Source organism: Phaeoacremonium minimum (genome assembly GCF_000392275.1).
Source record: "Phaeoacremonium minimum UCRPA7 unplaced genomic scaffold PA7_03_scaffold_39, whole genome shotgun sequence".
In the NCBI taxonomy this organism is placed as follows: Eukaryota; Fungi; Ascomycota; class Sordariomycetes; order Togniniales; family Togniniaceae; genus Phaeoacremonium; species Phaeoacremonium minimum.
The window spans coordinates 263,101-364,084 of record NW_006920946.1 but is presented as its reverse complement, the minus strand read 5'-3'; the positions used below and the strand labels follow the sequence as shown (position 1 = coordinate 364,084).

At 51.7% G+C, this 100,984-nt stretch overlaps 29 protein-coding genes across 29 annotated transcripts; 14 read left to right on the top strand and 15 right to left on the bottom strand.

Moving 5' to 3' along the window:
• Window positions 1-415: 415 nt before the first annotated feature.
• UCRPA7_543 (putative mfs multidrug protein) lies at window positions 416-2,436 on the top strand (the record flags this gene model as incomplete). The annotated part of the gene is made up of 5 exons (XM_007913138.1): window positions 416-561; window positions 616-1,080; window positions 1,136-1,264; window positions 1,751-2,007; window positions 2,057-2,436. 5 exons carry the CDS (start codon window positions 416-418, stop codon window positions 2,434-2,436), a joined length of 1,377 nt encoding a protein of 458 aa, XP_007911329.1.
• A 705-nt stretch (window positions 2,437-3,141) lies between these two features.
• Window positions 3,142-4,249, top strand: UCRPA7_542 (putative oxidoreductase protein; the record flags this gene model as incomplete). Its single annotated transcript, XM_007913137.1, has 5 exons — window positions 3,142-3,446; window positions 3,577-3,886; window positions 3,940-3,995; window positions 4,049-4,157; window positions 4,214-4,249. 5 exons carry the CDS (start codon window positions 3,142-3,144, stop codon window positions 4,247-4,249), a joined length of 816 nt encoding a protein of 271 aa, XP_007911328.1.
• Window positions 4,250-6,223: 1,974 nt separating this feature from the next.
• UCRPA7_541 (putative integral membrane protein) lies at window positions 6,224-7,576 on the bottom strand (the record flags this gene model as incomplete). The annotated part of the gene is made up of 5 exons (XM_007913136.1): window positions 6,224-6,772; window positions 6,869-6,893; window positions 6,953-7,249; window positions 7,309-7,367; window positions 7,433-7,576. 5 exons carry the CDS (start codon window positions 7,574-7,576, stop codon window positions 6,224-6,226), a joined length of 1,074 nt encoding a protein of 357 aa, XP_007911327.1.
• Window positions 7,577-9,163: 1,587 nt separating this feature from the next.
• Window positions 9,164-11,167, top strand: UCRPA7_540 (putative benzoate 4-monooxygenase cytochrome protein; the record flags this gene model as incomplete). Its single annotated transcript, XM_007913135.1, has 6 exons — window positions 9,164-9,587; window positions 9,992-10,027; window positions 10,084-10,283; window positions 10,337-10,488; window positions 10,544-10,573; window positions 10,621-11,167. The coding sequence occupies 6 exons, from the start codon at window positions 9,164-9,166 to the stop codon at window positions 11,165-11,167; spliced, it is 1,389 nt and encodes a 462-aa protein (XP_007911326.1).
• Window positions 11,168-15,709: 4,542 nt separating this feature from the next.
• On the bottom strand, window positions 15,710-16,460 carry UCRPA7_539 (putative clavaminate synthase-like protein; the record flags this gene model as incomplete). The annotated part of the gene is made up of 3 exons (XM_007913134.1): window positions 15,710-16,012; window positions 16,065-16,162; window positions 16,223-16,460. The coding sequence occupies 3 exons, from the start codon at window positions 16,458-16,460 to the stop codon at window positions 15,710-15,712; spliced, it is 639 nt and encodes a 212-aa protein (XP_007911325.1).
• Window positions 16,461-20,718: 4,258 nt separating this feature from the next.
• UCRPA7_538 (putative ribose-phosphate pyrophosphokinase protein) lies at window positions 20,719-22,503 on the top strand (the record flags this gene model as incomplete). The annotated part of the gene is made up of 3 exons (XM_007913133.1): window positions 20,719-20,829; window positions 21,047-21,194; window positions 21,248-22,503. The coding sequence occupies 3 exons, from the start codon at window positions 20,719-20,721 to the stop codon at window positions 22,501-22,503; spliced, it is 1,515 nt and encodes a 504-aa protein (XP_007911324.1).
• A 245-nt stretch (window positions 22,504-22,748) lies between these two features.
• On the bottom strand, window positions 22,749-24,462 carry UCRPA7_537 (hypothetical protein; the record flags this gene model as incomplete). Its single annotated transcript, XM_007913132.1, has 2 exons — window positions 22,749-22,857; window positions 23,192-24,462. The coding sequence occupies 2 exons, from the start codon at window positions 24,460-24,462 to the stop codon at window positions 22,749-22,751; spliced, it is 1,380 nt and encodes a 459-aa protein (XP_007911323.1).
• A 1,219-nt stretch (window positions 24,463-25,681) lies between these two features.
• UCRPA7_536 (putative caffeine-induced death protein 1 protein) lies at window positions 25,682-28,048 on the bottom strand (the record flags this gene model as incomplete). The annotated part of the gene is made up of 1 exon (XM_007913131.1): window positions 25,682-28,048. The coding sequence occupies one exon, from the start codon at window positions 28,046-28,048 to the stop codon at window positions 25,682-25,684; it is 2,367 nt and encodes a 788-aa protein (XP_007911322.1).
• Window positions 28,049-30,243: 2,195 nt separating this feature from the next.
• UCRPA7_535 (putative transcription initiation factor iif subunit alpha protein) lies at window positions 30,244-32,872 on the top strand (the record flags this gene model as incomplete). Its single annotated transcript, XM_007913130.1, has 4 exons — window positions 30,244-30,264; window positions 30,630-32,060; window positions 32,117-32,555; window positions 32,619-32,872. 4 exons carry the CDS (start codon window positions 30,244-30,246, stop codon window positions 32,870-32,872), a joined length of 2,145 nt encoding a protein of 714 aa, XP_007911321.1.
• A 281-nt stretch (window positions 32,873-33,153) lies between these two features.
• UCRPA7_534 (putative pre-mrna-splicing factor cwc26 protein) lies at window positions 33,154-34,185 on the bottom strand (the record flags this gene model as incomplete). The annotated part of the gene is made up of 1 exon (XM_007913129.1): window positions 33,154-34,185. One exon carries the CDS (start codon window positions 34,183-34,185, stop codon window positions 33,154-33,156), a length of 1,032 nt encoding a protein of 343 aa, XP_007911320.1.
• A 3,333-nt stretch (window positions 34,186-37,518) lies between these two features.
• UCRPA7_533 (hypothetical protein) lies at window positions 37,519-38,213 on the top strand (the record flags this gene model as incomplete). Its single annotated transcript, XM_007913128.1, has 2 exons — window positions 37,519-37,709; window positions 37,775-38,213. The coding sequence occupies 2 exons, from the start codon at window positions 37,519-37,521 to the stop codon at window positions 38,211-38,213; spliced, it is 630 nt and encodes a 209-aa protein (XP_007911319.1).
• A 1,012-nt stretch (window positions 38,214-39,225) lies between these two features.
• UCRPA7_532 (putative repressor protein) lies at window positions 39,226-41,679 on the bottom strand (the record flags this gene model as incomplete). Its single annotated transcript, XM_007913127.1, has 2 exons — window positions 39,226-39,450; window positions 39,526-41,679. 2 exons carry the CDS (start codon window positions 41,677-41,679, stop codon window positions 39,226-39,228), a joined length of 2,379 nt encoding a protein of 792 aa, XP_007911318.1.
• A 1,266-nt stretch (window positions 41,680-42,945) lies between these two features.
• On the top strand, window positions 42,946-44,022 carry UCRPA7_531 (putative quinic acid utilization activator protein; the record flags this gene model as incomplete). The annotated part of the gene is made up of 3 exons (XM_007913126.1): window positions 42,946-43,064; window positions 43,156-43,782; window positions 43,836-44,022. The coding sequence occupies 3 exons, from the start codon at window positions 42,946-42,948 to the stop codon at window positions 44,020-44,022; spliced, it is 933 nt and encodes a 310-aa protein (XP_007911317.1).
• A 539-nt stretch (window positions 44,023-44,561) lies between these two features.
• On the bottom strand, window positions 44,562-45,179 carry UCRPA7_530 (hypothetical protein; the record flags this gene model as incomplete). Its single annotated transcript, XM_007913125.1, has 1 exon — window positions 44,562-45,179. One exon carries the CDS (start codon window positions 45,177-45,179, stop codon window positions 44,562-44,564), a length of 618 nt encoding a protein of 205 aa, XP_007911316.1.
• Window positions 45,180-47,669: 2,490 nt separating this feature from the next.
• On the top strand, window positions 47,670-48,800 carry UCRPA7_529 (hypothetical protein; the record flags this gene model as incomplete). The annotated part of the gene is made up of 1 exon (XM_007913124.1): window positions 47,670-48,800. One exon carries the CDS (start codon window positions 47,670-47,672, stop codon window positions 48,798-48,800), a length of 1,131 nt encoding a protein of 376 aa, XP_007911315.1.
• Window positions 48,801-53,797: 4,997 nt separating this feature from the next.
• On the top strand, window positions 53,798-55,121 carry UCRPA7_528 (putative fad binding protein; the record flags this gene model as incomplete). Its single annotated transcript, XM_007913123.1, has 3 exons — window positions 53,798-53,902; window positions 54,057-54,842; window positions 54,900-55,121. The coding sequence occupies 3 exons, from the start codon at window positions 53,798-53,800 to the stop codon at window positions 55,119-55,121; spliced, it is 1,113 nt and encodes a 370-aa protein (XP_007911314.1).
• Window positions 55,122-55,360: 239 nt separating this feature from the next.
• On the bottom strand, window positions 55,361-56,684 carry UCRPA7_527 (putative eps15-like protein pan1p protein; the record flags this gene model as incomplete). Its single annotated transcript, XM_007913122.1, has 3 exons — window positions 55,361-56,025; window positions 56,097-56,379; window positions 56,448-56,684. 3 exons carry the CDS (start codon window positions 56,682-56,684, stop codon window positions 55,361-55,363), a joined length of 1,185 nt encoding a protein of 394 aa, XP_007911313.1.
• A 1,675-nt stretch (window positions 56,685-58,359) lies between these two features.
• UCRPA7_526 (hypothetical protein) lies at window positions 58,360-59,434 on the bottom strand (the record flags this gene model as incomplete). The annotated part of the gene is made up of 3 exons (XM_007913121.1): window positions 58,360-58,411; window positions 58,483-58,949; window positions 59,009-59,434. The coding sequence occupies 3 exons, from the start codon at window positions 59,432-59,434 to the stop codon at window positions 58,360-58,362; spliced, it is 945 nt and encodes a 314-aa protein (XP_007911312.1).
• An 866-nt stretch (window positions 59,435-60,300) lies between these two features.
• UCRPA7_525 (putative fmi2 protein) lies at window positions 60,301-61,308 on the bottom strand (the record flags this gene model as incomplete). Its single annotated transcript, XM_007913120.1, has 1 exon — window positions 60,301-61,308. The coding sequence occupies one exon, from the start codon at window positions 61,306-61,308 to the stop codon at window positions 60,301-60,303; it is 1,008 nt and encodes a 335-aa protein (XP_007911311.1).
• A 3,765-nt stretch (window positions 61,309-65,073) lies between these two features.
• UCRPA7_524 (putative spo7-like protein) lies at window positions 65,074-66,381 on the bottom strand (the record flags this gene model as incomplete). Its single annotated transcript, XM_007913119.1, has 1 exon — window positions 65,074-66,381. One exon carries the CDS (start codon window positions 66,379-66,381, stop codon window positions 65,074-65,076), a length of 1,308 nt encoding a protein of 435 aa, XP_007911310.1.
• Window positions 66,382-67,495: 1,114 nt separating this feature from the next.
• Window positions 67,496-69,114, top strand: UCRPA7_523 (putative alpha beta protein; the record flags this gene model as incomplete). Its single annotated transcript, XM_007913118.1, has 2 exons — window positions 67,496-67,708; window positions 67,783-69,114. 2 exons carry the CDS (start codon window positions 67,496-67,498, stop codon window positions 69,112-69,114), a joined length of 1,545 nt encoding a protein of 514 aa, XP_007911309.1.
• Window positions 69,115-70,922: 1,808 nt separating this feature from the next.
• Window positions 70,923-71,935, bottom strand: UCRPA7_522 (putative glycoprotein x protein; the record flags this gene model as incomplete). Its single annotated transcript, XM_007913117.1, has 2 exons — window positions 70,923-71,766; window positions 71,925-71,935. 2 exons carry the CDS (start codon window positions 71,933-71,935, stop codon window positions 70,923-70,925), a joined length of 855 nt encoding a protein of 284 aa, XP_007911308.1.
• A 6,747-nt stretch (window positions 71,936-78,682) lies between these two features.
• On the top strand, window positions 78,683-80,249 carry UCRPA7_521 (putative kelch repeat protein; the record flags this gene model as incomplete). Its single annotated transcript, XM_007913116.1, has 5 exons — window positions 78,683-78,812; window positions 78,875-78,970; window positions 79,023-79,684; window positions 79,736-80,173; window positions 80,229-80,249. 5 exons carry the CDS (start codon window positions 78,683-78,685, stop codon window positions 80,247-80,249), a joined length of 1,347 nt encoding a protein of 448 aa, XP_007911307.1.
• Window positions 80,250-82,474: 2,225 nt separating this feature from the next.
• On the bottom strand, window positions 82,475-84,581 carry UCRPA7_520 (putative mate efflux family protein; the record flags this gene model as incomplete). The annotated part of the gene is made up of 4 exons (XM_007913115.1): window positions 82,475-82,562; window positions 82,628-83,201; window positions 83,264-83,803; window positions 83,867-84,581. 4 exons carry the CDS (start codon window positions 84,579-84,581, stop codon window positions 82,475-82,477), a joined length of 1,917 nt encoding a protein of 638 aa, XP_007911306.1.
• A 5,214-nt stretch (window positions 84,582-89,795) lies between these two features.
• On the top strand, window positions 89,796-91,846 carry UCRPA7_519 (putative arm-like repeat-containing protein; the record flags this gene model as incomplete). The annotated part of the gene is made up of 2 exons (XM_007913114.1): window positions 89,796-90,185; window positions 90,239-91,846. 2 exons carry the CDS (start codon window positions 89,796-89,798, stop codon window positions 91,844-91,846), a joined length of 1,998 nt encoding a protein of 665 aa, XP_007911305.1.
• A 503-nt stretch (window positions 91,847-92,349) lies between these two features.
• Window positions 92,350-93,062, bottom strand: UCRPA7_518 (hypothetical protein; the record flags this gene model as incomplete). The annotated part of the gene is made up of 2 exons (XM_007913113.1): window positions 92,350-92,925; window positions 92,982-93,062. 2 exons carry the CDS (start codon window positions 93,060-93,062, stop codon window positions 92,350-92,352), a joined length of 657 nt encoding a protein of 218 aa, XP_007911304.1.
• Window positions 93,063-93,382: 320 nt separating this feature from the next.
• Window positions 93,383-96,161, top strand: UCRPA7_517 (putative atp-dependent rna helicase dbp10 protein; the record flags this gene model as incomplete). Its single annotated transcript, XM_007913112.1, has 2 exons — window positions 93,383-93,641; window positions 93,697-96,161. The coding sequence occupies 2 exons, from the start codon at window positions 93,383-93,385 to the stop codon at window positions 96,159-96,161; spliced, it is 2,724 nt and encodes a 907-aa protein (XP_007911303.1).
• A 418-nt stretch (window positions 96,162-96,579) lies between these two features.
• On the top strand, window positions 96,580-97,338 carry UCRPA7_516 (putative glycosyl hydrolase 53 domain-containing protein; the record flags this gene model as incomplete). The annotated part of the gene is made up of 1 exon (XM_007913111.1): window positions 96,580-97,338. One exon carries the CDS (start codon window positions 96,580-96,582, stop codon window positions 97,336-97,338), a length of 759 nt encoding a protein of 252 aa, XP_007911302.1.
• An 836-nt stretch (window positions 97,339-98,174) lies between these two features.
• UCRPA7_515 (putative calcium proton exchanger protein) lies at window positions 98,175-100,039 on the bottom strand (the record flags this gene model as incomplete). The annotated part of the gene is made up of 3 exons (XM_007913110.1): window positions 98,175-98,197; window positions 98,253-98,465; window positions 98,521-100,039. 3 exons carry the CDS (start codon window positions 100,037-100,039, stop codon window positions 98,175-98,177), a joined length of 1,755 nt encoding a protein of 584 aa, XP_007911301.1.
• Window positions 100,040-100,984: the final 945 nt, after the last annotated feature.

The following is a 100,984-nucleotide window of genomic DNA, read 5'->3' as shown; positions in this document are numbered from 1 at the left end:
AGACGGGCATGCATTTCTCTCTAACATGTATGAAAGTAATGGAATTAACTCGTTGTTGCGTATCCGTCGGTGCCGTAGTCATGCATTCGCACTGCAGTTCGCATTGCCCTTTGTCCTGGGGGTGTCTCCATCCGAGAACGAGCACGGAGAGCATGATATCTTTTTGTCGGCGGAACTCCTAACAACCGTTATTCATCCGATGAGATGACTCAAAGAAGAGCTCGCATTTGGCAAATCTTTGTTCTACCCATCTGGAGTACAGTCGCGGATATATAGCAGTGAGACATTTGATCTGGTTTCTGCTCATCGGTCGTACAATGCGTTACCCTCGCATATAATGTCCTCAACGTCTTGACGTCTTCACCATCTAACCCACTCGGCTTCTATTGGACATAACTCGCCGCCTGCCGACATCATGGTCGGAGATACATCACCGGATTCTGAGAAGGACGACGCCGTGCGCGGATCTCATGGCGGAGATGAAGCGACACGGGTCCTTACGGACGATCTCTTCAGGGACACGACCATTCCCCCTTTGCGCTTTTGGCTACTAAGCGTCGGGTATGTGGGAAGAAAAGTGAACATAATGAGATGACATGCTAATAAGATCAACAGTATTTGTCTCGGTTTGTTCATGTCGATGCTTGATTCCTCTATCGTCGCGACTAGCTTATTCACCATCGGCACGGAGTTCAACGACTTGGAGCGTATGAACTGGGTCGCTCTCTCCTACACCCTTTCGTACCTGGGCTGTGCTGTCTTCTTCTCCCGCATGACCGATGTCATCGGCAGACGTGATGCTTTCCTAGTTGCTTTCGTCATCTTCTTCGCATTTTCGCTCGGCTGTGGCTTCTCTCATAGCATGGACACGCTCATTGCTTGTCGAGCTCTCCAAGGGGTTGGCGGCTCTGGGTTGTATTCGGTGACTATGATCACCCTTCCCGAGCTCAGCCCTGATCGCCTTAGAAAGTGGATTGCGAGCATCATCGGCATTGTTATTGCCATGGCCGGTGTTTTGGGGCCTGTTCTAGGGGGCATCTTAACAGAATACGCCTCGTGGAGATGGGTCTTCTGGGTCAAGTCAGTCATGCTCTCTCACACATCTGTTGAGACCTCGATACTAACGACAACGCAGTGGTCCCATCGGTGCTGTTTCAATGGTCCTCTTCTATCTGACCTGGCCCAAGAAAGAGTTTCTCCCCAATATCGAAAAGAGATCATGGAAGGATCTGGACTTCCTAGGCTCCTTTCTTGTCATAGCTGCGTCTGTGCTTGTCGTCTTTGCTTTTCAGAATGCAGGAAGCAACGTGGGAGAGGAGCCATGGCGCCAGCCAACATTTATTGCTGCTGTAGTTGTCGGAACTCTTTGTTGGGCCGCCCTTTTCGCGTGGGAGGCATTTTTTGAGCGGCGAGGGAAAGACAAGATGGCTGCGTTTCCCCTTCGTCTCCTCCGCAATCATGTCTATGGATTCGGCGTTCTCAACACGATGTTTCTGGGCTTTCCTTACCTCACGACCGTCTACGCATTGCCTCTCCGTCTTCAGGTGGTGAATGGCAAGTCACCACTGGATGCTGGAGTCATGTTACTGTAAGCAAACTATTCCATTTACTCATTTGCGATGTCTTCAGAGGCTCAGGTCGTTCCGGTCTCTGATCCATATCCTCTGAAGTCTATTAAGACTTTTTATTGCTATTTATTGCTTTTTATGTTTCCCAGTCCCGACTCAAGGATACTAACAGAATCGTGCAGGCCGATGCTGGGGGGTGTTGCCATCGGAAGCTCTATGGGAGGAGCCATTAGTGGCAAGAAGAATCGCATTTTCGAGACTCTTGTCGCCGCCACGATTTTGATCATGGTTGGATGCGCGTTGGAGACGACAGTCTCTGATTCTTACAATTTCGAGCCGAAAGTTCTAGGCTTTCTGGTCTTCATAGGCTTTGGCTTCGGCTTGTCTGCGTCATCCTCAACCATGATGACCGTCATAGAAGCTTCGATCCAAGACCATGGTAAGTTATCCTCGTTCCTTCGCGGCTGGAGTCAAGCTAACAGATCCAGCCCCTGCGCAAGGCATCTTGGCACAGACCCGTATTTTTGGGGGTAGTATCGGCATCGCATCATCTTCAGCCATCCTAGGCGTGAAGCAAAGAACTCAGCTTGGCGGAGTGGTGTCCTCGTCGGCGTTGACGGGCGGCACTCAGGACCTCACGTCGACGCAACTGAGTGCCATCCGCAAGGCATACAACGACGCTTTCACCGAGACGATGATGGTATGTGCTATTGTCGCCGGAGTTGGCATTCTGCTCACCTTGGGCGTCTATCGACGGAACCGCATGACGATAGAGGAACAACGTAAAGAGCAGATAAGAGAAGAGACGGAGAGACGGAAGGCACAAAGGGATACTGTCTTGACGACTTCGTCGGGACAGTCTGTTTAGGTGCCGGGCTTTCTTTGGCGCCGATCCGGTCGAGCTGGGCTCGATGAGGGACTTCTCATGACATGACCGACATGGCATATGCCTCCTTTTTCCTGTCCATTTATTGCATGGTGCATCATCAATCACGATTCATCACCGGAGGTATTATTGCATCGCATTGCATCGCATCACCACCCGCATATGTAGCATATGTAGCATTGCTTCGGCGTTTCCGGTAAACAGAACACATGAAGACGATTTAGCAGAATGCATTCAATTTACCGATTGCCGCTCTTCTCCGTGCCCCTAGCCCCTGATAACCGCTGTTTCGCCGGCCACCTGGTGGCAGGCTTGGTGCCGTGTGGGGTAGCTAAGGGCTCGCAGCGCAGAAGGCGACCCCCAAGACCCCCAAAGAACCCCTCCAGTTGGCCCTTATCTCACGTCCTGCGCGGGGCTAATCGGGGCTAATCGCCTACTTAAATCCAACCCGAAACTCGGGCCCCTTAAGCCGCGGGCTCCTCCACCGGCGCCGCGCCGATTTGTCATTTCCTCATATCAGGGCCCGATTGCACGATTCAAAACCCAGCGAGAGACAATCTTTCACACACGGGAAAAAGCCTTATGTTGTTCACGGCCACGAGAAGCAGCACCAGCACATTCTTCAAGACCCTACAGCATCTCGCCCGCCGCCAATTCCCCTCGTTTCCCCTGCAGTCCAGAGCCACAATGTCGTCCGCAGTCGCCAAGCGCCTCGAGGGCAAGACCATCGTCATTACCGGCGCATCGTCCGGTATCGGGCGGAGCACCGCGTTCGAGTTCGCCCGCACGGCGCCCAAGGACCTCAAACTCATCCTGACGGCTCGCCGCATTGACACGCTCAAGGAGATCGCTGCCGAGATCAAGAAGGAGGTCGGCGATGGCGTCAAGGTCCTGCCAGTGAAGCTCGACGTGAGCAACCCGGACGAGGTCCGGGACTTCGTGCCTAGCCTGCCTGAGGAGTTCAAAGACATCAATGTGCTGGTCAACAACGCGTAAGTTTCTGCTGGTCAAAGACTTGTCTTTCCGGATGGTCGCATCTGCCGAGACGGGTCCAATTTGCAAATTGCGACGTTGTTGCGGATGAGGGGTGCAAGCAATCGGGGACACTGACATGTGAACCAGGGGTCTGGTCAAGGGCGTTGCGCAGGCGCCTAACATCGCCGAGGAGGACATGAACATCATGTTCGCGACTAACGTCACCGGCCTCATCAACATGACGCAGGCCATCCTGCCCATCTATAAGAAGAGGCCTGAGGGCGGCGCAGGCGACATCATCAACATCGGCTCCATTGCCGGCCGCGAGCCCTACGCCGGCGGCGGCATCTACTGTGCGACCAAGGCCGCCGTGCGCAGCTTCACCGACAGCTTGAGGAAGGAGCTGATTGCGACGAGGATCAGGGTTATCGGTATTGACCCTGGTCAGGTTGAGACGGTAAGAATCGAGACATTGTCACAGGTGGAGGTTTGGTGCTGATTCAAGTTTAGGAGTTCTCGGTTGTAAGGTTCTACGGCGACAAGTCTAAGGCTGATGCGGTCTATGCGTGAGTGGTTCTTTGCAATGAGAGGGGATGTGCCCTTACTGACCCGTGTGTAGCGGAGTTGAGCCTTTGACTCCCGACGATATTGCTGAAGTTGTAGTCTTCGCTGCGGGACGAAGAGAGAATGTTGTCATCGCAGACACTTTGATTTTCCCTAGCCACCAGGTAAGCCATATATATTTGCACGACCCTGACGAGGTTATTATACTGACTATGGTCAGGCTGCCGCAGGACAAATGCACAGGAAGTCTACATAATACAAGATTGCGGAAGGAAAAGACGGAAACGGAGGTAAATAGATAGACTAGACAATAAAAACTATGACTGCTCACTTACAGAACAGACAAAGCGAATATTCCGTTAGATTTCGAGCTGGTCAAGCTCCGATGGTAAGGATTAATATAGTTGCAAAAGTAGGCAAAGGGCCTCGTTGATGTGATCGAGATAGATCGAGACCAGGTGCAAGAACTAAAACATATGTATGTCAGATCACTGACTTAGAAAGCTGGAAGTTAGTCTTTGCCTGCACTTCTATTTTATTGTATGTTTATGGTTGAAAGAGTTGCAAAATGTTGTGTCTTTGTCAACAGTACTCAATGTGTATATCGTGAAACTTGAAGTCTTGCTACGGCGTGTTCTCCACGCATGTTTGCAATTTGCAAGTTTCGTCGCCGAAGAGACTGATTATATCAAAACGACCAGCAGTGACATTGGACTACTCGTTAATTCCAGTACAAGAAGAATGATCTATGCAGTCTACCCGTCAAGTAAAGCTAATATTATTCTTCCTTGATTTGCCATAGCAGCTAACTGCACGTACCATCAGAACTCATGCTGACTTTACTCAATTTGTTTAGGTTGCAGTGTGTAAAAAGTCTACTATACCAAATACAACATCATTATTGAAAATAATAGTAAAAAGTAGTTTATGTCCTAAACCTGAGAAGAAAAATAAAATAAAAAATTGTAATAAATATTGGCTTGACTCCAAATGATCGAGTGAGATCTAAAAGTACTTTTTAGTCTAAAGACCGGAATTCAAATGTTGTCTCTTTCCGGCCAATTGTAAGGACAGAAATATGTCTCGCATTTAGGTATGCCGCAAATTGGATAGAAGGTGGATTTCTTCAAATATATCTTTTTCAGATACCATCCCTGAGCTATTTGTACTGCCATACTCGATTCTTTGTTAAAAAATAACTTAAATAGAAGTACCTTTCCATCTATGAACCCTCCCTTTTTTAGTGTGGTAGGTTTAAATGTGACTATGCCGATTGTCCTACCCGCTTCTTCCTTCGAATTCCATGTTTACTTAAATGCTTATTGAATTGTGATGTCTTATTCCATTGTCAACTCTGCCGTTGTTCAAGATGGACTTTGAGCATTGACTCCTAGATCAGATCAAACCAATAATTACGTAGCTTTAAAATGGTATTCAGCCTCCATAACTCGTATGACCTTTGCGAGCAGCAGTCTTTTCTGGAGATACATATCCCGAATGACAGGTAAAATTGGCTCCTAATCTAGACCCTCCTTCATATCTGCCATCAAAGGAGCTTGCTCGTTAATCCTATTCCCAGATATATTGAAAGTAAAGGTGGCCTTACGCTGAGTATTTGAAGTAGTAAGGTTGCCTGTCCTTGAAATTCTTCGTTCAAGGGTTGTGCTCTGATATATTGATGGCTCATGTGATGGAAAGGATTCAAGCGGCATTGTAAACATATCTGAGCTGACTTGAGCAGCGTTTAGAGGGACATTTATCAAGCTCTCTGACACAAGAATATCGTTCCCTGACAATCCTGATGTTGTTGTCAATGTCGGAAAAGCTGACGGTATTGGAGGTCCCGAGGTCTTACTGATGGTATCAACCAATGAGATGCAGCCAACGGAAGTCGTGACTTATGCGCAAGGATACATCATAATCAGACTCTGCTTGATTCTCATCGTGAAGAATTGAAGCATAACGGTACGACCTGCTGTTGCGATATGTCTGGGAATAAAAGCTTTGCTAGATTTGCCTTGACCACGATTTATATTTACTGTGCAAAAGCCAACCCATGACGCGTTTGTGAAGAAATCACTCTGCGTTTGAGAAAGGATTATTTGCGTATGGTTACATTCTTTTAGAGTACTCGAGACGACGGTTTCTGGATCAGAATTTCGCGAACCTGATATTGCTTGCCAGAGGTTCTATTATGACGCCTTACTTTGATGCCACCAGTACAATGTAATCAACTGCTGTGATTACTTTGCATCGAACTTTCGTATTCCGTCCTGACTCTTAGACCGTTCTTCTGCTCGAAGAGCTTTTCTTCACTCTCGGTCATTGTGAGAGTCATCGGATCCGGTGTCCTACCTCCCTTTCGGGTGTTCCTTGATCTGGATGCCCCTAGTCCGCTATTCATCTCCAGATCACTCTGCGATGTCTTTGAACTCTTGCCCCGTTGCGCACTGCTGTGCTCCAAGCCTGTTCCTTGCCCCGGTCCAAGCTTGTTCTGTTTCCAGCATGTCCAGAATGCCTTGAGGGATGGCATGTTGGCGGCGACGATACCGACTTGCATCTCTACGTTCGAGATGATGACCATCTTGCCAAGGGACCAGGTGAAGTCGGGTGAGGACGAGAACTCGAAGAGGATGATGGCGCGCAGTCCGCTGGTGAGCACGGCGGAACCTCCGGTAGTAAGTACGGCGAGAACAGCGAGACGGCGCTTCAGGGTCATCTGGAGAGTCCAGATCACAGGGAGCGGAAGGATAAAAATCATAACATCAGTAGCCATGTTCTAAGGTAACACCGTGTTAGATCAGTCCGATGAGCCTATGTTGTTTCGTCCTAGAATAACGACAAGCTGCGATATGACAGGAGAAATTCCACTTACCAAGGTGTATGGAGTGAAGTAAGTTCTACAATAACAAGAATTAGTCATGATCTGGCGTGAGGCCTGAGGAAGAATAAAACTTACATGTTAGTATCAAGACACTTGACATCAGGATAGCTAGCTGCATCGTAGAAGGCTGCCAGCGGCATGCACTGCAGGCCGTACAGCAGCCAGATGACGACAGTCGTGACGATATGGAAGCCGATGACACCCCAAAGACACCGACGGAAAAGGGATGTCTTTGACAGTCTGAAGTAGAAGAGCAGGAAGCACATCTTCACGACGAACTGCATCCAGATGTAGAAGAACTCCTCAGCTAGGAGACCCTTCATGAGAACTGGCAACCATTCTGGATGCTCCGTCATGACCTCGGTAATGTGACTGCATCATAATCAGTAACGCTTGGCCCGAGTGTGTCGAAGGAGCATTTGTCTACTGACAGTCCACCACCGAACTTGAGGAAGAAATACAAGATGCCCTGCTGGCAAGAATTGAAGATCTATTCGAGAAGGCCCTCGTCAGTATTCGCTTTTCTCGGTCACTGGGAACTCTCCAGTCACATACCAACATGGAAGTCATTGCCCAATCATCGTACCCAAAAGCTCTCATAGTAAACCCTCGCACATAAATCCGCATCAGGATCGTGACAGTCGCTATGAAGTATAGCACCGTGATGACGGCATACGAAAGGGGGCGTAGGTCATCCATTTTGCTGCGCAAGCAGTGACGGGGCTACTGATCGAAAGGAAGTCGGCGAAGTCGCTGAGACGACAAAGTCGTCGCTCGACGGCGAGATGGTGAAGATGTTTGATATACCAACCAAGCCCTCGGCACCCCATTGCCGCACCGTTGTCCTCGAGAAGAGCAACATGTCGATCATCGAAGAGGATCCACCGCAACCGTTTTGTATTGCAGTTTTCCATTTGCCGTTCCTGTGTCTCTGCAAGGTACAGGCATTGAGAAGTGGAGATGTCAGCAACTCCCATGCTTGGCCCGCTTCGCAATTCTGTAACAGGGATTCGGCCGCAGGATTGCCGTTTGCTGCGCCCTTAAGCATTTTCTACTAGGGCAACATCGCTCCAAAGTTAGTACAGCCTAGGGTAAGTTACCCGGGAGGGGCCGCTGGAGTGCCCGAGAACGCCATCATGGGCCAAGAGCACATTTTGCATTTCCACTGTAGGAAGTCTTTGCGGACTTGTAGGTCCACCTTGCTGGGTTCAACAGTTAGCTTTGACCAGCGTGTCTACGGCACAGCTGCCGTTACGGCCCAATTGGACTCCAGACTAGGCCTCTCAAAGTTGCTGATCACCTTGATAACAGAGATCCTGGATAGTATGTACTTTTAAGGAGGTAAAAGGGGAAGTCAAGGGTTTATTCTGTGGCCTCGACATGCTGTTCAGCACATGACTGGAACTTCCTGCCGGTCAAGCCCAGACTGACGCGTCATTTCTTGCGAGCAAGGGCTTTATATATACAGAGTGATGGGGGACTGCATAAGTAGGAGATGCGCTGTCTTTCCGCGGTCAAATTGAAAAACAAGACAAATACATTGTAGATGCTGTCCGCAATCTACCATCATCAACAGTCCAACATAGTTCTGTTGTCTCTTTCGTCTCTCGTAAGTACTACAGAGGTAGTATATCTCCTGTCTTGATTGGAAAGTGTGATTCTCAGGTCATCGATTACCATGCCTCCAGCAGTGCAGCCACCAGCTTACGGCCCACCTGCTCGATGATAGACATTGAGTCGAGCCTCGTCTGGGCTTGAATCCTTCACCGCTGGCTGCACGGTCTTGATAAAGATCTTCAAGAACAGGTATGTTTTCAGCTAGGTCTCGTTACAGTGCTTGGCGCTGTTCAAAAAGAGGCATCCTTGGCCGTCTCAGGGCCTTGCTAGTGCCATTAGCAATCATTAGCAGCATTGATGGCCCCGCATTGCGCTATTGGGATGCCCTGCTGAAGACGCATCCTTGCCCAAAATTGGAGCTGCCCACTGGTGGTGTGAAATCTGCTCGCCGTGATTGGGGATTGGGAATGATAACGGCACCTAGCGGGCATTAACTTAGGCCTCCCGATGCCCCGGAGGTCGGGAGTTCCCTTGAAGGCGGTTTGGGGACTTTTGGGCTCCTGTGCGACACTCTCTCCTTACTCTAATACAGGAACAGTAATGAGGCGATAGGCTGTGGAAATTGCGGTCGTAATCTGGAGTCGTTGGTTTAATACGACGGCGTCCCCTGTTCCTGCGACTTGTCCCTCCGCCGGTTTCTCGCCGCTGTCGCTGTCGTTGTCTCAAAACATGCCGCCGACATTGAGTTCCGCTCTGAATTCCTCTTGGGAGGTGACGGCGGGGGTCTCGCTCTTGCTGGGCGTGGTCACTCACCTCACAATCCGGCCGTTTGAGATTGACAGCAAAGGATGGCCGCTGTTCTTCTCATACATTGGCGTCCTTGTCGCTTTGCTCTTCAGCTATGTCACCACCGCAGGCTTCAGTGTCTTTGATGCCTGGCTGCGCACCACCATCGTTGCCAATGCTTTCAACGTCGGCTTGGCTGGCAGCATCCTGCTGTACAGAGCCTTCTTCCATAGACTCCATAAGTTCCCCGGTCCATTCCTAGCTAAGCTCTCGCGTTTTTATGCTATGGCCACAGCTGCCGAGACTCTACAAGCCAATGTCGTTGCTCAGAAACTCCATGCCAAGTATGGCGACTTCGTCCGTGTTGGTAAGCCTGATTGAGTGTCTGCCAATGCCCAGGAAAAGGTAACTCACGACTGTTAGGTCCACGGGAGATCTCTATCATTCGCCCGTCTGCCATCCGTGCTATCTACGAACCACCAACTAGGTGCGGCAAGTCGCCATGGTACAGCCAAGTTTCAGATGACATAACCAAAATCTCCATCAACTCAACCAGAGACTTGAAGCGTCACAAGCTCCGAAAGAAGGTCTGGGAAAAGGGACTGGGCTTTAGGGGTATGATCTTTTCTCACCAGTTCCAGTTGTTTGTGACATTCTGACTCAAATCAATAGCATTGGCCGTGTATGAACCACGTGTAAAGTCCAAGGTAGACATGTTGTTGTCACGTATTGGAGCACATGAAGGCAGACCACTTGATATGACTCAAACAGCCATGTTCTTCGGATTCGACGTCATGGGAGATGTCGGTGAGTAACTTCGTTTTGCAGAGTACCTCTCCAACGTCTCGCTAATGGATCGATAGGCTTCTCTAAGGACTTCCACATGTTGGAGTCTGGTGAAGAGCATTCCGCCACCAAGGGCTTGCATGACAACATGACAGCCGTGGGAGTTCTTGGAACTGTACCATGGCTCATGTCAATGCTTAGCAAGATCCCCGGCGCAACTGGCAGCTATGCACGATTTACAGATTGGTGCGGTCGTGAGCTTGCCGCGAAGCGTGAGGTATGTGCAATGATTCAGACAAATCTCGGATTAATTTGGCTGATCAATCAAAGGTCGTTGCCCACGAAAAGGCATCACTTAAAGACCAAGAACCTAGGGATGTCATGACTTGGCTCCTGAAGGCCCAAGATGATGGAGACAACTCTGCGCCGCCTGGCGAGGGTGCTTTCCAGGAAGACTCGCGCCTCATGATTATTGCCGGCAGGTATGTAATTGTATCATGACCCACCATTGACGTCAAACACTAACAGTAAATGCAGTGATACCACTAGCGTTGCTTTTACAAACGCGTAAGTCATAGATGCTTACTATCCACGAATTTTGCTAAAGTGAGTAGTCTGTATTATCTGACCAAATACCCTGCCACATATCGTAAGCTTCAGGAGGAGCTTGCGGCCGTGTTCCCTGGTGGAGATGGGGATTGGACATACGACAAGGCCAAGACTGTTTCATATCTCGACTACATCATTCAGGAGACTCTGAGGTTGAAGCCATCCATCCCGGCAGGTTTGGTGAGGTTGACCCCCGCTACTGGCCTGCAGATCGACGAGGTCTTCATTCCAGGCGATACCATTGTCTCTGTACCGGCCTATGCTGTTCAGAGAGACGCACGCTACTGGGACAACGCCCTCGAGTTTGTCCCAGAGCGGTGGGAGAAACTATCAACGGAAAAGGCACCCTGGATCCCCTTCAGTAGAGGCCAATTCAGCTGCCCCGGTAGAAATCTCGCCTTCCTCGAGCTCCGAATGGTTCTCAGTCGCATTGCCCTCCGATACAACTTGTCTTTTGCCCCTGGAACTGATGTCGAGAAATTCGATACTGACATCAAGGACACGTTCACCCTCAACGTTCCCGAGCTGCCATTGATTTTTACTGCGAGATAGGATCAAGACGCTTGCTAACTACAGGGACATGGATATACGGACTCTAAGCAAAGTGCATAAGGATCGATGCATCGTACAGACGGCCGAGAAGCTAGTATTAGAATGAAAGCATGTGCTCTTCCTGTAGATGGTTTGGTTGTAGGCCTCTGCTATACCACGTGAATGTTTAAACACAGCGATTATCGATGATCTACACGTTGAAACAGAGCAACAGTGCTAGTTAGCTGACCAAGTACAATGAGATGTTTGACAACACTACATGTGTGCGCACACGCAGAGAGAGAAGCCTTTATTGCTCACTAAAATGAAGATGTACATTTTGCAGATCAGTACTGTTGTGGATATAGAAAGCTAAGTAAGGTGATACGGCAATGTATGAATGAAGAGTGAAGAGGCCGGGTATAAGTAGTGTAAGTGACCCGAGTCCATATTACTTCGGCAAAGACATCATCTTGACTTAAGCTATCAAGGGCCTGCTAGTCTCATTGTGGCGAGTCACTACATAGACATAATGTTACAACTTGCAATAAATCACCACTGTTGTCCGTTCCACCTAGGCGCTTGAGAAGTGGTTTTCTACTCTCGAAGGCTAGAGTGACGGCCGATATTTGTTAGATCTTGACCAGAACAGCTGTGGGAAAGAACATGAACCTGACTCAATCATTGATTCATAGACCATGCGTTAATCCCCCGAATGGGGTCGTCCGTGTATATGTTAAATCAACATCCAGAAGAGGCTCTCAGAGCACTTCTTAGCTTATTTCCCATCAGAACACAATCTATCGGGGTATCCAACAACTTCTTGTGCAAGACATATCCTGCCGTTCTGCAATTTCTTGTTAAACAAACACACTAAACAGATCTACTCGGCATCACTCTTGTTCTCCAAGATATGGCGCTTCGGCCGAACAATCAAACCCAAATCGTACCATATTCCAATGGTACTACGGCTTATAACAGCCAAGCTTTCCCCATAACTCAGCCGCGTTTTTTAAACAGTACTGTTCATTCAGCACCGCCAGTCTTTCAGTATGGTACAGTTGTTACCGGCCGGCCGGCCATGCCGCTATTCTCTACAGCAGTGCCTTTTGTTGGAACATCGGTGATCAACGGCCCTTTCATCAACCAAACTATCATTATTCAGAACCCTAGTTATTGGCCTGGTTTAAGTCAGCCGAAGAATATGAACCCACCAAAGAGGGATCATCGCACGACTGCGGTGCAAAAGGTTCCGACTAAAACACCTCGTCCTGGAGGAAAACATTCACCGGAGGAGGACTACAAGCCTCGATTGCCGACGCGGCGGACACCTCACCCCCAGGGAATTCCCATCTTGGCAGACGATAGACGAGATGGTCAAAGGAGACGTGCCATCAAGAATAAAACTCGACGCTGATATTCGCGTCAAGGTTGAGATGTCACGATAGTGGGCCAGGATATTTAGTTGGGAGTATGGTATTGCCCTTGCAAGTTTTTAGATCAAGCAGGCCGCGCTCCAGAGTCGATGATTACGGAGCTTGACAAAGAGCCTTTTTCGGCGGCCATTGAAGCCCAGTTACAGGATGAAGGCATTCAGTTTGACCATACCTGATGGCTTTTCAGAGACAGAAGGTTCGCATAGATCAGATTTTTTGCTATCGAAGTATCGAGTTGGATGTTCAAGTTGTCGCGGTCGTGTATTGAACACTGGTAATTTTTTTTTTGCGGCTCTCATCATGGAGTATCTTCATTTTTCTCGTTGGACTACATATTTGCTTTACCATGAGATATCTCACAGAAGGAGAATGAAATAGTTGCTTGCGCCCTAGTCACAATTTGCTGCCTGAATGATATGGATAAATAATCTCGTATCTTAAAAAGTACAAAATTATGTATCATTATAGAGCACTTACACAATTGACTTCACCTTGTACGCTTCTAGACTTCCCGTATATCTGAGTGCACTGATTGTCTCTACCAGCTCCAATCTCCCATACTAACCGTTCAACCGAGGGAGAATTGTTTGTCAGTAGTACCCAATCTATCTAATTGGAAGGAGGTGAATTAGTGCAATTGCAAATATCGATTCGAATACGATTGATTGCATGAATCGACTCGACTTGTTCCCTGCATTCTATGTTAAAGCAATTCAAAAACAAAATTGATCTTCTGGGATGTCATTCATAGCGAAACGATGTGCTCGTCGCAAGCCAAAAAAACCCCTCCCTGGAGGCTGGAAAAAAAAAAAAGAGCTCATACCCAGATTCGAACAGGGGTCTCGGGAAGATCCACACAGATCAAAATCCCACGTGCTAACCTGTTTAGGTTTAGTATTTACCAAAACAATGGTCTAGTGGGTCTGAATAGGTGGACTCGTTACCTACCACTACACTATACGAGCTTAGTTGCTGATACGTGCTGCACCAAATCTGGACTGATTAACATTGTTCGAAATAGTGCTCTCGATATCGCTCAAGGCTCCTACATTCCGAAAGTGGTGACAATGCATCTTGGTGAAGCTGTTCCTAGTCAAGGCCTAAGTCTATGTAGCGTTGTTTGATCGTTCTAGTGTTACGAAATCCTTTCTTTTCGATACGTTTGGTGCGTTTAATTAGACCATTTTCACCAACCTTATCACCTCCTTCGCAGGCAATGACTAAGGTTGGCATGAGCATCAGAATTGTCGTCAAGGCCGGCATCAGGATCATTGTTGGAAAGAGCGTCTCCAGTTGTGATGGATCCCGGATGGCCTGGTCACCCTCACATTCAACTTCAAGCCAGCACGTGGGCCTATGCAACTTCACGCACACGCACGGCCCCACGTCCACGGACCGCTCAAGTTCCGAATGTTGCCCAAACGGCTTCTTTTCAGCAAGCAACTCCAGCTCCTTTCGGGCAAACAGCCCCTAATTTTTTCGGACAAGCCTTTCCAGTATATGATTATCAAGGACAGCCTGCGGGTTAATTTGTCCCACCTCTGATGGTTCCAAGCACAGGCCCTACTGTGTTTCATCAATATCATCAACAACCTCAAGTTGTACCTGGATATCAGCATGGTCCCTGGAACCCAGTTTATGCTAGCAATCATGGGCCAATTCCAGATTACACCCCTGTGTACTCCATGCCAGTGCCTATGACTCCTATGCCGGCAGCTATGGCTCCCATTCCTATGCCGATGTTTCGCTGAGTCCATTAGATGCGGCACAAGAGCTTAGGCAGTGTTACAATGTCAGGGGCCGACTAGCAACGGACAATACCTTTGTGGGAGACAGAGTCTGCTTTTAAATATTCTAGCTTTTCAGAGCCTTTCGTTAGCTTATCACTGGACTTAACTATTTGCCTAATAAAATGTTTTGTTCTTTCCACGACCTCTTTTTCTTCTTGTGTGTGCGTGGGTGTGTGGGAATATTTGCAGGTTTCAAAGCACAGATATCTTCTAAAGAACCATCAGAGTCTGATGCAGCATAAATTGTTTAAGTATGTCAAATATCCAGTCTGACGCCAATGTGTATTGGAATGATACATGCTATCTTTGAGCGTCAAGGGGGTGAGTGACTTGACTGGTTCTAAATGCAGGTAGAGCGGCGGTATGTACAGGTAGTCTTGACGAGAAACACGTCAATTAAAAGATTTCGACTCTCAAAACGCCTTTAACACTATAGCTGTTGCTGACATACGACTGTATGTGGGTGGATGAAGAAATAAGCAGTAGAATTATAAGGACGCGCCAAATACAATCTCAAACGCCTAGAACATCCGTCAACAACCTAAGTGCAAAGCACAGGAACCGTGTAGGAGTCGAGGAGTAACTAATTTAGTTGACAACATGCAAAAGTCCAAAGCTCTCATTGCTCATGAGCTTCGATGAGGCTTCTGTACCTGTGCAAGGGAAAAGAACATGGCGCCAATCTTGCGAAGACTTTGCGATGGTGAATGGGGGAACAGAAAGCGGCATGTAATGAAGTCATTCTCCAAAGCTTGAGATGCGTACGTGCAGCAAGTGGTGCTGTCTGGTTCATCCACGTATACTACTCTGGGGAATAATGAGACAGAGCGCTTTCCTCAGTTTCGAAATGCCACTATTGATAGTAAGCTCTGGAAGCTTGGGGTCTGGCTGGCTAATAAGGGGCACCAGCGGTTCAATATTGAGCATCGTAAGTGTGCTCTAATGAACACTCATAACTCATTGAAGCACGGTCTTATCAGGCTGCTCGTGGTGGTGCGGTTTGGATCTGAAACCTTCTTGGCTATTGAATCTGGCGAGTTCGCATGTTAATCTAGACTTTTCATGTACAATGAGGACTATTGAAGCTGCGCGGTTGTCGAAATAAGACACGGCCCAAATCATCGGCAAGCAACTCCCGAAGCCACGCAAATGATTATCTTTAGCAGCAATGCCCATGCTTCCAAACTTGTTGATCAAGATGCCATCCGCATCTTTCAGCGAATCGTGATTTCGCCCATAATCCTCAAAGCCAAGGAAGCGCTCAGCCCTGAGATGTATTTACAAATGAGAGCCGTAATGGGTGAAGAGAAGAAAACACACAACCACAAGTTGGGTCCTCAACTGAAGCCCTGGAGTGGCAATGCTTCAGAGGGCGCTACGAGAGGATCCCGCCACAAAGGCCGCTCTACAGACTGGATGAACTTGTCCATATAACGAATTCCCTTGTACTTATCATCCTCGATAGAGGTCTCAGCTGCGGGGAGAACGGGCGCGATAAAGGCATCCCAGTTCGGGTCAAAGAAGAAGGGCACCGAAATACGCAGCGATTCCGAGGTGTGGCAGACGCGGTGTAGCGTAGACTTATACGCGCCTCGAGTCCATTCAGCTAACATGTCGCCAATGTTGCAGAGGTAGCAACCCTGTACCGTTCGTTAACACAACTAAAGTTGCCATGCTGGACTGGAAACTCACTTCGATGGGGTCGGCATAGATCCATTCTCCTGTCTTGCTGAGTACCTGGAGAGAGTTCTTGGTCGGGTCGGTCAGGAGGAATGTCAAAATTCCGAAGTCTTAAGTCACTGCGCGTAAGTCCTCGCAGTCGCCAAAATAGAAATCAGGTAAATCCGTACCGGTATGCTCTCCAATGCCTGCCGGAGCAGGAGTCTTGGACTTTCGACCTTCATAGCCCAGTATACGCAGATTCCAGAACGCTTTATCGATGCGATCCAGGAATATGCTTTCGTCTACTTCCATGGCAAGTGCCATCGCCTGCATGACAGACTTTCCAAGTGACTCCAGTCTGTCTACATACTCATCCGAGGTCGACCTGAAGCCATCCGGTTTCGAAGGCCACTGGTTCATGCCCATTCCAGTTGTGAAAGGCGGGCAACTCGCTTCGACGGGACGGTAAAAGTCGACTGCCTTCGCACCATTAAGTTCTGTACAAAGCTGCTATTGAAGACCTCGAGACTGACCTCGTGACAGCCTTTCTCCTCATTCTTTACATACAAATAGCCGCGAGCATTATCACCTCCTTCAGTCTTTTTTCTCAACGCTATTCTGGCCTTATCCTCAGGGGTTGCAGTCTCGAAGAAGCCTCGAGCTTGCTGCAACATGGAGTTCATTAACTCCAGAGGAACTCCATGATTCTTCAAATAGAAGAATCCAACCTCCCGGCAGGCTTTGTCAATCTCAAGGGCTGTCGCTTTCTTCTGCTCTGGGTTGCTCTCGGACGACAAGAAAGGCGAAAAGTCAATGACAGGAAGTAGCGAGGCCATATCCAATGATACCCATACAATGCTTTCAACTTGTTACGGTTGGCCAAGTCTTTTGCAGATCTCGCAAAGTATCGAAGTTGAGATTGCCGCAATATGCAGGACTTTATGTGCAAGCCCCTCGTCTAGACTGTCACAGTTTCGGACGGTCTTTGTCTCGAACGATCAATAAGAATGCTAAACAGGCTGCAAGAAGGACTATGATGCATCTGTCATCAACATGACAAAAGATAAGCAACGAGTCCCTGGAGTCCCGTCGGCTTCAAAGAGTATGCTCCGTCTCACGATTCTTATCTCCAGTGGAGAATGTTGCGGAAAGTGGGGCATCACGGCGTGGTGAACTCGGGAGCCTTTAACTTCCTGCAGGCCACCGGCAGAGTCCGATAATCTTGAAGGTTACCAGAATGGGCAGGACGTGCAGATGTAGTGTCGTAGATATCCAATTCAATAACACTCTGCTTTGGCTTCAGTAGGCCTTTCAACGGATGGGGCTGTCGCCGCTTAAAGGAGTCATCGATCTGACAGGGCATTGAAGACCATACAACTCTGGGAAAGAGCTCAATTGCATCTATCCTATTGAGAGGAAAGATCTAGAGCCTGTAGATGATATCTGAATGATAAGACTGTGTGTCATGGTTTCGGAACGCTCTTGAATGCAGCCAAGACATCTGCAGTGGTTGCAACGGCGCCAAATATGCCACCCTCCGTACATACCGATTCGACAGATGCTTCATGGAGTTTTCGATCTCCGGCCGCCGTAGCATCAGAGATGAGCAAGCAATCAAGGCCCATATCATTCCCGTCACGCATAGTGCTCGTAACGCATACATCGGTGGTAACGCCGCATATGACGAGGTTCTTGATTCCGCGATTGTCGAGTAACAGCTTGAAGTCTGTATGCTGAAAGGCACTCCGGCCCGGCTTGTCGATTACGGGCTCATTCGGCAACGGTGTCAATTCCGGGACAATCTCATGGCCAGGCTCACCGCGAACGAGAAGGCGGCCCATGGGACCTGGGTCACCAATCCCCATATCTGTCTCGTTGTTGCGGCTGCGTGCATGCTCTCTACTCGACAGGGTGGACAGGTCAGGACGATGGCCTTCTCGCGTATGATAAACCTGGAAGCCCCCTTCACGAAAAGCTTCTAGTAAAGACTGTATTGGAGGTATAACATCTCTCATGGGTTTTATTGAGATGCCATGAAAATCCAAATAACCCCCGGGTGAGCAGACTAGCTGGTGTCAGTCTTTAATTCATGTCTCCTTTTCCATTGGTAACTCACAGTCAACTTGCATGTCAATGACCACCAGAGCTGTTGTAGTCGGATTGAAAGTTGCATTATGGGGCCATTTATATGGTCTCGCCAAAATTGACGGTGCAACTTCCGAGGCCATTGTGAACAGTAATGTTATTTCTGGGGTAAAGGAAGTTTTCTTCGAAAACAATGTTTGATACAGAATTGTGAGAAGCGGTTGACTGCTAAAGGTGCGGCTTAGTGGCCGAAAGCGCTACAATAGCGGGTCGCTAGCACGGCTGTCTCAAATTTACGGCATCTTAGCGGCTTCTCGTGTCATCGTCCTCAAACCTCAATCTCAACTCTCCTCAACTCCGCGAGATCGATGAAATCAGGCCAGTCGTTTCAAATGCCTGGATAGTATAACAAATCGGTAGGGCAATATGGGAATTCCACGTCTCATGGGCAGCCTCGAGCCGTATGGAGTACGTTCTCAACTCAGCGGTTCAGTCGTGATCGATGGACCAGCATTTGCATATCGCATTCTTCATATATGTCGGGGCGAATGTAAAACAACGGGTCCCCTCAGTGAGCCAACTTACCAACAGCTGAGCCAAGCAGCTTTGAGGTGGCTGGATGGGATCCAAGAATGTGGTGTTAGAATGTGAGGCTCCAGCCATAGAAACCCCTTGGATATTGCTCGAGCTAACAATTCAAAGCGCTGCAATATATTTCGACGGATATCTGCCTTTTTCGAAAAGAAATGTGCGCCTCGAGAGAGTCTTCTCAATTTCTTCGACGCTAAGTACCTACTACTCGTCAACTAGTAGTGGTATTCCATCTTTGAGCTTGTCTCATGATTCAAAAGAAATCCTGGACCCTTTTCACCCTCTCCGCGCTGCCACATCTCGCAGCAAAAATCACCTCCCTATCCCACCATTACTCGTTCCTGCAATTCTCGACGGTTTAAGAGCTTCCGGGCGGTACAGTGGGCTCACTCATCTGGTGCCTGGGGAAGCTGATACATTCTGTGCAAGCCTTGTGAAACAGCATGGGGGAATCATCCTAACGTCTGACTCTGATCTGCTTTTATACAACCTTGGGTCGGAGGGAAGTGTGGTGTTTTTCAAAGATGTCGATAACAATAATGCTCCTGAAAATGTGAAGTCCAGCACTCGAGGCCTAGAGATCGAATCGACTCTGACGAGTGTGTCTGGTTTGGTGTTCACCACGAAGCACCTGATGGAAAGACTCTCTCTTGTCGCTGAAGAAGGGCTCCTGTCCTTGGGGTTTGAACTGCAAATGGACCCGTATCCACCATTCTCAGAAGTTGTCAAGCGGTCCAAGGTGAAACATTCGAGCTCAAAAAATCTCGACGAGTACAATGAATTCGTCTCTCAATATCGGCTTACTTTACCTGTGGATCTGGGCATGCCCCTTTATCTGTCTGGACTGGACCCTAGAGTATCTGAATTTATTCTGCAATGGACTGGAGATGCGGCTGCTTATAGTGCAGAAGTTGGAGGGTTGCCGGATCGTGAGATAACCATTTTCCTTCCGCCACTTCTTGATCGTTGGGATCGAACAAGTGCTTGGGAATCCAGCGTATCTATACGTCAAGTTGCCTACGGCTTGATGAACCTGTACAATTTCCGCAAAGGGCTGTCTTCTGTGGCAGAGTATCGACGCGCGCAGTCCAAGGTCTCCAAGGGTCGGCAGATCCCGCTACCTCAACCTGCAGAGCTTGTCGAGTCGAGCAAAGATCTCCTTGCTTCAATTGAGAAGATCAAGAAGAATTTAAAGCTGCAACACCTGCAGTGGATCGTGCTGTCCATGGATCAAGACCTCCTCCAAGCTAAAGAGCTGGAAAAGGAGGCTTTGACGCTGGAGCAATGGAGACTAGCGGCAAAGTGCAATGGGCAGCTCGACATTACATCCTGGGACACAATTCACCTTGCGGCTCAGGTTCAGGGATATCTCTACTCGTTAAGAATCCTGCAACAGGTTCTCGGCTTTCTACAGCAAGTCTTTGGAGACGCTCTACCCAAACACCAAACCGAACTAAAGGTAGAACTCACATCTCTCCCTACAATATCACAATTTCCCACGATCGGCGATTTATCTACGATCTTTGTTCGACTCAAACAGTCTGGTGGCCTAGACATGTTAAGAAAAACAGCCGATCTCGCCTCAGATATTCCTTTCGAAACACCACGAGGACGGAAGCCCAGAAAGAAAAACAGAGACAAGAAAACAAACAGGTCAACGATACAACACCGAGCAGCCGCTTCATTACGTAACCCTTTCGATGTTCTAGGCTAATGTGCTCATCGATTCACTTCAGCAGCAGAGGGCGGTTACAGGGACCATCGACGAAATGGCCGTATTGAAAGAACTTTAGCTGAGAGAAAAGCAACCAGCTAGCAGCCGGGGCTGTGGCTGAAGATCATCATATCATATGAAGCCATTACTGGTCCATGGAAGAGCACATGGTCCGTGCGCAGCGGACAGGGAAACAGGCCCCGCAGTCAAAAGGCTGCTCGGGGCATTTTTAGCTCTGCTCAAATTTAAAAGCTTTCCCTCCTCCCACCGCCTGCAAAAATCTGACCTGCCATCATGCGAGGAACGCTGATTTTCGCGGGCTCGTCCTGCCCAGCTCTCACAGGCAAGATATGTGAGAACCTGGGTATGGCTCCGGCCGAGGCGGAGCTCACGCAATTCTCAAATGTTTGTGGTGCTCTTTCCCCATCCCATCTCCTTCCTCCTACTTCTCCCCTCTGCTCAGCTCAGCTCTGCCTCTAGCTCTGTCTGCTGCGTGGCCGCGCGAGGATGACGATGCAGGGGGCGGCTGCGGCTTTGAGAGCAAGCGAGCGAGGGAGCGCCTTCAATTGCTTTGAAAGAGTGTAGACATCGAGACTGACCGTGGCACTGGCCATTTTTCTAGGGCGAAACAAGTGTAAGAATTCTGACGAGTGTTCGAGAGAAGGATGTCTTCGTGGTGCAGTCCGGCAGCCCCAAGATCAATGACACAATCATGGAGCTACTGATCATGATCTCCGCCTGCAAAGGTGGCTCAGCGAACAAGGTCACTGGTGAGCATGAAGCCCTCTCCTCATTTGACTCATCTGGCTAACACACTGTGAAGCTGTTCTACCGTACTTCCCTTACAGCCGTCAGTCGAAGAAAAAGTCCCACCGAGGAGCCATCACAGCACGCATGCTGTCCAACCTCCTCAACGTAGCAGGAGTAAAGCATGTCATTACCGTGGATCTGCATGCCTCCCAGATGCAAGGCTTCTTCAAGTGCCCTGTCGATAACCTTCATGCCGAGCCGTTGATTGCCCGCTGGATCCGGCATAACGTTCCTAATTGGAAGGAAGCTGTGGTGGTGTCAAAGAACCCGGGTGGCACAAAGAGAGTTACATCGCTTGCCGATGCTTTGAAGCTGAACTTCGGAATTGTCACAACAGACAAGAAGAGAGCAGGGGCCAACATGACTTCAAGCATGATCATGAACCAGTTGGACAGTCTAGAACCTCTCGATCCTGCAACTGTTGGATCGAGCTCCACAAGAGATGATCTGGAGAATGGAGATTCTGCGCGCCACACGCCAGACAGCTCCCAAGGACGACCATCACGCATCGTCGCTGATGCACAAGGTTCTCCTCGACGGTCTAATGGGCCGCCGTTGCGAACAACTAACATCCCCAATCGATCTAGACACCATCCCAGTCGATCTCAAGCCTCCCAGGCAGATCAACAGGATGAGGAGACTGAGACTGAAGGCGAAGGCAGCAGTTATAATGATCAACGAGCGCCGGAGGTCACCCATGGACGGCTGTACCAAGGCCACATTGTTCCGGATGATTTTCCTTCCCCAGCCACCTCAGCGGCCGATACAAACGTACCGGATGATGACCCAATGGCCATGTCCCATGCATCTTCGTTCTTCGCTCCCGAACCTCATGCTTTAGGCGGATCAGGCGATGCTGATGGAAGCTCTGATGAAGAGGAAGACAAGCTCAAGGATCCTAAGGTGGAGCACATGATCACGCTGGTTGGCGACGTTAGAAACCGCTCAGTCTTCATTGTCGATGACATGATAGACAAGGCAGGCTCATGGATTGCTGCCGCCGAGACGGTCATGAAGCGTGGCTTTGCCAAGAAAGTCTACTGTATCGCGACCCATGGTGTTTTCGGAGGAGATTGCCTTGCGCAAATGCAGGCTTGCGAATGCATTGACACAATCGTCGTCACAAACAGCTATCCTATACGCGAAGAGAAGGCGAGGAATGCCAGCAAGCTCGTAGTCCTGGACCTGTCATACTTGTTGTCAGAAGCCATCCGACGCAACCATTATGGAGAATCGATCTCGCCCCTGTTCCAACACATTGCAGACTAGGACTCTGGCTTCTGGGGTCGCGATAAGCGACAAACTCTGTAAGAGCCTCTGGCTGCTTCTTCTTTTGCTTACTACTCTGTATAATTTGTGAGGGTAAGATATGACTGTGATGACTGGCGGGACATGAGCGCGGCGTCTGGCATGGTTGCTATACGGACATGGCTTATCGGAAGGGGCGGTTTAGAGACATTAACCAAATCAGATACCACTTTATCGTCTTGCTAAGACGATCTTTGAGCACAGCTCTATTTCGTGCACATCATGACTGTGTTCTCCTTCCTCTTTCTCTCTTTCCTTTCCCAGCGATGCTGCCTCTGGGCAGCAGGGCCTCGTCCGCTCTCCATGGATGAGTCTCTAACGGAGCGTTGGTAGAATGTACTCGATTTCAGAAGGCCCTTTGTCATGGCACTCGTGGCCACTTCCATCCGGTTGGTGGACAATGGGCAAGATAACACTCTCGGACATAATTGCAAACATGAGCGCACTTGTGTGACAACCTCTATTTTGTCTTTCTGCCATTCGTTGGATTCTCAAAAGCCTTCCGGCGCTATTTGTGTAGGAATGGCTGCCGAACTTCATACCGTCTCAAAGCTACTTCATAATTGATAAACTTTCCCCTCCTCGTTTCACATCTATTCCATACCGCGATATAAAGGAGCCGTCTATAGAAGGTTGATGTTCTACGAACATTGGCTGTGCGACCTGTCGGTCGGTCTCTCTCCTCCATCGATGTTCAATGCCGTCCTTGGCCTTCAAAGCGTTTGTTAGCGGCACTCCAAGCAAGCCAGGGTACACGTTCGTAGACTCTAGCGTGATCATTGGCAGTCTGAATTCGGACGCCCAGAACTCGTTGGGTACCAGAGGCTGGTAGTGATTGTTGCCTACATACAAAATGAAAAGATGTCTGGAGTTGTACGATCCCCTAGTTGTCACAAAAGTGATCTCTTGCTTTTCGTTTAGTGTGTAGATGATGAGGAAAACGTGGTATAGATCTGCGGTGACATCAAACATATTCAGCGGCGTGTATGTGCTAGGCATACACAAGATCTGATATAGATTCGCGCATGTATTGGTGGGCTTACCGCCCTCCGGACTCGTCTTAGTCGCGTAGAATTTCTTGTTGAGAGCCTTGTATGATTCGTGCCGCGGATGCTTACTCTCTCGAAGGATATGGCAGAAGTGTGCGAAATGCTCTCCCTTGACTCTGTGATGGTATCTCCAGTCCCCGTAGATGTGGATTGCAATTGCCTTCCAGAAGCACTCCCCGGATGCCCCTTGGTAATTGGGTATGCAGAGAAATGGCACCTCTTCCACAAGCGGAAGACCCTTGATCAGAGGGGTTCTGTGCTTGCGCTTTCCTGTTGTCAATTCTGCTTTGTATAACGCCTTGTGTGCTTGGTCGTGGTCATTCGGCCATCCCTCCTCATAAGAGTAGACAGAGGAGACGTCTCCATAAACCTCAGCTTCTTCTTCCTTTGATAGGTCACTTGGTAAATTATACGTGTCGCGGAACTTCTTCATGAGCAGCCTATGATGCTCCAGACCCTCGGTGGGCGCAGGGGTCTTCCCCTGGTCAGTATTTTGATCCTGGAAGATGAGCAACTTCTCATCTGACAGTCCATAGAACGATGGCGGATCCATATCTGTTGTACTCTGGCTGCTTTTTGTTGGCGAGTCTTCTGTCAAGTTGATCACCTCTAGCTCCTGGCCGTCATCTTTCTTGGTGTTGGCTTTACTGGTACGAGTCTTTGGGATCGTCACTTCCAGTACCTTGCTTCCCACAGGCACCAACGGCTCGGGACGCCGAATAGTCTCCAGATCTCGCAGCCAAAGTCTCTTCCTAGCGGCAGCATCACTCTCCTGGCCGCTTTGACCCGGGACAGTCTGCGTGGCTGCCGGCCTCTGTTGCTCGCCCTTGTCATCAGCCGAGCGGATAGAGATCTTGAGTCGCTCAATCATTTTGCCCTCGCTATTCGGCGCCACAGCGATGATCGGCTGCACATCTTTCCCGAGGAGGTTGTTGAGCACAAGCTGTGCTATATCGCCAGCACTCTGCTGACTACCACCGCCCTCGGACACAGATACATCTAACTCCCCCCTGGCTATGACAACCTCGTCGCCAGCCCCACCAACATCAGGAGCGAGTTTCTCCCCTTCGGAACCAGGCCGATAGTGTGGTCCTCTCCGTAAGCGGTAGACCCGGTCTGGACAGGGATTGTCGTCTTCGCGCCTCCGCCGGCGAGGTACTTTGCTTACAATTGCTGGAAGCTTGGGAGGCTTAGGCGGCTTAGGCGGAGGAGGAGGCGGCGGCGGGCAGGGCGTATCTGTTGGAGGAGAAGGGGAGTTCTGTGCGGCTTGAGCAGGCGCTGCTCGGATGGCTAATGCTCTCCACTCCAAGCCTATCTCGGTCTTGATGCTGGGAACTAACTTCTTGGGAGGCATTGCGGTTGATTTCTCTTTCACATCAGTTGCTGGAGATAATAGACTCTCTTCACTTTTGAAGACGCTCCCTCAGTGCTTGGGGCAACGGACGTGATTGATCTGGTGAACTACTTAAAAGAGATGGCTTCTTTGGCCATATATGACAGACTACATGCTTGTCGTCTTCGACAATCCTTAGATCCAGGGCTGAATGCTATGTTTCTCTATACTTTTGACATCTAATAAAGGAAATGCCCAAAGAGCTCAATCGTGCCGCTTCCGGCAGCTATCTCCTACTGTCTAAAGAATTATCAAGTATGCTCAAGGCTTGCGAGACAAAGAGACTTAGACGCGAGACCGTCCAATCATATCAAGAGTTGCCGAACCAGTTCATTAGACAAAGAACAGTAGTAACAGGATATTCGAAGCAAGAAATCTAGAAGGACAGATTGGAAAAATCCAGAATGACACGGAAAACGTGGGGCGCCTATCTCACAGGATCCAAGACAAATTTCTTGGCGGGATGCATCAGGGGTGGAATGGACTTTACTCATAATCTTCACATTCTTGACTATCAAGCTATCTAGGTAATAGCTGATGTAATGCGACAATCAGAACAAGAGCCTTTGACCTAGCTCATGATGCAAAGTAACTCTGTGTAGTTACTAGTCCACCACTGATGGATGTAAAGTTGCTATGGTTTGATGGTACATGGTCCTATTACACAGCGGGCTGCGCGGGCGACAGTGTGATCGCCTCACTCGTCGAAAAGCTTGTTCCCGTGAATCTCAACGAGGAGCTCGGAGAAAGAATCGCGTTCTCGCTTCTTGTCCGCCGTCACATCCTCGAGCAAATCCTCAGGTACCACATTTCGGCCTGCATTTCTAATGATTCTCCATGCTCTGCGGAACTCGTCTCTTATGGCGACAATTCCATTATGTGTGACCGTCCGCGCCACATTGTGGTCCAGCTCGAAAGGATCTTCAATGGCAAACAAATATCTGTGCCGAATCTCCTTCACCTCGCCCCCTTTAGACTTGTCATGTGACGACTTGGGAGGTTCGCCAGGTGACGGAAGCGGCTGCGAGGGAGTGGTCGTCGGGGTGGGTGTACTTGACTCTATTGGAGTCTGAGGGTTTGCTTGCATTAGATGCGGCTCCGAAGCTGGCGGTGGAGCACCCTTATTCTGGACCTCGAACACGGTCTTCGCACCAGTCCATCCCTTTTCTTGCTTGCTCAGGAGCCCACCATGTGTTCGAATACTCAGCACATCTCGACCCCAATCAAATCCACGTATCTGGATAGTACTCATCATGTTGCTCTGTGCGAAGTATTCGAAGAAGCCGCGAATGAGATATCCAATAGAGTCCTGGTTCTGCGTAAGGCTGCCCTGTCGTGCCAGGTTTTTGATCGCATCCTCGTCCCTCCAGAACTGAACGTTTCTACCTTTGCAGACCATTGTCTCTTCGACAATTTCCGGTGGGAGATTTGGATCGGGTGGAGGTGCTATCGCTTGGAGATTCGGACACACAAAAGGCTGGGCGACGTTGACAAGGTAATGCAGCATCATGAGTACATATCCATAACTGCTAAGCGTACCCCTGTAAGGAGTGTTGATGCCACGCACTTTGGCCCAATGTTTTACAAACAATACTAGTGGTCTGACTCGAGGATCTGTGTGCGAGTAGCACCGAAGAAGAAGGGTATTGTGCAGTGCTAGATGTGCGGAGAAGTTGATATCACATTGTACTCCAACTCCAGACTTCGGGAACTCCAGACGATCTTTGTACGGATCTCGTGGCTGATTAGGAGCCAGCTTTGCCGGGTCGGACAAAGTGTTAATCTTTGCTAACAGGTGGGATAACTCCGCGGTAACGGGTATGACGAAGTCGAAATACTCTCCCATCTTGTCTGTCGGTTTCATGGGGCTCCGCAGAAGCGGCAGATATGCTTTGATGGCGGTGGCATCTTCTTCAGCGTACAAGTCTTTTTCCAATGCCTTGTCAAATTCCTTGGCAAGTTGGAGGGATTTGTGCCTCCTTGCGACAGCCTTGAGACTGAGATTTCCGAGAGATTCTGCAAACGCCGTGACTTGCTCCCTTATGTCCTCGTGCGAAATGCCTGCTATGTAGTGTCGTATTACTGCGGAAAGTATCTCATTTGACGGAGATGCAGAGTCATGACCACCAAGATCAAGCATGAGCTTTATTGCCCTGCTGTGATACTGTGATGCTGTTTCGTACTGCGCTTGCTCAAGGAGCATTAATTCAATCGACGGAATTCTCTTCAGCTGGTCTGCAGCTAATTGGAGCTCCCTGTTGTAGGCCAAGGGGTCTAAGCCAAATGTGAGCTTGTTCTGTACGTCTTTCCAGAAGTCAATCCTCTTCTGAGCGAGACCTTCTTGGTGATCATCCTTTTCATGTATATGACGACATTCCCACATCAAAGCAAGCCTCTCGCCTTCCATCTGGGTGAAAACCCCGGCTAGAGAACGGTTTGATGGCATGTTGGTGCTGGGTGACCGTTCAAAGGTCAAAGATACGTAGCTTTCCAGGCTAGTCCTCAACGCGTCATCCGCGAGACCTCGCAGAAAGGCATGGCAGACATCATTGAGTATCTTGAAATCCTCTGCGCTGAAGTCGGCGGCGGTTGAGTGACTGATATCCCTACCGCCCAGCTTCCTCAGGAGTCGTTTTGCCATGTTGTAGTAGCCAAGTAGGTGAACGTTGGCGCCTTGCTTAAAATTGTCTAATGATTGCTGGTACTTTTCACTTCCAGGAAGTCCACCAGCATCAGATAACTTCGAGCTATGACCTGCATTATTGCTGTCGGCAGGATCTGTCTGACGCGTCAGACCGTCGGTCACGTCTTCGTGTCTATCTTCCTCCTCGGCTGCTGCATCATCATCTAGACCTTTCTCCCACTTCAATCGCTCCTCACGTAGATCATGTAGGAGTTTTTCTGGAGGCTTCTCACAAAGCTTGATGATTGGAACACGTGTTCTTGTAAGCAGGCGCGCTCCGAGTCCAACATCAAGAAAAGCTTTCTCAATCACTCGAGGTATAGCGGAGTCGTTGGAATCCGGCTGGGGTATTGATAATGGAGAAATAAGCCCCAAATCCATATCTGAAGCCTTTGTTGCGAAACCAGAGGACAAGCTCCCAAAACACTTGAGTTGTACACTCATAGGGGGAAAATTTCCCAGACCGTTTTGTTCCCGCTCATGTTGAGTAACAGCTGCGCGGCAGATCTGCTCAATCATAATTCTGAACGACTCCTTCTCCATGATCTCAGCATGTTCAATTTCAGCATTGACGAGGATCTCATTGCACAAGCTCTCGAGCAGGGCTACCTGGCTCTTCAAGTCTTCAGGTCTGACGTGATTCTGCCTCGGGTTGAAAAGAGTACCACCCGAGTGTCTTGGGTGTCTCGATGACGTGGAATCAAATTGTTGTCCTCCATGCTGATTCCTGCCCCCGAACTCCCCCTGGTGACCATGTTGTGGTCTCCAGTCATGGCGCTCCCTGGCGGGCACAAAGCCTGGATATGATGGAGACTGTTGGTGACGCGCTTGAGACGGGTATGAACCGCCGGAGAGAGGAGGATTTGGGTATCCCTGATTTTGATATGTGGGCCGGAAAGTGGCTGATTGAGGGCGTTGGTCCCTTTGCTGACCTGAGGAGTTGTGTTGGCGATTACCATACCCGGAAGCAGGGCTTGCAAAGGATCGAGATGCTTGAGATTGAGGCGGACGATGGTCGATAGGGATGGACAACTGAGCAGACATTTGCCGCCGTTGAGCCTGATTGGGCCGTTTGCGACCTTTTTGCCCCTGTGACTGCTTGCTCGTGCTGGTAGCCTCTTCTATTCCAACGTCCAGAGGTGCATCTTGCTGAGAGGTGCTTTGATTACCATCATTATCGGAGTTATTCAGGATTAGATTTCGCAACCGATCCTCGAGAGGAGCGCCATTGCCCTGCGTTGCCTGCATTGTTGCTTATGCTTCTAACAGGGATCCAGCCAAGATTGGCAGTACTCAAACAAGTGTGAAGAACCACCGGGCCTGGAAGGCTGAGATCAGACGACAGAAAGGTGCTAGCAATCCCGGAAGGTCACCGCAGGAAGTAGGAAAGATTGCGTGAGGGACTTGAGAGCCCCAATCAGTCCAACAAGATGCGCACATGCAGGTACTCTGCTGCTGTTGCTAAGAAGAGAACGCAAACAAAGTAGTGGAAATGACAGTTTCAAGAAAACAAACGTTGAAGAGTAGAACCACCTCGATCAAAGAGTAGAGTCAAGCATAAGCCTCAAGGGAGCTATGCGACGATCAGGAAGGGAGCTCTGGCGAAGGGTTCAGATGTTGAGTCCGTCCAGTCAGGAAGGGCTCCACCTCCACGAAAGGACAACGGCACTTTGAGGTCTCGGAAGGAACGAGCTGTAGGACCCTGGAAGGTTCGCACAACGCGACCGGATGTTATACCGTGACTCAAGACACGGCGCTGAAATCGGGCGCTGAGAAGTGGCCCTTCACGCCGTGACTGGGCTGATACAGCTGCCCCTCAACCCCTCAGGTGCAAGCGAAGCTCGACAATTGGGACAGATTCGAATCAGGCCAGTCAGCCAGTAGTGGGGTTTGCTGGCTTTTGCTGGCTTTGTGGCCCAGGTAAGGCAAACGGGATAATCTGCCCTGTCAAAGGGTGCCACAGATGTTGTCAAGCGGTCTCTGGAGATGGTGATGAAACAGAACGCTGCTGGTGTCCCCTATCATTCTTGCAGTGGCGCGAACCGGTGGTGATGCTAGGTGATCTGAAAGTGTGAGTGTGAGATGATGAAAAGCTCCCTGCAAGATAGAAGCTCACTCCGTATGCAAGCTAATACCAACCAAGGGCCTCTAAGCAGACTACATAGATACCTACATAGGTACTCCTCCGCCAGGGTAATAATTGTTAGTTTCGGCAAGGGTATCACTACCTCCTTAACAAGACGTCACTGCCTTTGTATAGTTGATAGGCACATAATAATAAATAGAAGATTGTAGAGCTTGATGAGTATTTCGACTCTCAATTTTGAGTATCTTCCATTACTAGGTATTCGAAAATTAACGTTAATCACCCTGGTGGAGGAGTAGAGTAGGTACATTGAGTTGGGCCTAGCGAAGCTTGAGTGACGCATCTGGTCTGTGCAGAATTGCAACACGATAAGGTACGTATCTATCATGTACTGCTAGCTTCTCTTTTGGTGCAGATACCACAGACTTTTGGCTGTAAGGTACCAGGGGGTACCTCACATGTGGAAATGGTAGCAGCTTGTTAGGTCACAATGGGAACGCCAGGCAGGCAGGTACGACCTACTACTACGAAGTATGTCACAATGAGCCTCCTCCATTTTCCTTCGCCTCACTTTCTCTCACCTTTGACATCTCAACGCCTGTCGTCCTGCGCCCGAACCCATTTTCGTCGCATCCAGAACAAAGAAATCGCGCTTCCCTGCCGCGTTCTTTGATTCTGGAGCCTTTGCGCCTATCATCGGCGACTTGTCAACTGCAAGCGTTCTCTAGACGCGAGATCTCGTATTTCCTTCGCCAAGATCTCAGAATTCATACGCGCCTCTACTTTGCCCGAACTCACGCCATCTCGCCAGCATTAGAAAGGAACTTTTAAGTCAGCGACGCAACATCTGCCGCCACTGTTGAACTCTCACCTCAGCCTGCAAGGGACCAGCATCGCGGTTCTCTGGCGCGTTCCCCTCACTCCGTCGTCATGAGTGCCTCTCCATCTGGCCTGCCCAACGGGCGCAACCCACCTCCTGCTGGTGCTCCTCCACTGCGACGCAAACCCCGTACTGCCGATCCTCTAGTCGCGCGAAAGAAGCCTGTCCAACGTCCGAGAGCCTCGGGCACAGCGCAGCCGTCGAACGGTGTCCAGAATGGATCTTCGCTGCCTGGCAAAGTGTTGCAGCCGAATTTGGGCATCAGAACTGCGACTGTAAGAGACGATCAGATCAAGGCATGGCGAGCACGACGGGCCGCCAATGGCGGTTGGTGGGATCCATTGCCCGCGGGGGGCGAGGAGTTTCCTCTCATCATCACAAAGCGAGATATCAAGGCTGGTAACCGGTTCCATGTGATGCGCTTGTCGCAGACAAAGTCTATCAATGACGTCGATCCTACGAATCCCCTACAGTTTGAGCGTCCTGTCAATCTTCACCGACGTGATCCTCGCCAATTGCCGGCAGGGAGACCCATCAAGGACGACAGCCCGACCCCGGCGCCCGCCGACGAAGCTGAGGCTGAACGGCTGGCAAAACTCAAAGCTGAACGGGATGCTCAACGAGCTATTGATATGTCGCAGATTGCGCCCGTCGCGAAAGATGCCAATCCCAAAAAGCAGAACCAGAAACCAGAGAAGTCAACTGCCCAGACCTACTATCCCAGGTCGACGGATGCCCAAAAGAAAGAGTCGACCATTCGCTACGAAGAGTCCATTCCTTGGGTTCTTGAGGATGATTCTGATGGGAAGAATGTCTGGGTTGGATCCTACACCGCACCGCTCTCAGAGTCCAACGTCGCTCTGGTCCGGGATAACATGGGCTTCCGTGTGATCCCGCTAGAGAAATACTACAAGTTCACCCACAGGCCGCCCTTCAAGACTTACACTCTGGATGAGGCAGAGAAGATGATGAACAAGAAGATGACCGCTGGTCGTTGGGTCATGAGGGATCAGGAGAAGGCCAAACAGGAAGCAGAGTATGATGAGTACAGGCGATATCTCCACGGCCCGTCCCGAGTCAAGCTGGAGAGCAGCACTTTTAGAGCCGCTGCAAGGTCAGAGAAGCAGGATCATGATGACATTGACATGTCTGGAGACGAGTTTCAGGATGATGATGAGAACCAGGGTCTTGAATCCGACAAGGACGAAGAAGTGAAGGATTCTCGCGAGCGTATTCGTCGTGAGCAGCTGGGTGCCAATCTTTTTGGTGACGCTGATGAGAATACGGTTGAGAAAGAACAAGCGGAGGAGCTCATGGAGGAGCTAACTCGCAAATTGCATGGCAAGGAAACACAACGTGCCCTTGTGAAGCTCGAGAAGCACATGGAGTATATGAGTGATTCGGAGGACGGATGGGGAGATTCTTCGGTGCGTATTTACCTACTAAGGCTTTTTAGAGCTTATGATGACTGACCAACTCGCAGAGTGATGACTCTGGAAAAGAAGATGCGGATGCTAAGAAAGAAGGTGATGCCCAAGGGAAGGGTGATCAGAAGTCCGGTACTGCATCTAAGGGTACAAGTACTCCTTCTAGCAAGCAGAAGGCGGCTGAGAATGCTAAGAAAGGCAAGTCGCTAAAGCGGCCGGGCTCTCCAAATTTATCTGAGTCAAGCGAGAACGAGTTGGCCCGAAAGAAGAAGAAGCAGGCCACCGGGTCAGCCGTGCCTAGTCGCTCTAGTACGCCCATGCCGGGCCAGCAGCGTGGCAAGGCGAACGCTGGTGCCACCAGCGATGGCGAGGGTGAGATGTCAGATGGCGGACGCGTCCGAAAGATCAAGCTTGTTACTGGGACTGGTGCGAGAGGTACCCCCGTGGGGTCCAGAGCTGGAAGTCCTGCCCCGGGGCAAGGACAACGGTCTCCCGGTGAGTCTTTCCATTATTGTGTTATTGCCGGTTCCCTTTTTACTGATCTATCCTCTTTCGTAGGCTCAGCGTCTCCTAATGCAGCGGGTCCTTCGACCCCAGCAGCCGGAGGACAGGGTGGACTGGTTGAGGCTTGGGAGATCACCCAAGCCCTTGCAGCCAATCCACAGGGTATCTCTGTCGGCCAACTTATGAGGCAATTCCAGACTCGTGTTGGCGAAGGTGATGGCCAGATGTCGAGGCGGGACTGGATTAAACTGGTAAAGGACAATGCCAAGTGGGGTGCAGACAAGCTGTTGCGCCCAAAGGATAAATAAGCCCTTTGCTTTCGCGAGGAGCATTCCAGGCGTTGATGGATGAAGGTCCACTGTCATAACTAAATCTTGATGCTTTCTGGGCTTGCGGTAGCCCACAAAGATACGGATTTGGAGCATTGTCCGCTTGTGTCATTGATATCATAAACTGCTACGGATGTTGGATGGATCGTCTAGAGAACGACGTCCTCTTAGAAAGGGGAACCTTCTAGTCCTAAATAATGACTCGAAGCCCATTATAACCATCCCACGATTTCACATTCCTGATCTGTCGTGATATACCTCTACTCGTCCATCTGCCATGAGTATGACAAGTCTTTGTTCCTCTCCCTACGATTGATAGCCTTGAAGCGTTCTGCCTCGAAGCCATTGCCCCGATCGACTCCATCCCACCGATATCCTGGCCGAATGCCGTACCGATTCGGCGGTGCCGCGCCTTTATACATCGGCCTCCTTAACTTTCCGCTCTTCCCAGTCTTCCTGCTGCCGCTTCCAGTATCTCTCTCGTTTCCACCTAGGAACTGTGCCATGGGATCGTTCCATCGTTCCTGTTCTTTCAGTTCCTGATTCATTTCCACGTCGTCCGCCTTCCGTGCCAACGGCATCAGCGCGGCGTCCTCAAGTGCTTCCCGCCGCCTCTTGGCCTCCTCGATCTGCACCTCTCCCTTGAGTGCTTCCTTGCGCAGCCGCTCCTTCTCTTCTGCTTCTGCCGCGGCCCGCCGCGCCTCTGCCCGCTTCATGCTGACGTCTATCCGGCGGCCAGTCGCGTCTCGGTAGATTGTCTCTTGCTCTTCTTCCCCGGCCAGACCAGCAGCTTTGCGCTCGCGCTCAAACTGCGCCCTCTCCTCGCGTGCTCGCCGTTTTAATTGTGCAGTCACCGACGCTGCAGATTGCAGGCCCGCGTGCGTGCCGTCTGTCATCTTCTGCACGCCCACCATCGCCTCGTCCTCGACCACCGGACCGTCGTCGTCTGCCGCCTGCGCCGCTGCGTTCTCGGCCGCCGCCGCAGCGAGGACGGCGTCTGCGGCCGCGGACGAGTCGTCTGCCTTGGGCGGCCCGCCGAGCGTCTTCCAGTTGGACTTTGTCTTCTTGCGGAACTCTGCCGACGTCCCCGCTACGGCGGCCGGGCCGTCGTCGTCGCCATCCTGCGTGCCGTCGCCGCTGCCACCCTTTGCCCAGCCCGCGTCGTCGTCGTCTGTGATGAGGAGGCCGCTGGAGGAGGCGCCGGCGTGCTTGCGCTTGCGCTTCTTGGAGCTCGGCTTGGGGTCTGCGGTGAGGTAGTGTTGGGCGAGGTATGATGAGAGGTCGGACGGCATTGTGAATATGGGATATTAGCGTCAAAACAGGGGCATAAACACACTCTGCTTATGCTCTCCTGCCCTTTGCGCTTCGTAGTTTTGGTTGCTGTGTTACGCCTGATTACTTTGTAGATATTTCTACCTAGCATTCACTGTACATCAAAACTTCCCACGGATCACAACGATTAGGTAAGCTGATGCTTATCGATAAGGCGCTAGGTGCTCTGGCAGGTGGAAGCTGCATGGTCCGTGCTGCATTTACACGTGGACTGAATCATATGCATTCGGCGCGTCATCACAAAGGACGCAATGACATCACTGTAGATGGTAACGGTCATGGGGACGGCACAAGAGGGACGGCGAAACGCTTCTTTCAGGGACCAAAGAGGTCTGGACCGTCCTTGACGTCTTTCGGCGGAACAGGTTCCAAGCTCTATGGGCAACCAGCATAGTCTGGCCGCTTGCAGTGCGAACAAAGGAACGAATGGTCAACAGTTGAGAATGAGGACTAGAGAAGCCGAAGCACTCAAGAGGCACGCTGAGCAATTAGACAATCATATACGTCTAGTCTCGACGAAGAAGGGTGCAGCCCAAGCTGCTTGATGCTTGAAGCTCAAATTGCCGTGTCACTCGAGGAAGCAGTCATGCAGTGACTCTATCTAGGACGTGGTGCCAAACACTAAAATTGCAGTGAATGGCCCCCATGTCCCCAGTTGCAGAATCTGTCCATGTTAACCTAGGTATCCTGACAGATACGCGAAGGTAAGGCAATCCTTGTTTGCGCGAGATAACCTGGAACATCGGGATCTTCAGGAACTTCGTTCCAAGACGGCTCCCACGGACACACCTCTAGCATCGGCTTATCGGGACCCAATATAGCACGCACAATTGAAGTGTGTAGTCTCCTCTCTTCTCCTTGTTTACGTGGCACGCGCAATAAGACACTTGGCGTGCTCTGTCGTCTGGTTCCATGAATTATAGAACCCTGAAACACTTGCATTCTGCAAGGGAATATTCTAGTGAATCTGTATGATGACTGACTGCACAGCTGTCAGTCTGTTTCACAGCTCATCAGGCATAGAACACAGCAGTGACCGAAGCTCCGGCTTCGAAACGCCGGGCTCCAGGGCGAGTGGGGGGGACGAGCTGCAGGCGCGTCTCAATGCGGTGATGCGGGGGAACATGTTGACTGTGAGTCTGTGAGTCCACCACCCGCCCACGACAGGCAGCCCCAGATGGGCCTCACGGCGACCTGCATGCATGCCATCGTGAGTCCTCCGGCAGGCTGCACGCATCGTAGTATTGTGTGGAGAGGGGAGGGCCAAGCGGGCCTAGACAGGCTCGGGCAGGCAGGACAGAGGAGAGCCACTACACCCTCCCACTCGACGATAAGGGCGTCTGTGATTTGACGGTGCATTATCGCGGGCGATTGACTGCGGCGCTTCGCAGGATGGCCCCCAATGAATCCCGCCGAGTTTCAGGCATGCTCGCTGCTCAGGCATGTGCCAGAATGGGCAATTAGCTTGCCTTGTAAATTACATCCTCTTCTCTGCGAGCTATCTGTGGCCCTATGGTATCACCGTATCGGACACGGGCGTGCAGCTGGACCTGCCTTGGTCCCCGCTCAGCCGAAAGCGACTCTGTTGATGTGAATGTGCTTTGGGTGTGTTCCCCATTCCGTTCCATTCCATTGCCGTAGGTTGGCGCGTTTTCCCTGATAGCCGATAAGCTCCGCCTGCCAAATTGGGGTCTCTTTAGTGTAGCAATGGATCGCGACCTTGACCACGGAGCGAGCAAATGGCACGGCTCAGACAGAAGCACGAGTCGAAACCAGCGCCAGGCCGAGCTTCCAGCGAGCAGCAGGGAAATAATGCCATGCCATGATATGCCAGTCTCCAGCCAAGTTTCGCGGGGGGTTAACGTTATGCTTCGTCAGAGAGGCAGGGCTCAGTCAAGGTCTCAGACAGACCGGTCCAAGGCAGAGAGCCCCGGAGCCCGGCTGATTTCATCATCGCTGAAGGAATAGGCGTCACAGCCGCCTGAGCCACAACACACTCGCCGTCACCCAGCCGGGGGGTCTCCTCCCAAGAATAGCGAGAGAGGTAGACTGGGTAGACTTGGTAGAGAACGTGACCACGGCCTGGTGGGAGCGGCGGCGAGGTCGTGACGAATTAGAGCTAATCAAGAGGTCATCCGCTATTGCCGCCCAGCAGGTCGCGTTGGAAGTAGGTACCGGTACTCTACAGCACTATGCTATGCCGCAGTGCTCGACTCGGAGCCCGGTCTTGGTGTGGATGGGGTCAACGGATTGGACGGTTCTAGCACCTGGAACCAACGGGCGGCACCCTGAGGTGAGGGTAGATTGCTAATAATGGCGAATGTAGATGCTCATGTAATCGACGGTGGCCAGTGACCACTTGATTCGACTCAGGTCGCTAACATGATCGGTCATTAGCGTCTCACCCACCACAAGTGGACGACCCCATTGCGGTGCCAATCTCCCACCACCCCGCCGCCGGCTTATCACAGGTGCCTCCTTCGTCATCCGAAACGCGATAAGAGACGAGGGCGTGGCACCTGGGCACTTGGGTACCTCTAAGGCTGGCAGGCACTGGGGCTCACCACCTTCCCAGGACCAGGTGCACCTGGATGTCCGAATCCGCTCCAACCCGATAGACACCACCATACTGTACCCGTCAGCTAGCTATCTATACATAGTCCACGCGCTCTCTTGCTCTGCCTCCCCCGTCTCCCTCTTCCTCGATCACAACAAACAGAGAACTCCAAAGAACCATATCAAGAACGATTCATCCTGCATATTAGACTGTATCTTTAAGCACTCGTATCGTCTCTCATTCATCATCACCACCAACCGCCTTATCAGGAAACGGTCCCGTGCTATTCAAGCCTTCCTCGCCTTTATCTGAGTCACACGGCCAGACTCCTCTTTGTCGCGACCGCGCAACAAACAGAAGCAGCAACCGCTCTCAAAGCACATTCCTTCCGGTCCTCAATCGATCACCGCTCGCTCTGCCGAGTGACTGCATCTCGCGTTTCCATCCCCCATCCCTCTTCTAGAAGGCCCCAGACGCCACTCCAACTGTCGTTCCTCTTTAAACCTACCTACCCATATCCGCAACCACCTAAGAGCCGACCTTGTTGTCCAGCATCGACAACTCTTATCATCTTGCACATATAATCCGTGTCTGTCTTTTCAATCACCTGGTATATCCTACCTCTCCACACCACATCCAACGAAGGCAACCCGTTCTGTACATACGGTTGCTCTGCCTATCACGAGAGCTCCTTCCTTACACCCAGATCGTATCGTACTCCTCCAACCAACACAATATGGCGACTGCTTTTGATACCCCAGCTCAGTACGAGCGTGATCTTCGCAGCATCAACAAGGAGTGGAAGCGCGGCAAGGACTACAACACCAAGTGGTCCAACGGCACTCGGCCCCTACCCAACGTTCGGTACGACCTGCTAGACCTTGATGAGGGCCAGAAGGTCCGCCCGCGCCGAAAGGCAAGCGAGGAGTGAGTATTCCCGTATAAGCAACCCTCTGCTTCTACCATGTTCTGACTTGAACTCCGTTCTCAAGGGCCCACCCCATCAAGGAGAAGCACAACAACATGAACAAGTTCCACAGATCACATCCGGACCTCCCCCTCGGACGCGTCCGGTCGAAAATGTCGGCGCAGCACGAGCTCGACGAGGTGGCCAAGGGCTCGCGCTCCATCCTGGAGCTGCTGCCCACCAGCCCGCACAAGCAGAGCGTCTCGGACCCCTTGGTGTACAGCTTCGACCGCACCGACTCGCCCGGCCAGCCGCTGGCGCTCGACGTCTTCGTGAAGGCCGCCAATGGGGGCCGCGCGACGGAGAAGTTCGTGGAGAAGGAGTACGAGATCCTCGACGGCAACGGCGACGCGCTCAAGGGCCGCAAGGCCCGCCAGAACCTGCGCAAGTCCGGAAGCCCTCGTGACGGCGGGCAGGCTGTCGAGGAGGGCATCGAGGTCGAGGACGGCTTCGAGCTGGTGTAAAGTCCGGCTTGCACTCCTTCCTCCCCTTCTTTCACATTCGTATCAGGCGCGGAAACGTGCCTCTTGTCGTTCACCACACATCAACACACTTTTTTCATCTTGGGTGAGATTTAGCAGCATTGTAATACTCGACACATCGAGCGGTCTTTGGGAGTTTCTGGACGGTGGATGATTCCAAGGCATCATGGCCTCGCAGCAAGCATGAACTCTTGCATTGCGAACGGCACACACACACACATACCTTTTTGGCGGGCTTGGCTAATGGTGTTTTCTGTGCTGGATGGAAGCACACCTCATTCTGATCATTACCTTTCTTCCATGGGCGGACACATGGATACCTTTTTTCTTGCTCGGCGGATGGCGCGCCGCCTTGAGCACATTGTTTGGCATACTCGTTCAAGCATCGGCCCCTTAGCTTAACTCTGGCCATCAGGAATGATTTGGTCCGGGGAAGGACGGCTAGGCGCATTGGAGGGACATCAACTCGGCTGGATTGAATGAATGGATGAAACCTCGCGTGGTTTTTTTCTTTGGCTTTTGATAATTGTTGCTTCGAAGGGTCATTATCTGAAACCTGCGTTTTTTAGTAGCTCTTGAGCAACAAGATATAGCATTCAATCCATCCCTTTTGAGAATCAGATCAACTTCGCGTTCGAGTGTTCGGGTGGTCGTGGTGGTTGTATGCGGGAGAAATGGGGGAATTTTGACCGCCATTTGAATTAATGAATCTTTCCAAAACAAGGTAACCACGTGCAGACTCACGTGGCCACCCTTGTCCTTAACCCCCTACAGGCAGGTCGACATTTTCTGATAAGCATGTCGAATACTGATGCAAGGCTTCGTTTCTCACAAATTGATGCGTTGGGAATGGCAGCCTTGAAGCTACAGTCAAGCTATCTTGAACACAAAAATATCCATATAACATCCAGCACTCCATATGACCACCCCGTGCCCGGTATAAAGTAAGAACGAGACGAGAATGCCTTCCCTACAGCATGGTATCGTGTATATCTCATGACATTGACGAGAAGTCCCGCCTGTGCTGCTCCCACGTCCGCCTACACACGTCCTTCATCAGCCTCCTGGGCGCCAGCCGGCCGGTCATCAGCTCAAAGGCCTCAATGGCCATCTCCCCGAGGTTCTCGAGGCCGTCTACGACCACCCACGACGGCGAAACCGTGTCCCTGAATACTTGCATCTGCGCGACGAGTGGGGTGATGAGCGGCTCGTAGGCAAGCTATGGGCAGAAAGTGTCAGCAAGGGTGTGAACAGAGATGTGCAAAGACGGGGTTATCTGATTGTGAGAACTCACCTCGAGAACCACACCGCCGGTGGGGCTGCCAAGCCACTGCAGCGGCATCTCAAAGTCCGCGGGGGGGTTGCCGTCGACGCTGGTGGTGGGCACGCACGAGACGATGAGGGTGGGCGGCTGGAAGCTGGGCGGCCAGGGCTGCGCGACGGACCCGAGCACGTGGCAGATGTACTTGCCGGCGGCGACGGTGCCGTTGGCGGCGGCCCACGAGTTGAAGTGGTCGGCGACGCGCTGGGCGTTCTCGACGGTGCGGTTGTGCACGAAGATGTTGCGGCAGCCGAGCTGGATGAGCGCGTAGATGGCCGCGCGCGCCATGCCGCCGGCGCCGATGACGAGGCCGGTCGTCTTGGAGGCGCGCACAAAGTTGCGCGGGCTGATGGCGCGGCGCAGGCACGTGAAGATGGACTGCCAGTCGGTGTTGTCGCCGTAGAACTCGTTGGTGCGGCCCGACTTGTTGCGCGAGTTGGCGTGGTCGAGGATGAAGGACGTCTTGCCGCGCAGGGGCAGCAGCACGTTGACAGCGCCGATGACGCTGGCGTGGTGGCTCTTGAGCTTCAGGTGCGGCACGATGGCCACCTTGAAGGGGGCCGTCAGCAATGCGCCGCCGAAATTGGCGTCTGAGCAGATGATGTTCAGGTCGTCTGTCGTCATGCACTGCACCGCTTGGAAGTTGTGCGGCATGCCTGTGTACTCGTACGCGGCATTGTGCATGTACGGCGAGAGTGAATAGGAGACATTTGCGCCGAGTGTATAGAATTGCAGAGGTTCAAGTTCAAATTGCCGGAAGAGAAGTTCAAAGGAGCCATGAGCCGTGCAGACTGTTGCGAGGTGGTCTCGGAGGTTCTCCAGATCGGGATGCTTGACTGGGTTAAGAACACGACCCTGGAGAGGAGTCCTCACACCAAGAACGGAGAAGTCGTATGCCACCAGTACGGGCTTCGGATCCGGTATGAGTGCCTGGATCTTGTCCCGAAACTCGGTGAGCATCTCGTTGGTGCTGTCCCCTGAGCAGAAACGAACCATGCGGACGATGTCGCATCCAAGTGACTGGGCATACTTGTAGTTTTCCACCTGACTTTCGTCCGACCAAGGTATCGTTGCAAGCCCCAGATTCCAGAAATTGCCGATTATCTTGGATCTGCCCCGATGCTCCAGAAGATGTGTGATTGGTATGTCTGTCCTCTGTAGGTCGATACTCAGGTAGTCCACGCCAAGCCGAAGACCCAGCTCCAGCAGCTCCGTATCCATTCGTTTTCTGTCCTCGGCCGACCTCTTCGGCTCATCCCGAGGGTTCTCTTCCACGTGGAATATTATTGGCACGGCAAGTTTCCGTCGTATTAGTGCCACTTGTCTCGCGATAAATGTTGACAAGTCGGTCGGCCAATGATCAATCACAAGCTCTACGCAATCCCCTCGAGCCTCGAAGTCTTCCCATTCCAGGTCCATATCAACAAGATAGGATACTCTCAGACGCAAAGCGTATGAGTATTGCCTGTATTCTGGCGGTATGGCTCGTATTGAGAAGGGGCTCTCTAGCCAAGCCCGTGTCAGCCCCTGGCCGGTTACAAAGTCAAGAAATCGCGTGAAGTCTTGCTTCGCATTAAGCAAGCTCGATGTTACTGCGAGCTGGCTATCCCAGCCTCCCCCGTTTGAGTCTGGTGATAGGAAGGGCTTCACGCCTGAGGGGTCGTATAAGTTGTAGTATTCCAGGTTGGAGCAAGACCTGTGGCTCCGATCTGCCCGTAGTATGCGTTCTCCGTCCGCCGAGTCTAGCAAGCGCAAGATCTCCTCCTTTTCGCGGTGGATATAGATGACCGGATTAGACTCGCTGTACGATCGGAGACAAGACTGAGCATCCTCGGAGAAACTGCTCATGCCACATTCAATGATACACTTCTTCCGATTGTCGTCCAGCATACGCTTGAAAACTTCTGAAATCTGGCGAGCGAAAGCCTCCTTGCCGTGTTGAGTCAGGTAAGCTGTCCTCGTTGTGCCAGTGACTTGCTGGAAGTAATGGTCCTCGGTGACCAGGCGCCTCCTGAGGTGAAGAGCGCCGATGAAGCCTAGAGATCGCTTGCCGGCACCTCGACAGCCAACCAAGACGATGGAAGCATCTTGGTGAAATTGCCGCACATTTGTGGGAGCGGCAGCCATGGTGTCGTCGATGGCCATGAGAGGCCCCGACCTGGTGGTGAAGCAGTTGAGTTATGCGCCTCACTTCGTCCCTGTCCGACTCAATGCTTGCTCCAGTTTCTCCCACGGCGGATATATTGGAATTGCGTTTAAGCCGCCTTACTAATAGATATCGTCGCCAGAGGACTGTGGAGAGCGTTTGTCAGTCGTGATACGCCTGAAGGTCTCTCACTAGATGTTTGAGTGAGTGAGCGGGTGGGTGAGCTGATGGTAGCTTATAAAGCCTTTTCTCCGAGACAGCACCGGGCATGCGTCCTTGGTGAGCAGTCTAGGTAGGTATAATCAAGGTGAAGAGCCACTCCGTAATTTCTCCTCCTTCTGTAAACCACACAACACACAGAGCCTTTAAGTGAGTAGCAGGTGAGTCTCTCGGGGCTTAGGTTATCAAGATGAGTGCCGGCCAGCACCGGGAAAAGCACCGGGTGCGCGGTGTGCAATCTATTGGGATTGTTGGCCGCTGTGGTTTGCTAAGGCAAGTCGGTCTTTTTTGCTTATTGTTGCCCCTCCTCGAATCACTTCTGGGTCCCGGCCCACGCCAACGGCAATGCGACGGGCAATGCTTCGGCACGTTGCAGGCCTAAGACCCCCACGAGCCTCTCGGAGCAGCGAGCTACCAGGTGTAGCCAGAGCCTAGAGGTAGGGGCGGGGCAATAATTGAGCCTGTTAACGCCTGGGGATTGGCGGCTGTCGCTAGACACGCTTCTGGTGGTCACATCTAACAAGCGTCTCGACCTCAGGCATTCTTATTCTCCTGCGCTATACCCGCATTGTTATAGGTACTTCACCTTTGGCCTCGTCAAGTGGTTTCTTCCTCGGTAACGTCGCCGAATAGGCGTGGTACCTTGGCTATTTATTAAGGTCACTCGCTGGTCATGAGAAGAGGCCTATTACCCGCAGGCTGGTCCACGTTGATTGAGCCCCGCCTCCACACTTGCACCCCCCAATCAATCCCAGGTTTAGGTCATGCATTGCTAAGTAATGAATGAATTGAGCGCTTCTCTTGACAACGTTGGCAACCTCAACCTCCAACCTCGACTCCAAGGCACCGCGGCGCCTGTGACATCACGCCAGCAGCCACCGCCTTCTCTCTGTACCTTCCTCCTACCTCTCCTCGCAAAGGTAACGTTTTCTCTCGTTCACTCAATTGAGGCTGAATAGCCAGAAAGTTCCTTGGCATGAGTGACTGCTGGCTGACCCGACCTGCCGCGCACCAGAGAGGAAGCAAGGATGAGCGCAACAATGTCCGACTTCGAGGACCCCAAGGAGGAGACCGGCGCCGATCAGGCCCCGTCCGTCACGGACTCGGCCCCGGCGAACCCTCGCAAGAGGAAGAAGAGCTCTAGAGCGTGAGTGAACTCAGCCGGCAATGACCGGAGACATTGCTTGGTTCACATGAGAACTGAGTGGCATCATGAATACTGTCTGACCTGCTCCAAGCTGCGACTTCTGCCATGTAAACCACCAGCCTTGCGATAACGCAAAGCCCCGCTGCAGCTATTGCGAGAGACACAACAAGAACTGTCTCTATCTGCGGCCCCAGAAGAAGCGCGGCCCCGCCCAGGGCTACCGCAGTGCCCTGCACACCCTGCGGGAGAGTGCCGCCGCATGGGGTGCCGCCCTCAACCTGATCCCCAGCCTGGGTCCTGTTGTCGAAGGCTATCTGAAGCAGCCGGAGGGCAAGCGGCTCATCAAGGCTATCAGGGACCCCACCCAGCAGGAGTTCTTCATCCAGGCCTGGCAGCAAAGCGGCGTCTTCAAGACCTTCTTCGGCGACGAGCTATCTCCAGACCAGCCCAGCGCCACGGAGAATGGAGATCCTGCGCCTACCCTACAGCAACTGGACGCCGCTCTGCTGCCACAGGGACAGGCGCAGGCTCAGGCGACACCGACAGATAACGCATTCCCTCGCTTTGACACTTCCCTGGGATCCGTACCAACCCCGTCTCCTTCTCACGCCTCTGTCGACGGCGGCAAGGCGAGGCAGCCGAGCTTCAACACTCGCTTCAGACCGAGGCAGCAGTCCATCTCTTTGTCTGACATTGTCGCAAAGGATGCTGCTCGACCGTGAGTACCAGCATAATCTACAATAGTGTCTATTGCTGCTGACATTTGAGCAGATCACAGGGCTTCTCACAGACGCTGGTGCCGCTAGGCTTTGCGCCGAACGAGAGCATGGAAGACTTCCTCGCCATGAGCTTTGACCCGGAGCCGCTGGAACAGCCTGCTGAGGCCGATCCCAACCTGGGTAGTGAAATGGACCAGAAGGCGTACTATGAGTTGCTCATGGGAAAGAAGTTTGCCTGACCTTAAGGAGTTCCGGCACGTGCCGGCATAAGCTTACAAACTCACTCCGAAGTCGTCGTTGGGACTAATTTCTGTGAGCATGGCTCAGAGCGGCTACAACTTCACGAACGCATGAGACGCCGTGGCTAATAGGCATATCTCATAATGGGGTAGGCCATTGGCTTTACCCTATGGTTAGGCCAGACCCGCCTTTGCCCACGCCCAAACAGCTCATCAAAGTAGGCGGTATGTATGATCTTGGTTTTTGTGCCCGCCTTTCATAAAGCTAAGTGATTGCCAGCCAGGAATGTACTTCTAGAATCTGATACCCACGCAAGGTATAACGGCACTAGTCCGAAGATAAAGACGACAGGATGATGATGGAGCCAAATAATGACGTACAAAGCAACATGGCTAATCATGACTGATGACCACGAATAAACCCATAGTCAACACGACATATTATAATACTATAAGAGGGAAAATCCGCCTTTTGCCCGCCTACCAGAATGTTCATGACCACAACGCCATTGAGAAAGGAAACCTCCGGCGCTATATTTTCATGCCACTATCAAGCGCCCCGACTGGACATCATCATCCTTCTGCTCCGACGACGACATGTTCGCCCGGTCCAGGGCACCTAGGATCCACTCGCGGTTCGCACTCCGCAGCGCGGCCTGCTCGCTCGGCTTCAGGCTCATAGCCCCCTTCTGCATCTGCAGGTTGCTGCTGCCATCAACGCCACCGCCGAACATCCACACGGCCTGGCACAGGTCCGCCATCACCAACGCCACGATCAGCGTGACCTCCCCGCCGCCCATCGCGGCGCCCAGCTCCTCGCTGTGGCCGCGCCGCCACCGCTGGACGAGGTCAGCAAGTTCCGGGCTGTAGTCCCAGCGGCCGTCGCGGGTCTGCAGCTGCGCGAGGCGGGTCAGGGCCTCGACGCGGTTGCTGCGGTCGTACAGCTGGCCGAGGTCGCTGCAGGAGCCGATGCTGATGCAGGACGACGGGGGCGCCATTGCTCCAGACAGGGCTGCTTGGGAGGGCGAGGGAAAGGGGTCTGTGATCTTGCCGGGGATGGTGACGACGATCTCGCACGGCGGGTGGTTGAGCATCTTGCGCAGCTTGCGCATGAACTCCCGCCGCCTGGCGTGGTCGAGGTGGATGCGGGCGAGCATGGTGGGCTCAGGGGCTAGGCTTCGTCAGGAATCGGTGGGATAAGGGATGTTTACTATGACAAGATTCGAGCACTAACCTGCAGGTTGGCTAGAAACTTCGAATTAATTGAACACCTTCTTCAATGTCACTGCCGTCCTGCCGGATTTGAGAAATCGATAGAGTCGAATGTCAAGGTGAAGACAAAGATTGAGTGCTCCTCAACTCTATGAAAGCCAGGTAGCTGGCCCCCAACCAGACTTATACCGGAGACCTTGTGGTACGGAATAGGCTAGGGCCGATCAGATCAGACCAAGAGGCTCTGGGTCAATGTTTCTGTTGTCAGATCTTACACAGCAACGTGTTTGTGCGACCCTATGACAAACGATGGATGAGGCTGAGATACGACGGCGAGCTCGAAGTGGTATCTCCGCTTGGGACGACAAAATGACGTGTAGCAGGGTGAGTGAGTGAAGGGACAATAAGACTCGTGTTCTCCAAAGATTGGCCTAGTCAGATCCAAATATGAGAGTGCTCTTGGGTATCACGACATCAAAGAGTGAACAATGTACCCCCCAACGACGCAAGGACCGCCTTGAGAACACCGCGGAGAGCCTCACATATTTAAGCTTCCCGTCTGCAATACACACACACCAGATACTAGACGACGTGCAAGGGAGGTCGGTAGGTAGGCAGGGAGGCAAGCAAGCATGCACTCGCTCCAACCGGAGACAACGCATCGTACCGTACACATATCCCAGCAGCAGTGATCTGACTGAGCAACCGCAGCCAGCTGGACCCAAAAAGGGGTGTTGTTTCAGGCATGACCGTGCAGGAAGTGTTTTCCCTCCACAGCCCGTCGTGAGCACTGTCCTGCTCTAAGCCGAAAGGCCCCCATTTCCTCCGTCGAGATTCGGCGGCCGTTACGACTGGCCCAACGGCTGGTCGGTACATGTGGTGATGCATGCTTCTCGTCTGGGCGGCCGCGGGCTCCTGATTGGTGGCGCTTGGGGTGTAAGAAGGACCGAGCTGATGCCAAGCTTGCTCGAGTTGCTCGACCACAAGCAGGCAAAATGGTCGAGAAGCAGTGCAATTATGCACCCGGCACCAATACCAGCACCACCCGCCGGAGTGGCCACGCTGGGGACCCAGCTGCATGTGTGATCCACGACGGCCGTTGGACACGGCTATTCTTGGAGCTGAGGCCCCGGATGGGGTCCAGCGGCGCCCAAAACCGCATCTTTGGGACGGGCTTTGCAGATGTGCAGGAGTTGCAGAGGGGTCCAGCTAGCCTCCCGGTGGTCGATATTGCCCGAAAGCGTGGAGTTTCCGTCCTGAGGGCTGGCCGCATGCAGGCGTCTGCAGCTCAGACGCTGACACGCGACGGCCCCGAAGGATCGTTTTGGGAATGGAGAGTAAGCAAGGCTTGAGGATGCCAAGGCGACTCCGTCTTGATCGAGTCCAACCAGCTTGGGTGCGGCTCGGCCGTTGTCTGCCATTTCCCTGATGCGGAATGAGATCGGAATCATGGAATCAAGGCTTACCCAAGAATCCATCTGCACTCGGGCCCGGTAAAGGGAAAGGGGTTGGATTCCGTATCTCATCATCGCTTGATGATCATCAGCCGCCGGACTGAGTGAGGTAGAGCTTAGCTCAGCTTCTTCCAATCAAGGCAGTAATACCTTCGCCCTTTGTAAATTGGCTAAACACACATGTTGCCACCTAGAACAGAGAACAGATAACACACAAGGCGTGACAGATGAGGTCATTCAACTGGCCTTAAGTAGGAGAGGCAGCCCAGCGATGGCCGCGCGTTTTGTCACGCTGTTCATCTCGGATCCGACGCCATGTGCGTGGTAAGGCTTAAGGCTTAGCACCACATTTGTGACGAAGCTCTCCCACCTGGGTAGGGCGGTTGCGTCCCCTACCACGGTAACCCCGCTGGAGGAAACGCTACGGTAGCGCTGCCGGTTAACCTTAATGGCGACTAACAGCAGGGGCCTTGTGGTAAGGAACAGTGAGTGGCCCAGGTTACCACTCATATCAATTTCGGGCTAACTTCTTTTGGGAATTATACCGCGAAATAGAGAGTGGCCGCGCTATCTGAAGAGCTCCAGCCACTGAACAACTGGCTTAGAGTCACTGAGCCAGGCAACAATCAAGTTAATGCCGGCGCCGTTGACACAAGCTGCGCCACGACTCACAACTTAAGGTAAGGTAGTGAGGTCTTTTGACTTAAGTTGTTTTTCAGCTCCGTTGCCGATCGGAGAGCTTTCTCATGACTTTCCTCTAAACAACATCATTGCATCTCCAATTGAGATCAGACGGTGTAGTTCAGCTCTCGTATAATAACTATTTTCTCTTCTGAGCGCGGTTCCTACGCCCTTGGACCCAATTGATAGAGCCTTGGCCAGAACGTTCATTGAGTGGTGTGAGACTACATCGGCGGAAGTGGCGGTGATATTGCAGACTGGAAATTAAGACCGGACGAGCAAAGAACATCTTCATTCACAATGGACGGCCAGCAACCACCAGGTCCTTCGGAAAAGGAGCGGCTTCAGGCGCATTACAATGACATGGACCGCCAGCTGCCGCCCACCCCATCGTCAGCACACTCACCATCTCTATCCACCTCATCAGCACACAACTACTCAACCCTGATTCCCGTCGGAGATGACGCCGAGTCAAGCGGATTCCACGACATCAACCGGGACCCTACGCCTCCGCCGTATTCCGGCCCGTCCAGCAGCTCACAGGTCAATGTAAGCCAGCCACAGTATCAGCAGCAACACCCAAGAGGAGCGGAGCGGTATCCCGGCCTGCCCCGCCTCAACTACAAGCTGTACTCACCACCGCTCTTCGACCTATCGGCCGACTGCACCAGCATCGTATCCAAGGCGCCCTATCTCTCTAGTACCGTCAGCGCCCTTGTCTCGCTCGTCCGCGCGCAGTCCACCGTCCCGCCAAAGCCCCAGATCCACATCACCGGCAACCGCGGCCGCAAGGTCGACTTCGCCGTCAAGCTCAACCTGATGAGCCTGCTGGTGCCCGACGACCCCAAGCAGCGCATGGACTACATCCGCTGCGTCGACGGCGGCGAGATGGTCCTCCGCGGCGGCACCAAGCCCACGCTGGAGCCCAACGTCGAGAACGGGGGGCTCGAGGAGTGGTGCCGCCGCTTCGTCGAGGACGCCGGCCCCGTCAAGTGCTTTGTCCTGGAGCGCGTCGTCGCCAACATGGACGTCAACTGGCTCGAGGGGCAAATCCGCAGCCTGGTGGCTGCCACCAACTACAAGGGCGTCGTGACGGTCTCGTTCCCCGTCACGCACGCCAAGGTGGTCGTGCAGAACCCGGACAAGGTCAACAAGTTCTTCACGGGCATCACGACGCTCTTCTCCGGCAAGAGGACCTACGAGGTGGTCAAGGCCGTGTGGCCGTTTGCCACGCACAAGAACGGCGAGCAGGGCAGGCGGTGCATCGTCCAGAGCGAGGAGACGTGGTGGAGGGAGTGGAGGGATCCAATCAAGTATGCCATTGCGACCAAGAGGAAGGGCTGGGTCACCAATGAGGACAAGCTGGAGGCTATCATGGAGGGCAAGGGGAATGGTGTTTCAAATGTTGATTGGGGCCCGGATACTGATTAGTTGGGATTAGATACATGGACTCTGGAGACATCTCATGTCAATGGTTACTTCATAAGCGTCGGAGTTGAGGGCTGGTTCGTCCAAATTTTTCCATCGGGGCACTTAGGATGGAAGGCTGCTAATACAAGAGATGTTGGCGTGTATTTTGATACGAGATCATACATAAAGTCACATGCATAGACATAATTCGCGCTACTAATTTTTCCACCAAGTTGGTCTCGAGGCTATGGCCTTCAAAGAGGCGCACCGATTCTCTGATGCTGTGTAAAGTTCCCGGCGGCCGCTTGCATAGGGTGGCGTTCTCGCCGAACCCAGACTCATTGCTAGTAGCCTGCGAGGTAAACCTCTCCCAATTGAAATTAGGTAGGCTTAAACATCAGACACCCTGCTCAAAGAAAGGATCGCCAATATACTAAGCTATCATGAGAAGGGGCGGATGCCTGAGATACTCCACACTAGCACTTGTAGAGTGAAATAAAGCCAGTTTCAGCCACACGACGTACCACTTCTCTTCAAAGCCAAGCATTTGGCCAACAATACCGAGAAAGAAGCGGATGATGTTGGCCATCCAATAATGTATACATGCTGTAAGTTTACCATCCTGAAACTCCTAGGGGCTCTAGTTGCCAGTTTCTATCATGAAATCATGTGTGTCTCAATGTGACGAGAACCGGTTGGTAAGGCTCCGAAAGCTGGAGAACTGCACTTCTAGCTAGGCAACTATCTCAATAGACTAACCCTACGAGGCTACGGTACTACCTCGGTTCTGTTGCCTTTGTAGCCTTCTTCGCCTGTGATCTGCACCTCATTACCTGTTGCCTGTCACCCTCGCCTGCCATTTTGCCTACACCTCGTCATCAGTCGCCCGTCACCCTCGCCTGTCTGTTACTCGCTCATGCTCTCGATAAAAGTTTACGAGTGAGCTAGAGTCAAAGGCAGCTTACTTAACAAAGTCGGATTCATATTCTATCAACACACGTCTGAGATTTCTCATAAGTTAGTAGACCTTCGAACTTGATGTGATTGTCTCATAACATAGGACGAAAGAGGCCTCGCCGGATCGAGCTGATCATCTGGGTCATATCGGCTCAATCATGGCAGCTCTACCTTCCGTGCGTTCTGCAGCGCCAGAGGCTGATCCTAGGATGAATCGTCCCGCCTTGGTGCGGCTTGCTACAGTTTCCACGATTGCAGACGACTTGCCGATCTTAAATGAGACGGATGAGGCTTCACCTGGTTTCAATCAACAGTTGGGAGCAGGGCATTGCACGAAACGGCTCTATTACCGACAAAAGCTGCTAGACGATAACTTCAGTTATTGCTGTGTGCCATACGAAGTGACTCTTCAGTATTTGTCATGCATGACAGGTTGGAAGACAGAACAAATATCCGAATGGTTCTTTGCTCGCTTGAGCGAGTCGAGCAGTCAACTCAGCAGGGCCTTCGAGTTTCTTGATCTCAAATATAAAGATCGCAAAGATCCTTCTAGCACCGAATGCGAAGCTCTGGCCAGCTTAACAGGGTTTTCTGTCGAGGAAATCAAGGGGTGGTTCGAAGATAGATTCACTCTCGACATCGCCAGCTTCAACATTGATTCTGCCACAAGAGAATCGAACCTGCTATCAAATGACAACAATCACTTCACCATTTCTCCTAATTCTGGATCGGCCCAGACCTCCCAAGACAAAGTATTGGGACTTTCCTCTATAAACAACCCTTCATTTACGGGGACTCACACGCTGAACAACGTTACAAGATATGCACCCGAGCCGGCAACCCAGAAACATGGACTCGTAACTACGGACTTCAATAGCACGCCGCCACCCAAACGCCGAATGAAGATGCAGTCGTGGACAGCGCATGTCTCCCAAGAACGAACTGCGAGCGACCGGAGAAACGAGCCTCATGTATCGGTCATGTCAGATATGCGAGAAGATATACCAAAAAGGATTCCAGAGAACCTTTATCAGTGTACAGGCCACGCCTGCAAAGAGACATTCCCTAACAACTCTGCATGGAGGAGGCATATGACATCCTGCCACTTCCCACCGAAGTTGTGGTACTGTAAGCTATGCGATATCACACTTGCGAGAGAGGACAGAGTCATCCCACACCAGCAGTCGAAGCGGCACAAGAGGAAGCAAGAGAAATATCAGGAGCAATATCATATCGAGATAAGGACTTTGACAGGCTACTTTCATACACAGTGCGGCTTCCCAGACTGTCACGAGGAATTTGCTACTCTAGATGAATACTTGGATCACGAAGAGGCTCACATCGAGCAGGTAGATGATATTCGAATGTGGGAACACAGATGCGAAGGAAAGCATCAAGATTGGGCAAGTCGCCGGAAAAGGCGCGGTTCCGAAAGGAGCGGTTCCGAGCCTGGTGATGACGATTCAGGGGACGCCCCAGGAGGAGGCTCTCCCGGTGATTCAAACGCTCCTCATAAAGCCTACCACAGCAGAGACTGGTCATCTCGAAAGGATTACTCCGAATCCTGGCCTTTTGAATGGCTCCCACTCGAGACTTCCAAAGCCAGGGCTCATCCGTACACGTCCAGAGATCTATCGACAGGAGAGAGGGTATTCGAGCCTCCTCTGCAGATTAAGATGGAGCAATATCTAGGAGTCAAGCCGGTGAGCATCTGTTTACTTGATTCAGGGCCTGCAAATTTTGCCAAGGAGGTTACATCGCAACCGTTCAATATCTTCACACTAGAAAGGTCCTGGGACAAATATTTGCTAATGAGGTCTAGATATTGAGACGAATTTCACGACAAGATGGTAAGCACAAATCGACCGAAATCAGGAAAATTTCGGCGATACCAGCATGCGTTTTATTCTCTGGGGTGTTTGATGCTTGGTTGCAACTCCAACTCGTGACCATCAATATGAGAAACCTGATTGAGTGTTAGTCAAGCTCCTTCAAAGGAAATGCACATACGATTGACAGGTTATCTTCACAGGGTTCGGTGGGCTTATTTGTTGCCATATAGGGGGCCTGAGAGCCTGCTGAATTGTGGATGGCACAACTTAAACAAGATGAGCAGTTTCCGAACGAATATCATGCTCGAGTAGAGTTTCTCCTAGGTCCTGGAATATTTCTGGCAACTAACCATTGAAATAGCGACCGGTGATATGTATGAGCACTCCGACTTGCTAAGTATGTTGAAGACGTGTTGCTAGAAGTACTGGAGAAAGAGAAAAATGGGGGGGAGAGGATGGCCACATACACTACATTCCTTATTGCTGTGGCATCTTTACGGAATGTTCCTTTGGGAAATCTTATTGATTTGTGAGAGTGACCATCTTTAATACAATGGCGAAACAAGCTCAACGAGTCTTATAGGTGTCCCGAGAAAAGAATGTCGTTATTTCGCGTGAGATATGTTGAGATATGTGCTCAGAGGCCGACATTGTGAGGAGTTCTTTTTTTCCGACCATCGATGGAAGATAAGCACATGCCTACACAAGTCTAACAGGCTTCATTTGCAAAGTAGTGATATGTCTTATTAGAGGCAGGCCCTCTAGATACAGACGGGTAAGGCTATGAGCAGGACTTGGTTTCTAAATTTGTCTCAATGAGAATAAATATGAGGTGACTGCTTTTAAGCATAATTCTACCATGCTACGATGCTACATAATGTCAACAATAATACAGAGTACTTCATATGAGTCGAAGAGACGAGCCTTTCTAGTGGAGCTGAAGGATCTGGGCAAATCGACTGTCATTGGCATTCGGGACCGAGATTCAGTACCATTAAGCCCGGCTGCCTGGTGCACGAGTTGTGAGCGCTATGCTCTTCTCATATATCTTGAACAAGCCTTCAAAATATTGATTCGCATTTATAAGCTGAGTAGAATAGTATCAATGTGTGTGCCATCCTCCACACTGTTGTCAGATTGAAAGATCATAGATGCCACCAAACATCTTTATCCTATCAAAGGCAGCACTGCGCCGTAGATCATCTGAGTTGGGGGACTCACACGAAGCCAAGATCGCCCGGGACCGAAAGGCTGGGGCAGACCAGGCCAACTCTGTTTGGAGGCTTGGGAGCTACTGAGCTACTGTAGTCTCTCGCGCGCGGCAGCCTAAAGGGGAACTGCGCTAAACATGCTCAGAGATCCAAGAGGATTGCGAGTCGCGATCGGCAGGTTTCGTGCGAGGAAGACCGAGTCAATCCGAGTTCCTCAGAGATATGCGATAGGATGCCGTGGAAAGCGCAAAACCTGGCTGGCTGACAACTGGAGGGAACCAGGAAATACAGTAGATACTCGGACATCATCATGTATACCTACGTAGATACGTAGGCGACTACCTAACCTTAGGTACGGATTGCATGCCCGTGAAGCTCGTGGGGAAAGCCGAAAGGCTGCATTGGCCAATTGGCTGAGTGCCTAGGTAGTGTGTGCCGGACTCAGGCAATTTATATCGGTGCGAAAGTCCCTGGTCGGCCTGATCGGTTGCACGGACAATGCATCGACCGGCCACATACCCAGGCACCGTACATACGTACCTGTTAGTCTGGTGCCGTAGTCTAGGTACCGTACCGTAGCTGTTTTGAGATGTATGAGGCGTCTCTTCACTTCCTGTAGGATGAAGGCCACGCAAGTATAAAACCCAGTCGGGACTGCTCCTGCTTTGCTTTATAATCGGAACACACGGAGCGGAGCATATTCGAGATCATCCCGACATCGTTTCAACTTTCAACTGGACGTCTGCTGCGCACGGTATTGACTAAACGGGAAGTTTGATTCAGTCTAGTCTAAGAGCCAAAAGATACCTACTTGAACGAGTCGCTACTGTGCATAAATAGACGGTTACTCGGCCGTCGTACCATCGCATTGGCATTCCCATATAACAAACCCGCTTCCCCATCTCACTTCCGGCAGTCCTAACGCCTTCGAGCTCTCTCTACTTAACCCGAACACATTTAAAGGCGAATTGGACTTTTCAAAATCAAGAACCGACGTCAACTCTAGATCGCCAACATAATGACTAAGACAGTCGTAGTCCTCGGCGGCTCATATGCTGGCCTTCACATCGCACATTATCTGTTGAAGAACGCCAGTGACATAAAGGTGGTCCTGGTCTCTAAAGTGAGTATAGGTTAATTAAGGGTGCAGACTGCGCTTTTGCATTTCACTGGTGGATGAGCGCCGGGCAAGGATATTCGTGCATCGGAAGCTCCCCCGACGGAATGCACCCGACAGCAATCCAGCAGCAGGAAGCAGTGCTGACACACGCAAACAGAACAGCCACTTCTTCTGGAACCTGGCCACCGTCCGCGCCATCGTGCCGGGCCAGATCAAGGATGAGACGATCTTCCAGTCGCTCGAGAAGGCGCTGCAGCGGTACCCGGACGAGAGCTACGAGCTGATCGTCGGGTCCGCCGAGAAGGTCGACTTCGGCGCCAAGACGGTGCTGGTGAGCGCGGCCGCCGGCGGGGAGCGCACCCTGAGCTACGACCACCTGGTGCTGGCCACGGGCTCGCGCAACCCCTCGCCCGACGTGCCCTGGAAGGCGGCCGGCTCGTACGAGGAGGCCGTCAAGACGCTGCACGCCACGGCCGACAAGGTCAAGGCCGCCAAGCACATCGTCGTGGCCGGCGCAGGCGCCACGGGCGTGGAGGTCGCCGGCGAGCTGGGCTACGAGTATGGCAAGGGCGACAAGGAGGTTATCCTGCTGTCGGCTGAGAAGGAGATCATGGGCGGGGACATCGTGGCGCCCGCCGCGCGCAACGAGCTGACCAAGCTGGGCGTCAAGATCCGCGGCGAGGCCAAGGTTACGGGGACCAAGAAGCTCGAGAACGGCAAGACGGAGATCAGCCTTGCGAACGGCGAGACCATCACCACGGACCTGTACCTGCCGACCATGGGCCTGGTTCCCAACTCGGAGTACATCGACGCCAAGTACTTGAACGAGAAGAAGAATGTGGTCGTTGACGAGTTCTTCAACGTCAAGAACACAAAGGATGTCTGGGCGGCGGGCGATATTGTTGGATCCCCCCGGTGTGGCTTCATGATCACTCAGAAACATGTGAGTTTCCGAGGTTAGAAATCTTCAAACGCTGTCCGTTACTAACTCGTTCCTCAGGCTGCTGGCGTTGGCAAGAATATTGTGGCTGCCCTGAGCGGGAAGCCGCCCGTGGTGGTCAAGGGTCCCCCTATTGACATCCTCGCTTGCGCCGTTGGTCGTGGCCGAGGCGCCGGCAGGATGGGCTCCTTCAAGATGTTCTCCATCATGATCTGGCTCGCAAAGGGGCGAACTCTGGCGACACAGATGGTTCCTGGCTACATCGACGGTAGTGTGGCCTAAAGGGTTTTCTTGTCTCTCGTGGTAGATGATGTTAATGGTATCTGGATGGTTTGCTTGGAGAAACGCAGGACAGTAGGAAGTTGTAATACCCCTCAACGATTGAATATACCACTTTACAATGAGCCAATTAGATGGATCTTCGGAGTTAAAGCTAGCAATATGCCAAATTCATACATGTAGACAAAGGACCGCTTCATTCTCGTACAAGTGCCGCATGCAATTACCTGTTATCCTCATATCTATCTACTCGCCTTCTCGTCCTCGATCTCTCGTCGTAGCTGTTCCAGGATTTGCTCCCTCGACCTCAGGTGAGACTCCAGTCCCTCGACCTGCTCCCGTACTGTTTGTAGATCGTCCGAGATGCTCTTTAGGCTGCCGCCCGTCTTGCTCTTGCCCGTGCCCTCCTCCAGCTCTCTCAACTCTTTCCGCTTGTAGTCCAGAAGCTGCTCTAGCTCCCTCTTCACCAGCGCCGGCTTGCTCTCCCGCTTGCCGCTCGACCTGATCTCAGCCTGCGACTCGATCTTCTCGATCTTGGTCTCCAGGTCCTGCAGCTGCTTCTTCAGCCGCACCTCCTCCCAGTCATCAGTCTTCTGGGAGCTGAAGTCCGTGCCAGCAGTCTTGAAACCAGAGCGACCCAGTCGTGTCAGATACTGGTCGCCGAACTTGGCTTTGCGCCCCGTGGCCGTCTCATCGTCCGCCTTGGTCGCCCATCGGCTATTCGCACCTGTCCGCTGGTTATCTACTTGGTAGTCGATCTGATTGCGCTCGAAGCTGGAGCGCAGCGACGCGGGCACGGTTCGCGGGATTCGGAAGCCCTCATGCCTGTAGTTGAGAATGTGTAGGAAGGCAAGACAGGCGTCCTTGTTGATGGTGCTCGCGGCGGAAGGGTTGATTAGATTCCACGCTGAGCGAATATCGGTATCGGGGACGTCGAGGGAGTCGTAGAGGCCTTCGAGTGCGCCAACTGTAATAGACTCACGATTAGCTGCTGTTGATCCAGAATCCACAAATAGTTGGACTTGCAAGATATCTCGCCTCGCATATCTCTGTTCTCTTGATATATTTGCTCGTATTTGGACTTGTCGGCCGGATTCATGTACCAATCGAAGCCATCCTTCAGCCCCGGCTCATCCGGGTCATCTTCGATTTGCTCGAACGCCGCCTGCTTGCCCGTGAGAGCTCGGCTGGCCTGGACAAGATGTGCCTTTGATTCGGGAACGAGCCAATCTGGTAGTGTTGTAGGGACGTCGGCATATTCCTAGATCCATTAGTGTCAGTCAAGAGTCGCCCCAGCAGCAGCGAGAGTGCCCGAATGACAACACATACCCCATTGAGAATATCGAAGATCACGCGCATCGCGACGCAGAACTCCTCAAAGTCTAGGTTGCCATCATTGTCCACGTCGGCAAGATCCCACACCCGCTCGAGCTGGTCGTCTCGCAGACCACTGTTTTTCAGCACTGGCGCTGCTTGCTCTCCCGTCAAGTATTTGCCGCCACCGGTCCGTACGGAGAAGATGTTCCAGTATGTCTCGATTTCTTGGGCTTCTATGCGCGGCGCCATGGTGTCGGATTAGGGTCGCTCAACCAGATGGAGACCACAGTCGGGCGGGACGCTGGGAACGTAGAGCTCAACAGTAGTCGCAGTTTAAGTGCTTCTGTTCGGGAACTGCGGTCGACGGCAAGCCCCGAGTTGCTTGGGATGAAGAGGCTGTGTTGTCAAGCGCGAGATGAGGCTATTCAGAAGTACTATCGGCGGCGGAGGAGCTTCGCATCCATGTGGGAGGTGTGAGTGCAAGCCACAGGCCGGTTACGAATTGGAGAGGCTGACGTTGAGGCCGCTCCCGCTAAGGCACACTTCAGTGCGCTAAAGAACCAATCTTATCGGTCATGTGCTCCACCGTCCTTGTTCGCCTGAGCCACCTGGATTCAGGAAAGGCTCCAAAAGGGGCAGCCAAGGATATCAGACAAGTGTCTCAATCAGCTGTCTCCTTGGTTTTCGTTTCTTCTTATGGAACGACGAATATAGCAGAAGCCGTATCATGAGCTCTCTGTGATTACGAGTTTTCCTTTACTATGATAGTCGAGTTGGCCCGTTTGGGCATTTCGCAGGAACCAGACATGGATTGTCTAGGTATGTGCTGGGTCATTGGATAAGTCAATACACGCAAAAGTCAATCTATCTCGTCAATGGTCATCAAGATTGCATTTCTTTATCTTAATTAGAAGAGAGTACTTCTCGCCCTCACCGGTAAGCAATTGGTGCATGTCATTTCTTTTGACGACCAAGACATTCGTTCTCATAGAACTGTGTCTCTCCCCAGCAGATGGGCGTGCATCGATCCCCCTTTCGATCTTCTCATTCCATGAGCGCTAAACGCCACGAAATGGCCCTGATCAACAACTTATGCTGAGAACCGACTCTATCTATACAAGCATTGTCTACAATAAATTAGACGAAAAGTCACCGTTATCCCACATCATGTGCACCATTGCTGTCCCGTACCGGCAATAGATGAAGTGGCTTCCCATGACCTGGGACGTGCATCGGCTCTCCACTAGCAATTGGTGCTGAACTGGGTGGGTTCTTGGGAGGTCTGCCTCTGCGAGCTCCGGGACGCGCCCTGCTCCTGCGAGGGGCGCTCGAGCGAGGGCGGCGTGTGTTAGAGAGGAGTTCACCTGGCGGTATGTAGTCTTCGTCCTCCTCCTTGGGAGGTAGCTCGACAATGGGGGAAGCGGGCTGTGGCTGGGATCCTGTGGGTGTGTCCTCCTGCTGATTCTGAGGCACTTTTCTGCGAAAGGAATAGGAGAGGCTTTGATACACCACCTCTCTCTCTGGGATCCTGGGCAGTTTGACAGCGCCAGACCTGCCTCGGGCAGGCTTCGGCGGCTGTGAGATGCTCGGGATGGCTGCTTGCTCAGTGTCCTTCTCTTCTCCCCCTTCATCATCGCTGCTGATCTCAATGATAAACCGTTCGCGGGACGGCGTTGTGCTCATGCGCTGCTGGGATGTCGCTGCTTTTGCCGCGACGGGCTCCGAGGTTGAAAACGTGGTTGTCTCAACTGTCGGCTGGAACGAGACGGCCTTCTCTAATGCTTGGCGAGGTTGCTTAACCGTATTTAGGGAGACAGGCGGTAGTGGCAAAGTGACTGTCGTGCCCGAGACGATAACATTTCTGGATCGGCTTCGCTTCTGCGGCACAACTTGCGGAACATTGTGCTGCACCACTTTTCGAGGTCTACCGACTGGCCGTTTTGGAGTTGGAGTAGGAGGAGCCTGATACGGGGCAACTGAGGTAGGAGAGGGAGCTGCGGCAGGATTTGGAGATTGAGCTGGTGCGGGAGCCGGCGCGGCCGCGGACATAGGGGGCTCGACTGGGCCAGGGCGTGCCCAACCGACTTCCGGCGAAGGGAGCGGCTCGAAGTTGATAGGAACAAGGTCAGTTCCCTGGCCTTCCCAGCGTCCCAGACCTGCGGCGGTCTTCTTTGCTCCGATCCAATCAAGAAATAGCCTTCCCTTCTTCAGCTCCTTCGCCGTCATAGTGTTGGTCACCAAGTCGGGCAACGGGATGACATATCCTTTGGGCTGAGCGCCCGAAGAAAGAGTGCGCATGCGCTTCCTGTTGAACTCGAATATCTCGCAGTCGTATGCGTTCTGTTTGCTCCACTCGCGGCGGTACAGCTCCAGGAACTCCTCCGCTGCGTCCTGGGTCAGGCCCAGGATGCTTCTGGCTGCTTGAGTGAAAGTGAGTTTGCGAACGATTGTCAGATCACTCATGATCACGAGCTTCGTGCCGTCGGAAAGATCTGCCCACTCTGGCGCTTTCCTCTGTTCAAAGAAGTTAGCACTTATACTGTTATCTGCGGGGAGATTCAGGGGCGCCTCACCGCGACGGTGGGCTGCTTGGGCATCTTAGCTGGACCAGATGTCTGCCACAGTCTCCGAAGCGACTTATTCAGCTTCCCGTTCTCGTCCTCGTCATACTCGATGCTCGGTACGATCCTCTCCCGGGGGTCCGGCCGCGCCAGGCTAACCACCTTAGCCACCTGCGACCCCTGGGTGATCGCATTTGCACTTGGGTAGATCTGCGCCGCGGGTTTTAGGGTTCCCTTCTGTGCGGCCTCATATCTCATTCTCGACGGAGCAGGTCCAGGGTGGTTCGGGGGCAGCGAGTTAAACTCGACATGCTTCGCGAGCTCTTTGTTGAAGGGCACGTCTGGGTGGACGAAGATGGGTCGGCCAGGGTCGCCAAGGTCATAGTCCTCCGAATACCGACCCGGGCGACGGATCTGGCTCGAGTCACGGAGCTGCATCGTTGTCCTAGTTTCTTGTTCTCGACGGAGTGGAGGAGTTGCGAGTGACGAGGGGTGGTCAAGACTATGATGCCTGCTGAGGTACTCACTGTCTTTATCCCAGCTGAGTGTGATGTAGTGAATCTGAACCACAAAATTCAGAAGTATGAAAGAGACTGAATCAGGTTGGTACTGGGGTGCTTTGGATGACTGGCTTTCTCTGTTGCTTTTGTGGGATGAAAGGAGGTGGGCGGCGTAGATGCAAACACCGACGCGACTGACGCGATCGCTGCTGTGGTAGCTGTCTAAATATGACCTCACTCCCACTCAGAAGGCTCAAGCCAACAGCCTAAGCACTAGATATAACAAGAGAATGTGCTTTTATGATTATAGTCTGGAGTTGTCAAGTTTGGGACTGCCAGGTCGAGGAAGTCGGGGAAGAGAAAGGCTCCCAGTTCTAAGATGGAGGCGTCTAGAATCAGAAGGTGCTGCAACACGTCAGGCTCCCAAGTGAACACTTGGTGTTTTGATGTTGATTTACAGAGTGCGTCTCTACTCTAGGCAGGCCTATCACTTTCACCTCACCAAGTGCAACATAGAATCGTGAGTCTCCCATCGGCTTTCAGAAATAAGTTTCATTTCCATGAATGAGCTGTGACTTTGATTGAGTCCAGCTTGCTCTACTTTCATCCCTCCTAAACCCCCATTTCCCTTGCCCTGCTTGTGTACTCGACGGTACATCGAGTAGGTTCGGGTGCCATAATAAACCGGGTATATTTCCTCTCAACTCCAAAAACGCCATAAGCATAGAATACAGCAATCCCTACATCTATTCAAACACAGAAAAGACAGCTCAAACGCTGGATCAAAATCAGCTTCTTGGCCATTCATCGGACGACATCACTCTTTTCCACAAATGGGACGAAGGCAGGTCGGTCCATATAGCGATCCATGTCCAGAGCAAAGGCGGAGTTACCCTGGTTGTCGTCATCCACGTCCATAGTATCATCAATGCCTCTTTTGGACGGCATTCTTGAAGGAGCCGGGCTGGGGCCTCTAGCCTCAGCCTGTTCCAGTCCCCTGGCCACCATTCTCCTAGCCTCGAGGATATCCTCATACGACTTGAGCCAATGCTTCGTCTCCTCGTCGAAATTGGTGCAGAAGCGCTGAAGACCAATAAACTGCAGCGTCTTGACCATGTCCATGCCGAAGACCGTCATGATGTACGCGGCGACGATGGCGGCTGAGCGGTCGTTGCCAGTCTCGCAGAAGACAAGCACCTTGCCTCGTCTGAAGTTGTTGCTATCGATGATCATCTCGCCCTCTGCACATCGATTCTTAGCATGGTGGCTCTGAATAGCCTGGCTGCGGTATACGCTGAGAAGGTGCTCATTGATCTTGCTGACTGCGATGGGGAAGGCGCGAATCAGCTCCTGATGGCCAGACACGTCGATGTAGGCTGACTCCAGTCCCAATTCTTTTGCGGTGCGCTCCACGCTCATGAGCCTGATGTTTGCCATCGAAGCGTCCCGAGCAGCGAGTAACATAGTGATGCCTTCTCTTTGCAGGAAGGCTCGATCCCTTGCGACACTAGACGGCCCCAGATAGATGAAATCCAATACGGCTTGCGCTTGACGACGCGATTCGTACTTCCACGTTTGGGCGCTGTCATGAGCAATCTGTGTTCTCCCCTGTGTAATAACCTCCAGATCATCTGTTGTCAGGCTGCTGGTATCGACGTTGTCGAAAGCAGGCACGATCGACATGCTGTTGTGGCCATCGGAGAAAATCGTTGGTATGTGGATGTAGGGTGGACTAGGCGGTCGCTGGACATATGGCGCGGCCGGCGCTATGCCGGTGCTGATGGGCACCGGCTGAGAAAAGTCAGCTGGCATCTCAGATTGCCACTTGTTGTCGTTTTATATCACTTCGTAGGGACTCGATGAGTTTGCGATGTGGGTAGCTGCAGCTGGAATGGTTGTGATCGTCCCAAAGCGTCGCGGGGTAATAATTGTCACGGATGATAGGACGAGATTCTTTGTTGATGTTTAATCTGAATCGAGGATTGGTTGAGCTAGAGTATCTTCAGGAAGATTCGCAAAGCCGGTTATGAATGAGACCTAGGATGAGTGAGACAAAGTGATTGTGAATGTCTGGAGAAGAGGCTGACTGCGGCGCGTGGTGCGCGGTGGACTGGTAGGTGGGTAGGTAGTCGAGTTAATGTGGTCGACGGCCGGTACGCTAGAGGGGCCGAGAACATGAATAGCGGGGCTATTTTAGGTTTTAGGCTGACGGGACGATCTGCTAACCGTGCACCTTCCGTTTCGGCTTTCCTTCCATTCACCCACCAATGTGGGTGTTTACTACTCACTTTATATTTTCGCTCAGCTTGTCCCTTTTTTTTCTCAAGTATCCCTCGTTAAATAGCAAAACAATAGACAGAAGTAAAGAAGGTAGTGAATATATGTTAAAATGACTTTGTGCTAGTTACTTGTATGTCACCTAGAAACCTAAATATCTAAAGTAATTGATTTATTTTAAGTCTCTCGATTAGCTGAAGAAAGAAAAAGGAAAAATAAATCTTAGACATAGTTCATATTAAATTTAAACTTATATGAACTAAATAAAGGTCTTATCGTTCTTTCAAAGAATGTCACAATAAACTGCCCTCGTCTCACACAGGGTTACACACCATAGCAAGCACAAAACTTGGATCAATGTAATTGCACGCAATGTATGGAGATCAAGACATGTGTTTGATTGACAGACTATACAAAACCAGAGATTACAGTCCAGCCCATTCTAAAGATTTTGCTCACAGTTTCTGCGCTTTCTCTTCATCATAGGCATGACTGCCATATCCAGGACCCCAAAGACCAACAGATGGATCCCATGGCCCAGCTATCTGACAGTCTTCTAGATATTTCCCCCCTTTCCCTTCCAAGTCTGGGTCTGTTGCACCTCATACGCTTGTCGCGGCACCCTGGGCTGGGGTTTTGGAAATCTTTGAAAGGTATGGATCTGATTTGACGCCGCCTTGCTCGTCACTGGACATGTGTCGCATCAAATCGGTCAGGACAGCTCCAGGTTGAACGCTCCAGGCGTGAATTCCCCGAGCACCATACCGGCGTTCGATCTCGTTCGCAGTCCACAGATTGGCCGTCTTACTTAAGGCATAAGCTGCCACAGCATCATAGTTACCGTCGAAATTAATATTATCGAATGGTACCTCGCCAAATCGATGTCCGACGGAGCTCAGGATCACCACACGTGATGCTAGTTCAGGTGTTGCGCCAGCAAGAAGGGCTGGCTGTAGTAGATTGAACAGGAGGAAGTGTGCAAGATGGTTTGTCCCAAACTGTGTTTCAAAGCCATCCTCGGTACGACCTTCAGGTGGTGTCATCACGCCGGCGTTGCAGATGATATGTAGCATTATATATTCATGCTCTCAAGTAATTGAGCTGCACATGGCGCTGCCATATATGGGATACTGACTCGATAGCATGTCAGTCAGTTGCATTGAGTTCAGGCGGGACGTCGGCGTCGCCATTAGTACACAGATATATTTGTATCAATACAGGCGATCGAGTCTGGTGAGTCGAATGGGGCTAACAGCAAGACAAATTATACGCGATCCAGGTGGTATCTTCAACAAATTGCGTCATTTCATTTTTCAGTGGCTTAGCCCTAGATCCTTGTCCCGAAAGCGAGGTCTCTAGTTGTTTGATATGGACTCCTACTCTGGAACAATGTCAACGGCATTTATATACAGTTGCTGATTCTTGTTATCTGATTGGTCAGCTAGGAAGCCACATGGCACCGAGTCAGTTCAGGTGGAGTGTCAGCCGCTTGCATAATTTAGCTCAACGGCTTCAAGGTTGGCATGCGAGCTTATCGCCGTAGGTTTCTAAAACCAGATCTCTTGGGATTGTGGGGAATTCCAGAGGTAGATTGATAAGACGGCCAAAACACTTTAAAAATCCTGACAAGTACCATCTGGCAATTCAAGCCCGATGATTTCCGTTGCTATTTATTGTATTTTGAGTCTGCCCTATGGCTGAGACTGTTTGGTTCATCACTGGATGCTCGTCCGGAATCGGGCTTGAGCTAGCTCGTACTGTCCTCAGCAAAGGACATCGAGTTATTGCGTCTTCACGCAACCCTTCTAAAACACCAGATCTTGTCAATGAAATAAAGAGCAAAGGGGGAAATTGGATTACCCTTGATGTAACTGGTGATGACGTTCGATCTCGAGTCACTGCAGCAATCTCTATTTATGGCCGTATAGACGTGCTCGTTAATAATGCTGGATATGGGATCAATGCTGGCTTTGAAGACATGAGGTAAGTGGGTTTTGATGGAACTGGCGACTTGGATCACAAGTACTCACAATGAGTAGTGAATCAGACTTCTTGGCGCTGTTCAACACCAATGTGCTCGGGGTGGTGAGGACTACACAAGCTGTTCTTCCACTTATGAGAACACAGAAGTCAGGCACTATCATCAACATCAGCTCTACGAGCGGACTGAGGGGCTTACCCTCAGTCAGCGCATACGCAGTCTCTAAGTTTGCTCTAGAAGGTATGAGCGAGGTTCTCCATGGAGAATATGCCGAGTTTGGGATTCGGGTCATTCTCGTCGAGCCCGGACCTTTCCGAACCAATTTCCTGGGTGACAAGGCGAGAATGACACGACCAACCAGCGACTTTTATCTGAATACAGCAACAGACACAATGCTAAAGACCCTCGAAGCATCTGATGGGAAACAGCCGGGAGATCCTGTAAAAGCGGCAGAACAGATCTTTGATTATGCGTTGGGCCAGGGATTAGCGCAAGGGCTGGGTCAGCACCTGAGATTGCCACTTGGGAATCCAGCAATCAAAGCAGCACGTGCTAAAGCCGAGAGTCTGCGAGAGAACTTTGAAGCTGTAGCAGAGATTGCTAAAGTCTGTGACTACTAAATAAACTGTTGCGTACCTTTAACAATAAATCATAATCACTAACCATTCGTGATTCAAAATATTTCAGCTCTGGTGGTTTGCAAGCGCCTCGCTTCGACTAATATTCTAGGGGTCTTTATTATTGCATAATGATCATAGAAATAGAAATTCAACGAGTATTCTATTTAATCTCAAACAGACCTGATATATTCTAGTATTATCACCCTAACAATAATGACAGTAAAATAACTTAGGAGTATATCATTTTTTGTATGATCAGATTCGGCCTAGATCCGCCTGTCCTATACACATCAAGATACACAATGAGGATGATACCATTGTCTCTCTCCACAAGACCAGTTTAGCAAAGTAAATTATGTAATCTATGTATGATAGTAGAGATCAAAAGTAGGGGATGTGGCACGTACACAGGCGACTCGTATACCCAAATTCAACCAACCAGCCCAAAAAGGTCTTCAAATTGAACAAAGGGATGAAGTAAAACAAGATTAATGCTTCAATAAAAGGCAAGGTTATGAGACGAAAGTCGTACTGATCTCTTCGGTTGTTCCTGCTTCATTGCCAGTATCAACTCACCGTAATCCAAATGCTTACTTTTACTAGGTTCTCACACAGTCTCAGATCTTACAAGTTTGTAGACATATGTACCATCGTGTCTATTCCAGATGAAACTATCAATTGCACACAGTAGAAGACGCCTTAGGCCGACGGTGACTGGGCTCTTCGTCCACCCTCCAATGCCGACGCAGAAGACCCAACACTGCTGAAGCTGCTTTCTTTAGCCAAAGGAGATGGGAACTCCGGTGTGACAGACCGAGAGTCCACACCAGGGCGCTTGGGCTTCACACCAGGCACCAGCTTCTTCTTCCTTTTATCTGAAGCATTTGATGAGGTGCTCGCCTTGCGTGTGAGAACACCTGCCTCGTCGACTTCCAGTCCTGGCGTCGGGCTTCTCGAACCTGTGGTCGATATGCTTCCTCTGCGCACGCTGTTGCTACGAGAGCGGCGATGTTCCTTCTCGACTAGACTGTGGCGTGGATGATGGCCATGGGGCTTTTCTACAACTGGGTGTGGTTTGTCGACGACAACGACCGTAGCCTTCCGCCACGGCAGCCACCAGAACCATCCGCCGGTCTCCTTTTGCAGGCGGCGATCGCGCTCCTGGATCTTCGCCCGTATCAAAGCCCGTCGTTCGTTCTCCCGTTCCCAGTACTCGGTCCTGTATAGCTCCCAGTTCTCCCTAAACGTCGGGGAGAACGGCTTGGCCAACAGCAGCAGCTTGACATGATCACCACCCGGAGCAAGATCTTCCTCGTGTCCTCCACGTTCCTCGTCTTCACTCACAATGGGCAGTGGCTGGTGCCCGTGACTCGAGAGCTTCAACTCTTTGTCCACCTCCCGCAGAATCGCCGGCTCGACATATCGGTACGACGAGCCCGCCGTATTAGAAAAGAGCCCGTACGTGAGGAAGAAGACGATCGTGGCGAGCGTCTCGACGTACCACGGCCGCTTGATGATGACGAGCTTGCAATTGAAGCCCCGCAGCCCTCTATTGGAGATACCAAACCACCTCCGCGGCCAGCGCACGCCCCGCTCCCATATGCCGGTGCCCCAGACGAGGATGGCGGTGATGATGCCGCCCATGAAGCAGACCTTCTCGGTGACCTCGACGACCCAGTACACAGAGCCGCCGACGCCGCGGCCGTCCTCCCTGGGCGCGAGGAAGAGCGCATAACCAAAGCCGACGACCCAGAGGGACAGCAGGGTCAGGAAGAAGGTGTGGTGGCGGCGGCGGGCGCGCAGCTCGAGGTACTGGGCGCGGAGGGACGCCTCGAGGATCAGGAGGTTGAGGTAGATCATGGACGGGGAGCTGGGGATGTGGCTCAAGGGGTCCGCCTTGGCGCCAGAGGACGGGGTGACGCCGCTGGTGCCGCCGACCTCCTTGGCCAGGTTCTCGGTCGGCGGGGCCGCCGTGCCCTTGACGATGGAGTCGACGTCGTCCGCCATGATGGATGGATGGGGTCGCGTGTCGGGTCGGAGGAGGCGGGTAGGGGGTGATGCCCGGAAGGAGACGGCGGACGGGGGCCCGGCAAGGGCCGGTGTGATGGGAGTTGTGTTGCCCCGAGGGTTTATTTCAGGAACAAGCGCAACACCCAGTCTAACAAGGAATTGGAGGCTTATGGCACCCGGCCGCGTCAGCAGCTCCGTGTTGCAATGCAAGGAAGCATGCGAATGCGAATGGCGTCCCGTGGAATTGTCCGGAGTTTAGCGGTGGAGTTTGTATGTCCGCTGAAAGAATGTTGTGTATGTGTACGAGTGAGACGGAGCAGGTGACTGAGCGGCCAGATTGTTTTCCGTTTTGGAGGAGACGTCATAGAGGATTTGCTGGGGTGGTGGGATTTAGGTAGTCGGGTCTACTAGGTACTGTACCTGTACAGTACACTTGATAGGTGCCACAGTAAGGCACTTGCAGTAGTAGCGGACAGTCGGGTCGCGGAGGGATCTAAAATCCGACACGTTAAAAAAAAAAAAAAAAAGGTGTACTGTACTGCGTAGTGCATTAGGTGCCCCTGGCAGGATGCGCGCAAGCCGATTTGCTCCAAACTCTGTTTGAAGATGGTTTACCTCAGCAAGTGACGGGACTGAGTCGGAGACCAGCTCGTTTACCGCATCCAGGCCCCCCTTTTGGACCCTTTGACGAGGTGCCTAAGCCTTTTTGCATTGCTCTTGCGTTTCGTTGCCGCATGTTAGTCTGTGCATCGGCATCCCTCTCACTGATTGGGACGCCCTCCCAAGCCTTCTTCTTCTTCTATTCTAATCTATGACACCGTCAGTCGATCTGTCCGCCTCGGGGTTGCAGAAGGAGATAGACACCGGGTCCCGGGGCTAGGAACTCCTAATGCTTCTTCTCCCTATTAATAAGGGGCCACGTCTGTCCCTCGTGCGCGGTCTGAAGGGCTGGACGTCTCGTAATTACTATTCCTATTCCTATTCCTGTTCCTGTTACTCGTCTGCATCTGCATCTGCATCTTCTTCGCCGTCTGTACCAGTTCCCCTGCGGCGGCCCCAGTCTCAGCTTGTCTCCGTAGTTAGCCGATTTAACAGCAGCCGGTCCCCCAACATGTCTACCGACGCCACTATTTCCCAACACCCCCAGCAGCAGCCCGTGCTTGCTCGTCACAGAGCCAAGAAGCAGAAGAAAGAACAAGAACAACAACGCCATTCAGAAGACGACGACGACGCCGACATGGCCGACAGTAATACTAGCGAGCAGAAGAGGCAGAGGCCCTCCATGTATTTCCCCCTAGGTTACAAAGAAGCCGCCTCGCAATGGGTGAGTTGTTAACCCTGTTCATCCCGAAACCCAAGAAAAATGGCGCGTAAACGACTAACACGCTGGCCTCAAAGTGGTCGAGCGTCTCCGCGCAAGCCGCAGAGCGCAATGTCCTCATGCGCATTCCCTACCTCAGGGAAGCGACCGCTTCGGCAACAGATCTCCAGGATGCACGACCCGATCCTTTCGGCCACCGAGTGTGGCGCTCCACCATGGTCCGCCTCTCCGGCAAGCACCGCGCCCTCAACGAGTACTCCGTCGAGCGGGTGGGCGAGCCCGCAGACGAGACCCTCGTCATGTTGCACGGCTACGGTGCCGGCCTGGGCTTCTTCTACAAGAACTTTGAGCCGCTGAGCCGTGTGAAGGGCTGGAAACTGTACGCGCTCGATATGCTAGGAATGGGCAACTCATCCAGGCCGGCCTTCAGGATTCACGCCAAGGACCCCCAAGGAAAGATCACGGAGGCCGAGAACTGGTTTATCGATGCGCTCGAGGAGTGGAGGAAGGCCAGGAAGATCGAGAAATTCACCCTGCTGGGCCACTCGCTCGGAGGCTATCTGGCCGTATCCTATGCGCTGAAATACCCGGGTCACCTCAACAAGCTGATCCTCGCCTCGCCTGCCGGTGTGCCGGAGGACCCCTACGCAGTCAACGCCGACATGCCCGAGCCAAACGATTCAACAATGGCCAACGAGTTCACCCAGGACCAGGAGAGCATTGTCGAGTCTTCGCGCTCGGGCGACAGCAGCCTCTCGAAGCACGGCCGGAAGACCAAGGCGCAGGCCGAGGCCAAGCAAAGGCGGCCCTTGCCCAGCTGGCTTATCTGGCTATGGGAGTCCAACTTTGTCTCCCCCTTCAGTTTCGTCCGTCTGGGTGGACCGCTTGGCCCCCGCCTCGTATCCGGATGGACGTCTCGCCGCTTCAACCACCTGCCGCCCGAGGAGTCGCAGGACCTGCACACCTACTCGTACACGCTCTTCCGGCAGAAGGGCAGCGGCGAGTTCGTGCTGCCCTACCTCCTCGCGCCGGGCGCCTTCGCCCGCAGCCCCGTCATCAACCGCATCCAGAACGTCGGCCGGCAGGTGATCCAGCCGGCGACGGACACGACGCCGGAGCTGCGCGAGACGGGCATCCCCGTGGTGCTGATGTACGGCGACAGCGACTGGATGGACGTCGCGGGCGGGTACGCGGCGGAGCAGAAGATCAAGCAGCGCGTGGTCAAGGCGCTGCTCAACGGCACGGACGAGGAGAAGCGCCGCGAGAACGGCAGCGCAAAGGTCATCATCGTCAGCAAGGCCGGCCACCACCTGTACCTCGACAACGCGGACGAGTTCAACGAGTACATACGCAAGGAGCTGGAGGAAACCAGGGACTACAACCTGCGGCAGAAGGCGCTGCAGCAATGAATAGAGCGCGCGCCCGCACCACACTCCACTGCATAGATTCGGTGGCATAGATTACATATAGATGGGGATTCAGCGGGTTTTTGCATGAACTGGCGTTGGTGGCTTGGGTAAAATAGCGGTCACGGTGCATTGGTCCCATTTAGAGCACAGACATAGGAAGACTCCTGAACAAGAGAAGTATCAGAGGTGTAAGGGCTTAATCAATGTTAAGGATATGGTGGGTTAGGATTGTATGTACCTACTATACGAGTTGGGGTCAATCGTTTCTGGCCCAGCGGTCACCTGAGTGGCCGCTGTACAAGGGGTGTGAAACTCCTACCTATTGAACGGTAGAGAATCCGAAAAGGCCACCACTTGGTTCGAATCGATTATATCCCTTTTTTTTGTTCCCCAAAAAGACTAACTATTTTCCTCTCTAAGATCCTTAATTTTTGAGGCAGATAACCAATTTCACTCCTGACTTACTGAAGTTTGCCCCTGTTTTTCTATGCGATTCACAGCGTTGCTTTCCCTGAGAGTTATCCAGTAGCTTCAATGAAGTACATCTCCGCCAGGGTAATAAACGTTACCTAGGTATTTTAGCGAGTTGAATATACCAGAAAACCAGGGTTGAGGATACCTGATTGAGTTTCGAAGCTTCTGTTTATTTCTATAGCCCCGCTGGTCTTGACAAAAGTAGCAACTCCCTTGTCTGAAAAGTCACGATTCCCACTCAGAATTAACAATTATTACCCCGGCAGAGGCGTATATACTACCTGTGACATGATGGGAGTGACCTATCCGCCTTCCTAACAAGAGCTGTCCCCCCTGTCATAGACACCCCGGGCACCTGCCCTAGATGCCTCAGCGCTCCTGCTTCGCGAGGTAGCCCCAACGCAGCTAGGGAAGGCAAGCACCTCGACAAGTTTTATTGAGTTCAATTAGCTCGAGATCCAGCACTGGGCTTGGTCAGGCTTGGTCGAGCGGTAATTACATCATGCTAGTCTGGTGTCATGCTTGGTGACTGCAGCACGAAGATGTCTCCTTTCTGGTCATGAATGTGGTGGCTGCTCGATCAAGAAGACGTTCGTCCCGGTTTTTTTTTGTTTTTTTTCCTTTTCCTTTTTTCCTTCATCCTTTATCATGCTTTTCACCTTGAGAATAAATCGCCTCTTCCTGGAATCACTTTTTGTTTTTAGCTCCGTGGCATAAGGGAAAGCGACGTGATCTTGTTTGACATCAAGACCTAGGACTAAGGTCCGGGTGTGCCCACCACAATGTTACCTCGCTCTTTATCAATCAGCGATGCCAGACAATTATAGCTCGCAACTAATAATCACAGAAACGTGTCAGATCTCCAAGTAACCTTCTTGTTAACGAGGTATATATATATATATCATTAATCCATTACACATATCCCAAAGGCCACCCAAGCCATACAAAGTCTATAGCCCATTTTGTCCAGACTGCCAGTCTCATCAGTCCAACCAAAGTCAGGAGGTATCATCCCACTATCAAACGACATGGCCATTGACCAAGCTCTTCAGATACTCTTGGTCGATGAAAAGGAGCGTAAAGGGGTATCTCTAAAGTCATGATGTGATCCCACCGCGATGCCTTCTGCTTAGACAATTAAACACAGCAATGAAAATGCCAAAGGAATGTCATGAATCCGTTAACTTCGTCCAGCCATGCCATGCCATGCCATGCATAAGGGAGTGTAATGCGTGTGTGCTAATCAATGAGGGGCCGCGCCAAAAACTATGCTTTAAACATTATGCGAAATGAACGGTTGAAAAGGAAGTTGATGTTGGCGTGTGTTTCTCGGTCTAGAGGAAGAATATGCACGCCAAAAGAGGTAGGATGAGCGCCGCGAAGCTCGATCGTCTTGTTGTCGGAGCGCCGGCTGTTGTGACGCTGCTTGGGCCCGGAGTGCTGCTAATTGTTCCACTCGAAAGACTCGTGATGGTCTCGGTGGTGCTACTTTCCGATGGTGAGGGGATTGGTGATGTTTCCGTCGGCTCCGCCTCACTCGAGGTCTCGGGGATCGATGACTCCGGTGTTGGTGTCCCCGGTGTCGACGTCTCGAGCTCTGAGGTAGGCGTGGCCGTCGTAGATGGAGGAGGAGGAGGAGGTGTGGGTGTAGAAATCGGGCTCGGCTCGCCGCTGGTGTTTGGCGCGGCCTGAGAAGTGGTCTGCACGTTGGCAGGTGTCGTTTGCTGAGCCTCTGGCGTCGAGCTGGGCTGGACCTGAGACTCAGCCGGGGCAGACTCGCAGTAGTTGATGAACTGGGAGAACTTGGTCTGCAGGTACGCCTTCGTCGTAAGCTTCTGCTGAGGCTCGTTGGCGGTGATGCATGAATCGCAGCCTTGATAGTAGTTCTCGAACGGCGATCCGTCGGCACACAAGGCGGCGGTCTTGCCCACCTGTTGAGCTTCTAGATAGGCATCATTGCAGATATCGTAGCACACAGCCGGAACGACCGTGTCGTCTCGCTTCAGTATCAGATGTGACGAGGCTTCCTTGCCCCTCTTGATCTTGGCGTATGGTGTGCTTGTAGATTCGGGAGGGAAGTGCGTCAGGCTGGTTTGTGAGGCCCAGTTACCAGTTACGACTGATGTCAACTGGCCGTCGACCTTCTCGACGATGACTTCCTCTTCGAAAATATCGTAGCTCAGACCAAATGCGTTTGGATTAAGATTGAAATAGCCCTCTGTAGGAGGATAGTAGCTCGTCTCATTCTCCGGCCACTCAATGAATGGATACCAGGGAGCAGGCACGCAGAATTGAGGCTTGCATACGAAGTTATCATCTGGTGAGTCAGCCCATACATTACAGTCATCGGGCTTCGGCGGGTCGCAAACGAATCCTGGCTTGCAGCCCCAGGTGAGGTCAGACTTAGGATCCAAGGGAGGTGGATTAGATCCAGGGGAATTCGTCGGTGCGGCGCAAGTAGTTACGCTGGCTGGGACCGTCGTCGTCAAGATGATAGTCTGAGGCGGCGGATTGACAGTCACCGGCGGCAGGGTCAGAGTTCGGGTGACTGTCAGAGTAGAAGCCGGGAGAACAGTTGTGACCACACCACCTGGCTGAGTGAAAGTCGTCGTAATTGGTGGCACAACGGAGGTGACAGTTTCTATGGATGTGGATCCAGGAATAACAACTGTTGAAGGGGGCAATGTTATGGTGGTAAGACTTCCAGGAAGAGTGGTCACTTCGCCAGGAAGAGTTGTGACTGAACCAGGAGCCGTGGATATGAATGTCGTGGTGCTGATAACGGTTGTGAGGCTGCCAGAAAGAGAGGTAGTGGTCGTATAGCTCTCGGTAATTGTAGTCACACTTCCGGGAAGCGTTGTGACCTCCCCAGGCAGGGTTGTAGTGAAGAACTCTGATACCGTTGTGATTTCTCCCGGAAGAGTTGTCACCTGTCCAGGCAACGTGGTGACCTCACCGGGCAATGTGGTGACTGAGCCAGGCAGGGTTGTGACTGAGCCAGGAGCCGTGGACACGAAAGTCGTCGTGCTTATGACCGTCGTGAGGCTACCAGAAAGCGATGTTGTGGTGGTGTAGCTCTCAGTGATCGTAGTTAAACTCCCAGGAAGTGTCGTGACCTCTCCAGGCAATGTCAAAGTGGGTCCTGGAACGGTCTTGGTCTCGGTCTCTGGCGGTAGAGTCTGGGTCACTGTAAAGCTGTCCGTGATCAAAATATACGTCGTATAAGTGCTGATCACTGTCGTAATTTCAGTAGTGTAACTCGTGTAGCCGTTGGTAATCGTCACGGGATAGCTTGTCGATTCAGTGACAGTTGAGTAGTAGGTCGTGGGTACTGTCTTCGTCGTGGGCGAGATGACGATTTCTGTATCGGTCGTGGTGTATTTCGATGTGAGGGTAATCTCACTAGTCACAATCGATTCAGTGTAAAAGGTTGTCGTCAGAGTATGATCTGAAATAACCAGCGTCGGTACAGTTGTTGTAAACGTGGTCGTAGAAATCTCAGTCTTCGTCGAATAGTCCGTAGTCTTTTCTGTGTAGCTCTTAGTGATAGTGATTTCGCTAGTCACAGTAGATGTGTTATAAAGCGTGGTTGTGAAAGAATGATCGGAGACAACCGTTGTTGGGACCAGAGTTGTGTACGTGTATGTGCTAATCTCAACATAAGTTGTCGTTTTCTCCTCGGTGACTGTAATTGGGACTGGAATTGTAGTCGGCACGAGGGTTGTCTGAGTTATAGTCGACCAAAGAGTCTTTGTGCTTATCACACAGTCGCCATCGTCATGAGTTTCTGGCTCATACGTGTCTGACTCCTGCCGTCGCCCGACGTATTCAGTAGGATAGGGCTCCTCTGTTGTAGCTGGCGGCGTAAACGAGCATTTGCTGACGGTGATTGTATATGGGAAAGACTGGTATAATCCTTCAGTGAAGTGCTCGCAAGTGCGGGACAATTTTCTAAGACACTTACGCTGAGAATAGTCGTCGTGGTATAATCAGTCGTCCTGCAGTGGCCGTTAGTCTCTGATAATGCCACCCATAAAAGTCACGAATTGCCTCTTTGCACTGGGCTTGCTGTGACTACACGGAACATGCTCAAGTTCAATGTTGTGAAAAAAAGGCCGCTTCAAGGCCGGGCGTGCAAAGCTTATGAGACCTTTGGGTTAAACTGTACTTACGTTAATTCCTTAGTGACAGTGTTCTCGTCAACGATTGTAGTTGGCTTAAGGTTTGTGACGGTTACAGTATCCTCTTCTGTAAACGCTGTGGTTGTCTACTGCCGTCAGTTTACATATAAGTCAAACAAGTATTCGCATGAGCCACCTACCAAGATGGTGCTATAGATTGTTGTAAAAACGGTAGATCTACTCTGCGATCAGAAGCTGAAGTTTAAAAAGAGAGGCAATTGCTGGTCCTTACGTGTACCCGTGATAGCAATCTTTTCGGCAAACAGATGTTGTGCAAGTGGACACGCTTGTGGTCGTCTTCCAACAGTTGTATTCGTCACACTTGTTATATGTATCAATCGTAAGGCTGTCATTCGTTCGAGGATAAAGAGGCTCCTCTGCCCTGACCAAATTCCCCAAGCTCACGCCTGCCACTCCTAGAGTCCATAATAGCGATGTCGACAACATGACGGTGAGCGTCCACACTACCAACGCACACTAGCCGGTTTAACGAAAGGACGTGTTGAGAGACTGGAAAGATCGTGAACAGGAAACAAGACCCTCCACTGGGGTGGGGATGGGTGCCAGTTTAAAGCCAAGCTCAGCAGCACCGGTCCCTCAGCTGTACCTGCCGATCATATGTCAAAGATGGCCAGGACGCTGAGAGTCAAGAGGCTGAGTTGACAAGAAAGCCCGGGCACAAGCCAAAAGATGAGATGAGCCAATGGCGGGTCGACAAGCGCCAGTACATGACCTTGCAGCTATTCAAAGCCACTTGACGCAATGACCTTGGCCAGACGGTCAGAACCTGCTTGGAGTCGCACAACCTCTGGGATACTCCGGATGGGGTGTCGTCGACACCACTCTTCCCAATTGTCGATTGCGAGAAGTTTGACGGAGGACAGGATGTGAGAAGAAAACAAGGAAAGCGAGGATAGAAGAGAACGAACATGACGAAGAGTCGGGAATATGAGAAGCTGCCTGACTTACCTAGCTACCTAGCTACCTACCTACCTGCAGGTCCATGTCGGTGCCACTACAAACATGCAAGTCGGGGATTCAATAAGGCAGACTAGCCGGGGTCCAAGGTACTGGTCATGCATGGGAGGCCGACAATGGAGCGACCCATGCTTCCGGGGTTGCAGTCAATCCGGTGCTAAAGAGAGGATGAACACGACAAAAACGCATGTATAGAATCAGCAATGCCGCCCAAGGGGAGTACCCATCAGCCCAGCCTGGCGGCCGGTCCTTGTTGAAGGATGACGCGAGCTGAAGGCCCTGATGCCACATGGCGGGATGGAAACAGCCCAAGAGAAGAAACAAGCCGAGGGCTACTCGTATCCTCGTCTGTCTCACCCATTCCCTGCCTTAGGGCTCATGATCCTTCTCTATGGCTAATATGTCAAGCTAGGTAAGTAGGTAGTCGATTGCCTGGGGCCTAGATCCGAGATGGTACCTACCTTGGACAGAGGCACGACTGAACAAGGCGGCACACCAGAAGGCAATCGAGGACACCATCGGCAGCTACGAGAAGTACGAATGGCTGACAGGGTAGCACTCCGGGCTCCGCATGAGTTCCTGGTGGGCCGATGACTTGGTGGTGGTGTTAGTGTTAGTGATGTGATGGAGGGGAAGCTGTGCGAGTGTACCGTCCAACATACGGATCCCAAGTGCATACCTACACATCCGTCCTTCCACCATCCACCATCCACCCAATACCACCGCGAGACTTAGGTAAGTTAGCGGGGCTATCAGCCTCCAGCAAGGGTATCATGCAGTGTCTAGAGAGAAGGGAAGATCCTGGACGGCTGGGAGGGTGGGGAAGAAACAAGGCAGTCAGAATTTGGGGGCGGTGGCCAGGTCCAAAAAGGCGTTTGTGGCAGACCCCAGCCGCGGCTTCTCTTCACCAATTGAGAGGGTCTGGTCCAGGATGCGCTGCTTTCCTTTTAGCAAGAAAGGACTCACAGAATGCCGCGCCTCTCAGAGATGCGATGGCAGGCGTGCGTCAGCCTTCCACTTGTGGTGTAGAGGCATGGAAGGTGCGACCGAGATGAGGGGAAGGGTCTCAGTTGAATCGTTGATAGAAGGAAGGAAGGTGCTCGAGAGCCTCAGCTGGAAAGACGGCAGGGATCCATATGGATTCCTAGGTAGTCTAGGTAGCTTCACCTATAGTTATCTGACCTATAACGTTACCTAGGTAGGTGTTAAATCTGACTGATTCTCCGGCCCTTTGGCGCATCGGGATACCTTACCCAACTGTGGGTATCCTTTAAGGCCGCACTTGCACTTTTATGCGTGTCCCGACTTATCGGACAAGGAAAGTGCGAACAAGAGGAGATAGATGGTGAACGGGAGAAAGGACTGCATAACCGGGGCCATCATTCGTCGCCTTGTGTTGTGTCGCACAGGCATGCCTCGTACTCCGGATATTGGCAAGATGCATATGGTAGGTGCTATACAGTATGGTACAATGTGCGGCAAGCGATCCTGCGGGCTTAGCATCAACTGGAAAGAAGTGCACCTTGCTACCTCGAGCTGCCGTAGAGCGCCCCAACAAGCATCCTTCAACGCTCATAAGACGGGGCTACCTGCTGAAAAGAGCTCTCGTGCCCGCGCCGCATGTTCCGTGTCTTGTCTGCCTTTCACGGCCTCCTCGGAAAACATGGCTGGTGAAGAAACCTCTCCACGAGAGACATCGTGGCTGATGCTCAGATTCACAAATTCAACAAAGTGCCTACGAGTAGATAAGCATGGGCCAAAAATAGGCGCCCGGCCACTAATCTCTAGTGCGTGGTTGGTAACCCGTCAGGTTCGGCCTCTCCCATCTGATCTGGCCTGACGAGACGGAACTGGAGCTCTCCCAAGCTGCCCTGGTCCCTGTCATCTGGCCGTTGGCCTGGGTTCACTGGTGGATCACCGATTGGCTTGTTGGCGAGCTCTGAATGGTCCGGTTTCTGCACAACATGTCGCTCTTCAGTTGAGACTGTCTGTGATAGGAATCGGCAACGGAACCCCTCTTCGCTAGTCTTCTGCATAGTAGTCTTGTCTGCTCTGGCACGCTGGCGTCTTCGTCGCAGACAGGAGATGATCGACCTTGCACAGTCGGAACTCAACTTTTTGTTGCTTCTGTTGTCTCGCAAGTGGCGCAAGTTTGTCCGAACGGAACGATCTCTCCAGCCTGCCATACCTCAATGAATTGGTAGCAGACTCGCGGGTTCACGGCAACATTGGGCTGCGTCTGTCGAGGTTTCGACAGAACCAGGGGCCTGATGCGGCTATTGTCGAGGCGGCCGTTGACAAGCGGTCAGCTTACCAAACAGCCAAGCGGTCCCTCTAGATTGTATGGACCCTTACAGATGCTCCCCCGGCTTGAGTAGGAAGGTCAGTCAGCATCTATCTGCTGGCGGAGACCTTGAGGATCCAACGGCCCAGCTTTAGATCTTACAACTCCTACGTGTTGAATGTTTCCGGGAAGCAGGTCCACGCGGCTCGAAGTCTGTCCACTGACCATCCGGCCACCCCGTTTCTTTGTCGGGACTGTGAGCCGGCTCCTGCTGGCTTTGTCCAGATACAAGCGAGCTGCTCAGACTAACGGCGGTCTTCTATTGCACTTTCTAGTATCCCAGCGCTTGTTGCATGGAATTGCTAAACAGTGAGGCATGACTTCGATACGACCCTTCAATACCTACTTTGCACCTAAGCTCTTTTCTCTATTCCCTGTTTTAGAGTCTCGTCCGCGGAGAACTTGCAAGGCGGCCGTCTCGTGCATTCCCACTACTGAGTCTTCGGCAACTCCATCTTCAACCATGCACTTACTCAGGCTGTGTCAACTTACAACACAAAACATCACACACACCTCACTTAGTCTATTGTAGTCCGGACAGAGACCCCCGTAGAAATGATGGCTGTCGCTCGTATATTCTGTCCGATACCGATTACACTGGGGAGCTAGGTCTTCCCGGAGCCAGTTCGGTGAGTAAATCGGAGAAGTGGCAGACACATAGACAGACAGGCAAGCCAACATCAGCCGCTTTCCCTCCTCCGAAAGACAAGTCTGCTGCGCCCTCATGAAAGAGCACCAACCACGAGGCTGACAGAAGCCCACATCGAGTGCAAGTGTACTCCTGCATCCCGTGGTGCCCGTGGTGCCATCCACACTCCATCTTCAGCTTTTATGCCACCACCTCCGATGCAGCCAATCGCCCGCATCTGGGCAAATGGCTTGCTGCAGGTCGCACCTCTTGCCTAGGTGTTGTCCCAGGCTCTCAAAGCCACGCTTTGCCACAGTCTCTTGGGACTCCTCAGAAATGAACGAGATCTCCATTGGGTGTTGTCGGCCGGGCATCACACAGTCTCACTGACAGGCCACCAAACACTGCACCTTGTGGTTCTGTTCTCATTTCTATTGCCTCCTGGCAATTCGACCTCAGGCATAACCTGAACTACACTGAGCCTGCTCTTTGTACTCATTTCTACCCAGTGGCACTGAATCCCTCTCATTCTGTCATCAACTTGTCAGGCATCCGCCTGCTTGGTACCGTATTGGCGGGCTGTCCTGTGATCTGTAAGTCTGTTTTCCGTTTAAACTCAAACCCCACGATCGCGGACGGTTTCGAGACAAAGACGATTTTCCAGAGTTTTTACCAATCCGATTTGATTTTGCGGTCGAGCCCTCGAGGTTCTCGGCGCTCTTGGCCACTCTTTGTCTCTAATGCCAATTCTAGCCAACTTTTTCCGCTCCCCTCTTTTGCTGGCGGTGGCCAGACACACCTTTGTTCCTGTTGGTGTTGTGCAGCCGTGGTCACACTCGCCGCATAACTTCGCCTTCCTACAATGCGGAAGCACGGCCCAACTTCATAGTCCCTCTACTTTCTTGTTTCTCATGTGTACAACTGTATGAGGACGAAAACTTGAGACAGCCAACGGCCTGCACCATGGTGAACTCCCGGGTGGCTATCGTCGCCGCCGCTCTACTGGGTCATGCCTCGATAGGCATTGCCCAGCAGTCTGGATGGGAAGATGGACAAGTCAATGCAACTATGTGTTATTGGGAACAACTTCGAGGTTAGTCGTCGTCAAGGCATCGACGTCCCACAAGTGCATATAGGCTAACACTCCCTTAATAGCTTCCGTGGTGCGCGATACTGTCTATCTCGATGGCGGTGCTCTATGGTGGATACCCGGCCTCAATGATGGGAGCTACGGAGCTATTACCAGCGATGGTAAGTTGTAGCACCAATCCAATGACAGCGTAACTAAACTTATATCCTCAAGGCAATCCTCTGGGTCTTGTCTACACTCTGAACTTCAGCACCCCTTTCAACATGTCGCAAAATATCAGTGCCATTCTAGACACCATATCGAAAGCGCCCAATGGCGGCGCGGCGAATAACATTGCGCCAAACTACTACGACGGTGCCATGCTGGGAAACGATGATGAGTGGTATCTGTATGGAGGGTTACTGAAGCAAACCCAGGCGTTCTCAGACCCGCCTGACAATGCTGTGACTGCCTACCAGGCATATCAGTACGGAGTCGACAAGCCAGCATTCCGCGCCGGCTTCCTCAACGATGTGTTGCCCGATGGCATGACCCGATACCTCGCATACGGAGGAGCTGCAAATGCGCCATCAGAGAACAAGGCGTTCTACTTCTCTGGGCTACGATCTCCATCTTGGGGGCCCATCTACACAGTGGGCATCAACTCGTCGCTAACTGCCATCAATGTCTCGGATACACTTATCACCCTAGATATGACCACCCAGCAAGATGAGAAGTGGAAGAACGTAACATTGCCAGATTTCATCAAGGGCAGAGCTAACCCTGAACTGGTCTGGGTGCCCGTGGGAGCTCAAGGTATTCTTGTGGCACTTGGCGGAGTGGTATACCCCGATTTCGTCAATGTCACGCGCAAGTCAGCCAATGAACCTGCCAGCGTCAGTGAATAAAACCCTCTGCTGCGAGGCAATGAACTAACGGGAACTCAGAAAGAGCAAAGCTCAAAGTTCATGTCCACTATAGATGTTTACGATATTGCAAACGACAAATGGTATCAGCAGCCTACGGTAGGCGGTCCTACACAGCTTACAAGAGGATGTGCTGTTGTCGCCCCGGCGCAGGACATGTCCAGCTTCAACATCTACTACTATGGTGGATATGACGGACTCAATCCCACTTCCGAAGAGGCATTCAACGATGATGTCTGGATTCTGTCTCTTCCCTCGTTTATGTGGATGAAGGTGTCGTCTGGAACCAAGACGCATGCCAGAGCCGGACACAAATGTGTGATGCCGTATCCAGATCAGATGATGATCATTGGCGGCTATGGTTCTATGTCTGGCGGGTCACCTCACTGTGTCGAAGGGGGCATTGTTCAGATGTTCAACCTCACTACTGGAAAATGGGTCGACCGCTACGACCCGAGCGTATGGGCTCCTTACGGCGTGCCCGAGATGATCCACGTTATGATCGGTGGAACAGCCACGGGCGGCGCCACTTTAACGACCCCATCGCCGACGGGATGGGCAACGCCGGCACTCTCCAACGTCTTTGCAACCCCTTATCCAACCTCGAAACTGACGTCCTACTACCCCTATGGGTCCGCAGGGCCTAGTAATGGCACAAGGCCTGACCTGACTAAGTCACATGGCTCCGGTGTCCCGTCTTACTTGCCGCCTCTACTAGGTGTTATTCTGGGTTTAATCTTCATTTCCTCTATAATCGTTGCCATACTGCTTTGGAGACGGCGAAAGCTGCTGAGGCGCAATGGCGGTGCGAGTGAACCCGGAACGGACGACAGCGGGAATCGTATCTTGTCATGGATCCGCGGTCAACCAACTGAGAAAGCTCCCACTATCACTACAAGTGAGGAATCGGCAATGAGCCCAGATTTGGAACATGCTACCTTACAGCCTCCACATATTGTACACCACGAGATGGCTGACACGCAGCTTGCTGAACTCCCAGGTGGGTTTCCAAGTTTGTGTTATCCTGATATAGAGGACTAAATGCTTGCAGACACCTCGCCAAGGGCAGAGCTTTCAGATACAGGACTCAGTCCAGTAGAGATCATCAACAAGCACTCGCACTTCGGACAAAACAGCTCACTAAACAACCCGTCCTCGTACAGCGGCATCTCCCAAACAGACCACGCTAGCTCCGTCAGTCGCTCCTCGGGCCAGCGGCCAGTCGTTCCGCCATCTGATCAGATGCGCCCGGACTCTCCGCCGCTAGGCATGACCTACGAGACCTACGAGCCGGTCATCCCAGCCGCGACAGGCTCACGACCGCTGACGCCGCGCGGCGAATCAGGCGTCTCCGGGCTCAGTGAACGGGATAGATCTCACCTGAGGCAGATCAGCGACCCCACAACCGTCAGCTCCATGGAGACGAGCGGGACATCCCGACCGACCGACCATCCCATCCCCGAGGAGGAGATGACCCTTGGGACGAATCCGGCCAGCACGCCGGGGGAGTCTCCTGGTCCCGTGTCGCCGCCGTCGGCCGGGTACCAGGAGGGGGAGGACTATCTCAACGCCAGGAGATCGCAACCTTCGAGCCCGGGGGCAGCAGCAGCAGCATCTACCAGCCAGCAAGGGAGCCCGCTGCGCAGAAGCGTCTTCTACGAGAGCCGAGATGACTTGGGCGGACCTCATTGATTGAGCCGCGCTGCAGGTGTGACAGCGCTCTGATTCTCGCACATACTTTAATAGCACACCTGGTGTGGTATAGCCGAGAGTATTTGATAGTGTAATTTTGGTCCAGGCTGACAGTTCAATGAGTTGGAGAAAGACTATCATGGCTTCCATCGAGGAAAGGCGCTCTGTATTGCAAGTCTTAAATATATCACATTCTACTCCTCCACCGGGGTAATAAATGTTGGTCTGGCAAGAGTATCACTAACTACCTCCTCGATAAGGGTTTACTACCTTTGTAGAACGGATAGACCCATAGTCATAAACAGAATATTCGTGAACTTGACAAGTATTTTAACTCTTGAACGTGAGTATCTTTACCCTTGAATAATCAACGTTTATTACCCTGGCAGAGGAGTAGTCTTCAGGATCTAAGCTGTCTCCTGCGTCTCCTGAGCAACTATATTTTTATCACTACAGGCATATTATATCGGGGTTGTACGCCTGATTCAAGACTTCCTAGCGAGATCGTACTGCTTTGATTGCAACAAGACTTGCGGGCAGTTGCCCCACCTAAAGGCAGCAAAGGCAGGATATTGGATAGGAAAGCTGAATAAGGCGGAATACAAATGGTTGGTGGTGGAGATGGCAAACTCCTTTGAGCACAAAAAACTGGGATGACGGGAAGGATGAGTTGATGATATATAAGCATTCATTGAATTTATGATGAGATCTTTGGAGCTGACAATCGCCGCAACTTCATCCGATGCTAAATCTCGAGCCTGTTAGATATTATGAGGGCATTACCCGATCCTGCCTCATCCAGGTGTGATGGGACTGCCTTCTGAAGGCAGGAGCGTTGCGTCTAGACTCTCCATTTGGGTGATGTAGTTATGGGCACGGACGGGTCTTCATTTCATCGAGACAGTCGAGCCACTGACATGATTCCGAATCCAAGTGAGGACAGGGGCTTCTATAATCTTTGCCTATAGGTCTGTTCAAAATCATTTTAGACCTTTAGCTGATATCTCCGATCATCAATGGGTATCTACTGGTAACCAAGCGCTCTACAAAGCCGTTTTCTCTATCATATTACGCATTTTCGTTCCGGCGCTCAGCTTCTTTTGCTGCCTGTTCCCAGTCTGACTTGTATAGATACCAGTATTCGATAACCGCGACCCTGCGGATGATGTTAGCAATTCCTAAAAACAGCCCCCTTTATGCCGTGCGGGTGTCGATACTTACATGAGCAGACCAATCGTGACACCGAACCACAGGCCTTCTAATGTCCACTTCAGGCCAAAAGCGGTGCCGAAGGAAAGGGGTAATGCGACAACATAGTATGTGACCAGGTTAGCATACCCGCCAAACTCTTGTTTGCCGATTCCCCTGAGAAGACCATGAGAGACCGCCGCAAGCCCGTCAAAGACCTGCATGATCGCACAAACAGGCATTGCTTGAGCAACGAGCTCAATGACGTCTGGATCTTTTGTGAATAGTAGTGGGATCTGGTAGCGAAGGGAAGACACGATGGTCAGGTTGATGATCCCGACGATGCAGCCAGCAACGACAGCTACCTTGGCACAGGTCTTTGCGGCATCCACGAGCTTAGCCCCGATCAGATTGGCAACGCGCGTAGACGCCGCAATGGACATTGGGAATGGGAGCTGAAAGGTGGTCGAGGTGATCGTCACGAGGATAGACTGCGCGGCGAGATATGAGGTGCCAAATTGACCTGACGCTAGGGTTAGAATCTCAAAAGCGAAGTACTCGGCTTCAACCATGATCATTCCCGGTAGAGCAAGGCGAATCATGGGTCCTATCAGGGTTAGAATCTTCAATGCGCGCAACCAGTGGCATCGCCGAGGATTTCTAACGTACCCCAATTTGACCATGCTCTCTTGGTAAATCCTCCCCAACACTGCTTCCCATCAATCAACCAAACGTACATGAACAACAGAATCGGCATTAAGTTCTGCGTGATGACCACAGAGATTGGAGCGCCGATATACCCCCAACCGAATCTCCAGACAAATAGATAGTTGAGAAAAATGTTCAACGGCGCCACAAACATCAAGACATATGTTGTCGCCTGGAACAGACCTTGAGCTTGAACGAACCTCTTGCCCGTCTCAAAGCAAACGAAGGCTGGAGCTCCGGCAAGAATCACTCGCAGATAAAGGCCAGCCAACTCAGCCGACCGCGGATCAGGGATCAGATGAACCAATATGCTCTCAGCATTCAGCCACAGAACCGCGATGGGGATGAGTAGGATGAGAAGGAAGATCGTCATCCGCTGAAGTTGCAGACCGACCAGATGTCTGTGACCAGAGCCATAAGCTTGGGCACATAGAGTGTCCAGACTGGTCGCCAATCCTTGAACGAACGAGTAGCACGTGATATTGGCACTCATCGTTGCCACTAGATTTGAATTAGCCAAAGCTTGCAACAGATGGGCGAACGGTGATTCCCGTGAATTCTTACAGCTGATGGCGCCAAGCTCTTCCTTTCCGATATGCCCCACAGCAAAGATACTCGCGATATTAATGGAGTACTGCAACATGAACGTCACCACCAGAGACCGGGAGTACACCGCAATGGTCTTGGACTCTCGCTGCCAGGTCGTCTTGATCTGTCCTGCAGCCACAGCCGCCTCCCATTGCTCTCTGAGGTGCTGTGTCCCGCTTCCAGACGCCTCCAACAACGGGGACGTCTCGGACGGCTCAACCACTATCTGCGGCACCTCTTCATCGTCGACCGGCCGAGGGACTTTTGTGCTAAAAAGCCTCTTGTACAGCCGACCAAACACGGTCTGCTTTTTCGGTGCCGGATGCTTGGGTGGCAATATGTGATTATCCCTTAGCAGACTCCTCTCCTCATTTCGAGATTGTTTCTTCTCGATGCGGGTAAGCACAGGATCTTCGAAGCCTCGAGGTCCAAGGGCCGGCCGGGCGGTGCCGTACGCAATGCCACTCGGCCTGCGGTACAGCGTTGGTCCAATGGAGTCAGTATCAGAGCTTGATCCTTCTTCAAATGCCTCGGAGGCGTCATCGCCGTCGTCTGAGCACTCAGCAAGATCCCGGGCGAGAGCTTCCTGCGCAATCGGCGAGGCCGACCTGAATGACGCCGCAAACGAGGACGCAAAGTCAAGAGGTGCAGCCGTGGAAGACTTCCCCGGAATCGGGCGATTGCCTGCCATTGTGAGACCTGAGGGTTGGAGGACAACTCCGTCCTCAGATGATCACTTTGCCGAAGTCGAGTTGCTGACCGCTATCTCCCCGATAACGCTCTTAGTGGACAACAATAAACATAGAGCGGGCGAGGTGAAGCTATCACCAATAATAAGTCCCTCCTGTGTGTTGAAGCCGTACTCTAGCTAGATGAGAACGAATAAGAGGACAGCAAATTATAGCATCTGAGGACTGTGATTCGGCAGATGAAGAACTGGAGTGAGTGTCTGTCTACCTTGACTCGATGGGCTGGTGGCACCTCCACCTACTTATTGCTAGCGCAGTTGACTCATGGACCCGCCGCCGATGTAGGGATCCGCCGCCCGTCTCCGCTACATCGTGCGCGGGTGCGATATGGCTTGCATTAGAACTCGCTCTGCAACACGGGCGATCGCTTCGGCGTACATCACGCAATGCCAGGAGTTCGTCGACGATTAGCTTGCATTGGCGCAAATGGCTGGCTGCCAGGTGCGTACGTCACTGGTGATCACCATGAAAATACGAGATAACAATTGCAGGGACGTGATACCAATTGATAAGAGAAAGACAGCCATCGATAAATGCTACTAAATTGCAGATAGATATCCTGTGACTAAGAGATTCGCATAGTTGTGTGTTTGTATCAGGGATATGTTCATGTTGCGGCAGCTAGTCGCCTCGAAAGGATGCATCGTTGCTCTATTGACCTCCCGAAACTGGTGGACGGCGTGCTGCACGGCTTTCCAACTCTGAAAAAGCTATATGTTAAACAATATCCATCTTCATATTAATACAACTGCGAAACCTTTGACGTGAATATATGGGCCCGACTTGTTCCATATGCGAATATGCGAACAACCAGAGAATGAACGTGACCAGCGAATCCATATTAACTATGATGGCTGACAATTTAATCTGTAATTGGCATGGCAAAGCGGTGATTGATAGAATAAATCTTTCACAGATCCCTTGTAGAAGATGTGCACCATGTGTCAAATAAAAGTCTAGCAGGAGAATAGTAGTATCGTGGTGTCATGGTATCTGCATTTTGGCACAGTGGGCTTTTGTAGTCCACCTAGGTGGCTGATACACCTAACTATGCCAAAATAAATGGACAAGCCCGGCCTCTCGTCCCCGCCCTTCAACTACCGAACGTCAAGTACGGTATCACTACCGTCCGGCCGGATCGCAACAGATATAGACTCCAGGCCCGGAATCCTAGCTTCTGGATTGCCTAAAGCTCAAAAGATTTGAGGTATGCAACTGCACGCTCGGCTCGAAGAAACTCGCCAAGATTCAATCGCGCAGACCTTACCTAAGAGCCTCATAGCTCCGTCACGCCATCACTGACGTCAACAGCGCATCTCTCACAGGCCTGGAGGCCGCTCGTTTGACATGGATTCATCGTAAACCGAGAGAATTGAGAGATCTTAACGATATCTATCATATATATCGACCCACTATGTCTTCGCATGAGATCCGGGACGAAGAGGACGGGACCATTGCATGCTGCGCGCCGTTAGGTAAACTCACTGAGCCCGTGCAGGTCGCTGAGGTCAGGTAGGCATGCAATCTCAGGAATGGCAAAAATTGAAGGCTTTCTAACATGTATATGCAGGGATGGGTATGGCGGCGACGACGCATTCTGGACGTGGCCCTTTTTCGGGCCCTTGTTGTTCGAGAACGAGAGCAGCGATGCGCGAGACCACTGCGCAAATGAGAGGAGTTTGTCTCCCTCTTCACTTCCCCGGGGTTTCAGATCACTCACACAGTCACCAGCATTCCTCTCATATTTGAGACTGTCGGTCTACATGGCTGTTGTATCAGTGGCTCTTGTGCTGTCATTCCATCTGAAGCATCAGCCTACCGACATAGAGTTGCGGATGGCGAAGCCGCTGGGTGCGATATTCTGGGTTCTCTCCGTAGCATCCTTGATTTTAGGTCTTGGGAACTACATCAGTAAGTCTCGGCAACTGTATATGGCAATGTGCGATGCTTACTGTGCAGAAACTGTGAATAAGTACAGTCGACGGGCTGCGATTGTTCAGACTGGATGGAGGACACAATCAGTACGTATGACGCCCGCTACCATTCAGATGGACACTAACAAGATTACAGGTATTGGCTGCAATATCACTGAGCATAGTGGCAACATGTATCACTCTCCTCGTCGTCAACAGATGGGGAGAAAATGTCGAAGATGATTGAGCTTCTCAAAATCTGGAAAGACACTTAGCGTTGCCTGATGCCGTCTTGTTGGTATATACAAGAGGGGCTATCGCTATTCAATATATACCGCGAGGAACAAGAACATAAGACCCTCGAAGATGAAAACAACGCTGATGCCCTAGAAATATTCCATGCTCTTCGATACTGCTGATTCCACCGTGCAATTCACTTGCTAGTGCAGAAGAGATCTCTGGCCGATTTATCCGGCAGAGTCTCGGTCGTACGCTCCGCTGTACATCCACCAACTGATCGCTTAAACTCCGTCGCAAAAGATAATGCGTCATCGTTGATTTGTTTTAGATTTGTCTGCTTACCATTCCAAGACAGCAAGGGCAAATCGTTGAAAGGTGCAAGAGTTCCTCCATCTGGTAGACTGTCCAAGAGGCCTCCTCGTGCCAAAGTGATCTCTTGAACATTGTCTGCATCTTGCGGCATTTCTTTCTCATATTCTTCGGGCGCTTTATAAAGTTCGTTATGAACAGTGGCTAAATTGGTCGCTGTTTTCTGGCTTGGATAGAGCGTCCAATATCCACGAGCCCGGGAGAGCCTCAAGGCATGTTCCAGCCACGAGGGAAACTTCTTGCTGACCAGCTTCTGTGCCAACATTTCTGGAGGCGTCTGGAAATTCCGCTGGATTTGAAGGAGTTGAGACACGAAGCCATGTAACTCAGCCCACTTCTCACCAAAGAAAAGCGCAGCATTGCTATTCGGGGCCTGCCAGAGGAAGGAGGTCTCCTTATCTGCGCCTTTCTCGACAGACTTGGCAGATTCAAGCCTTGGAGGTTGGGAAAAGGATCCAGAGCCATCGATATATGTTGACGGCATCTCTAAGCTCACTGCCAGGAGTCTCGTACCCCACTCTTGAAGCACTGCTGCATTCGAGTACTTGTACTCCAAAACAGTGTATTTGAGGTCTAGATAGGAGCACCCTCGTGTTAGCCAGCTTTTGAGAATAACATTCCAAGGTATGGTCAAGGCGAAATGCAAACCCAATAGGGGCACTTACAATGGAAGAAATGACGAGATAACTCTACTTGAGGTGAAAGCACCAGAATGTGATTGTCTCTTGGGCGGGCAGGCCAGAAAGACTCGAGAAATCGGATTGAACTCTCTTCTTCGCTTATACCACGCCGTGGAATTCGGTGTCTTAAAGACAGCTGCTGTACATTGTTTGGATTTGGAACATGCGCAGGCGGCCATCGAAATGTCTCGAGGAACTTCTCTGTTGGCGGATCGATCTTTTGCGGAAGCTCGATAGTAAGATGGGGAACAGAGCTCGAAGTGTAATCGGCGGCACTTAGGGATCTTAGCAGCCGTATTAACCCTCCAGAAGATTCATGAGGTGCTTGAATCAGAATATCGATGTTCACGTTGTTCCAAGCTATACGATCTGTTAGTAAGGAAGTGGTTCATAGATATCCGGTGACATACCGGCCAAAGACAGGCTATCCAATTTGGTCAACCAGTTCAAACGATCCACAGCATGTTCAGGTAGTTCAATCAGAGGCGCTCCCAACACAGTAGCTTGTTCTCTGATTGTTCTCAGAAAATCATGACTTTCTGACAATGAGGAATCAACGATCAAGGCCTGTGGGTGCATGTATACATGAATGTGATCTGATAATTCGTTAGAGCCGAAGTGATGCTAGACGGATCTGCACTCACATAACGCACGAATAATGCCATTCACGAGACGAGCATCGGTTGACCTGGCCGAGTTGTCCGGCCGCGCATCTGCCAGCTGTCAGCTCTGTGTCGGGTAGGTATCCAAGGGGCTGCCCCAGCCCAACATACCATGAAATATGATGTGGCAGGAGTCATCGATTCCATTGATCTTCTGCAACTCTTCGATGTCAATCTCGCTTCTGCTCATCAAAGCGAAATGAACGTAGCTCCTTAATTCCATTCCCATCTGGCACGCGACTGGCAGCAATGTTGCTGCACTTTTGAGGCTAGATGCCACAAATAGGATATTCTTATTCAAGGGAGCTCCACCTCTTGTATTCTGGATCGCGTGCAATGAGCTTGCCAGATTGACAAACTTGACTGGTCCATTGTAGTCCCGGGTGGAGGACGATTCGGTGGATGGCTGCTCCTGCTTCGATTTGACCGGTGGCGGTGCTTGTTTCTGCGGCCTCCTCGGTGGTGGCTTGACGACCAGTTCACCGTCTTCGGGTGGAAGGTATATCGGACGGCCACTTCGCGCAGGCCCAAGGTCGGTGGGAATGTTCTTAATGAACAGGTAGACCACAGAGAGGGCCAAGAGTAGTAAGCCCAGTCGCTTGAAGGTCTTGCGCGGGGGCACGCGAGCAGGTTGCCAGGGGCCCGATCTGTAGCCCTTCTTGGTAGATTTATGATCGTCGTCCTTCTTCCCCATCTCCTCATCGCTGAGGAATAGGGATTGCATGTTGGCCCATAGGCGATTCGGCATGCTCCGCGCGAGCTTCGATGGAAGGATTCAAGGAGCCTTAAGCTGCGATGTCGTAGCTAGGGTTGTCTGGGGCGTCATCTCATCGCCGCATTGCTTTGCATGAGAACGAGCGCGCGCGGAATATGGATGCGCTGAGCAAGTCTAAGGAGCTACTCGATTGGACACAGTTGGGAGGTGGCCTCGGGCACGACTCGATATTGTCGGGTTGATCTGGCGGCTGAAAGCTCGTTTGGACCCTTGACACTGGGATCGATCATATAAGGTAAGCCCCCCGGACTTCATGGCAGGTAGCTGCGACCGTGGCACTACCGGCCGCTTGTTCAGGCACCCCTTGTTGATCTCTCTCGGGTGGCCCCACCTAATTGGCTATGTGTCTGTGCGCCTCTCTAGAACACCCCTCCAATCAGGTCTGTTAGAGAAGAATTGATGGAAGAATATTGAAGATCACAAAAAATTCAAGTCCAAACAATTCTCATATTTCCTCACGGACCAGCAGAGTTTCAGCGGAACTTTTGCAGGCGAATTTGCCGATAACTGAGTCACCATGGGCAAATCACGGAGGAACAGAGGTGCTCGTCGAGCTGACCCTATTGCGAAGCCTGTAAAACCTCCATCAGATCCTGAGTTGGCTGCCATCAGAGAGAAGCGGATTCTCCCAGTGATGAAAGACCTGCAGAGCTCGGAGCCCAAGGCGCGAACTGCCGCTGCAGGTGCGATCGCAAACATAATTCAAGACACAAAATGCCGAAAACTTCTACTACGCGAACAGGTCGTCCATATTGTTCTCACCGAAACCCTCGCAGATTCTAGCATTGAGAGCAGGGCTGCCGGATGGGAGATCCTCAAGACGTTAGCAGCTGAGGAGGACAGCGACTTCTGCGTGCATCTATATCGCCTAGATATCCTTACTGCGATTGCACATGCGTGTAAAACTGTATGTTACTGACCGCCACCACGTTTGCTTGTCTAGCTAACAGTTGAACAAAGGTCGTGCAAGCGCTCACAGCCCAGAGTCCGCCGTTTGCACAAACACCCAAAGCGCAGCAACGCTTCGTGTGGGATATTTGTAGTTCAGTGCTCTCACTTGTTGGCGCTCTGGTTGTTGCACGAGACGAGATTGTGGATGCTATCATCAAAAATGAAGATATATTTCGCCTTCTTTTCACTCTGGTCTCATATAACTCAACCCCCCTTGAGGTGTTTGAGGAGACACTTACATGCTTGATGGCACTATCTGAGGATAACTTGCAAGTCTCGCAACTGATTCTGGCCGATCCATCAAACAGCTTTAAACAGCTCATTAAATTCAAGTCTGCCAGTGGCTCGCGAGCAGTGCTGGCCTGCGGTGTGCTTCACAATATGTTCGCAGCCCTTGAGTGGCATGATCACAGTCCAGGACAAGATGGCGCAACTGACGCCGCCTTGATCCCCGCCTTGACACGACTTTTGGAACAGACCAAGACGGAGACGACCACGGCGAACGGGAATGCTTCCATGACTCCAATTGACGTCCTACAGCTCGCCCTTGAGATCTTGGCTTCCATCGCCACAGACCTCCAGGGTTCCTTGGAGAAAGGCAATAAAAGAGAAGAGGAATGGAACGGCATAGGTGATGACACAGAGATGAATCAAGATCAGGAGGGAGAAGAAGATCCAGAAGAAGATGGCGAGCATGGCGAGCATCGAACCGATGATGATGTCGAAATGGACGAAGATGAAATGGAAGCCGACATGGAGATGGTCACAGGGGCAGATGACCATGTCGATGATGTCTCTGGAATTGACGACATTCCTACCCTTCGAGAGCTTATTCAAAAGGCGATACCACAACTCATTCGTTTATCAAATGCTCCGCTATCGTCAGACGAGGCGCTTGCTATCCAGATGCACTCCCTCTCGGCGCTCAACAACATAGCATGGACAGTATCATGCATTGATTTCGCAGATGGCGAGAATGGCAACATCTTCCAGGTTTGGGCTCCGGCCGCGAAGAGAATCTGGTCCAAAGTCATCGCACCAATCCTGGCGACTGATACAGCCGACATTAACTTGGCAGCGGTCGTCGCCAGCTTGGCTTGGGCTATTGCTCGTAGTCTTCAAGGCTCTGTTCCATTGTCTGGTGATGAGCATCGCAAATTCATGTCGCTCTATCAGGCTTCCAAGAAACTCGACCAAGACAAGGAAGCCGCCACACCTTCAGAATCGGACCCCGAAGATCCTTTCCAAGGATTGGGCGTCAAGTGTATCGGTGTGCTCGGCCAACTTGGACGGGATCCTGCACCCATTCCTCTCAATCGCGAAATCGGTATCTTCCTTATCACTGTCCTCTCTTCCCTGCCTGAAATACCTACTGCCGAGGCGATTGAGGCCCTCAACCAGTTGTTCGACATTTACGGAGACGAGAAATTAGAATGCGATCGAGAGGTGTTCTGGAAAGATAATTTCCTCAAACATCTCGAAGAAATCTCTCCCAAGGCGAAGACAATGGCGAAGTCTATTGACAAGCGGGCACAAGGGGAGCTAAGATCCCGAGCAGATGAGGCCGTGTTGAATCTCAACAGGTTCATACAATACAAGAAGAAGAACAAACCGTAGAGTACGGCAGAGTTTATATCAAAACCATTCAGCACAAATGGCGGGCGGTCACAGTATCCAGGGGAAGAAATCCGGTGCGAGGCTTGAGAGCATCGCCGCGACGAGCCACGGGCATAGATATAGGAGCATAACCACTGAGTTTCAACACTGTCACATCAGACGCTTACCATGTTTGAGGACACATATGACGGAATCTATCCGTCTCATCTATCAAGAATGTCAATAGAACACAAGGAGCGGAGTGTGAGACACTAGACAGATCATGCAAACCTCATGTCAAAAAGGCCATAGGCAAAAGTATCGTTGCCCAAGGCACATTCAGCAAAAAAAGCTGCTTGCCATGGCGAGTGCTGAGTTGGTTAGGTCCATAGACTGACATTATCTCTCGAAAGCACTCACGTAACTCCCATACCATAATAATACCTCGCTCGTAATCTAATGTCCCTATCCCGGGGGCCCATGTCGTAAAGCGCGAAGAAAAAATCCCAATACCCTAGAACAGATCAGCCGATGGGCTTCAGCTTCTTCTTCTTCTTCCCCGAATCACCACCCGTCTTGCCCTTCTGGAATTGCCTCCAGCTATCGATACGCTGGTCACGTGTTGCCTCCCAGTCCTGCTCGTGCTGCCTCTTGCGCTTGCGATCTTCAATCTCCTCGTCCTGACGCTTCTGCTCACGACCCTCTTCTTGCATCTGGGCCTTCATCTGGCGGCGGCGCCGGTGCTCGTTGTCAATCAGCACTTCCTTGGTCTTCTCTCGCCACTTCTTGGCGAAGTCGTCCGTCTTCAGCTCCGGGCTGTCGACTGTCCACTTGTTCTCGCGGATCAGCAGCATGCGCGCGTCCGCTATGGCCTCATCTAGATTACTGCGGTGCTTCTCGTCCATCAGCTCCGTCTGCGCCTTCTTCAATCGGTCGAAGGCATCTGGCGCCAGCGGGTTCTTCGTTTTATCAGGATGGATGAGTAGAGACTTTTTACGGTAAGCGATTTTGATGTCGGACTCGGGAATTCCAGGCTTTAGGCCCAAAACGGCGTAGGCATCTAGTCGGAAGGCCTTGAGAATTCGGTCGATCTCTGCATCCTAAGCAATTCTCGTTAGCTGTTTGTCACACCTGCACGGGTACCAGGGACTTGTACCTTCTCCCACTCTTTGCCTTCTGCCTCGAGGATGTCCAAGGCATCCCTCGTGTCGGAAGGGTTCTCATCCTTGGTCGCCATGTTGTAGACTCGTGTCCCGGAGAATGACAAGCAGGAGTGGACTTTGACTGAGTGAGGATGAAAGGATTAGCCGTTATGAGGAGGAGGTTACACCCGCGAGGTAATGCGCTCCTGCAACCTTGCAGCAGGTTGGGGCTGATTGGTGGCGCGATAAGGTACAATCGATAAGACCGATAAGAGGCCCCACTGAAATTTTCTGAGCATGCGACCCCGTGAAGTGACTTTCTGCAGCAAAAATTCCCATGCCCGCTTCACTTCAGCACCTACATAATACACGGTGTAGTGTGACCCGACCTCCACCCGACCGCAAACCCTTCAAGATGCCTCGCCGAGCTGCATCCCCGGCGGCATCTGAGAATGAGGTCGACATTTTCGATTCTCTCTACACAGAGGACCATGAGGGGCAGGATAATGCGCCGGCGGCGGACAATGGATTCGACTTCCTCGAAGGAGGGGATGGCGAGGACGAAGCCGATGGCGACGAAGCTTTCATTGCCTTGAAGCAGGCGGCTTCGTTTCGAAAGACAACAAATGTAAAAGGAAAAACGGGCAAGAAAAGCGGCGGTTTCCAGTCAATGGGTATGCTTCACTCCAGATACTTCACCATCGTTGTCAACAACTGACAAATTTACAGGACTCAATTCCCATTTGCTCCAAGCGATTCAGAGAAAAGGCTTCTCAGTCCCGACGCCCATCCAGCGCAAAGCTATACCACTTATCATGGACCGTAAAGATGTAGTGGGAATGGCCCGGACTGGGTCTGGAAAGACCGCCGCCTTCGTTATCCCGATGATCGAGCGGCTCAAGGCACACAGCGCCAGGGTTGGTGCGAGAGCACTGATCATGTCTCCCTCGCGTGAACTGGCTCTACAGACTCTAAAAGTCGTCAAGGAGTTTGGCAAAGGCACAGATTTGAAGAGCGTACTGCTTGTTGGTGGTGATAGTCTGGAAGACCAGTTTGGCTTTATGACAGGCAATCCGGATATTATCATCGCAACACCCGGTCGCTTTCTGCATTTGAAGGTGGAAATGTCTCTGGATCTATCATCAATCCGATACGTTGTGTTCGACGAAGCCGATCGTTTATTCGAAATGGGATTCGCGGCACAACTCACCGAAATTCTCCATGCACTACCACCATCAAGACAGACACTGCTCTTCTCTGCCACTCTTCCAGCGTCCTTGGTCGAGTTTGCGCGGGCTGGTTTACAAGATCCAAGCTTGGTGCGACTTGACGCAGAAACCAAAGTCTCCCCAGATCTTCAAAGTGCATTTTTCTCTGTCAAGGGAGCAGAAAAGGAAGGCGCTCTACTTCACATATTGCATGATGTGATCAAAATGCCTCTCGGCACACCTGAGGATGCCCAGCCAGAATTCGACAAATCCTCGAAGAAAAGGAAGCGAGGCGAGAACCCCAATGTCAGAGAAAAGCCGAGCGAGCACTCGACAATCGTTTTCACCGCTACGAAACATCATGTGGAGTACGTGGCGACGGTTCTACGAAGTTCTGGGTTTGCAGTCTCACACGCGTATGGTGCACTAGACCAGACGGCGCGCAAGATGCAAGTCGAAGACTTTCGAAAGGGAAGAACGAACATCCTTGTTGTGACGGATGTTGCGGCTCGAGGTATCGATATCCCCGTTTTGGCGAATGTCATCAATTACGACTTCCCGGCGCAACCGAAGATCTTTGTACATCGAGTCGGGCGAACTGCACGTGCTGGACAAAGGGGTTGGAGTTACAGTATCGTACGAGAAGCGGACGCTCCCTACCTTTTGGATCTCCAGCTGTTCCTCGGTAAGAGATTAGTGGTTGGCCAAGAAGCAGGCGAACAGCCCTCATTCTCTGAGGATGTTGTTGTGGGCGCTCTCCGTCGAGCTGATGTTGAGTCGAATGTCGAGTGGGTGAACAAGCTCCTAGATGACGAAGAAGACATCAACACCCTTCGCCAAGTTGCGAGGAAGGCTGAGAGGCTTTATGTAAAGACCAGAAATTCTGCTTCGAGTCAGAGCGCAAAGCGAGCTCGAGAAATCGTGGCTTCTAAAGCCTGGATGCAGCTTCATCCGCTCTTTGGAGAAACAACTGATGATATCGAGTTTGCTCGCGCTGAAATGCTCGCAAAGATTAGCGGCTTCAGGCCACAAGAAACGATCTTTGAGGTCAGTATGACCAGCAAGCCTGTGCATAGCAAGGCAGCAGAAGTCATGAAGAACTTGAGGAAGAAGATTGTACCGCGGAAGTCAGCACATAAGGATGAGATACCAGTCGAAGAATCTGATGATGATTTGCCGTCCAAGAACGCCGACGCATACGACAGTGGGAGCGACGATGAAGACGTTGTGGATGAGGACTTGGTAGTGGCACAGAATGAAGCTGAAGTGTCTGATTTGGATGAGGATTCAGATGATGGTCTTGAAGTTACAGTATCGAGCAATAAAGCTCATAAGTCAACATCATCATTTCAGGATGAGGACGTCTTCATGTCATACACACCGAAAACAATCAATACCGCTGAGGAACGGGGATACGGTGTCCACTCGGGCTCTCACGGAGCAAATTTCACCGAGGCAGCACGAGATGTCACAATGGACCTTACGAATGACGACGGTGCGAAAGCATTTGGCATGCCTACTCGTTCAAAGATGCGCTGGGACAAGAAGAACAGCAAATATGTGTCCACGGCTAACGACACGGATGGTAGCAAGGGAGCCAAGATGATTCGCGGCGAGAGCGGTGTCAAAATCGCGGCGAGCTTCCAGAGTGGTAGATTCGACAAATGGCGCAAAGCAAACCGGCTTGGGAAACTTCCTCGGGTTGGCGAGGCTGAGCGCAACAATACCGTTCGCCAACTAAATAACGGTGGTTTCTGGAAGCACAAGCAAGAAAAGGCGCCGAAGGAGGCGGACAAATTCAGGGACGACTATCATGTGCGCAAGAAGCGTGTAGCCGAAGCTAAGGAGAAGAGAATTGGCAAGTACAAGGACGGAGAAGGAAGCAAGAGGGAAATCAAGAATGCAGACGATATCCGCAAGGAACGCAAGGTCAAGGAGCTCAAGAGATTAAAGAATGCTCGTCCTGCAAAACGCGCCAAGAGGTAGTAGTAGTCTTAGGATCATCACCCCAAACGGGAGACATTAAATACTACAGAATCTCAGAGATGCCAATACTCTCTTGACGTGTTTTTGAATATGTTCGTCTACTCAACTCATTTCACACTTCCCTTGTTCAAATGTGCTCACTCGGGCGACCTCTTACATGCCGGGCGGGCTTACGTCATTGGTCACTAGAAGCAAGATCTGGGCTCAACAGCTCGACGCCTCCGCCATCACTAATAGGACATTGATGCATGAAAAAGCCCGTCTTTAGTCCATCATTTCTCTTATAAGAAGTCTGAAGGGTGCTTGGTCTGCGATCACCGCCTGCCGCTTTTCTTCCAGCTATATTGTCGTGCCAGGGCCGGAATTTGAATACAACCCTTGGTACATAGCATCCACTTACACGCCGCCACCAGCCAAAATGGCCGTCCGCAAACGCTGCCTCCTCTGGGACTGGACCAACACGCGAGACATGCCCGACACGATCGAGCAGCTCAACTTCTCGGGACCCTTCAGCTCCGTCGCGAACTGGAACCCGTGGGTCCCTCCGGAACTCAAAGGCCGGCTGCCCTACCGGCCGACGATCCGCACACCCGCTCAGCTCGAGGGCAACGACTGGGCGATGATCGCCGACTACGAGCGCAACCGCCACGAGGTCGTGCACTACTTCAACGAGCCGGAGCGCATCCCGGGCTGCACGCCCGAGCTCGCGGCCGACAAGTGGGCGACGCAGGTCGTGCCGCTGCTGCGCGCGACGCAGGGCCGCAAGCTGGTCGGCCCGGCCGTGGCGAGCGACGACGCCGGCCGCGCGTGGCTGCGGCGCTTCATGGCGCTCGTCGCGGGCTGCGTGCCCGACTACCTCGGCGTGCACTACTACGGCACCGTCGCCGCGGAGGCTCGGGCGTACATCACCAGCATGCACGAGGAGTGGCCGTCGCTGCCGGTGGTCGTGTCCGAGGTGGCGAGCATCAGCCGGTCAGGACCTGAGGTCGAAAAGTTCACTGCTGAGCTGGCCAACTGGCTGGATGAGACGGAGTGGGTGTACGAGTACGCCTTCTTCGGCTGCATGAACCATTGCGCGGACGACTTCGTAAGTCCTGCAGCTCAGCTGATGGACAAGGATGGCAAATTCACGCCTCTGATGAAGAGGTTGATGGACGAGCAGCCAATGAAGGTTTGAGTGATACGGCTCTTAGGTCGCTGGCGACCGTCCATGACCAAGTCTTGGCTGTGATCATTGTACAAATATCCTTCTAGAGTAGAAACAACCTACATTATCCCGGCGCTGCAGAAGGAGCTCGTGACCTTGCTTATCTTCGACGGTCAATTACAGCTGTGGGTCAAATTAGGAGAAATCAGGGTAATATACAATTACTCTTGGCTATACCCGCGGAGATCACCAAGCGGGTCAGTTAGGAGATAGGTCATCTTTTGTGTAATTCATTATCTCATTAAAAGCAGAGATGCCGCTTCGCCCCCATACACGCGCGTAAATCACCACATATCAAATCGAAATAGTCCTCGCGTCTCTCATAACACCAACAAGCAAACAAACGCAGCGATCCCTGTTGTATTCTTCAAGAGTAATTGTTAATTTTCAGTCGGGTGGGTTTGATTCGTATCCCTACTAGTAGAAGGCATCTTCATCGTTCCTGAGAACTCTGGGCTGTTGAAATTGAGGCCTTATACTTTCTTTGATGCCACATTTCTTCCTTCCCAATTTGTGCCACAGAAGGCAGTTTCGTCTATCAACAGACATGAACCAAAAGAGTAAAAGTAAAAGGAACAGTGAGTAGGTTTAATGTTGATATTTGTTCACCTTCTGGATAAGGGCAACGAAATTGATGATGAAACCCCAACCAGTGTACGCCTTGTGTTGCCCTAATGATCTTTTTCGTGCATATACACAGAAACCTCGATATTACAGGAATTTATACATAGATACAATGAAATACTTGAGTCAAGTGTGGGCTGCGTTGTTTCTAGCAGCATACGCGGGGTATAATGTCAGGAGCCTTACTCCACCTTTGCTGGATAGTCTGCAAACAGCTTTTAGCGAAGAACGTGTCAGAACATAAAACAGGTCAAACTTACACCAAGCGCAAACGGCGATGATGACGTAAAGGCACATGAGAAGTTTTCCTTCAAGCCAATGGCTCTTACCGTCTCCGATGAGATAGTTGACCAGGAGAACAGACACAAACATGACGACGACCTGGAAAACATCGAAGGCAAGGTTCATATCGTCACGTCCCATTCCCCAGCCAATGACGACAAGAAGAGGAATCAGGAAGAGAGCAACTTGCACTAAAAGAGAAGGTTAGCGTTTTTTAAATAAGGATAGCTCATGAGTTGGACGTACTGCTAGAACCAACGGCAACTCCAATAGCCAGATCCATCTTATCCTTGATAGCGACGGTAACAGCAGTAGCATGCTCTGCTGCATTACCGACAATGGGTAGAAGAATGAGACCAAGGAATTCTTCACTGAGGCCGCCCTCTCTCACCACATAGTCGATGCTGTCAACCAAAAACTCGGCGCAGAAGGCAATAACAACAGTCACCCCCACGAGGGTACCAAGCGCAACGGCAAAGCTCAGTTGTGGGTCCTCCCCTTCCTCTTCTGCGTCGTTTGCTCCGGGGTTATCCATCAACATCTTGGAAAGTCTCTCATTGTCTGAGCGTCCTGGAACTGCATGACCCATTAAACCGGCGGGGCCGAGAACACCCGCCTGTATCGCACCGTCTTTCAGCTCATTCTTGCGCGGCCGCATCGGTACCTTCTGGCTCTCCTCGCTGAACACCGCATGATGAGTCTTGAGTTGGAAGTATAGGTAGCCAGCATAAACGAAAAGGAGAATGATGGCTGTGCCTCTCGACAGAGCGGCCGTCTGGGACTGCGCAAGGTCGGTAATCTGCTCGAAGACTGTAGGCACAATGATACTCCCCACGGCCAAAGCCAGCAGACTAGCCGCAGTTTGTGCCACTGTCGTGTTGAAGTACTGCTCCTGTCTGCGCAGACCGCCGAAGAAGAAGCACATACCCAGGACAAGAAGCAGGTTGGAAAGAATACTGCCAATAAGAGAAGTCTGGACAATGACAATTTTTCCTTTGACCAAGGCCATAATGGCGACAATCAGCTCAACGGCATTTCCGAATGTGGCATTGAGAAGACCACCTAGAGTTTCACCAGTCCGGAGAGCGATCTCCTCTGTTGCAAAGCTCAACATAGCTGCCAACGGAATAATCGCCACGAAGTTCACAATGAAGATGGCATAGTGATTCATATGCGGGATCGCGCCGAGGATGATGCCGACGGGAGCAGCAATAAGAAGGATGTTGATCCAGGAGTTCAAGAACGTTCGTTGGAATTGATTCCTGAAGGTAAAAGGTTCCTTGGGATGGATGGTCTTGAATAGCCGGTGCTCTTTCTTCGGTTTCTCTTCAGGCTCATCTTGCGCAGCCTCCTTTGTTGATTCTGGTTTCCTGTTTCTCATGCTTCCCTCGCCACCTCCTGCCGCTGTTGGTTTATGCGATGGGTCTATCGCGGTTTCACCGCTATATTGCTGGCCGTCATTGTTGTCGTCGTTTGAAAAGTCCTTGGCCTCTTGCTCTTTGTGGATGGTGCCGTTTCCATCCTCCTCGGAGAAGCCTCTGGGTGAGTATCGCTCGGGTGCCGTTTCCGCATGGGTCATAGGCACTCCATCATCGGTGACTGCACGCTCACCCCGGCCTTCCTCCATGTCAGGTCCCCATGTTTGCGACTTTTGTTTCCTTTCCCAAGACAAATGCCGAAAAATGTTCCACTTCTCATTTGTTTGGCGGCGGCTCAAGATGTGTGCCTGTCGCTTGGTCTTGGCGTGATTCCCTGAAGAAAACATGTTAATGGTTTGTTTGTGGTGTGGTGTATGGCTGTAGATGGCCGTGAGGCCATGTCCCGGTGCCACAGGAAATTGGCGTCACCAGGTAATCGCGCAGTGGCACAAAGTTGGGTCAACCGCAAAACAAGATTGTTCCAATTGGCTGTGCAGTGCGCGATGAAGAGTAGGTGATAAAGAAGGCGACGAAGATTGACGGCGGTGAAGGGGAAGGTGGGAAAAATAGAATCGAATCAAGATAATACAAAAGAGAAGAGAGGCAGGTGAGGGGAGTGGGAACGTGGGCAGCCAGCAAAAGAATGTCAGGCTGTAATCGACACGGAGGAAGAGGATGGTGAGAGGATGGGATTGGATGGAGGGAAAAGTAGGTGTGTGCTGGTCTTGTTTGTCTGGGGCAAGGTTACGTACAGTGACCCGGGGCCATTGTTGATTTTTTAGCGGCCCTTCTGCGACTAACGTAGGTAACTTAAATTTGGCCAAGCTGGCCAAGATCTCTGCAAATGGAGAGACACGTCCGAGGGCAGACTGCTTAAAAAGGAGGACCCAAAGACCTCCCAAGACACGCTAAGATGCTCGAATAACTGTCAAAGCAGCTGTCTTTTGCTGTTTCGAGCGTCGGCACTGCACCTAGTCTGTCGTAAGGTATACTGCGGTCAAGACTCGTGGCGCTGTACTAGATGATAGCTTCTGCGCGCGCGCGCGAAGACGGAACTCGGTCGGTGCCGCTGGACTGCGTAACTCTGCCTCGTCAGGCTGACTGTTTGTTCGTCTCAAGGGGCTCGGCGAGCGATGATGGCGCTACGAAGTTGGTAACAGTGAGTCGCCAAGGGATGCGCTGGTGGGTATCCCCGTCAGTAAGCCGGAAATCCAAATCTAAACGGTGCTGTGCTCGGCGAGGAGAGACAAAGACGAGTTGCGATCTGCTCTGTCGGAGAGTCTTGTCGCCGA